Genomic DNA, 130,798 nt, shown 5'->3' with positions numbered 1-130,798 from the left:
AAGTTTCATCTTATTGCAACAAAACTAATGCCCATCCAAAGATGAAGGCATCATCATTGCATAATTGTGCATACTTGAATACCCACTTAGCTTTCATGGAAATACTGAAGTACTCAAAAACTCAAATTGTTATTGAATTAATCACTATGTATAAAAAAAAAAAAAAAAAATTAAGTAAAGAAAGATGAATTTACCAAAAAGTCTCAAAATAGTTTTTAAGTCGAGTTGATCCTCTAGGAGTATTTCGGGCCTGTTCTCATTAACTGAACTCAGCTGAACTGAGCTGAATTGAACTGAATTGAAATAAATATTTTATAAGAGAAGGAAATTAGGAGTTGAACTGAACTGAACTGAGCTGAACTGAATTTCAACGTATGAGAACAGACTCTTCATCTACTACAATTAGAGGTAATATTATATGCTAACATACCCTTTTTCTATACCCGGTAACAAATGGCCAAAATTATTAAAATTTCACCATACCTCCTTTATTTTTGGTGTAAATAAGATTATACTCCCTATAAAACCATTATGTAATCAAATTTTAAATATTACTTTTTTTTTTTATTTAAATTTTAAATATTACTTGTAGCACAACATTATGTTATAATTTATATAGTACAAATATACATACATATATACTCCACATCACCACATGGACCACAAGTATTAAGGTAGCCACCCGGCACAGCCATATGCACCACACTCTTTAAAAACAGGCCCCAAAGCCTACACTCACCGCAATCTGGCCACAAGTTACTCAAAGTACTTCCAAGCTTAAAATTTTGGACAACATAATGTAATAATCTCGAAAAAAGTAGTACTCACAAGATTAAGGACAAAAGTCAAAAAGTAAAAAGGCAGTGAAAGAGGAAGAGTTGGTTATTGTTACCGCCAATTACCAAAGATTTCAGCGTCATCATCGGAGAATAAATATGACAAACAACCCAGCGGCGTTCTTATGTCTTTTTCTCTCCTCTCACTCCTCCATGGCTCCACTCCTTTCCTTTATTAACTGTTTTTATTTCATTTGGCCCCGCCCTTAACATGTTTTTTACCGACATATAATCACGCGATACACCAATCTTAAGTCCAAATATACTCCCTTCGTTTTTTTTAAGTGCTTTAATTTAACTGTCACGTATAATTATATACTAATGCAAATTTAATCGGACATATTTATTGATGTAAAAAAATGATTTACACTCTGTAATAAGTCTAATAAATTAATTTTTTTACACGTTAAAAATCACTAATAAAGTGAAATATGAGAATAGTATACAATTTTAATACCAAATTACAAGTATATAATTTTGACATTTAGGGCTTGTTCACGTTTACTTCATTTCAGTTTAGTTCAGTTCAGTTTAGGTCCTAATTTCCCTCTCTCATAAAATATTCAGTTCAGTTTAGTTTAACTTCAATTAGTTCAGTTCAATTTAGTTCAGTTCAGATGTAAACAAACTCTTAATGTCGTTATTCGCTATGGGGTATTGTATAATAAGTATATTTAATATAAAAAAAATGATGAAGTAACACGTTAACAACCCAACAACATATCTTCCAATTCCATTTTTTGTCTCTCTCTCATTCCACATTCTTTCACTACTTCTACTCGCTCACTTTCTTCTCAAACTATCTATACTATCTTCAAGCCTTAATCCAAACACTAGAAAATTATTATATGATCACAAGAAATCCACAAAACGCCGTCGTATCGACTCCAATGGCGAAATTACTAGCAACTTCAGTGGCATTGTTACTTGCAATTGTCATCGGAGAATCACGGGAGCTTCGGCCATCGGAGCATGGATTACCGTACCAGAATCTTCCAGTAAAGTCACCGGACATGATGATGTTCTTCGGCGAACAAGCTTCTCCACCGGAGAAAAAGCCGCCTTCACCGGAGATTCTAGATAATTCTAACAAAACGACGTCGATGGATACGTGGTGGAGAGAGACGTCACCGGGTAAGAAAAAGGAGAATAAAGTAAGAAAAGCGTTATTAATAACAACTGTAGTTTGCGGAGGTACAGGTGTCGTGTTATTATTGGCTGCTGCGTTTCTGTTTGCGGTTCATTTTTGTAGGCAAAGATTGGAAACATCGTCGGATTTAGCTATTGTTGTTGCTAGTAATAATGTCAATCAATCTGCCTCTGTTTCTGGTAATGATACTGGTGCAACTGTTCCCAATAATAAGTGAGCTACTTAGCTCAAATTGTGGAAATTTTATTTATTTATTTATTTAATTTCGAAGTTATTAATTTTTATGAGAGATGAATTATCGTTGTATAACTTGTATTGTAAGAATTTTGGTTGATTTGTTATGGAATGAGATGCACAAAGTTGTTAATTTGACTGGAATTGACTCCTGTATTAGATTTGTTAGTGTGGTACATGTACATCTTTTAGTACTATATCGTCGGTTTGTAGATAGTGATTTGCATAATAGAAAGGAATAATTGTAATTTATCGCAATCAGCCTATTCAATTGACTTGAGTCCACTTGATTAGAATGTAAACATTTAGAGTAAGAGAAAGATTGGTGTTAAATCTTGAATAATGCATTAATGCATAATATTTGGTGTTACAATCATAAAAGTGAGAACTTAATTTTGAATTGAAAACAAACTCCAAATGTTTAGCTAATGGGATATTGGGTCAGTTCATCAGTTGGGATGTCATTGAATTTCTACGTTTAATTTCAGTTTACATTTTAATATAATTATATTCCATATAATATTTTCAATTTCCAAATCAAAAATACAAAATTGATGGGAAATTGCACTTGCTCATAGATGTTGTACCGCTAGCATCATATCATTACTTTTGGGATCATAATTTACAAATTTGAGAATAAAATAAAATTAGTGTACACCTTTATGCATGGGAGAAAGAAAATTAAAGGCCAAAGCAGAATCTCTCAAATGATTGCCAATCTCTTTATTCAAGGATGATTCTACAAAAAAAAAAAAAAAAAAAAAAAAAAAAAAAAAAAAAAGAAAAAAGAAAAAAGAAAAAGATGAATAGAATTGCCTTATAATGGAAGGAAGAATACTAGAATAGGTCTTCTACTTGAATTGTATGAAGGTTTTGATTGAAGGAGTTGCCAATTTTATGCTTTAGATTTTTTTTTTTTTTTTTTTTTGAGAGAGAAATATAATGCTTTAGGTAAGAATTTGCTTTCTCTACAGTATTATTTTTTACTCTTTGTGGATAAAACATAAAATTTAAATTAATATGGCCCATCCTCACATGCTAATTAACTTATATTATCCTCTTTCCATGCACTACACTAACAACCTCATATGATCTTATTTGCATATGCTTATCCAGTTATAGTTATTACATCATCTATATAGCTCTATGTAACTTTGGTAAACCTTTCTAACACTACTAGCCATATTACTATATATGTTTCTTTCTCAAAATGTTAAATCTGTTTAATATGATAAGAAGTGATGGATAAAACCTGACACGATTACACGAGTTAACTTGATCCAACTCAGCAAGTTAACTTCACTGAGAGTTTAATATAAAGAGAGTCTCCCTCCTCAAAAAGCCAAAAGTTGGGCTTGATTCACCAACCTTAAGTTTTGTAATATAAACCTTACCAAATAAGATGATCAATACTTAATATCAAAATATCTAATAAGAAATAGATCAATTACAATATTTAAAGGCTCACCTTAAATGGGAATCTAAATTTCGTACTTAATTATATTTAGTATTAAGGTTTGATTGCTACCAAAGCAATACCAACAAAATGCATTAAAAAAAAAAATCCAAGTAATAGTTATTTCTTAACTCGTTTAACAAGCTAATTAGGTTCGATTCTCATTAGATACTTGCAAGGATTTCTTACTGTCATTACTCGTCGAAATCGACTTTTCATTGATACGTATAGGTAATATCATAGGCCTCATAGGTGATTAAATTGAATTAGTAAATGATTCACTTTACCTTAGTAGGGGGTGGGTGGAAGCTTATACAAATCAACCCATTCTTACAACTTACAAGAATAGACATCTTACCATCCAAAACATAATCAATGAAACCTAATAAATGCACCATATATCATCAATTTTGGTAGGCCATCACACGAATGTCTAAGAAGAACAAAGGCCCAATGAACAAAGGCCCACATTATAGTCAACTGTGGTCCAACAAAATAGTGTTTTTATTAAAAATAAATTAACAAAAATTGCAAAAACATTTACGTAGTACTACAGTTTCATCCCATTTTTTGCAATTGCATCAAATTCTCAAAATGTTGATAGATTTTATACTTTAATCTAAATCCCAGAAACAATGTAATTCTAATATCTAACCCCAGTTAACTATGAATTTTGTATTTTCAAAGTTAAAATCAATCGAAAAATGCTCTCTGTTCTTCTTACGTTCATACTTGGTGCCAGCAAATTTAACACAAAATGCAGCAGTTTTTCCAAATTTAATCGAAGAATTTACCAAATTCTGCTATCAACGAGATTTACCCAGATCAATAAATGCTTTGAAAAGCTTGGAAAATCATGGTTTAATGGCGGATTGTGTTGCTTACTCTGAGCTTATCAAATGTTGCATTTCTAAAAGGGCAATTGAGGAAGGAAAACTTGTTCATAAGCATTTGGTTTCAAATGGGAACAAACCCAAATCTTTTTTACTTAGTATGTTGGTGAATATGTATGTTAAATTCAACCTTTTAGGTGAAGCAGAGAAGCTGTTTGATAAAATGCCTGAGAGAAATGTTGTGGCTTGGACTACTATGATATCAGCTTATTCTAATGCTAAGATTAGTCATAAGGCTTTGGAGTTCTTGATTTTGATGCTCCGAGAGGGGGTTAGCCCGAATATGTATACGTTTTCCTCGGTTTTGAGAGCTTGTGATGGGATGTTGAGCCTTAGGCAGGTGCATTGTGGTTTGTTTAAGTATGGTTTGGAGTCTGATGTTTTTGTTAGGAGTGCTTTGATTGATGTTTATGCTAAGTGGGGTGAATTGGATAATGCACTGGCTGTTTTCGAGGAGTTTGTGACCGGGGATTTGGTTGTTTGGAATTCGATAATTGGAGCATTTGCACAGAATAGTGACAGTGATGAGGCTTTGAATCTCTTCAAGAGAATGAAGAGGGCTGGTTTTGCAGCTGAGCAAGCAACATTGACAAGCACTCTGAGAGCAGTTACTGGGTTATCATTGTTAGAATTAGGGAGGCAGGTGCATGTTCATGTGCTGAAGTATGATCAAGATTTGATCCTTAACAATGCCCTTCTAGATATGTATTGCAAGTGTGGTGGGTTAGATGATGCGCGTTTGTTTTTTAGCCAGATGAAGGAGAGAGATGTAATCTCCTGGAGCACTATGATTATTGGATTAGCTCAAAACGGATTCAGCAGAGAAGCCCTTGATTTGTTTGAGATGATGAAACAAACTGGGACAAAACCAAATTATATTACAATGGTTGGTGTCTTATTTGCTTGTAGCCATGCTGGTCTATTAGAGGAAGGGCAATATTATTTTGAGTCCATGAAGAAGCTTTTCGGTGTTGATCCTGGTAGAGAGCATTATGGATGCATGATTGATCTTTTAGGAAGGGCAGGTAAGATTGATGATGCTGTTAGAATACTCCATGAAATGAACTGTGAACCCGATGCAGTGACTTGGAGAACTCTCCTTGGCGCTTGTAAGATTCACAAAAATGCAGATATAGCTATTTATGCTGCCAAGCAAATCTTGAAGCTAGAACCAGATGATGTGGGGACATATGTACTATTATCAAATATCTATGAGAATTCTCAGAGGTGGGAAGATGCCACGAGCTTGAGAAAGACAATGAGAGAAAGAGGACTTAAGAAGGAACCAGGATGCAGCTGGATTGAAGTGGATAAGAGAATTCATGCTTTCATCTTCCGAGATATGTCACATCCTCAAATAGATGTCATCATCAGAGAGCTAAATCAGTTGGCTCTAAAATTGAGAGGGGTAGGTTATGTTCCTGATACAAACTTCATCTTGCAAGATCTCGAGGGAGAGCAAAAGGAAGATTCGCTTCAGTACCACAGTGAGAAACTCGCGATTGTATATGGGTTAATGAGCTTGCCTAGAGCAAGTATTATTAGGATTAAGAAGAATCTTAGAATTTGTGGGGATTGCCATCTCTTTGCCAAACTTGTTGCTAAAACAGAGAAGAGAATTATTGTGATTAGAGATCAAGTAAGATACCATCATTTTCAAGATGGTACTTGTTCATGTGGAGATTATTGGTAGAAAAATAGGGTAGCAAGTGAAGTACTATAAAAAGATGAAAACAACAGTGTAGTTAATGGGAGTTTTCCCTCTGTCTCTCAATTTTGGGGAAGAATGTGAAAAATTCTTCAAAAATACAGCAAGAAGTCTAATTCTGTACTCTTACTGTCTCCTAGAGCTGGACAGATTCACCATGGTTGTGAATTATTTGTTGTGATACTATGTGCAATAAATTCGTTTGAAAATTTATTAACAGGCCAATCGGTAATAAATGGAGGAGTGGAAAGCTTCATTGATCGCCATTTCTTCCCTCCCTCATTTTTTTTTTCCTGTACGCGTGTGCGAGAGGCGGGGATGAGCAGCCAAATTATAATGATATTTGTGTCTGAAATAATAAGTCACAAAATATTTGTTTATTTATTTATATTTTTGATTGTGTATAACAAAGCTACTGTTGAAAGACGAAGTACAAAGATGAATTCAGAAGCTTCCTCTATAAATAGAAACTTAAGTTTATCAACTTAAAATCTGATGCATTTACAGACCCCTATAACTTTTGCTCAATTGACATTCTTGAAGGATTCGAGTTGCTGCAGGATGATTATGTTACAACCTGTGAGAGCAGTATCCCAAATCCACCTTTCTGAAAGTGCTGCTAATTTTCTTACTACTCGTATTTAGAAGCTTTTGATTCTGTCTGTTCATCATAAGACGCAAAAGCTTTGATAATAGCAGCATACATGTCTATACCTTTGAAATATTCCTGCTGATTTAGGAACTGCCAAAAGTAAATTCATGACTGTTAGAAACAGAAGATTAGATTAACTTGAATTTAGAATTAACACTGCAGAAGTGAAACAGACAATCTGAATCAAAAATACAATGCATTTGAAAACAGAAAGAACAGTAAATAAAAGTTTGCAGCAGGTAAATCAAACACATACTGTGAATACAAATTTTTTTGAGAAAACCATTTCATGACAGCATGGAAGAGAATGGTTTTCAAGATATGCAATGCAATTGCCTGGCTACTTTCAGCCTTAAATTTTCTGATTGACGTAATCATGAATAGATAAATTTATTATTTACCTCATTATGGTCATGTGCAAGTCTTGGAGTATTTGCAATAGGAGAGAAGCCTATTGCTGGCAATCCTCGTTGTCTATAGAAACAAGCATCTGTTGCACCAAGGAATATATCTGGCTTTTCAAGTTTCCCGCCAGCATTCTGAACAGCTTCTTGTAAGAGAGCCCACCATGGATTTGAACTATCAGCAATTGTGACAGCTGGTTTACCAAATATGTCAAGTGTAGAAAACTTCTCTGTAAACTGTCCATATGATACTTATCAGCCAAATGGAAGAAAGAACAGAAAAACTCAATTTGCAAGGATATAGGAGTGAACTTGAAGTGGAAAGTAAATGGAAAAAGAACCTAGTATATCAACCACCGGAAAACTTAAATGAAAGCAAATATGTTATTGTCAAATAATGACTTGGTTGTTTATCTGAAGATCAAATCAAAATACAACCGTAATGGAAGGATTGAGCATCACTTCAATTAGACAATAACAAGTAGGAATTTAATTTGATTATCACATAAACCTATAACAATTCCTATAGGCAGCACCTTCTACCTCAAATGTCATGTTACGCGAAGCAGGGGCCCATTCCTCAGCAATTCGTCTTTCCAGTGCTGCTTGATCAGCTGTTGGTGGAACCCGAATATCAATACCTGCTTCAGCTTCAGAAGGTTGCATATTCATGACAAAACCCTGATAAACAAGATTACCTCTTCATTAAAGAATAAGAACTAAGGTAGGTCTACCCTCACTATAAAATTAAGGCCTCTTACTAAGTTGTTACACCTAATGTGAGTAATCAGTAATGTATTACTTATGCATATATGTGAGTTATTGAAACAAAATCTGAACAAATGCAGACTTACAGTATGAGATTGAGTGCCAGCTTTCAGAAACACCAAATTTACTGAAATCAACTCTCCTGCTGTTTTCAAACCAGCCTTTACCATGTCAAATTCTGATTCTCGAAATCTCCTTATACTTTCAATACTCTTCAACAAGTTCTCCATTGCAGTGTTATCATACAACTTTGCCCCATGCTCAGGTGCTCCTGCAGCCTTAATCACCAGCCACATCAGTGACCTGTCTGCATAATATGCCCGATACTTCTCATCTGCTGAAGGTCCTCCTTCATCTAGTACAAAAGCCACATTCATTTTTTCAAACACATCAGACTCCGCCAACTTCTCAGTCCCATTACGTCCTCCAATCTCCTCATCAGGGACGTAAGACAAATAAATGGTACGAGTGGGCTCAAAACCAGAATCCTTTAGCTTCCGAATAGCTTCTAAGTACTGCATACCTACACATTTCATGTCCTGCACATACATAGACAAAACAATGCATTAATTCGTCGTATACCCTTACTAGTGCCATAATTAGTTTCATTCAAGGTTTAAAACAGCTTCATAGGAACTTATATAGAAATGACTGAAAATTTTGACAAAAAATACGTTCTGTTTTAGCTAGCATTAGCTGCAGTTGGTTCTTCAGGCCATAAGCCTGATACAAATCTTTCTATGCACCCTATTTATCAATTTTCAAAAGAAAATCATATTTTAGACCCATAATTTAATTTTAATCTAATACTTCATACAACACACTAGTTCAAGCTACTACTACCTCCGATTTTTATTATTTGCAACTTTGGGGTATTATTCGTGAGATATAAAATATTCCAAAGTTGTAAAATCGGAGGTAGTATGTATATATGTCACTCCCACATTATTTATGACATCTTGGTTTTTTTACTTGGGGTGTTAATATTCAAAAAGTCTGTCAATTAAAAAAACAAATTAACATCACTACAGCAAAATTAACCATTAAAAAAAACAAATTGTGAATTTGATAGAAGTGCTTGCCTGAGAACCTCTGGCATAAATGTTACCATCAGAATCAATGTGAGCTCCAAAAGGGTCATGAGTCCACTTCTGGGATTCCACCGGAACGACGTCGGTGTGAGAGTTGAGGAGAACTGAGGGCAATTTTGGGTTTTTGCCAGGCCATTTGAGCAAGATTAAGGGTTTGTTTTTGACAAATTCAATAGTCTGAGATTCAAGAGACAATGATTCAGCTTGAGATATGATGAAATCAGCAGCTTCATAGTATTTGGGGTTTGGATGAGCTGTGTTAATTTGCAGATATTCTTGGAATCTGGAGATAATTGAAGATGATGATGATGGGTTTGGGTCATTTGGGGTTGATTTGCAAGTGATAAATAGTAGAGAGAGAAAGTAGAGATGGAAAAAATTGTTGCAGTTGACTGTTTTCATTGGTGTCACCTGTGATTATGTGAATCAGAGATGGATTTTACTTGAAGTTCTCAGTATAAAGGCACAACTGAAAGGAGAACGAAAGCTATAAAAGTTCTATGCTCCGGGTTCGAATGCCGGGTGCTAAGTTCAATGTTCACAAGCAGCATGGTAATTCCCACCTTTTTCAGGTACACGCGTCCGGCACGTAGCTGTATAATTTCTTTGCATTATCGGCGCATGAGGTGCACGCAACTCCTGGTACATCTATCATAAAGTGGAGTAGTTGGTGAACTGATGCACTAGTTGTTTTATTTATTTACATACATGCATCACAAAATTATTGTTAAATGAGTATTGAAGAAATTGTAACACAGGCTTTTTACACACTTGGAGTTCATAACATGTGCCAAAGTTAGAAATCATTGACCGAATTGTTCCTCTGAAAACTAGTTTCTGAAGTCTGAACCACAATTTGATTAAATGGAGGTGCTATAGGATGACTACAATGCGACAGAAGAGTGGCGAAATCCAGATATCTCAGTTAGGCTTGCTTGCAGTTCTTTTACAGCTCGTATTTAAACGCTTTATTTTCAACAGGCCCAGCATATGATGCATAAGCTTTGATGATGGATGCGTAAATGTCAATTCCTTTCAGATATTCCTTTTGGTTTAAAAACTGCACAAAGAAACATGTGGTTGTTAGAAGAAATGCCAAATTTAAACTAAAAGTATGCTTGGACTTAAGACAGTAGCTTTAACAACTGCAGATTGATTATATATGAAAACCAACATCAGAAATTCTCCAAGCATACAGGAAATCTGTATGATTTCCCATGTAAACACCAGTTTGCATTGCCATTAGCAATCATTAGAAACTGTTGATTAAATTACATTGCTTAGGTTCAGCTTAGAAAACAGCCGTATTCTGACTCAATCCCATTAGCTAAATTCTTGTAAGTACTGCAATAGGGAAACAGACAACCTAAATCAAAGAACAATGCATTTGAAAACAGAAAGAACAGAAGTGGATAAACCTAGACTCGCACCAGATAGATCAAAAACCTACTATGAATACATGTTTTTTGAGAAACCTGTTTCATGACTGCATGAAAGAGTATGATTTTCAAGAAATGCAAGGCAATTGCCAGGCTACTTTCAGACTTCTGATTGACATCCACAAATACAAAAAAAAACAAAAAACATTACTATCTACCTCATTATGGTCATGTGCTAGGCTTGGAGTATTTGCAATGGGAGAGAAGCCTATTGCTGGTAATCCTTGTTGTCTAAAATACCTAGCATCTGTTGCACCGCGGAAAATATCCGGCTTTTTAAGTTTACCACCAGCATTCTGAACAGCTTCTTCTAAGAGGATCCACCATGGATTCGAACTATCAACAGATGTGACAGCTGGCTTACCAAATATGTCAAGTGTAGAAAACTTCTTCAACTGTCCACATGATACTTAGCCGTCAAATGAAAGAAAAAAGAGCAGAAAAAATCTATTTGCAGGTATATTGGATTTAAGTGGAAAGAAAATGGAGAAAGAAACAAACATGTCAATCAACTAAAGCTTAAATGAAAACATGAAAGCAATTATGTCATTTTCAAATAATGACTTAGTTTTTCATCTGAAGATCATATCAGAATACAACATGAAGGAAGGATTGAGTGTCATCACAGTAGGAATTTTATTTAATGATCACATTAGCCAATAAAAGTATTCCTATAGACAGCAACTCTTAAGGTTCTACCTCAAATGTCATGTTGCGCGAAGCAGGGGCCCATTCCTCAGCTATTCGTTTTTCAAGTGCAGCTTCATCAGCTATTGGAGGAACCCGAAAGTCAATACCTGCTTCAGCTTCAGAAGGTTGCATATTCATGACAAAACCCTGATTGACAAGAATAAATCTCCATCTAAGAAGAAGAACTAAGAAAAGTCTAGATTATTGACCTTCACTACAAAAATTAAGCCCCCTACTAATTTCATATAAGTAATAGTGTATTATTTATGTGCATATGTGAATTAATGATATGAATTCTGAACAAATGCAGACTTACAGTTGGAGATTGGGTGCCAGCTTTCAGAAACACCAAATTTGCTGAAATCACCTCTCCTGTGGTTTTCAAGCCAGCCTTTAACATGTCAAATTCTGATGCTCGAAACCTCCTAATGCTTTCAATACTCTTCATCAAGTTCTCCATTGCAGTATTGTCATACAACTTTGCCCCATGCCCAGGTGCTCCTGTAGCCTTAATCACCAGCCACATCGGTGATTTGTCTGCATAATATGCCTGATACTTCTCATCTGGTGAAGGCACTCCTTCATCGAGTACAAAAGCCACATTCATTTTTTTGAACACATCAGACTCTGCTAACTTCCCAGACCCATCCCGTCCCCCAATCTCCTCATCAGGGACATAAGACAAATAAATGGTACGAGTGGGCTCAAAACCAGAATCCTTTAGTTTCCGAATAGCTTCTAAGTACTGCATACCTAGACATTTCACGTCCTGCATATACATAGGTAAACAACACACAAAATATTATAGTCAAGACCCACAAGTTTCCCTTAATCAACTACACAACACACTACTCAAAGCTACTATATACTACAAGCCTCTGATGATTTACTGTATGAGATACGGGAACACAATTTGCTACCTAATTTTATCAAAGCTACTATATACTATAAGTTTCATGGAAAGCCATTATTATAAAGTATTGAGATTTTACATACAATTATAATATACATCGAATTTGTCAATTAAAACAAACACAATTAACATCATTACAGAAAAAATAACCATTTAAAAAAATGTTAACTTGATAAAAGTGCTTGCCTGAGAGCCTCTGGCATAAATATTACCATCAGAATCAATGTGAGCTCCAAAAGGGTGATGAGTCCACTTCTGGAGTTCCACCGGAATGACGTCAGTGTGAGAGTTGAGCATGATTGAGGGCAATTTGGGGTTGTTGCCTGGCCATTTGATCAAGATTACGGGTTTGTTTTTGACAAATTCAATAGTCTGGGATTCAAGAGACAAAGATTCAGCTTCAGATAGGATGAACTCAGCAGCTTCATAGTATTTTGGATTTGGATGAGCTGTGTTGATTTGAAGATATTCTTGGAATCTGGAGATAATTGGAGATGATGATGATGGGTTATGGGCTGCTTGGCAAGAGATGAATAGGAGAGCAAGAAAGTAGAAATGGAAAAAGTTGTTGCAGTTGACTATTTTCATGGGTGTGACCTGTGAATTCAGAGAGGGGTTTTACTTCACTTGAAATTCTCCTGATGGTGGTAAAGGATATGAAGGCTCAACTGAAAGAAGAGAACAAAGGCTATAAAGTTCTATGTTTTGGGTTTGAATACCGGGTCCCGTGTTTCAACATTCACAAGCAGCATCACATCCTGAACATAGATTAAACTTATGTACTTACATTTTTCATCAGAGAAGGTTATAATATTTTAGGCATCCGGGTGCACATAACTGTATGTTTATGTATGCATCTATTGGTGCATGAGGTACATTCTTCTTGGTACATTAGTATAGTTTTTTTTTTTGGGGGGGGGGGGTGGTTAGATTATGTATCACAAGTGGAGCAGCTGCTGAAATATTTTATTGTTAAAAAATGACTAATGAAGACTTGAAGTACTATACAGGATTTTTACACACCCATAGCATGTGCCAAAATTGACCAAACCGCTGAATTGTTCTTTTGAAAACTAGTTTCTGATCCATAATTTGATAGAACAGAGGTGCTGTAGGATGACTACAGCACGACAGAAGAGTGGCAAAATCCAGATATCTCAGTTAGGCTTGCTTGCTGTTCTTTTACAGCTCATATTTAGAAGCTTTAGCTTCAGCATGCCCAGCATATGATGCATAAGCTTTGATAATTGACACGTATATGTCTACTCCTTTCAGATATTCTTCTTGATTTAGGAACTGCAGCAAACAAACATGTGGCCGTCAGAAAATATTACAAATTTAGGTTAAAGTATGCTAGGACTTGAGCTTTTACTACAAATGCAGAGAGAAAGACCATCAAACACCAGCTGTCACTGCTTGCAGCCTTGCATATTATTAAGTTATTAACATATAAACTGCTGTTTCATGTTTTTGAACTTAAAGTTGCAAGTAATGCTATAATGCTATAGCAAAAAGGCGAGAGGGTTAAGTTTCAGCCACTTTCAGGCATTCTTATCTGTATTCCTAAATTATTTGTTATATAAAAACAGAGAACATTCGAGAGTATCTGTATTTCTAAGTTTGCACCTTGGTAAAACATCCACAATATATGTAAAAACAGAGGCAAACCTAAAGTTCAGAAGTATAAAGGCTTAGTAAGAAAATAAAAGAAGCAGTATGAGCACTTTGAAACCACAAATCTGTGATTGCAACAGACTAGGTTCTGGATACTTCAGAGGAAAAACACCAAGGAAATGCTAAGATTGAAAGAAGTACTAATACGTAGTATTAGATTTTATCCTATACATAAAGGATCTAGGTATGCATCATTTCCAATTATAATACGAAATCGTTGATTCAAGACATTGCAACTACCACTACAACTCATACCCACTTTTCTAAAAATATAACGCAGCAATGGAAGATAAATGTTTACTTATGGACATATATTAGCTCGGAGTGGTCAATTAATAATTAAAAAGAAAATTATCATGTACCTCATTGTGATCATGAACTCGGTCTGGAGTATTTGCTATGGCAGAGAATCCTATAGCTGGCAGACCTCTTTGCCTAAAAAAACTAGCATCTGTTGCGCCAAGGAGAATCTCCGGCTTCTCAAGTTTTCCACCTGCATTCTGAATGGCTTCTTTAAAGAGCAACCACCATGGATTTGAACTGTCCGCAACTGTGAGGATTGGCCTACCAAACTTATCAAGCAAAGGATCCTTCTGAATAAACTGGAAAGCAACAATCATCACAGTCAAAGCAAACACATATTAGGAATAGAATACCTCAATTACACACACAAGGGCAGAATAAAGTTACACTTAGAAATTACACTTAGAAATTGCTTAAGGGATACATACAGAGCTATAGAAAATAAGTTATCAAGCATCCATCTATGTGAAAAAGTATCAGATACATAGTTTTAGAAAGACAAACAGCAAGTTACATGGATGAAGTGCACAGCACTTAAGTAGGCTGCACTAGGAACCAGCCCTTATTCACTCCAGATCTTGCTGCCAGTTTTATTTCCTTTTACTGAACCCTTCCCCTCCCTCTATTCTTGCTGCATCACATTTTCTTTCAGGCCATACAAGAAAAGCCCAAACTGTTTACTTCATCAGCTGAGAATTTACAAATTGAGAAAATTTATTATATGAACCAAGTAGCTTTTTGGTTCTTTTGACAGCTTATATATGTATTTAAGATACACTGAAAAATATATATCCTAGGATTCTGGAGGGTAAATCATATACCTGAGTACCTGACTCAGTCATTGACTCTTTGTTATCAAGTTCAAAATCTAAAACACAACAGAGGAGGAAAAGATTGCTACTGAAGCATATGGCTGGTCATCAGAATAAAGGCGGGACATTTAGAAGGTCAATTGATTACCATGGAACTAACAAAAATGATCCTTGAGAGTTGAGACAAACAACTCCTACCTCAAATGTCATATTGCGTGAAGCGGGGGCCCACTCCTCAGCAATACGCTTATCAAGGGATTTTAGGTCAGCTGTTGGTGGAACCCGAATGTCAAAACCTGCTTCAGCTTCAGAAGGTTGCAGATTCATGACAAAACCCTGACAAACATTAAGAAGTCCCATATTAATGGAGCTGAGACAATAATTGCTTGATATATTATACAGCTAGATTAAGCAATCAAAAAGATTAGGCCACGTGTATTTTCAATCTGGGTACCAGGGGCCAGACATGTATCAGTTTCAGAATGAGAGATGAATTAAATTGGATAAAAAAAAGCTCATTTTTAAGCCTGCTAAAGCTTTGCCTGAGTTTTCAAGAGCTTAAAAAATCCTTGCAATTTATCAAAGAAAAGAGGTAAGCAACCAGTTCCAAGAACACGACATTAGCTTCTTAGAATCTAGAAACCTTTTCAAAGCTCTGCATAAAGTAAAGACCTTTGGTTCTTTATGCTCATGGACATTTGTTTGTAAACTAAATCCACCACATGATTAATGACTCACAGTTTTAACTTTACATAGTCAATTTTATGGATTAATGAAATTCAAGTCACAAACTTACTGTAGGAGTTTGTGTGCCAGCTTTCAAAAACACCATATTTACTGAAATCACCTCACCCTCATCTTTTAAGCCAGCCTTTACCATATCAAATTGTGATGCTCGAAATCTCCGTATACTCTCTATACTCTTCAACAAATTCTCCATTGCAGTATTGTCATACAACTTTGCCCCATGCCCTGGTGCCCCAGTAGCTCTAATAACCAGCCACATTAGTGACCTCTCCGCATAATAAGCCAGATACTTTTCATTTGGTGAAGGCATTCCCTCATCAAGCAAAAAGGCCACATTCATTTTCTCAAACAATTCTGACTCAGCCAACTTCTCAGCCCCATCAAGTCCTCCACTCTCTTCGTCTGGCACATATGACAAATAAATAGTACGAGTAGGCTCAAAACCAGAATTCTTTAGCTTCCGAATAGCTTCTAAGTACTGAGTACCCACACATTTCATATCCTGCATGGATAGTGTACATGGATATTACAATCAACTATCATATTCACATACAGTCATACACACAGACAAATCAATGTATCAATAACAGAACGCGAAAGATACCCATATAGTGATATAGATGATAGTGTGCTAGCATCAGTATAAGAATTTTTTCAGACCCGGGAATGATACAGGGTATACAATTATCTTATAAGAAAACATTACTATCCTCAAGTTTAGAAAACATCATAATAACTTACAGATAAATGGATAACAGCCATTAGTTCAATGAAATACAGAACTTTTTACATATTACAATTTCATTTTTCACCCTTATTATTAGAGTCCAAAACCCACTATCTCAATTCTCAAAATTCAACATACAACTCTAATGGGTCCGAATCCTCTATCCCACTCATATGTCCCATTCCATGTCTCATTCGTTTTGATTGGTCCACGTCACTTTAAATATCAATATTAATATTAAAAAAATTTAATAGCAAATTAAATTAAATAAATTTTACATAATTTATATTTTAGTCCTTTTTTTTTTTTGTTTCTCCTTTACACAATTACGTTTAATTCAATTGCATCAGTTTTTTCCTGTATACTACCTCTATAACTCTATAAATAAATTGAAAATTGAAAATCAAAAATAAATCAGTTTTATTTTCAATCGCTGAAAAATCATTGCCCTTTAGACAGAATTCAATAACCATTTAAATCGAATGTTAACAAGTATTTAATATCTCAACATACCCTTAATTACTTTAGGTGTCTTCTAATGAATGCATATAATAATTTTAATTTTAATTACAAATGTGACAATTAATGGACTTATCAATAGAACTTGATCAAAAAGATACAAAAAGAATATAAATTTAAGGAAAATGCTATACATAGCCCTAAGGGCTACATATAAGCATTTAATTTACTCTTGAAAATTGTTTAAATTTAGAAAATTATGACAAAAACACACTAATTACACCGATTTACGCGTGTTTTTGTCATGAATTCCTAACTGTATACATTTTCCAAGAGTAAATTCAATGCTTATATATAGCCTAAGGGCTATGTATAGCATTACCCTAAATTTAAATCAAAAAATTAAATTATTGAAGGGAGTGTTTACCTGAGAACCTCTAGCATAAATATTGCCATCAGAATCAATGTGAGCACTGAAAGGGTGGTGCGCCCATTTGTGGGGTTCAGCCGGAACGACGTCGGTGTGAGAGTTGAGAAGAACTGAGGGCAATTTGGGGTTTTTTCCAGGCCATTTGAGCAAGACTAAAGGCTTACCTTTGACAAATTCAATAGTCTGAGATTCAAGGGATAAAGATTTAGCTTGAGAAAGGATGAAATCTACAGCTTCATAGTAATTGGGATTTGGGTAAGCTGTGTTAATTTGAAGATATTCTTGAAATCTAGAGATAATTGATGAGTTTTGGGTTGCTTTGCAAGAGAAGAATAGAAGAGAGAGAAAGCAGAAATTGAAGAAGGTTTTGATCGTTTGCATAGTTTTACTTGTAGAAGATGGGTTTTGGCTTAAGCCTTTACTTAATATGCTCCAGTCTAGTTTAATTAGACACGATTATTGAACTCCGACTAATTTGAATTCGAATCGGTTGTATTCCAATTAGGAGAAAAACGCTTTGCAACAAATGTTGGATTACCGAGTCTCAAAATCAATGGTTAAATTGAAAATTTGTTATACCCGTTATTCTAAACACTTATTAGTTCAAGCATTGCAATACTGTGAATTAGAATCACATAAATTCGTATGAATGTCAATTAACTTTATTGGTAAGATATTTGGTACATACAGGCTTACAGCTTAGCGTCACTTTGGTTCAAAGTGTGTTTGGTCATGTTCAATCGCTCAGATAAGGAATCAAGTTCCCTCTTTCCTTTTGCTGTTGTTTGGTACAAAGTGCAGAAAAAACAATACTTCCTTTCTCAAATCTCAATAGAAGATCAAAGATTCAAAGATAAACATTGAACATGAGTAACACCCAGAATTATTCTAAGTACAAACATATTAAAAAAAAAAATTCCTAATTGATAAATTTTTTGAGCCTTTAACAATAGATACAGGAGAAGTTCCAAGAAGTTTAACTGTTCTTTATTTTTGTAGCTGCAATAGTGACCGAAATCACTTGAAATCTTCACCTAGAGACAACAAATGATTCCGTCCCAATTCAATCAGCTCCTGGCAGAATAGTCAAGTGCAAGATGGGGCCAATCACTTACAACAATTCATCCTAGAAAGTCTCGGCTTATTTCCATAAATCGGTCAGCAATCTCAGCATACAATACATAAGCCGTGATGATAGAACATAGAAGCTTTTTTATCTACTCCTTTGAGATCTTCTGTCACTACCCGTCAGGTTGCACCAAGTTATAAACAATGGTGTTAGAATAAAGTTCAATTTGGTTGCATGGGTGATGAGGATGAAAAATCCAGTTTTTCTAACAATGGGCAAAGATGCTAACCATTCTTTTACAACTCAGCTTTGGAAGCGTTTACAACTCAGCTTTGGAAGCGTTAGCTTCTGTCTCCTCAGCAAAAGAAGCATAAGCTTTGATTATAGAAGCATATATGTCAACTCCTTTAAGATATTCCCGTTGATTTAGGTGCTGCAGCAAGTAAAAATGCAATTGTTACAAAGTATAGAAACCTAATGTAAATAGTACAAGTAGTTTGTAAGAATGCAGAGTAGAAGAGAAACAATTGCTGGCTCCCACAGCATAACATTCTAACAACATTCAGAGGGTTGTATTTCAGTTGTGAGCCTAAATTTAAATCTGATACAACTGGATAAAAGTTCTAGTACATCCTATCTAGTGCACAAGAATCAAAGTTAATTTCAAAATTTAATCAACAAAGTATATAGAATACTCCAAAATGTACAAGTTCCTAAAACACTCCTAACATGTGAGCAAGAATTACTAGTTACAAGTAGCAAGAAAATTTAACCAAAACCAGCAGTTATGAAGTTAACAGCTCCACACGAGTAACAGGCTGGATACATAATCTATCTCATAAAAAGGCAACCTTGGTGACATGCAATGTAAATATGTGATTGATTCCACAAATAAATTTCTATATCACTACTTACAGTAAAAAAGAGAGCACATCAAAATTCGAAATTGTTTCCACCTGAAATATAAACAAATAAGGACAGAAGCAATTATGTACCTCATTGTGGTCATGTAGAAGGAGAGGAGTATTTGCAATAGGAGAGAATCCAATAGCTGGTACACCTTGCTGCCTAAAGTAACGAGCATCCGTTGTTCCAAAGCTTACCTCAGGCTTTCGAACTATTCCACCAGAATCGCGGACAGCTTTTTCTAAAAGAACCCACCAGGTATTTGAATCATCAGCAGCTGTGAGAGCAGGCTGGCCAAATTTGTCAACCACAGGAACCTTCTGCTTGAACTGCACATGCCAAAACCATATCAGTCAAACAACAAAGGGGATATCAACAAAGTACTTGATGTGTAGGGTTTTAATTATTACATGTCCACACATGCATCATCCCAAAAATTCATGATACAGTATGCACTATAAAAAATATACTTTTTACTTTGTTAGTATGTGAACCTAAACTTGGGGTCTGATGTCTAAAGGTTGGATTCATTTAGTTTCAGTTCAAGTTCAAATTCCCTGCAAATTAGAGGTCATGCTTAAACTGTCCATGAAAACCTCGGTGATTAATTGATTGCAATGAAAATTATATATGTAGAATTATAAAAAATATAATAAAATAAAATAAAATAAAAAAACTAACAATTAAGGGCTTGTTTGGCATCATTTTTGGTTTTCAGTTTCCTGTTTTTTAGAAAACTAAAAACCAAAAACTGGAAACAAGAAAAAGGTGTTTTCACTTTTTTGTTGTCAGTTTTCAAAATCATCATGATTTTAATAAGTCTAAAATATTTTTGATTCATTATGTGACATATATAATATACTTTTAAAAAACAAAAAACCAAAAAACAGAAAACCACAGTGATGCCAGACGAACCCTAAATTGAAGCCCATATAAAGTACATTCTTACAAGCTTTCAAGCTTTATAGTACGCGTAAGAGACTTACAAGGCTTCAACCAGAGAAGAAAACATTCAACGTGTGGTCATATGAGCAGGAATTTACATAACAGGTTCAGATGATAAGAGAGAAGATTAATGCTCTTCCTGGCATTTCTTGCTCATTGATTCTTATCGATTGCAATTTGTGATTAAGCTTTTAACATTCCTGATGCAGTCTACACGCCTTTTTTCCATCCCGAGGCAAGTTGTAAATGACTAAAGAGACATAGAGAACCATAACAATTAAAACAGCTACAGCAGTACAGCATATACCATCAGGTTTCACTGAAATTAAATATGTTGATGCAGGCTTTCACAATGCAAGGCAACAATGGTTATTATTTCATTGTGTGAAATTGTGAATCAGCAACAAAAAAAAAAAAAAAACTTGTTAATCAAGCAACTGCTACCTCAAATGTCATGTTGCGTGAAGCAGGAGCCCACTCCTCAGCAATACGCCTTTCAAGTGATTTCTGATCAGCTGTAGGTGGAACCCGAATGTCAATACCAGCTTCAGCTTCAGAAGGTTGTAAATTCATGACAAATCCCTGACAAACAATAACAAAATCACTCAAGAACAATTGTATCATAGGCAACTGTAATCTAATGATTCTCATCATTGAGCATCAGACCCTATGCCACAGTAAAGACACGGACTTACATTAGGTGTTTGTGTGCCAGCTCTCAAATATACCAAGTTTACCGAAATCACCTCTCCATCAGTTTTCAAGCCAGCTTTTAGCATATCAAACTGCGACGCACGAAAACCCCTGATACTCTCAACACTCTTCATCAAGTTCTCCATTGCAGTATTGTCATACAGCTTTGCCCCATGCCCAGGAGCCCCAGTAGCCTTGATAACCAGCCACATTGGTGACCTCTCCCCATTATATGCCAAATACTTCTCATCTGGTGAAGGTAATCCCTCATCTAGCACAAAGGCCACATTCATTTTCTCAAACACATCAGACTCGGCCAGCTTCTCAGCCCCATCGCGTCCCCCAATCTCTTCATCAGGCACATATGATAGATAAATAGTACGAATTGGCTCGAAACCAGAATCCTTCAGCTTCCTAATAGCTTCTAAGTACTGCATTCCCACACTTTTCATATCCTGCTTACACAGCATGAATGCTTATCAACATCTATCACAATTTCATAATCACATACATTTATACGTAGAAATGATGTACAAAACATAAACATCTGATAAATCACTCTCAAATTAGTATATTTCCACAATATCATAACTCCTTAAAATAGAATTTTTTCCCCCCTTTTTTTTTCAGAAAATAGATTTTTCAACCATATAATAAATCAGACTTTACAATTCAAACATATAATAAAGTAAATAAACCCTGATATGACCCAATTCTTCAAACTACCACAGTACCACATAACAGAAAGGTATAAACTTTCAATTTGCTACTTTGATAATTATAAAATGCAATCATACCCTTAAATCAATTTGCATGAATTATTCAACACAACTTACCAAAATAATTAAACAAATAAAAAATTGATGAAAATACTTGCCTGGGTACCTCTGGCATAAATATTTCCATGAGAATCAATGTGAGCACCAAAAGGGTCATGAACCCACTTCTGGAATTCCACCGGAACGACGTCGGTGTGAGAATTGAGGAGAACTGAGGGCAAATTGGGGTTTTTGCCAGGCCATTTGAGCAAAATTAAGGGTTTATTCTTGACAAATTCAATAGTCTGAGATTGAAGGGATAAAGAATTAGCTTGAGAAAGGATGAAATCAGCAGCTTCATAGTAATTGGGGTTTGGTTGAGCAGTGTTAATTCGAAGGTATTCTTGGAATCTGGAGATAATTGCAGATGATGGGTCTTGGGTAGTTTTGATAGTGATGTACTGAACAAAGAGAAAACAAAGGATGAAGATGAATTTGAAGTTTATTACTTTTGCCAATTTCATTTGCATGGAGTTTGTTTCCAGTGCCAACATTATTATTGTAAATTTCTTATTTGAGGAACAGAATTGTATTCGTAAATGTATATTGTTGATTTGAGTATTTGTCACTTTCGAGTTTCCATATTGATTTTTAGCAAATTGAAATTATTTTGACTTCTAAAAACAAAGAAAAATTTGTAAATAATAATTTCAACTTTGCTCCGTTTTATTTTAATAATAATCCCAGTAAAAATTTTAATTATCTTTGGTAATCATTAACTTGTAAAACTATTTCAATGGTAATATTAGTTAATTATTTTAAGAAAATCTTAACCATGGTTAAAATTTTAAAAGGGAGGGAAAAGAAAAATTCCTAATATACCCCTATTTATCAAAAACCCACCAGGCCTCCACCCCTTCTTCCCTCTGCCATCCCTACCTGCCAACCCCAACTCCCCTGCTCCCAGCCGGCACCGGCTGCGCCCACCCAGATCCCCTCCCCGATGCCGGTGCCAGGCTGAACTCCCTCCCCCTTGACCTCGCGACTCCTAAATCACCTAATCCCACTCCGTAGTCATTTCCTTTCTCTTCTGCAGCGCCGCTTACACCACTAACACCAACACCATCTCATAAACCACCATCCGTTCATTTGCCACACCTCGATCTAAACCCCTCTGAAACATCGCTCATTTAAGACTCGTGGAGGGGAATGCTAGGGCAGGAATTTTGGGCGACAATGGGGTTTATTTTGGCGAGAGTGGGAGTATTTGCGAGGGTTTACAGCAACGGTGAGGTTGTTGATTGCGAGGGGATGTTGAGGTTGTGGTTTCCAGTGAGGTTCTGGTGTTCGGTGAGGTTGTTGATTGCAGGGGTTTTCGACGACGGTGAGGTTGTTGATTTGTGGGGGTTGCTGTGGTTTAAGAGTTGGGCTGTTGGGGGTTTCATGGGGAGGGGGTGATCGAAAAGGGGAGGACTAGGAGAGGGTTGGTCGGAAAATGGAGTGGAAAGGGAGGGGAATGGGAAGGGGAAGGGTGGCTGGAAAAAGAGGGGAAGGAGGTGCGCGGCCGGATTTAATGGAGGAAGGGGAAAAAAGTTTTTTAAAAAAATAAATAAAACTAACCCTAGTTAAATATCTTAATCAAAATGTATCATTTATACTATCATTAATATATACTAAAAATACATGAGTACCAAAGATAATTAAAAATTTTTCTGTTTACCATTAAAAAAAATGATTTTTAAGGATATATTAGTCATTTCGCCTTTAGTTAACTATGGTTAGCTTTATAATTATAAATTAATCTCATAAATGTTACCACTAAATTAGTAACACAAATATCTGATTACCAAAGATAATTTATTTTTTTGATGTTTACCATTGAGAAAAACAAAAAGTTTAAGAGCACCATTGAGAATTTCCCAAAAAAAAAACACAACTTTGGATTATTATAGAATAATCTAATTTTGGGGTTGTTTTTTTCTTCAATTTCAATTACCAATTACCTATTAAACATGTTAATTTTTTGCACCAATGAAAAGCTGACATGTGTAATGTAACTTGTTATTAGAGGTCGATGACTTTTGTTGATCGGAGTGGGATTGAAGAAAGAAAACAACATTGTTGTAAAAACGAGACACTTACAATTTGTAAAATACAAAGTTTAAATGACTGCAATTGACAAATTTTCCTTGTATTTGATTAACAAATTTTGTTTATCAAATGAGATTTACTCTTTTAAGAGTAGGAAATAAAAACGAATACAGTAGAAATGTAGATAATTTAAATTAAAGAAAATAAAGTTAACACAAATTCTTGATAGTGTGTTGCGGGCTTGTGAGGGCCATGGAGCTGCGAATCCTGCAATGCCCACCGTCCGATCATCCCTCACTTCTTAGAGTCACTCGCCACTGTTCTCTTCTCTTCTTCAGGTTTTCCTTTTGCATCTTTTCATTTTCTAATTTCTATTATTTTATGATTCAAATTAGGTTTTTTATTTATTTTTTAAAATTTCCTGGAAACTATTATAATTATACTGTATGATGATAATCTTGAGTTAAAATTTCAGACATATCACAAGAAATCTCTTCAAATATGAGACTGGTTGTTTATATTTAGGAGTAATTGTTTTGATTCATAATTTATCCTCTCTGACATTTGGTGAAATTTTCTGTTGATTTCCCGATTTCATTGTTGCCATCATTTTGACATTTTAAAAATAAATTTTAATTTTTTTTTTTTTTAGGAAACAAATAAAATTTAGTTTAAGATTGAAATAAATAAATCAAAGTCTCAATCTTTGACTGAGTTGTCTATTAAATTACTTGTTCATAGGCATGGCTCTACCAAACATTATATTACCATAGTTAGTTAATTACTTTTGGATCTAGAATTATTCCAATTAATTAATGTACTTTAGAAAAAATAATTATAATTTATCATTGGAAAAATACTTGCTCAAAGCCTGTGTATTTCTTCACTGAATCGTGTATTTTATTACTTGGATAGTTCTATATGGGTTTATATGAACTAACATATTCCTTAACTTTAGGATCTAGATACAATGTTAGTACATTTGTAAGTATTATAACTGTTCCCATCTCTTAAAAAATTACTCCTACATGTTCATCATCGAGCCGTGTATTAATTTACAACTATTACTTGTGTTAATTAATAATGCTACTTGTTCACATTTCACCGGAATTGATGGATGTGCTCTTTCTCCAAGATTTACTTTTGGCAGCATTTGCTGTTTCAAGTATATTTTTTTTTGCCTTGAACATACACATTCATCCCATTTCTAAATCTTCCCTTAACTTGCTCATTATCATCTCACTAATTCTTTACTGAACACCTCCAATGGCTGAGCTCGGAATCTGCATTGCTGAAAAGCTAATTGAAGTTACTGGCTCTGCGATCATCAAAAAGGTTTGTGACATGTGGGGTTATGAATCTCAGCTTGCAGAACTTAACAAAACTGTCTGCACCATCAAGAATGTGCTCCTTGATGCTGACTCCAAGCGCGAGCTCTCCCATGAAGCACACGGCTACATTGATGAACTCAAGGCTGCTGTTTATGATGCTGATGATCTGTTCGATGAGTTCATCACCCTTGCTGAGTTGAAGCTGCTCGATGGCAACAAGGATGATAAATTTCTTAAAAAGGTACGCCGCTTTTTTTCATCAAAGAAAAAGGGGGTGAGTAAAGCTCGTAGAATGTCTCGTAAGGTTAAGGACATTAAGGACCTGTTGGATACTATTGCTAGTAACCATCACAAGTTTGGTCTTAGTGTAGACTATACCCCTATTTGTAGGAGGAGGGAGGAAACTTGTTCCTATGTGGATGCAGTGGATATTATTGGGAGGGAGGATGATAAAAAGGTGGTCATTGATATGCTGTTAAGTCCGAGTGATGTTCATGAAAGTTTTCGCTTTGTGACTATTGTGGGAGTTGGAGGGTTGGGTAAAACTGCTCTTGCCCAACTTGTGTATAACGATGAAAAGGTTCAAGCAGAGTTTCCGGATTTCAAGTTAAGGTTGTGGGTTTGTGTGTCTGATCAAGATGGAGAGCAATTTGATGTCAAAGTCATTCTTTGTAAAATTCTTGAGTTAGTTTAAGGTAAAAGGCCTAAAGATACCTCCTCAAAGGAATTGGTGCAAAAGCAATTTCAAGAGCAATTAAGAGGAAAGAAGTACTTTCTTGTTCTTGATGATGTATGGAATGAAGATTGTGAGAAATGGCGTAGCCTCCGAAGGTTCTTAACATTGGGTCAAGAGGGTAGTCGGATTGTGGTCACAACACGTTCGGAGACGACTGCAAAAATTATCGGGAAAAAGCATGTGCACAAACTGCTAGGTTTGTCTCCAAAGAATTCATGGCTCTTGTTCGAGTCAGTAGCATTTGACAAAGACGAACAAGTACCCATAAATCATTCTGATTTAGTTGATATTGGGAATAAGATTGTTGAAAAATGCTATGACATACCGCTTGTCATAAAGGTGGTAGGTAGCCTTCTATTTGGCCAGCCTGTAGAAAAGTGGCAGACATTTCAGCACAGTGGATTTGCTGGAATTGGAAATGGTGATAATGAAATTATGTCTATACTAAAGCTTACTTACCATAACCTTAGACCCTCTTTGAAGAATTGTTTTAGCTATTGTGCACTGTTTCCCAAGGATTATAGGCTCAAGAAGAAGGAGTTGATTAGCCTTTGGATAGCACAAGGATACATTGTGTCGTTGGACAAAGATCAAAGCATAGAAGATGCGGCAGAGGAGCATTTTCTGATATTGGTACGCAGATGTTTCTTTCAGGATGTAAAGAAGGATGAATATGGTGATATTGAGTCTGTGAAAATCCATGACTTGATGCATGATGTTGCTCTAGATGTGGGTAGGCAGGAAATAGGTGTAGTAAGTTCTAATTCATCCAAATTGGGAGATAAAGTTCGTCATGTGTATTTTGCTCATGGTACTTTTTCACAAAGTTACTCATTTAAGAGTAAGACGCGTTCATTTATTTCAAGGCATATAGTAGATGATGTGGTTTATGCACAGATCGACAGTTGGATGTGTTTAAGAGTGTTGGTTTTGTTTGAAGTAGGTATAGTACGTTTGCCTGATTCAATTGGTAAGCTAATGCATTTAAGGTATCTTGACCTGTCTTTTAATATTGATTTAGTGGCACTCTCTGATTCCATTACTGGACTACATAATTTGCAGACATTAATTTGTTTTTACTGCAAAAAATTGAGGGAATTGCCAAAAGATTTCAGTAAATTGACAAATCTTAGGCACTTAAATTTAAGTAATTGTCATGAGTTGAGTGGTATGTCTTCGAGCATGGATAAATGGACTAGTCTTAGTGTCACGGTCCGAGTGATTCAACACCAGATCGTGCAGCGTGCTCTCGTCTTTTGGCGACAAGGGCGCAAGCCTAAAGCAAGGAGGTTCGTGAGCACACAGCAACACGGACCTACGGTGTCTCAAGAGGGCACACGAGAACAACGAGTGCGGAGTCGGGGCTTGTGACGGCCGATACTTCGAAGCGGGCACAAGCGAAACCGACGAAAATGAGGACGTCTCTAGGGTCTCTTGGTTTGGTGGGGGATGCTTTAAAACAAGGCAAGCACAATATCTATAAAGGCTTAAACAACACACAAGTCTTAAAGCAATAACAACGGGGTAGAGAGCTTTGATTGAATAACCATTCGCTCCCTAAAGAGCTTTATATTGCATTAGTAGAGAATTACAAGTGAACGTTGAAATGACAGTAACACAATAATTCTCCCTAGGGTCTAGAAAAATAAAAAGAAAGACTAAGAGACATTACGTAAGGAAAATACAAGGAAAATAAAGAAGAATAAATAAAGAAGAATACATAACAAAGAGGTTGGATTCTAACATCCTCCCCCACTTAAGTCGTCGACGTCCTCGTCGACTTACAAAATCTACACTAAGATCTTAGCAGCTTCAGTCTTCTGTTGTAGGGGTGGCTCTTGTCCTGGTTCTGATGTTGGCGCGGTAGCTGACGTTGCGGTTGCTGTCATCGGGATCTGGATGGTAGGGTTTTAAACGACTAACATGGAAGACAGGGTGAATCCTCATCCATGCAGGCGGTTCTACCTTGTATGCGTTCTTCCCAATCCGTTTAGTGATGCAGATGGGGCCTTCATATTTCCGAATGAGGCGACGATCTCTCCCTCTGAGAAACTTCAGCTGTTCTGGTAAGACCTTCACCATCACCATGTCCCCAATAGCAAAATCAACTGGCCTTCTGTTTTGATCAGCCCATTTCTTCATCCGGCGCGATGCTCGCTCTAGGTAGGCTTTCGCAATGTCGGTGTTTTGCTTCCACTCTCTTGTAAAATCTCGAGCCTGAGCACTCCTACCGCCCTCCCAGTCAGCCACTGTGTGCGGGAGGAGAGGTTGTTGACCCATGACCAACTCAAAGGGGCTTTTGTTGGAAGAAGAACTCCTTTGAGCGTTGAAGCAAAGTTGTGCGACGTCCAAAAGTCTCACCCAATCTTTCTGGTTGGCGCTCACAAAGTGACGTAAGTATTCCTCGAGAAGCCCATTGAATCTCTCTGTCTGCCCATCAGATTGAGGGTGGTGGCTTGACGACATGTTGAGGTCAGACCCCATCATTTGGAATAGCTCGGACCAGAATATGCTCGTGAATCTGGTATCCCTGTCGCTTACTATGCTCTTTGGCAATCCCCAGTACTTCACAATATGCTTAAAGAAGAGCGATGCCGTTTCTTCTGCTCCACAAGCCTTCTGCAAGGGTACAAACGTTGCGTATTTTGAGAACCTGTCTATCACCACCATGATAGAAGAGAACTGGTCAACCTTCGGGAGGCCACTAATGAAGTCCATCGACACACTCTCCCACGGTCGAGTTGGTACCGGAAGAGGTTCAAGGAGGCCCCCGGGTTTCTGTCTGTCAACCTTGTCTTGCTGGCACACAAGGCAGGTTTTGGTGTAGCTCATCACATCTTCCTTCATTCCTGGCCAGTAGTACCCCATCGCTAGTAGACTGAGGGTTCTCTGCCAGCCTGGATGTCCCGCCCACAGCGTATCATGGCATTCCTTCAACAACATTTTCCTCAATCCCCCTGCTTTGGGGATGAACAACTTTGTACCTTTGGTGAAGATGAGGCCATCTTCCAACCAAAAGCGTCTAGTCTTCCCTTCTTCAATCATCCTTGTTATGGTTTTTGTCATCGGATCATCTGGGAGATAAGCACGAACTTGATCTCTAACGGATGTGGCAATGCTGCTTGCAGTCATTGGCGCTAACTTGTACATCGCAGAAAGATCGGCCCGCCTACTCAGGGCATCGGCAACTCTATTGCTGGATCCCGTTCTATAGGTGAACTCCACGTTGAACTCAGCTAAGTCCTCCTGCCACCGAGCTTGTTTTCCTGTCAGCTTGGGTTGGGTGAGAAAGTGACTCGCCGCGGTGTTGTCTGTGCGGACGGTAAACTTTGACCCCAACAAGTAGTGCCTCCATCCTCTTAGGCAGTGCACAATGGCTAGTAGCTCCTTTTCTTGTGCCGCATACCTTCTCTCTGCATTATTCAGCTTTCTACTTTCGAATGCAATAGGATGTCCTTCTTGGAGGAGCACTCCTCCTAAAGCAAAATCCGAAGCATCCGTCTCGACCACGAATGGTTTGGTGATGTCTGGGAGGGCAAGGACCGGCTCCTTCACCATTGCTTCTTTCAACTTCTGGAAAGCTTCCTTCTGGGGCCCTGACCATTCCCAACGACAATCTTTCCTCAATAGGTCGGTGAGGGGACTTGCGATCTCTGAGTATCCCTTAATGAATCTTCTATAATAGTTCGCCAGTCCTAGAAAGGATCGCAGCTCGGAGGGGTTCTTGGGATCCCGCCAATCGCGAACAGCACATATCTTCTTTGGGTCCATCCTCAATCGACCCTTCCCCACAAAGTGTCCAAGAAATCCGACTTCTTCCTGCGCAAAGGCACACTTTTCTCGTTTCACAAAAAGGTGATGTTCTCTCAGCTTCTCGAAGACCAATCTTAGGTGCTCGAGGTGCTCCTCCAAAGTCTTGCTGTAGACAACGATGTCATCGAGGTACACAACCACAAACTTGTCTAAGTACTCTCGAAATACTTGGTTCATCAGAGTACAGAACGTAGCAGGTGCATTCGTCAAGCCGAAGGGCATGACTAGCCATTCGTATGCCCCGTATCTCGTCACACAAGCAGTTTTTGGTTCATCTCCTTCGGCGATACGAACTTGGTGATAGCCAGACTTCAAGTCTAGCTTTGTAAAGTACACTGCATCCCCTAACTGATCGAACAAATCCGCCACCAAAGGGATAGGGTAGTGATTGCGCACCGTAACCTTATTTAATGCTCGGTAGTCGATACATAATCGAAGACTTCCATCTTGTTTCTTCTGAAAAAGCACAGGAGCCCCATAAGGAGCCTTTGATGGGCGGATGAAGCCTGCCTCAAGCAAGTCCTCCAATTGTTTCCGGAGTTCAGCCAATTCTGGGGGAGCCATGCGATAAGGGCTTCGTGCTGGGGGTTTCGCCCCTGGAATCAGCTCAATCTCATGGTCCACTGTCCTTCTAGGTGGGAGAACTTTTGGTAGGTCTTTCGGGAGGAGATCCTGGAACTCTAATAGTAGCTCGGCAACTGCAGGAGGAAAGTCTCCACTTGCTTCATCTTCCTTCGTGGAAAGTGTTGCTAGGAACGTGGGCTCGTTCCTCTTCAACCCCTTTTCCAATTGCATTGCTGAAAGGAGGGGCCCTTTCGGCCCTTTTCCCGGATCGCAGGTTCGGAGAAGACATGGTTGCTGCCCGGGCACCAGAATAGATCTAAGATGCGGCATCGGGACTGCCTTACTAAAGTGTAAGAAGTCCACGCCAAGCACCAAGCTGAAGTCGTCCATTGGCGCAACGGTAAAGTCCACCTGTCCGCTCCAATCTCCCAGCTTCATTGTTACTTTCTTGGCAACGCCGTGGATCGGTTTGGCAACTGAATTCACCGCTTTCATACTGCCTCCTTCTGGTAGGAGCTTCAACCCAAGTCTTTTTGCCTCCTTTTCTGAAATGAAGTTGTGGGTAGCACCGGTATCCACCATGGCACGAGTTTCCTTTCCGTTTACCAACGCATCCACATACATCAATCCAGAGTTTTTGGGTTGGCCCTCAGAGCCTTCTCTTCCCATAGCGCACATCATGCGGATGGCCCCCAGCCTGGAATGTTCTCCTTCACTAGGTTCTACCTCATCGGCTTCTTCACCCTCGGGATTTTCTAAGGACATGGAGGACAGTTTCTTTTGGAGATTGTCAATTTCTCCCTTATGTCGACATTCAAACCACTTGTGCGGTCCTCGGCAAAGGATACACGTCAATGGCCTGGCTGCCGAAGATGAACTAGGGGTGCTTCCTCTACTAGAGAAGGAAGAAGCTCCACTCTTCCGAGAGTCTTCTCCCCCACTCCTATTGTATCTATTGTTCGAGTTGTTGGAGCTCACTTGCGAGCCATGTCCGGAGTTCCTAGGAGGGTTCGATGTCGGCCCGCTATTCCCTTTCTTCAAACCTTGTCCTTTATCTGAGGAGTAGTCCATCAACCTTTCGGCTGCAGCGATGGCTCCCGATAAAGTATCAATCTTTTGGCGCCAAATTTCTCTTTGGGCCCATTCCTTAAGACCACGAACAAAGTTGAATAGGCGATCTTCCTCGGACATATTGTGGATCTCCAACATGCACGCTGAAAACTCTTTGACATACTCCCAGATGGAACCCTTATGCTGCAAAGCAGCGAGCTTGGTGCGAGCAACAAACTCGGTATTCAATCAATCAATCAATCAATCAATCAATCAATCAAAGCCTTAATCCCAAAAGTGGGGTCGGCTAACATGAACCAAATTTGATTATTCCGTGTAGTCATCAACATAAATCTTTCTCCTCCATCCCTTACGATCCAAAACTTCATCCTCACGTAAATCCATGCACTTCATATCCTTCCTCACTCCTTCCAACCAAGTCATCTTTGGTCTCCCTCTTCCTCGTTTAATCCCTCCATGGTCCCACTCTTCCACTCTTCGCACCGGTGCACCCTCGGGTCTCCGTCTTACATGTCCAAACCAACGCAGACGATTTTCCCTTAATTTATCTACAATGCCCGCCACACCTACTTTCTTGCGAATAACCTCATTTCTGATTCTATCTCTTAAAGTGTTTCCACACATCCACCTTAACATGCGCATTTCCGTAACCTCCATCTTTTTAATATGCTCTTTCTTAGAAGCCCAACATTCTGTACCATCAGCTCTTAGCTTGGATGTCGGCGTACTTGGTGCGCCACCAAAGCTTTGCATCATCCACCAAATACATAGTGGCGGTATCAACTTTTAACTCATTCTCCAACTGACAGACTCGAAAGTATTGCTCCATGTCGAAAATGAAATTATCGACTTCTTTTGAATCTCTCGTGCCGTTGAAGGTCCGAGGCTTGGGAGGTTTTATCTTGGCACCTCCACTTCCCCCGAGCCCTCTCTGGGCACGCATTAAGGTTGCACATTTATCTTGTGCTTCATCAGCGACGCCTTGCACGAAGTTAAGTTGCTCCGTTAACCCATCCACAGTAGCGGCAAGCCTCTCTATTTGGTCGGCTTGTTTTATTACAATATCCTCGAGCTTGGGCAGCCTTTCTTCAAGCATAGCCCACTGTTCGGACTTGCCTTCAAGCCAAGCAAGTCTTTCCTCGAATGTGTATTCATGCATCTCTCCTTCTTCTGCCATCTCTACGGCAAACTTGGCTCTGATACCAAACTGTCACGGTCCGAGTGATTCAACACCAGATCGTGCGGCGCGCTCTCGTCTTTTGGCGACAAGGGCGCAAGCCTAAAGCAAGGAGGTTCGTGAGCACACAGCAACACGGACCTACGGTGTCTCAAGAGGGCACACGAGAACAACGAGTGCGGAGTCGGGGCTTGTGACGGCCGATACTTCGAAGCGGGCACAAGCGAAACCGACGAAAATGAGGACGTCTCTAGGGTCTCTTGGTTTGGTGGGGGATGCTTTAAAACAAGGCAAGCACAATATCTATAAAGGCTTAAACAACACACAAGTCTTAAAGCAATAACAACGGGGTAGAGAGCTTTGATTGAATAACCATTCGCTCCCTAAAGAGCTTTATATTGCATTAGTAGAGAATTACAAGTGAACGTTGAAATGACAGTAACACAATAATTCTCCCTAGGGTCTAGAAAAATAAAAAGAAAGACTAAGAGACATTACGTAAGGAAAATACAAGGAAAATAAAGAAGAATAAATAAAGAAGAATACATAACAAAGAGGTTGGATTCTAACACTTAGGCACTTTGATTTAAGTGGTTGTTGTAGGTTAACTAGTATACCTACAAGCATGGGGCAGGTGACAAGTCTTAGGCACTTTGATTTAAGTTATTGCCAGGGGTTAACTAGTATGTCATCAGGCATTGGTAAGTTGACTAATCTTAGGGTGCTACCATTCTTTGTGGTGGGTATGGAAAAGAGGGTTTCTACAGAGGAACAAAGTATGGGAGAGCTCAAAGATCTTAAACTCCTGACCAACTTAGAAGGTGGCATATATATCAAAATAGGCAAATTTTACAAGAATGATGGAGGAGGAGAGTATTTGAAGGGTCTGAAATATCTCACTGAGGTTGACATCATTTTTTTTAAAGGTAAGGATGAGGATGAAAATGATGGATGTTTAGAGTGGGAAGTTGTGATAGAAAAGCTAGAACCACCTTCAAATATCAAGAAGTTCAGCTTGTTGAGTTACAAGGGTACGACAATTCCAAGGTGGAGTAGAGCAGAGGATAACTGGGCATTATCCTTCCCACACCTTGTTCAGATCTCTATTCATTTTTGTAGTAACTTGGAGCAGATACCATTGTTGAGTAAACTGCCAAATCTGAAATCACTGTCACTTTATTCTCTAGACAAACTAGAATATATAGAGAATACAAGCAGCAACAATGGCGATGAAGGAGAAGATTTGACGGCATTCTTCCCCTCCCTTGAATCACTAAAAATTGAGCGTCTTTATAGTTTGAAAGGATGGTGGAATGAAGAAGAGTTGATTGAGGATGATGATGATGACCGTATCTTGAGAAGAGTTGACAAGTCTTAAGCACTTTGATTTAAGGGGTTGTTGTCACTTAACTAGTATGCCATCAGGCATTGGTAAGTTGACTAATCTTAGGGTGCTACCATTCTTTGTGGTGGGTATGGAAAAGAGAGTTTCTACAGAGGAACAATGTAGTATGGGAGAGCTCAAAGACCTTAAACCCCTTACCAACCTAGAAGGTGGCATAAATATCCAAATCGGCAAGTTTTACAAGAATGATGGAGGAGGAGGAGGGTATTTGAAGGGTCTGAAATATCTCACTCAAATTGAAATTAGATTTGTTGACAGTGCTGATGAAGATGATGGATGTTTAGAGTGGGAAGGTGTGATGGAAAAGCTAGAGCCACCTTCAAATATCAAGATATTCATCTTGTCAGGTTACAAGGGTACAACAATTCCAAGGTGGGGTAGAGTAGAGGATAACTGGGCACTGTCCCTCCCTCATCTTGTTGTGAAAGCCTCGAAGATTTGGGCTTGGATGAGGTAGACTGTTTTGGAAATTCACAAGGTGACGTCATATTAAGGGAGCTGACGACAGAAGATGTGGGTCTTCTCAACGTAATAAACTCTCCATTCTATAAACTCTGCATAGACTCAGATGAGAAGGTAGAGAGCTTATCAGAATATGGGGATGTATTCCTGAAATACAAATACACTTCTTCCTTGCGAATCCTTCATATTTCTGATTGCTCAAATTTGAGGAGACTTGGAAGAGGGGGTTTGGAGCATCTTACTGCCTTGGAGGAATTAAGCTTGGGTCGCAATGGTCAACTTAGCTTCTCTGAAGACGAGGTTGATGACTACGGCATGCCTTGGAAATCCCTCCAACATTGTCTCCGTTCCCTGACTATTGCTTATTGCGAGGCCATTAAATCACTTCCTGAGTCAATGCGAAGCCTCACCTCACTTCAGAACCTTGAGATAATTGGATGTCCAGAACTAGAAGAAAGATGCAAAGAACCAAATGGGGAGGACTGGCCCAAGATTAAACACATCCCCAATATATCATTCCGGTAAGCAATTACACTGAGGTGTTCGCCATTTGCTCTGCATTCTATCTTTTAGCTTTTATGTTCTTCCCAATTCTGATACAGTTTCTCTAAATTGATTTTATATTTCTTCGTATTATGTAGGCTCTATCCCAATTTGATTTGAGCAAAAATAGCAGCTACTAATTATAATTTTGTCTGAAACTACACAGGGACTACCAAGATTGACAGTTTCAATTTTGTGTTTAGTTTTGAACCACTATGCGCTGTTTTCCGTTTAACCATCTACATAAGCTTTAAAAATTCTAATATAGTATACTGGTAATTAATTGCAGGTGAAAGCGTAAGTAAAATTTTTCTAGAAGCATGAAGTTGATATCAAACTTTCATTATCATAATTAAAAGGTATTTTGATCATTTATATTTTTGATTTGTAGAAAATTGAAGATTTTATTTTCTGGGTGGATGGAGTACAATCTTTTACATTTTCGCTTGTTTGTACTTTGCCTGATGATTGATGATTAATGCCTATGAACTCTCTTATAATTCTATAATGTCCAGGTACTTGTAAATGTGCTTCGGATGGTACTCATATGGAAGCTGCTAAGAGCATCACTTCAATGATGTGGAGGAGTTAACCAATTCTCAAGTCTCTCTGACTATTTGGAACCAACCGCAAGCGCCCATTTTATCTGTGGAATGTTGATTCAGATTTACAATGTAGCTATGGTCGGTCTGCAGGAAGCTGCATAGAAGGTTGCTGCTGTGAGATTCGACGTGGAAGACTGCAAGAATTAGTTTGAGAGAGTGAATTGCAAAAATATCTTTCAAGAACGTCTTCGACTTAGGATCATGTAAATACTTCATAGTCTGCGCCTCTGCAGTGCTTGTTGATTTCAAATAATGTATTGTGAAAGAAAAATATACAGATGACTCTTTTAGACATGTAAGAACGGCAATGCAACATTTAGTATCGTTTGTATCTCAATTTTCTCATTAACAGAGTAGAGTATCACTGAATGAAAAACTCTGAGTTTATATAACAGTGAGATTATTTCGTAAAATACTTTTGTTACAAACTTACAACATTACATACTTTTTGCCACGAAAGGTTTGGTCATTAGTTCATCACAGATCTTGTACGAGTATTGTTTTGAGTCAACAATGTTCTCACTTTCAAGAGTAGAGATCGAAGTCATCGAACAACCATTTTAACAAAAGTATTACAAGGGGGCTTGATGATGTTGCTTGCTCAGAACAAAGTATCATGAGAATTTAAACCTCTTACACAAAAAACTAAATCCACCCAATGTAGCCATTTTTCAAGCAGCAGCCTAGGTGGATAAGAAGTCAAGAAGGGAAGAGCAATAATTGGAAACTGAATATTATAACATCCAAAGTCCCAGTATTATAGTGGAATGCAGTAAGAAACGATAAAGAAAATGGGGGTAATATGGATCATGTATTACAGAACGGCTAAAGGGAGTGTAATTGTTATTTCGAAATGGAGTATATCAGTCATATGCCAAGGAGAAAACTTTATACACAGCTGTCAGTGAGTTCAGTTCTGCACTTTGGCCGTGCTAATAACATCATAAACCAGTAAGTTTGTGAAACCTAAAAAATGAAGAATGGAAGTTCCTAATTTACACAGATGAGCTGAATCAATTGTAATCGTCACCAGGCAAACAAACACCTCGCTGTTTCTGCAACAGATCAATTCTGACATGCTACTTATTTTTGGAAGAATGCAATCCTCACAGAACTGTGATGCAGAGTCTTGGGTCTTCTAAAAGAAAATACCTCTTATAATTCATCTTTGAAGCTGGATCGGAACCTTTAGCTTCAGCATGTTCGGCATAAGATGCATAAGCTTTGATAATAGGCACATATATGTCAATCCCTTTTAGATATTCTGCTTGGTTTAAAACTGCAGAATAAGTTAACTTTTAGAATTTTTTTTATATAAAGTATAAATTAGACTCTCACTGAGGTTTCAGCATTTACAAGTTCCTAATATTGCTTTCATCATTGAACAGAAGTTGTCATGCTATGTTCAAAGGATGGTATAATTTTGATTTCCGAAAGTGTCTCCAACCATGTTGCTAGCACTAGTTTTGCAAGATGGGTTTGAAGATCATTGTTGTTGAGTGTCTGAAACAAATGGTATGGTATGGTATGGTATGGAGTAGTCCGTAATGAATAGCCATGTTTGGCCTCTTACCATCAAGAATCTGTGAAATATAAAATTTTGAACACTACCTAATTTATTTCAGGGGACTAACCTGTGATTGCAGTAGAAGATGTTTTTTTTTTTTTGTCAAAAGATTAGTCTGCACAAATGAGCATATGCTACTTGTAATGTTAATAGATTATTCAATTATGTGCTTCTACTAGAAAGATAGTTTGAGCGTGGAATTCCTATATGTACAGATGGCTAAGCTTTATTGCGAAGTATATGATTATGTCAAATGCTAAGTGTTTCATTGAAAGACGAATCTAGTCTAAAAACATGAGGCTTTAAGCCCATTTTATAACCAATGAACAAATTTTTTCTATATTAACACTTCATTTCTTTCTTGTTCTACTAACGTGGGATAAAAACCACATACATAACAATAATACATTTTTTTTTTTTTTATTTTTTTTTACAACTAACATTATTATTGTTGGAAAGTAATTGCAACACCTACTTCACTACTTCTTCCACAAATTTTATAGGAAACATCATTTATGTTGGAAATTAATTCCAACACCTACTTCTTCACCAATTTTTTAGAAAACGAATTGAATGTTGTAGGTGTGTAGGCAAGGGAGGAATAGTCCAAGAGAAAACTAGCTACAACAAGTCTTGTACAATTGTACGAAGCAAATTTACGTTAATTTTAATGAAAGATGGTCAATTTAAGGGTATTTTTAATAATTTTATAGTGATTAACCCATTAAAGATAACTTTTACAAGTAATTTGTAATGAGTTTGATTGTATTTTTTATGTGTGCAAAGACTCATATAATTAATCTAATACGAGTATTTTTAAAGGGTTAAAGTTATATTATAAAAATAGTAATTTTAATACTGTAATATATAAGGATAATTTTAAGTACTTTTAGGATAAGTTTAACTTATTATATACTTCTTCCGTTTTTTTCTAAATTACATTACTTATATAATTGGGGACTCCTATGAAATTTTTAGAGTCGAAAGAGATATAGAGAAAGAATAAAGATGACTCATGTAATAAGAGAGAATTTATTAACTAAAAGGAAAAGTAAATATTTAAATTGTAACTTTCATTTTTTAGAAATTGCATCTAATAAAAAATCGAGGTAGGAATAAAGCCCTGTTCTCTTCACTTTAAAAAAACAATATTAAGTAAAAATAATTTCAGTTCAGTAAAAATAAGTTCAGTTCAGTAAAATTAATTTCAGTTCAGTAAAAATAATTTCAGTTCAGTAAAAATAAGTTCAGTTCAGCAAATTTCATTTTTATTAAAGAAGAATTATAATAGTAAATCGGTAAAAAAATAATTTCAATTCAACAAAATTAATTTAAGTTAAGTAAAAATAATTTCAATTCAGTAAAAATAATTTCAGTTCTGTAAAATTAAGGTGAAGAGAATGGGCCTAAGTTCATGAAAGTTGATTTTAATGAAAAGTTTTGAAAACTTGCAATAATTGAGATTACACAAGTGGTTGTGTACTTTGTATTGCGGGTGACTAAAGTGCCATTAAGGGTCTGTTCTGTTCCGTTGAAATTCAGTTTAGTTCAGTTCAGTTCAGTTCAGTTCAGTTCAGTTCAGTTGAGTTCAGTTCAGTTCAGTTGAGTTCAGTTCAGTTCAGCTCAGTTCAGCTCAGCTCCTAATTTCCTTCTCTTATAAAATATTCAGTTCAGTTCAGTTCAGTTCAGTTCAGTTCAGTTGAGTTCAGTTCAGTTCAGTTCAGTTCAGTTCAGCTGAGTTCAGTCAATCGGAACAGGCCCTAAGTTGCGATGCCTTGTCAATCGGAGCCCCACCCTACAATCAATCATGACTCCTTCCGCATTTCACTCGCCATTGTCTTCTTCTTCAACCTTATCTTTCCTTTAATCATATTTTGATTCTTTAATATTAAAAAAAAAAAGGAAAAAAAAAAAAAAATCAAACTAGCTTAAATCCAATACAATGTACGATTTTTTTTTTTTTTTTTTTTTTTTTTTTTTTTTTGACAATAGCAAACAATGTACGATTTTACCGTATATATAATTTAGCAAAGGTTTACAAATTATTCTCTTACTCCCTTTGTATTTTATTACTTGCTTCATTTTTACTTTTTACACTATTTATTTGACGGACTTTAAGTAATATTTGTGATTTATATATAAAAGAAATATACTCTTGTACAACTGATTGGAATCGTTTCAATGAGTAGATTATTTTTATTTAATTGTTAGAATTTAAACTTATTGATAATTAAAGATATAATTGACCAAAGATTTGCATCTGCATACGTGTCCAAGAAAAATGGAGTAATGGTCTGTTCACATTTACTTAATTTTAATTCAGCTCAGTTCAGCTCAGCTCCAATTAGATCAGTTCAGTGCAGTTCAACTCCTAATTTTCCTCTCTCATAAAATATTCATTTCAGCTCAATTCAGTTCAGTCCAGCTCCAATCAGTTCATTTCAGTTCAGTTCAGTTTAGTTGAGTTCAGCTCAATTCAGTGAATGTGAACAAGCCCTAAGTAATAAAATATGGAGGGGTATAAAGAGTGTGATAAAGGTCTATATTGTATAAACTTTTCTAAATAATAATCCCTTCATGTTTATTAAATGAAACGTTTCCCTTATGCACATATGTCAATGCAATACTTTGACTAATAATATTTTTAATTATCAACGAATAAAAATTATATTCGATCGTATAATATACTACCTCCGTTAAATGTTATGTGCAACTTTGGGGTATTATTTGTGAGATATAAAATATTCCAAAGTTGCACATAACATTTAACGGAGGTAGTATATAATATAAATATTTTCTACAAGTAGTTGCTAAAAGACTTAGGGCGTGTTCGGCACTATATAGATAAAATTATTAGTGTTTGGGAATGTAGTGGTGGGGGTAGAGTTTAGTGGTTGAAGTAGCTTTTGTAAAAAGTTAACATTATTATGTTAACTTTTGTGAAAAGATAGGTAGATGTTGAATTTTCTTTTATTTTTTTAGAATTTTACAGCTAACAGCTAGTTTACGAAACAGTCATACTGAATTATTTATTTTCACAGCTAACAGCTAGTTGACAGCTAACAACTCGCTACACATACAACTAACATCTACCAGCATAGCTAACCGTTATCTCTACAGCTACATTTTGTCGAACACGCCCTTATTATCATATTGGGAGGAAAAGATTACATTACATTCAAATTATTTTTTTGTAGGAAAAAATAAAATATAAAGGTGAATTAAATATTTTCAAAGATAATTTGAAAAAAAAAAAAGTTTTTTAACGGAAAATTTTTTAATCATAAATTAAGACGTGTTAATTTTTAATCATTGAGCATAATATAGTTTCCAAAAATTATTATAATTTTACATTCCACCTATCTTTAAATTATTATTTTTTTCTGTTGGAATTTCTCTTTTGTTGATGTAACAAAATTGTTGGATATTTAAAATCGAATAGAGATGATTGTTTTGTGTAGGAATAAAATTAGGCTGATTATCAATTTATTACTTCTTCCTTAGCTTCTTCACATCACTTGAGATATGCTGAAAAGGAAATGAAATAGTAGTAGAACCCTATTACATAGGTTGAATGAGTTTGAGACTAAAATTTAATTATACTATTTAATTAGCTACTCCAATACTTTTAAGAATTAATTTTATTACCTAAACTACTGCTGGATGGCCTGGATCTAAGTTATTTGGATTCATTATTCTATCATTTTATGTGAATTATGTCCCAACTTCCAAGAGGCCAAGACTCTCAACATGTACATTTTTAAAACGTATTTTCTTTTCACACTATCTCCATTTTTAAATTATTTTTGTTTAACTCAGTAATGTAGATACTATGTAATCTAAAGACATTATGAAAATAATGCTAGATAAGAAGAAAAAAGGACAAAGTAAAAGAAACAATGTTATTGTAAAAAAGGTAGATAAAGTAGGTTGAATATTCAAACATATTCAAAAAAATTAGATGTTACTTGGTACAATGTACACTCCTTTGTATGATTCAATAATTGAATAAGTTGATGCAGTTCATGGAAACCAACTGGAAGCTGCTGATGATTTCTACTCCATACGTACCTTTTACTCACAAGTCACTTTACATTTACACCGTCCAACAATAATGAAGTGAGCCCCAGTAAATAAGTGGAGCTCATTATATATGTTTGGTAGTGGTGAAGTAAATACTTATTCATTCAATACTACTCAATTATTCCTTATTCACATTACAGCTTCCTTCTAAATCTTCCCATCTCTTCTTTCTCATCTCTTTCAAATCTTCAATGGCCGAACTCGGAATCACCATTGCTGAAAAGCTCATTGAAGTTACTGCTTCTGCGGTCATCAAAGAGATTTGTGCCGTATGGGGTTACAAATCTCAACTTGAAGACCTCAACAAAACTGTCTCAACCATCAAGAATGTGCTGCTTGATGCTGAGTCCAAGCGTGAACTCTCCCACGCAACACGAGGCTATATCGAGGACCTCAAGGCTGTTGTTTATGATGCTGATGATCTGTTCGATGAGTTCTTCACCCGTGCTGATGAGCTCAAGCAGCTTGATGGCAACAAGGATGATAAATTCCTTAAAAAGGTACGCCGCTTTTTTTCTGGTAAGAAAAAGGAGGTCAGTCAAGCTCATAGAATGTCTCGTCAGGTTAAGGACATTAAGAAGCAGTTGGATAGTATTGTTAGTAACCATCACAAATTTGGGCTTAGTGTTGACTATAAGCCTATTTGTAGGAGGAGGGAGGAAACTTGTTCCTACGTGAATGCACATAAAATTATTGGGAGGGAGAATGATAAACAGACTGTCATTGATATGCTGTTAGGTCCCAATGATGTTCATGAAAGTTTTCGCTTTGTGACTATTGTGGGTGTGGGAGGGTTGGGTAAAACTGCTCTTGCCCAACTTGTCTTTAACGATGAAAGGGTTCAAGCAGAGTTTAAGGATTCCAAGTTAAGGTTGTGGGTTTGTGTATCTGATCAAGATGGAGAGACATTTGATGTCAAGGTCATTCTTTGTAAGATTCTAGAATTAGTTTCTAGTTTCAGACCTGATAGTACCTCCTCACTGGAATTGGTGCAAAAGCAATTTCAAGAGCAATTAAGAGGAAAGAAGTACTTGCTTGTTCTTGATGATGTATGGAATGAAAATCCTGAGAAATGGCATGGGCTGTGCGAGTTCTTAATGCTAGGTCAAGAGGGTAGTCGGATTGTGGTAACTACACGTTCAAAGATCACCGCAAAAGTTATTGGGGAAAAGCATGTGCACAAATTGGAAGGTTTGTCTCCGAAGAATTCATGGCTCTTGTTCGAGTCTGTAGCATTCGACAAAGGGGAACAAGAACACTTAAATCATCCTGATTTGGTTGATATTGGGAAGAAGATTGTTGAAAAATGCTATAACATCCCATTGGCTATAAAGGTGGTAGGAAGCCTTCTATTTGGTCATCCTATGAATAAATGGCACACATTTGAGCATAGTGGATTTGCTGGAATCGGAAATGGTGATAATGATATTATGACTATACTAAAGCTTAGTTACCATAACCTTACACCCTCTTTAAAGAATTGTTTTAGCTATTGTGCATTGTTTCCCAAAGATTATAGACTCAAGAGGAAGGAGTTGATTAGCCTTTGGATAGCACAAGGCTATATTGTATCGCTAGACAGAGATCAAAGCATAGAAGATGCAGCAGAGGAGCATTTCCTGATTTTGGTACGCAGATGTTTCTTTCAGGATGTAGAGAAGGATGAATATGGTGACATTGAGTACGTGAAAATGCATGACCTGATGCATGATGTTGCTCAAGAAGTGGGGAAGGAGGAAATTGGTGTAGTGAGTTCTAATACAACCGAATTGGGAGATAAGATTCGTCATGTGTATTTTGCTCGTGGTGCTTTTTCACAAAGTTACTCATTTAAGAGTAAAATACGTTCGTTAATTTCAGAGGGTAGTTTGTGGTACAGTATAATGGTGTCCGTTGATCAGGTGGATGCACAGATTGATAGTTGGATTGGTCTAAGGGTGTTGTGCTTGCAGTCAACACGTATAAAAAGGTTTGATTCAATTGGTAAGCTAATGCATTTAAGGCATCTTGACCTGTCTTTGAGTTATGAGTTAAAGGCACTCCCTGATTCTATTACTAGACTACATAATCTGCAGACTTTAGATTTACATGGTTGCACTGTATTGAGGGAGTTGCCAAAAGATTTTAGCAAATTGGTTAATCTTAGGTACTTGGATTTAAGTCAATGTTATGAGTTGAGTGGTTTGCCTTCGGGCATGGGTCAGTTAACTAGTCTAAGGCACTTTGATTTTAGTGAGTGTTATAAGTTAACTAGTATGCCATCAGGCATTGGTAAGTTGACTAATCTTAGGGTTCTACCATTGTTTGTGGTGGGTATGGAAAAGAGAGTTTCTACAGAGGAACAATGTATGGGAGAGCTCAAAGACCTTAAAGCCCTGACCAACTTAAAAGGTGGCATAGAGATCAAAATCGGCATATTTTACATGAATGATGGAGGAGAGTATTTGAAGGGTCTGAAATATCTCACTCAAGTTGGAATTTCATTTGTTTACAGTGCTGAAGATGAAATTGATGGATATTTAGAGTGGAAAGATGTGCTGGAAAAGCTAAAGCCGCCTTCAAATCTCAAGGGATTCATCTTGGAGTGTTACACGGGTATGACAATTCCAAGGTGGGGTAGAGTAGAGGATAACTGGGCACTCACCCTCCCACATCTTGTCAAAGTCAAGCTTTTTGGTTGTGACAACTTGGAGCAGATACCATCGTTGAGTAAACTGCGTAATCTGAAATCACTGACACTTGAATTTCTATACAAGGTGGAATATATGGAGAATACAAGCAGCAACAATGCCAATGACGGAGAAGATTTGACGGTATTCTTCCCCTCCCTTGAAACACTCACACTTTGGAATCTTTCAAGTTTGAAAGGATGGTGGAGGGAGGAGGAGTTGGTTGAGGATGATGATGATGATGGTCGTATCTTGAGGAGTAGCTTCAGATTTCCTCGTCTCTCCGCATTGAAGATCGTTGACTGCCCTAAGTTAACTTCGTTTCCTTGTTGTGGAAGCCTCGAAGATTTGGGCTTGGATGAGGTTGGCTGTTTTGGAAATTCACAAGGTGACCTCAAATTAAGGGAGGTGATCACAGATGATATGGGTGTTCTCAGCAGAATAAACTCTCCACTATATAACCTCCGCATATTGTCGAATAAGAAGGTAGAGAGTTTATCAGAATATGTAGATGTATTCCAGAATTACAAATACACTTCTTCCATACGGCACCTTGATATTTCTTATTGCTCAAATTTGAGGAGACTTGGAAGAGGGTGTTTGGAGCATCTCGCTGCCTTGGAGGAATTAAGTTTGACTGGCAATGATCAACTCAACTTATCTGAAGACAAGGACGATGATGACGGCATGCCTTGGAAATCCCTCCAACACTGTCTCCGTTCCCTGTATATTGAAGATTGCACGGCCATTAAATCACTTCCTGAGTCAATGCGAAGCCTCACCTCACTTCAGAACCTTGAGATTTGGGGATGTCCAGAACTAGAAGAAAGATGCAAAGAGCCAAATGGGGAGGACTGGCCCAAGATTAAACACATCCCCAATATATCAATCCGGTAAGCAATTATGTTCTTCCCAATTCTGATACAGTTTCCATAAGTTTATTTGATATTGCTTCATATTATGAAGGCTCTCTATCGTTTTCTATAAAAATATTAACTCTATCCCAATTTGATTTAAGCAAAAATAGTAGCTGCTAATTATAATTTTGTCTGAAACTACACAGGTAGCACTAGCTCTGCTTGGAACTTGCTGTGATGGTCATTTGCCAATTTTCTAACAAGGTTGACGGTTTCAATTTTGAATATAGCTTCATCATCGGGGTCCTCAACCTTGAGGTTAGAATTTTGAGTCACTTTTCTGTTTAGTTTTGAACCACTGTGCGTTGTTCTCCATTGAACCATCTACGCTTGTATGCTTGTGCAGAATATACTGCTTAATTGCTGATTAAAGCTCAATAAAATTGTTCTTTTAGGATGAAGTTGAGATCAAACTTTCATTATCATAATTAAAAGGTAGGTTGATTATTATATTCTTGATTTGTAGAAAATCGAAGATTTTATTTTCTGAGTGGATGCTGTACAATTTTTTATTTTCGCTAGTTTGTACTTTGCCTGATGATTGACTGCCTATGAACCCTCTTACAATTCTATAATGTCCAGGTACTTGTTAATGTGCTTCGGATTGTACTCATATGGAAGCTGCTAAGAGCGTCGCTTGAACATTGGATAAACATGATGTGGAGGAGTTAACCAATTCTCAAGTCCCTCTGACTAATTGCAACTAACAGCAAGCGCCCATTTTACCTGTGGAATGTTGATTTAAGTTTACAATGTAGCTATGGACGGTCTGCAGGAAGCTGCATAGAAGGTTGCTGCTGTGAGATTCGACGTGGAAGACTGCAAGACTTGGTTTGACAGAGTGAATTGCAAAAATATCTTTCAAGAACGTCTTTGACTTAGAATCATGTAAATACTTCGTTGTCTGCGCCTCTGCAGTGCTTGTTGATGTCAAATAATGTATTGTGAAAGAAAAATATACAGGTGACTCTTTTAGACATGGTAAGCACGGCAATGCAACATTTAGTATCGTTTGTATCTCAATTTTCACCTTAGAGTATCACTGAATGAATAATTCCGAGTTTATATAAAAGTGAAATTATTTCCTAAAATACTTGTGTTACAATGTTACATACATTTTGTCACGAAAGGTTTGGTCATTAGTTCAACACAAAACTTGTGAGAGTACTGTTTTGAGTTAACAATGTTCTCACTTTCAAGAGTAGAGATCGAAGTCATCGAATAGCCATATTAACAAAAAGTATTACAGGGGGGCTGATGATGTTGCTTGTTCAGAACAAAGTATCATCAGAATTTAAACCTCTTACACATAAAACTAAATCCACCAGCCATTTTTCAAGCAGCAGCCTAGGAGGATAAGAAGTCAAGAAGGAAAGAGCTATTATTGGAAACTGAAAATTATACCATCCAAAGTCCCAGTTTAATAGTGGAATGCAGTAAGAAACGATACAGAACGGCTAAAGGGAGCAATCATCATTTCGAAATGGCTAAAGGGAGAGTATTTGTTATTTCAAAATGGATATCAGTCATATGGAAAGGAGAAAACTTTATACACAGCTGTCAGTGAGTTCATTTCTGCACATTGGCCGTGCTAATAACATCAATAAACCGGTAAGTTTGTGAAACCTAAAAAATGAAGTATGGAAGTTCCAAATTTACACAGATGAAGCAGAATCAATTGAAGTTGTCACCAGGCAAACAAAACACCTGACTGTTTCTGCAACAGATCAATTCTGACATGCTATGTAATAGGAAGTACTTGAAATTGGAAGAGTGCAATCCTCCAAAGAATTGTGATGCAGAGTCTTGGGTCTACTTAAAGAAAATACCTCTCATAATTCATCTTTGGAGTTGGAACCTTTAGCTTCAGCATGCTCAGCATAAGATGCATAAGCTTTGATGATAGACACATATATGTCAACTCCTTTTAGATACTCTGCTTGATTTAAAAACTGCAACAAGGAAAATGTGTCAGAAATATCGAGTAATCCTTTTGCTTGTTAAGGAGACCATAAGACATACTCTGTAGAAGTTAGTAGGATTAATGACTGCTAAAAGCAACTGATAAGCCAGATTTGGTTTCCAAAACAGAACCCAACAGATTGAAAGAAAGGCAAGAATTGGTGAGTTTTTATGCTAGCAGCCTAGCACATTGAGAACGTTCGAAATGTTAAAACTTAACTGTTTTTCTAGTGTCTGATATCTACTGGGTGCACCAGAAATATGTCATCTTACATTTTACTATAAGGTGTAATTCATTATTCCTAAACTAGTGGATACGCTAGAACCCATGTCTGTATACTCCTCTTGTAGGATATGATTTCCCATATTTGTGTGTGTGTGTGAGGGAGTAAAAATCAATTTTGGAGTGTAAAAATCAACTCCCTCTTGTATTTGTATTGTATCAGCACAAGTGAATCCTATAAACCCACCCACTGGTTTACTGCTCACATGACCTTCAACAAAAAGAGATAATGAAGTATATTCCATCAATGAGAATACTATAAGTTGGTAAGATTAATACCATCCCGGCCACAGCCGGGTTCAAAACTTCAAATACAGTGACCATTTTCCTTCCTGATTGAGTTATGTAGAGAGTGTGTGGTGGCAGTTGGATCTAATTCTTTTGAGTATAGAAGCCCCTCCAGCACTAACCCCCTACATACCAGAGTACCAGATTATGAGATGGAGACAGTTTGTCACCCTTCCCGCTCAAATACATACAGATGTCAAACAGACCGCGCCCATAATAAGATTATAAGAGAATTTAAAGAGGGGAAGCCAGATCTTTAATGTTTCAGGATTTAAGACCAAGGATGATTAGTTCATAACAACAATAAAATTGGGTTCTCAATATGATTATATGATCAGGGAATTGAGCCCAGGCATGGATTTCTTATCAACAGTCTCAGAAACTGAATTTACGTACAACTAGACAAAAGTAGATTAGGTCCATGCAGTATAAAAAAGAGAATAAGAATCAAGGCAAGAATATTCTGTACCTCGTTGTGGTCATGCAGTAGAATTGGAGTATTTGCCATAGGAGAGAAACCTATAGCAGGTAGACCTTGTCGCCTAAAGTAACGACAATCTGTAGAAGCAGGGAAAATTTCTGGCTTTTCAAGTTCTCCACCAGCACTGCGAACAGCCTCTTCTAAAAGGGCCCACCAGGGGTTCGAATTGTCAGAAGCAGTGACAGCTGGGTTACCGAAGTTGTCAAGCACAGATTGCTTCTGCTTAAACTGCCCATACTACACTTATATTAGTCAACTGGCATGATGAAGATAAAAACAGAGAATTACACTATTTCACCTTCCATATCCTTGGCCTTGTTTGGTAAAGAGAAAATGATAATAGACATCATCAGTAATATAAACACAGATTGCAGCACATGGCATTACTTTATTCAGCTAGCAGATAACAGCAGTAGATTCTGTAGAAAATGTTCTGCAAGTAGCCATATACTTCGTAATTAACAAGTACTACTACATAAAATTTTAAGCATGTAAAATACCATAAAGCGAAATAAAAGTACATAATTGTAGGCTGAGCATGATATAATTGTTTGAGGAAGAAGCAAGTCAAACTTTTGAGTACCTTTTCCATCAGAAAATATATTGTAACTTAACAAACATTAAGCAAATTTGTCTCTGCACCTTGAAATCACAGTCTAAGCCATAGAAATGCTGATAGGAACAGCATTTTGGAAATTATTATTAAGTTTGGTACAGTCAATTAATAACAGCATATTCATTAGTCAGATTCACAGTAGTGATTCAAATCTACTTCAATTGTCGAATCTACGCTTAGCCAGACAACCCTAATACAACTGTAGCATCTACACTTTCTACTGTATAAGTTTGGCAACTTAGGAAATCTAATTCAGTCATTTGATTTACTCTCATGGTCTGTTTGGATTTAAGGATTTCATTTGAAATCTTAGAATTGGGCTAAATAGGTTGTTTGGATAACTCAAGAATTTGAAATTGTATTTAGCCCAAATCCAAGCCCTTACAAACATAAGGGTAGCTTTAAGAATTTGAAATTCTAATACAATTGACGTAATTTCAAATTCTTGTTTTTCTCACCACCACTACCCTCAAGGGTTCAACTATCACAGTACTCTTCTACCACGATTCTCTCTTCTCCACCATGGCACCGTTGTTTAAATACTTCAACCATCGTCGTTTAAACGCCATTGCAACACCGTCTAAGCCACCTCCGCCGTCACAACCATTGTAGCAGAGCCGCCATCGCCGCTGTTGTCCGCCCAAAATACATCATTATTTGAACAATCTTGACACAAATTTTGTTGTTTACAAGATTGTTTTGTTTGATTAAAGCAAGATTCAAGTTTATAAAGGTTTAATTTCATCTAAATTAAGTTGCTACTTCATTGATTTGGAAGGTAAATTCATGATTTTCATTCTAAGAATAAAATTGGGGGAAAAAATTAGGGTTTATAATCTATAGTAGAAGCTTTGATTTTGGATTCACATAAATCAATCAAACTGCAATTTAAATAATAAAACAGAGAACACCAAATAAAATAGCATAGAATTTTTCGTTAAAAAAAAAAAAAAAAAAATAGCATAAAATTGATTTTTGTTTTGGAAGAAATTGACGCTAAAAAAAATGTTCCTAAACTTTAAATTGATAGTTAGTACAATTATAAATTAGTCAATTTTGTTTGTTATTTTTTTTTAAAAAAAAAAAAAATTTGTTTGTCCTTTCAATAAAAAATTAAATTATGCACTAATCATAAATTTACTTTTTTCAACGTCTAATTACTCTGCATATCTGTAGAAAATCTGTTCTTCTTCATACATCAGATGGAATTTGAAATCCAGGAATTAAAATTCTACTATTTCCCAAACAAATATTTTGGAATTGAATTCTAAGAATTCAAATTCTGAAATTGAAATCTTTCATTTGAAATGAATTGAGTATATCCAAACACAACCTCAATGGAGTCTAAATCTGGAATTGTTGAGAAGTGGGACTTTTTCCATTTGTATGTCCTTAATACACTACATTCAGGGGAGTTTGAAATCTAGGAAGAATAATCTAGAGGACAAATATTGAATTTTGATCTCTTCCCATGCTATGATTGTTGAGTGTAAGCAGTCTAAGAACCAAAAGGATGGATAAACTAGAACAAGCATTGGCAATCATAAAAAAAAAAAACCATTTTCCCTCCAACTTCCTTAGATAAAGACTGCGTAGAGAAAGAATCTAGAGTCGCCATCCCCGCAGGCATTTATTAATCATAGCTCATGACTCATGGCTATCTATGTGACTAGCTATCAAAATGTTAGGAAGATTAATGAGATTTTGTCAAACTATTAAACATGAAATACAAACATCACATATAATTCTTCAATAAATTGGGAGGGGAAGGGGCACTAGGTTGGAAATTAAATGATTATCACGTAAACTGATAGAAAAGTCCTTCAGACAAGAAACTTTAACCTCAAATGTCATGTTCCGTGAAGCAGGAGCCCACTCCTCAGCGATACGCCTTAAAAGGGCTTCTTGATCAGCTGTTGGAGGAACCCGAATATCAAAACCAGCTTCAGCTTCAGAAGGTTGCAAGTTCATGACAAAACCCTGAAAGAAAGAAAATCTCCATGTTAGAACTTAAACTAAGGCATAAGACATCTCATCACTCATCCTACTATCAAGTACTATATTGATAATTAACCATTATCAGTCCCATCTCCCTGACCTTCACCAGAAACCAGGCCCTGGAACAGGGATGCTTCATCGAGCAAATTGATAATTGGGATGAAAAGGCAACCTTTGCTGTGTACAATTGGTACATAACTGAAAGTCTCCCTACGAGCTAACAGGCCTGATTCCAGCACGGTGGAGAAAGTCACCTATTTGTTTTCAAACAGATTATGTAACTTTATGTCTAATTTTAAGATTTTCCTAGATTGGCACTAATAGTTTCTACTACACGTTCCTTTGCTCAATCCAAAGCTTTAAGAAATGAAGAAAAAAGAAAGAAGATAAGAGGACAACAGGACTCGAGAGCAGAACGAAATGTTCAACATGGAAGCTGCTTCTACTACTGACTACAGTACATAAAGCCTAGAGAAAATCAGGGCAGAGACTTACAGTTGGAGTTCGAGTGCCAGCTTTCAGAAACGCCATATTCACCGAAACCACTTCTCCTTCAGCTTTCAAGCCAGCCTTTACCATATCAAATTGTGACGCTCGATATCTTCTTATGATCTCAATACTCTTTAGCAAATTCTCCATTGCTGTATTATCATACAACTTAGCGCCATGTCCAGGAGCTCCTGTAGCCTTGATCACTGTCCACATCGGTGATCTCTCTGCATAAAATGCCCGGTACTTCTCTCCTGGTGATGCAAGTCCCTCATCCAGAACAAAGGCCACATTCATTTTTTTATATAAATCAGACTCAGCCAACTTTTCCACCCCATCATGCCCTCCAATCTCTTCATCCGGCACAAAGGTCAAATAAATGGTACGAGTGGGCTCAAACCCAGAATCCTTCAGCTTCCGAATAGCTTCCAAGTACTGTAAACCCACACATTTCATATCCTACACAACCAATAAAAGTCCCACACAAGATAATCAGCCATCTACAGAGTATACAACAACCATACCTATGCACCCAAGTTTAAGGAGTGACATGTACACTGCTTTACCCTATGATTATAAAGACTTAAAGAGGCGGTATTCAACTGACCAATACAGTTATACAGATATGCAGCAGCTTATTGTTACCTTACAACAAATTCTACATACAGTTATCAATAGACAAAAAATTTTGACTTCACAAAAATTAACTATTAGGCTTCCAAGTATTTCATCACAGTCAAATTCCCATTAAAGAATGACTAAAAAAACAAGATACATCATCTTGGACTTGGCAAAGTTCAATTCTATTACAATAAAACAGGTTTTCATTGCAAAATACAGTATTTTCTCTACTACCCACCTCTTCCTTTTTCAAATACACAATCCCTTCTTAATGATCAACTCCACCGCCCTCAATTTCAAGCCATTATACTTCTTCCAACAAGAATCAATAATCATGTCGATAGTATAATTTGAACTAGTAATGTGACAACTAAACCCGGACAAAGGTAGTATTAAAATCATGCCAGCAAGGAAAGCATAGAGTCCAAAATTGAAAACAACATAATCACTGCGGAGTATAAAGTATGAATATTCAAAGTTCACCTCCACAAAATACCCAATAATATTACTACTTTGTATTTAGTTTTTCTTCATTTGAAAAAAAATAATAATTTTCTAAAAATTAGATTGAAATAGTTACCTGAGAACCTCTGGCATAAATATTGCCCTGAGAATCGATATGAGCACCAAAAGGGTCATAAGTCCATTTCTGGGATTCAACCGGAACAACATCAGTGTGAGAATTAAGGATAACTGAGGGCAAATTGGGGTTTTTTCCAGGCCATTTGAGCAAAATTAATGGTTTATTTTTGACAAATTCAATAGTCTGAGATTCAAGGGATAATGATTTAGCTTGAGAAAGAATAAAATCAGCAGCTTCATAGTAATTGGGGTTTGGTTGGGCAGTGTTAATTCGAAGGTATTCTTGGAATCTGGAAATGATTGATGAAGATGGGTTTTGGGTTGCTGTGATTGAGATGAAAAGAAGAGAGAGAAAATAGAGAATTGATAAGAGGATGAAGATGGGTTTTGTTCTTGATTCCATTTTTATGGAGTTTTGAGTGAACTTGCTTAACTCTTCAGATAGTAGGGCAGGGGATACCACTCATATCAGTGAACAATAACTATGGATCTATGGCCACGGTAGTATTACCAACGCGGTGTTTGGTAACTAGCTTGTTTGAACAAAATTAGATTGGTTGTGTTTGGTAAACAGTAAACAGCTTATTTGAGTAAAATTAGTTTATTTGACCAATATTAGCTTATTGACTATTAAATAAGCTAATTTAATGTTTCTGTTGGGAAGCTTATTTGAAGAGCTTATTCCACTAAATAAGCTCTTTTTGAAAAAGCTCATACAATTAGCTTATTCATTAATTTATGATGAAATGACATTTATACCCTCATTTAATTCTAAATCATAACTAAACTACCTACACCACAATTAGCTTATTGGTCATTTCACATACTCAATCAACTTTAAGTTATTAGCTATTTACCAAACAACTTTATACAACCAGCTAATAAAATAAGTTAGTCAAATCAGTTAATACAATCAACTAGTCAAAATCAGCTAACATAATCAGCTCCGGCTTTCAATTTTAAGCTATTCACCAAACACCGCCCTTATGTGATTAATATTAGCTTATTTAATACGGACGCATTAAATAAGCTCTTTTTCAATTAGCTTATTCAATTTTTACGGTGAAATGACAGTTATACCCCCATTTAATTAAAAATCTTATTTGAACTACCTACCCCACAATTAGCTTATTGGTCATTTCACATAATCAATCAATTTTAAACAATTAGTTATTTACCAAACACTTTTCTACAATGAGCTAATAAAATAAGTTAGTCAAATCAGTTAATACAATCAATTAACACAATCAGCTTCAGAGTTCAGCTTTTCCGCAAGTATGGCCCAAAACTATAGTTGCACTTGCAGTCTTGCGCTGCACAGCCTCTATGTTTTGATATCCCTTTTCGAATATTAAAAAGAAAAAACAAAAAAAAAAAAAAAAACTACGAGTAGCTCGGGTACTTTATTAGGCTAAATCAATTTTCACCAAAGTTCCCGTCAAAAAAAAAAATCACCAAAGTTAAATTACGTTGAGGGACAATACCAAATACAAACATATAGCGAGTTACTACTTACTAGTTACTACCTCACACTTTGTCACCGAGTGAGCTATGGTGATACAAGCCCATTTAACATGATTAATAAAGAGAATAATAAAAAAGATAAGTTATTTAACTTCACATCATCATAGACAAAAAAAATGGGTGATACAAGCCCATTTAACATGATTAATAGAGAGAATAACAAAAGATAAGCTATTTAACTTCACATCATCATAGACAAAAAAAAATGGGAGAAAAACTATTGTTGTATCATTGTATGTTGCTTTGGTTGCAGTCACCACAGTCGATGCATCACTATTTACTGCCACATTCTAGTACCCAACCTCTTTGCAACCTGTAATACATGCCTCACTGCAAGAGCCTTAGCATGCTCATGGGAAACTGCCTGTGTCCTCTTTGCTGCACACACAAAAATATGCCCATCCGAGTCTCTTAGCACAACAACCCCAAGACCCGAGGAGTGAGGGGATGGAGGGATGGTTGGTCCCTCCATCTCCCCCCCATGTGATGGGGGTTCGACTCCTCACAACCTCACTCCTGAGATAGGATGGGGCCCCTCCCCGTAGTTTACCGATAAAAAAAAAAAAAAAAAAAAAAAAAAAAAAAAAAAGAAGAAAACAACCCCAAGACCCGTTGTCCTTTCTTTTCCTTTGATTTGAGTTGGTTATGCTTTTACGTATTGACTACCCGTGCGAGGTTACAATTACTCATTTTATACTCTTCTATTGGTATGTCCTCTTATATTCATCTGTTAAAACACTTCATATTTTCAAGTGTTAGTACGGTGTATATATGTAGGGCTTGTTCTCATTTAGGCCCTGTTCTATTCACCTTTAAAAAACAATATATTAAGTAAAAATAATTTTAGTTCAGTATAAATAAGTTCAGTTCAGTAAAAATAAGTTTAATTCAGTAAAATTCAGTTTCCTTAAAGAAGAATTATAATAGAAAATCAGTAAAAATAATTTAAGTTCAGCAAAAATAATTTAAGTTCAGTAAAATTAATTTAAGTTCAGTAAAAAATAATTTAAGTTCAGCAAAAATAATTTCAGTTCAGTAAAAATAATTTCAATTCAACAAAATTAAGGTGAAGATGGAGAACAGGGCTTGACTGAACTGAACTGAACTGATTATTTTATAAGAGAAGGAAATTAGGGGCTGAACTGAACTGAACTGAAATGAATATTATATAAGAGAAGGAAATTAGGAACTGAACTTAGTATTAGATACTCCTGGATCACGGTACTCCACTACTCCATACCCAATATACTTGAGTTATTTTGCCTAAGTCTTATGTTATTTTGCATAAAACCTTGTGTGATTTTGCTAAAATAATATGTTATTCACTTATTTACTTTAACATCATGTATATATAAAAACAACATGCATTTATTAAAATAACATGTACTTATTTAAAAAAAATAATGTATATATAAATTGAAATAATAAGAGCTTCACATCAAAATAACATGAATTTTATAAATCTAGAGTACGCAAAAAGATCAATGTTTAAAAAAAAAATGCAAAAATAAAATAACATATACTTATATTAGAATAACATATATATATATATATATATATATATATATATATATATATATATATATATATATATATATATATATATATATATATATATATATATATATATATATATATATATATTGAAATAACAATAAATTCATATTAAAATAACATAAATTTAATAAACTTGGAGTACCATGCACCATAGTACTCCAAGAGTAGCATAGAATTTGCGCTGAACTGAGCTGAACTGAACTGAACTGAGCTGAACTGAACAGAACTAAGCTGAATTGAACTGAACTGAATTTCAACGTAAGAGAACGGACCCGTAAGTTGGAAAATATTAGTATGTTTTTTTGACATGAAATAATAGGGAGATTAGTGGGGACAAAATATCAAAAGTAACTAATATGAATAGAACAAATAAAAGGAATTGCGGTAGGAGTATTTCATGTGTACCCTTTATAAATTATAATCCTTCTTTGACATGTATGCAAACAACAAATGTAACTAGCTTTAAGAAACATGATGAGGTTTTGACCATTGGATATTTAGTAGTGTATTTTTTTTTTGCTCATAAATAACCACTTGTAAAATAAATTCAACTAAACTTGACTTGTGCTGTATATTTAGAAGTACTTATAAGTTATAACGCATGCAAATACAAACTTGTGTGCGTATGTGATTCAAATACTTATGGTGTGTTCTATAACGTGTTCATCGGCTTATATCATACAGAGTATTATTTGGTAATAATTGGGATGAAATATGCCTTTCATAGGAGATGATTGCTAGTAAACTTTAACACAAATATTTAATAACATCCGGTTTACACTAAATTAGTGTAAATCGGGCTGGGCATGTAACTTCATCAACTCTAAGTCATGGAGTCAACGCCGAAGTCAGCCGGACCACCGCCGAAAAAAACACCCACCGCCAAACCACCAACCCTGTCGCCACTCCCAGCTGCCGCGCCACTATCGAACTCCCTTAGCATCTCCCAATAATCCGGCCGAACTCCGATCTATTGTTCCTTGTAGATCGTCATCTCAAATTTTTGTAAAAATATAAGTCACTTTTGTATAAAAAAAAGGGTCACTTTTATAAGAAAAAAGGGTCACTTTTATGGAAAAAAAGGTCACTTTTGTGAAAATATGGGTCACTTTTATAATAAAAAAGGGTCACTTTTGTAAGTAAAAAGGGTCACTTTTCGAAAAATGTTTGATGTACAATAAAATTATTGTAAAACGGGGGCATGTAAAAGTTTTTGAAACTTTAATTGATGATGAAGCGAAAAACCATCTCTATAATGTGAACTTGCAGATTCAGATTTTATTGACATCTCATGTGATATCAGGAAGTTTTAAATGATTTGATCTCCCTAATTGCTTTCCATAATTAGTGAATACAATAATATCCTAAAATAATTCTTAAAACACTTGCTCATACAACAAATCATCACCAATACGAGAAGTATAAATTCCACAAAGTTCTTCATAGACTTGTAAAAATCACCCACATTTTCATTTTTTTTTTTTTTTGATAGGCAAACAATTTTTATCCCCTGATATATTTCGCAAAAATAAAAAAATAAAACACTTGGTGAGCAAGTAATTATTTTTTTTTTTTTAATGAAAAATTCATGATCATAATCCTTCCTTAAACCTCTCTCACCTCCAAAAACCCCCCAAACTTTTAAAATTCTCAATTTCTCAACAAACTAACACCCCCTAAAAAAACCCAATTTAAAAATTCCAACTTTCAATCATAAATTGATAAATACACCAAAAACAACACAAACCCATAAAATTAACCAATCTTTTAAAAAATTAAAATTGTCAATTTCCTCAAAATTTTTGCAAACTGCCATATACACCACCGCCATAAAAACAAAAACTTAGAGAGAGAAAAAAAACACAAAAAAGTAGAGAGAAACAAAATGGAGGCATGTATGATTGAGTGTACAAGGAAGTTAGCAATTTGGTACACCAGAACATTCAAGCCAATTATGACCCACGAAGAATTAGAACCCATAATGGCGACATTGGGCTTTACGGCCCAACCAGAAACACCAGCCGTGAACGGCGTCGCTTGGAAGGAGTATCTGTACGTCGCTAGTGGTTATCGGAGTTTATCGCCGGATTCTCCGTTACCGAAGCCGAAACTTCCGTGTCAATTAATTAACGGTCGTCGTAGAATTGACGGTTTACATATTTACACGTATCGTGCTTTCATTGACGCCGTCAATTTTTACCTTGAAATGGAATTTATCTCCGATGTTTTTCATGTCAGGTTGTTTTTCTCTCTCTTTTCCTCTGTTTTTGGTACACGTTTCTTAATTTTTGTTGTTAATTAAAGTTGATTAATTTGCTTAATTGTGGGAGAAAATTAAGGGGGTTTAAAATTGGATTCGAAAATTTGATTATTCGAAGGAATAACAATTTGGAAAACATGACTGTGGATTGTTCTGGGGCTAAGAATTTTGACTTGGTTGCGAAGAAACATGGAATTTCGACATTGTTATTTTATGGGTCCATACATAGTTAATATACTTTCTCTTTCCTTATTTAATTGTCTTATTTGACTTTTTACGGAGTATAGTCTTTAAAAAATTGTTACTCATATAGTAAACTCAAATTATATGAGTAAAGTATACTCCGTAATATTAAATGAGGACGAGGTAGCCATGAGTTGGATTTTACTATCTGTAGTTATTTATGGAGTATTAGAAAAGATAATTTACTTGTTTGTTTTTTTCCTAAGAAAAATATATGAGTAATTTAGCTTCAATCAATTCAATTCTGCTCCAATCAGTTCAGTAAATGTGAATAGTCCTTAAGTTTTCACCCAAATTATAATTGGTAAATAAATAAATAAATAACACTTATATTCACCCAAATTATACTTGGTCAACACAAATTATACTTGGTCAACACAAATTATACTATAGAGCTTTTTTTTAACAAACAACCAAACACTTATATTCGAGTGATCATATCATAAATGTTGGTGATATCTCAAATGATAAGGTCAAATAACAGCCAATTAGTCATGAAATCCATGAATTTATCATGTTAGCAAGGTTTTAGTCATATCCTTTGTGTTGCTTAGGTGTTATTTACTGGATTACTAATAAGGTACTTTTTTGTATTTTAAAGATTGTCTCATTGCAATTTTATGATCACTTGAAAATCTTTTAATTTATCTTGAGTTTTCATTAAATTCATAAGAAATTATGAAGTCATCACTTGGAATTTAAATGAATTTGTGTCAATGAATTTTTGTTATAATATTCCATAAGCCTTATATAAATTTATCACGTATGAAAAATGAAAATATTTATGTTTTTAAATGCAATTTATAGGTTGTAAAAAAGTCAAATTGAGCAATTTTTATTGAATAAATAAAATATTAGTCTAGTACGGAGTAGAATAAAATGAAGCTACGCTTATGTTAGGTCATGTGTTTAAATAGTGCCTCTTCCATTTGTAATTACTCTGTAATATGATGCTCTTTTCGGGTAGTTTGAAAAACTTGGATCTTGTATGAATGTACAATATGATGCACTTTGATAGAGCCATGGTCCATATCTAAATAAAGAAGTGGGTCTCACTAGATTTGATAAATGTGAAGGTCAATTTTCCTGACTTGTCCATATAAAAAGCAACATCGTGCTCTCAATGTCTTTGTTGCTCATTTTGTACAAGTATCTTAGAAAACATGTGTATCTTGCTATGATACATGTTGAGGGCTTGAAACTACGTAAATTTTTGTAACTTTGTTAGTCTAGGATGTTAACTCGAATTTGTTTTGCGTAGGGGAATGCCGCTTCAAGCAATGTTTGATCGGAACAAGAAATTTCGTAGAATGGATGAAAACGGAAGTGTGTTTGTTTACAAAGAAGGAACCCTGGATCAAGCTTCCTTCAACCAATACCACAAGAACAATAATGTTGATAGTAGCAACGACGAGCATAGCTCGATCATCATTCGAAACAAGGGCAACGACGTCTCTATTGGCAAACTCGTTCCCCTGAAGGATATTATCGTTTTCATGGGTTTTGTTCCATAAAGAAATTGTAACTGAAATACATTTGGCAAAGGAAATTGTCATCCTTTCTGGTACATTTTGTGATGTATAGATTAGTAGATGTAGGAGTTCGTTAGTTCAGGAAATTCTTTGGATAGTTATTTGTAGCTTACTATACATGAATTGATGTATGTTTTTCTATTGAAGGTCAATAGAATATGGAAAATGAAATTTTGTTGATGCCTTGGGCGGGCCAATACAAATTACTTCCATGTTTTTTTATTCTTCTTGAAAATTTGAGTGTCTTGAATAACTCTAAAACCTTGACAAAGGTATGTAATTTGATCCTAAGTCAACATATATTAATAAAATCAACAAATAAGAACACATATATTACGTGGTTCACTATTGATGAGTAAGATAGTCTATTTACACAATAGTGGTTAGGTTAAATTTTAGTCAAATCTACCGTGACGGTTGGCTTAACTGATTCAAGGCATATTCTGACAACAATTGGCAAAGATAGGAACCATAAAAAAAATGTCTATGAGCTTACAAAAAAAAATGTCTATGAGCTTACAATCGGTTATTTCTTTTTTTTTTTTCTTTTCTTTTTTTTTTTTTTTTTTTTTTTAATTTATAATTTTTATGGAAGATTAGTCAGAGCATCATTATACACCATATGGGTGAAAAACCCTCCTCCCCTTGACCATTGCACTATATATGATTAAAATGCAAAAAAGATACACACATTCTTACGCAACAATGAGACAGAACAATAGTTTATATACTTGTCTCTGCCCAAAATTTACCAAGTACCAAGGAAGAATGCAACAAAACTTACCACAACTCCACAAGGCCACTAGTAACATCATTGTGAAAAAACCAACCACCTTATAGGAAGGGTTTGGGAAACAAAGCCCCACGCAAACTCCAAACAATAATACAATTTGGGCTACTCGATACTAACATGAATACTACAGAGTAAATCGAAAGGATTATGACCTTACAAATACAAAATCGAAAGGGTTACAACCTTATAAATTACACCAAGTATGTACCTATACGGAGTATAATTTTTCTCAAATTCGCATACTCGTAGTAGAAGCTAGTGTATAAGTGTAATGACTAATCATATCATCTCAAAATACACAGGGTGTAACAAAGTGGAGTAGTTTCCGCAAAAATAATCAAACACTCAAAAGTCCACATTTTTCTCCAACATATTGGTCCTACAAATTCCCTCTCCTAAAAAGAAGATTTCAAGTTTCTTCTTTTTTTTTGTTTGTGTATAAAACCCCTCAAAAAACCCCAAATTGTTTCTCCGGATTCCTACTTAATTTAAAGACTTTTAGCTTACCTTGTGTCTGCCACCCCCAGAAAAGCTGCTACTTCTGAAATGTACTCTACATGAAGTAGTAATTAATCAACCTTTAAACCCAGAAAAATCCCCACTTTTTTGACTCATTTTCCTCAAATTTGAGAAACCCTCTTTCTCTCTCAAAGATCTCTCATTAATCCCTAAGAAAGAAAGGAAAAGAAACTAACTTTTTTGTTTTTTCTCTTCAAAAATGAGCACAACCCTTCAATCTGCATTTTTCTGCTTAATTTTACTGCAATCCACCATTTTTACTGCTTTAAGTTATGATGATTTTGAGCCCCCAGATGATGAATGGGAGTCTGCTACTGCTACTTACATCAAAGAAGCAAATGGGTCTATTATTGTTGGTAACTTTTTTTTACTCCTATTTCCACAATTTATTTCTTTGTTATTGTTATTTTGTAGATTATACTTTGCACTGTGGAAATTTGAAAATTTATTAAAAATGAGAACTTTGATTTTGTATCTGCACTACATTTTCTTTGGGTGGGTAGTGTAATTTGAACTAGTAATGTGACAACTAAATCCAGGTGAAGTAAGGACCTAACAATAGTTAACATTAAACAACCATGTTCACATTTTTACATTTCTGACATTTTACATATTGTTACATTTACATGAATTTCTCATTAAATGGTACTCAAATTTAGTGGAAATGTAGTAATTTTGAGACAAATTTGTCCCTAAACAGAAGGGGCATGTGGGTATGGTGACCTTCACAAGGCAACATATGGAAGATATGGGACAGGACTAAGCACAATATTGTTCAACAGAGGGAGTAGTTGTGGAGCTTGTTTTGAGGTCAGATGTATTGATCATATTAAATGGTGTCTGCCTGGGAGTCCTGCAGTTGTCGTAACCGTCACCGATTTCTGTGCTCCAAACTATGGTCTAGCTTCTGATTATGGTGGCTGGTGTAATTTTCCTCGCCAGCATTTTGAAATGTCTGAAGATGCATTTACTGAAATTGCTGTCAAATCTGCTGATTTAATTCCAATTCAGTACAGGAGGTAACAGATTTCCCTAAAACTTATCCTTTGATTTTGCAATATGAATGTGGATTGTTAGCTAGATGTTCTTTTTAGTCATTGTGTTTCATAGCACTAGTCTTGAGTTTTTGGGATTGTGTTGTAGAGCTGGCAAAAATTGAACGGAGCCAATAATTGGCTAACATAGAGTTGTAATGACTCAAATTTGTTAAAAGCTGAACTCAATAAACCAGAATAGGCTAAATAGCTGGCAAAATTAGCCAGACTGAAAATATTGGCTTTTTACGCGATTTTATGAACCAAGCTCGAACAAAATTTGCTAGAGACTAGCTTAACGATCTAGTGTGATGGGTTTCAAGCTGTCTAAACAGCCACAGGCTACAGTTAAACACTCCAAAATTAGGCAGCAATGTAGACTAGGAGGTGCCATGTTGATTAGTCTTGGTTTATACTTTATAACATAAAGTAGCTTACAATGCCACTTCATTCTTAGTTTACAAATGAAACATCTTCTCTTTATTGTTGCAAGAACTATGATTTTGCTGAAAGAGTCAAGGAAACGGTGAAATTTGATGCAGGGTGGAGTGTGAAAGAGACGGTGGGATGAAATTTACAGTGACTGGAAATGCCAACCTTTACCAAGTTCTTATCACGAATGTGGGACTGGATGGTGAAGTAACAGGAGTGAAAATCAAAGGCTCGAGAACAGGATGGATACCGATGGCAAGAAACTGGGGGCAACTTTGGCAATGTAATATCAATCTTAAAGGGCAATCGCTCTCATTTGAGGTAACTACCAGCAGTGGGAAATCAGTGACTTCCTATAATGTGGCTCCTAGAAACTGGCAGTTTGATCAGACATTTGAAGGCAAACAAATTTACAATTATTAGCAAAAAAAATGAAGGAATTTGAAACTGTTGGTGGCATTTTTAGTTTATTGGCTTCAAAGAGGCCTAGAATTTGTAAACTACTAGTATTAAGGAACATATAGTAATTAAATGAAAAGCTATGAACTTCTGCTACACAACTTTTTTTTTTTTTGTGATTGCTGCTTTATATTGCTTTATTTATGATATTCAAAGCTCTTTATGAATTAAACCTCATGATGAGATCTCCACTGAGAGCCTGAGAAGTTGGCTGCTTTTGGCTACTTTGGTCCATCACAAATGAAGTGATGTGTTGATCTGAAAAGAAAAGGTTTAATTTGTTAGGCAACTAATAAAAGCCGAAATGCCTTAAATATGTTATTAGATGAGCAAACTGCCTTTCGACTCAAGGTAGGGTACTATTGACATGTTGCTTTCTGCTTCCAATTGTTGGATGATCATCTATACGACTATACATTTAGGCTAATCTGGAGAATATATTGTGATTATTGTCTAGCTCTCTCTCTTGTTAAAGACTGAATAATTTCCAACCATCTTTTATGGTTGTCTTGTTGATGTGTTGTAATGAAGTTTGGGTTTAATTTTAATGGTATACCTAAATGTTACGAAGTAAATAGTTATTCATATACATGCTTTGGATGCATAAAATAGTTTGTACTTTTCGATTTTGTGTTAATAGAGGTCCTTGGTGGCTTCAAACAAACTACAACGTATAGTAGTAAACTAGTACTTCTATACAATTGTGCAATGACTTTCCGTAAGAACAAATCTGACAAACCGACTTGATCCTATTTAAAATTAATTTGACTTGAATTAAAATAGCTCGAGATATACCTGATCAACTAACCAATCAAACAAAGTCGAAAGAAAATACTTTCTCACAAACTTGAAATTGACCCAACCTAACCGGAAGTTTTTATTTACCCATATCTTGTACGCTCTTTATGAATATCTTACCTCCGATCACCTATTCACCTCACCCATACACGAGTAGTACCACGGTGACATAGGTTTGACTTGCTTTGACCATAATCACTTTTGTTATCCTCACCAAATTGCCCAACAAGGAAAGAGAAAAACTCAGATAAAAACAACCGAGTAAAACCCAAGATATCCTCCAATATAAAAAATGGCGACCATGTTAGGAACGCCATGGATAAGAATCAAGGTCGTACCAGATTTCCACTCCCCTATTTTCCGGCAATCTTCCCTCTCTCTCCACCGCAGCTTCCGCCGTCACTTCCGCCGTAATTTCTCGATTTCCGCTTCTTCCGATTCTCCTTTTCCGAGGAAGAATGACGGCGAAATCAGAGTTCGATTCGCTCCTTCTCCCACCGGAAATCTTCACGTCGGAGGCGCAAGAACTGCTCTCTTCAATTACCTCTTTGCTAGGTTAGTGCAGATTTTTGTTCATTTCAAGATTTATCTCTCTCTCTTTTTTTTTTTTTTTTTTTTTTTTTTTTTTGCGAATTTTGAATTTTCTGGAATTTTTGGTAAATTAGGTCAAAAGGTGGGAAATTTGTTCTGAGAATTGAGGATACTGATTTAGAAAGATCGACGAAGGAGTCTGAAGAGGCTTTGTTGCGTGATCTTACCTGGCTTGGTCTTAATTGGGATGAAGGTATCTTAATTTTTGCTGCATTTCGGTTCTAGGTTTAAATTTTGCTTTTGCTTTTGATTTTTAATTTTAATTTCTATAATTGATGTTGGTGTAGTTAACTTAGCATTCATGGTAGAGTTTAATTCACTCAGCTGATATGCATCTTGAGCTAACAAGTTAGTGAAAAATGTTAAATGTGTTGCTAGATTTAGCCACAAGGGTCCAGTGTTAGCGTCAAATACATTGTCTAAGATAGTATGAATTTCGGATTTTATGACAAAAATACGCGTTGGTTAGTGTTATTAGTGGTATTTAGTCATTGGACCATTAGGGCTGCATATGTTGTTTTTCAACATTGTAATGAATCAGTATATTTATTTTTGATGTACAAGGTAGAGTATAAAGACTATAAACCCCTGGAATGATGTTGGAAATTTTGTACCTCTCACATTAAGTTTCAAATGTACTTCCGGATTTTGGACATGAATAGTGATATAAGTCATCTTGTTTCTTCAATGAGACCCTTTAAGTATGCTTACCGAGTCCACCACAAGCTTTAGTTACTTTGATACTAGTATATAAGGATATATGCATTTGTACTAACTGATTTTGGAATATGCACCTCTAATATGTGAACTTTGGAATTTGGTTGGGTATGAGGAATGGTTTTAATGATTGAGTTTCTTACTTTGTCCTATGAAGGATTTTTTTGTTCATTTTTAACTTATTTTTCTCGGTATTTGAATATCATTTTCATTTGTTATACATTGTATTGTTAAGTTGCAAGATACAGTGTAAACTTGCCAGAAATGATTGTGATGCTGTTTGCTATATGCAGGTCCTGGAGTTGGTGGAGACTATGGTCCATATAGACAATCTGAAAGAAACAGTCTGTACAAGCAATATGCTAATAAGCTTTTAGACTCTGGTTATGTTTATCGGTGCTTCTGCTCTAACGAGGTAACTTAATCTGGGTTGTATGGGCTATTGAGTTAATGTGGTACATTCTTGGCCTTGATTATGAGTGGTGACATGAAAGATAAAATTGATTATTAAAGGATAGTTGTAACAAAAAAATTCTGTTGGCAGAACAAACCAGATTATATCAAAAGAAGAATTAATTGAATAGACTTGCACATGGATATTACTCTTCATTACTCAAGAATAATTTACTTATAAATGGCATCTATGACGAGTAAGTACTGATTCATGGGGCGCAGAACTTAAAACAGAGTGTAGGAGATTTATCATCTAGTATTTACTGATGTAATACGGAGTAATATTTCAGTGTTGGGATTGGCCATTGTATTTTAGCTGTTAACTCTATTTTGTCTGAAACTGAGGTGTATTGTTTTGCTCGACTGTTACATTGCAGTTACACACTTACACTATCATTATGAATTTGACTTGTTGCTGCTTCAAAGAAATGTTGATAATATGTTGAGTTCAGGTTCTAAGGCTATGTATGTGTCGATTAGGAACTTGAAAAAATGAAGGAGACTGCAAAACTGAAAGGATTGCCACCAGTATACAATGGAAAATGGGCCACTGCCAGTGATGTTGATGTAAAGGAAGAGCTGGAAAAGGGATCCCCATTTACGTACCGATTTCGTGTACCCAAGGATGGGAGTCTCAAAATTGATGACCTTATTCGAGGAGAAGTATGTATTTTTTTTTATTGCCCTAAAATTAGTCAATCACAGCATATAGCTATTATTATATACCCCCTTTGTCTGGAAGTATGAAAACATAAATGATTTATCATTTCTGCGAACAATTTCTGAACCATCATTTAACTTCCAAATATGTTTCCACTTATATGGAGTGACCAAGAGGGGATGGGAAAGAGACAACTATCATAAAGGGTATTTCAGTGACTGTATAGTTAATTATTTAGGATGGTTTTGTTCCTTGTGACATTAACTACTGGACAGAGGGAATGTATTTCAATGAATTAGTGATTCAACTTGTCCCAGAAAATATAGTCCATGTTTGAACCAGGTTTAGCTGACATTTTTCTTCCTTCAGTTTTCCTGTCTTTTCTTTGGCTTTACCTTGCATTTAGCTAGATGCTTGTTTGTCCAATATTTATTTAGCATTAGGTTACCTTGCCTACTAAAGCGAGGCAAGAAAATATTAAAGCTTTGACTAGTATTTGAATAACATAATAGAGTTTGGCAATTCGTGGTTTCAACAAGGTGTTAAAAGTGTTTGATAGCATAATGAAGGTTAGGTGGAACTTGGATACCCTTGGAGATTTTGTGATCATGCGGAGTAATGGGCAACCTGTGTACAACTTCTGTGTCACAGTTGATGATGCGACAATGGCCATTTCACATGTTATCAGGTGAAGTTCATCTAGACGTGATGCTATCCCGGTGTATCTTTTCTCTTGCCCTTGTATTCTTCTTGCATCTTGATAAATCGTGTTTCTCCTGCCCGTTAGCAAATGGAGGGTGTCAATTGCTGAACCTTAATCTTTTTTTAACCTGCTTATCAGAGCGGAGGAGCATCTACCTAATACACTGAGGCAGGCATTAATATACAAGGTGATGTCTGGTGTCTCTAGGATCTTTTCTTTGTTTCTTTTGATCTCTGGCTGCCTATCTCTTCCAACTGTCAAGAAAACTGAATATTGGAATCTTTGTAATGCTCTACTTACAGGCTCTAGGGTTTCCTATGCCCAACTTTGCCCATGTTTCTTTAATTCTTGCACCTGATCGAAGCAAACTATCTAAGCGTCATGGTGCGACTTCAGTGGGTCAGGTTTGTGGCGAAGAACAAATTTTTAAAATTTTATGCTAGCATAATGGTCTGGAATCTGGATTGATACAGTCATTGAATATTTTTGAATTCGACAAACAGTTCAGGGAGATGGGATACCTGCCTCAGGCTCTGGTGAACTTCTTGTCGTTATTGGGCTGGGGGGATGGTACTGAAAATGAATTTTACACTATTGAGCAACTTGGTTAGTTACTCTCACCCTATATAAGCTTGTTGAACTGCTCCAGGAAATGTCATTTTTGTTAATTTTCATTTGTGTGAGTATTGTTTCATGTGATTGCAGTGGAAAAGTTCACTATAGAACGTGTAAATAAGAGTGGAGCTATATTTGACACTACTAAATTGAGGTAAATTTGAAGCTAACTGTCATTTTGTTGACTTTATGCACTGGATCTTGCATTTCGATCTAGTTTCTTCAGTTTCTTGTTTACTTGTAGGCCACATGGATTCTGTAGCAGAATATAGTCGTCGGGATAAATTGCAGTTCCTGTTTACTGACATTTTTTATTTGGATCTTGTTCATGGAAACATCAGGTGGATGAATGGGCAGTACTTGCGAGCTTTGCCATCAGATGAGTTGAATAAAGTTGTTGGAGAGCATTGGAAGAGTAGTGGCATCCTCAATGAATCCGAGGGACTGTTTATAGAAGTAAGTAAAGTGTATTTTTGAAATAGAGAGGGAGAAACTAATTTGATTTGCCTACATTTAGTTTACAATATATGATGTGCACTTCTATAGCCTAAATGAGTTGCTCACATGAAAAAAAAAAAAAATTGAACTTATGATCTGTCTTGTGAATGATGTATTATCTATTTCTCCCTCCATCTAAAATTAATAAGCACAACCAAAGTACTTCCTTCGTTTCCTTTTACTTGCAACACAACCTCATGGCACACACTTTGAGGAAAAGATTTAATACCCCATTGAGGCTGTGTTGCTATTATAGAAAACAGAGGAAGTATATCAATTTCAAAGTTTATAAACTGCAATTACAATTCATCACCACTTGCTAGGGAATATAATAGAGTTGATTTAATTGTGTAACTATGCAACTTATTAATTAATTATTTAATCAGATGTTAAGAATCTGAGATGGTTAAACTGTGTGAGCAGGAGGCTGTTGCATTGCTGAAGGATGGACTTGAGTTAGTACCAGAATCAGACAAATTGCTTTCAAACTTGCTATCGTATCCGTTAAGTGAAACTCTTGCAAGGTACTTTGTGAATTTTTAATCCTTGATTGAAGTTTGATTTAGTGGTATAAATGTTTGATTGTGCCTTCTCAGCTCATGTCCTGTGGGAATTTCTAAATGCAAATTTAGCCTTTGTATCTCTGTATGGAAGTTGTACTTGCTAATACTAGTGCTTGTTTTAAATTTATAATGGGTGCGCAGCAGTTATTAAACAGTTTAACAATCAAGAGTGTTAAGTCATACTATATACTGAATTGAAGCTATTACATAGTTTCTTAATCCTATTCTCATAATTAATCATTGATGTTATTTTTGAGAAAATTTGCCACTAAGGGAATTGCAAAACTGTGTCTAAAACACTATGCTGGAACTTGAAGAAGACAAGTAATGCTTGGTTCAGCTCTTTGAATGAATTTGTGTATTCATAAGATTTTTGATGTTGCTTAAATTATCCTTTGTAGTTCTGAAGCTAAGCCAGTTCTTGAAGATGGGCTTTCTGATGTGGCAGCCAGTCTCTTAGCAGCACATGACAGTGGTGAGCTCAGTGCAGCTCTCCAAGAAGGCCATTCTGGCTGGAAAAAGTGGGTCAAGGGTTTTGGGAATTCATTAAAGCGCAAGGTATTTTTAACCCCGTTGAGGTGATATGATTCTGTGTCTTCCCTTTCCTCTCTTTCTGATCTTATCTCACTGGAATATGTCATGGCAGGGTAAAGCCCTCTTTATGCCCCTCCGAGTGTTGCTGACAGGAAAGCTCCATGGTCCAGATATGGGAGCTAGTATTGTTCTGTTGCATCAAGCGGGGACTACTGGTATTGTAAATCCTCAATTTGGGTTCATAACATTAGATGAAAGGTTCAAAATGCTTCGGGAATTGGACTGGGAGTCATTTAAAGCAGACTCTTCTGCACCCGAACCAGCTACCACTGCAGCACTTTGAGATAAAACAGAATTTGGCACTTTTCCCTATTTCCACAGCCAAGTTTTGCAATTTTGACCTCGAAGAGTAGCGATGCCTATTTTGCAGCTTCATTTTACTAGGCTTTTGTATTTGAAACTGGTTGATAGAAATAAAAACATATTGAATCTTAAGTATTACACATTTACACAGCAATTGGCTGCCTGGTTTACGACTTACGAGTACTGACCTGTCAGTTGTTCAGACTTATATGTTTCAGACAATTCTTGACGATGTAAGGTGAAATTGTGTATACATGGAACTTTCCATACCTCTCCATAAGTGTTTGGTAGAACATCAGAGCAAGTGATGGCAAATTGGTAACAACCGATCTCCACTGACCCAGTCTTTTTATTTGAGTAATTCAAATTGGTCTATTTTTTGTTTTAGTTGCAGAGTCATGACCAACTTGGTATCATTAAGAATCTCTCATAAGAAGACCAAGTAAAGTCTGCTCTATTGGATTCAGAGTACTTAACAGCGCAAATAAGTACACTTGAACAGTTTTAAAATTAGCCTGACCATTCAAATATGTGACCCAATAAATCTATAATAGTTAATACTTCATAGGACTCAATATATTTATGAGGTACGTTGCTTCAAATTATTCATTAATACAGGATTTCTGTTAACAAAAGATTTTATTTATTATTTTTTTTTAATTTTTTTTTTAATAGAAGTATTATAAAATTTTAAATAATTTCTTAAAAATTAAGGGTTTGTTCTGATTGACTGAACTGTGCTGAAAATAATTTGAAAAGAACAGGTCCTAACATTTCGTTAAATATCAGAGTATTGTGGTTTTTTTTTAAAAAAAAAAAAAAACAAAAAACAGACTATTGTTCAAACAAAATTTTATGAGATTTTTTACTTTATCCAATTGGATGTACTTTGTAAATTCTATTAAATTTACTTTGTATTTCAATCACTCGTTGAAAATTTCCCTTTACAAAACCTTCTTACAACTTGCTTAGTTGGATACGGATAAAAAGAAAAACTAATTGTTAAAAGTTTAAAACTCTTGAAGTTACAAAAACACTTAGCTTTTGCTTTTGGCGGGGTGACATTTCCTAAATACTATTTGAATGTACTGATCTTGTAGCCGACTCTAATTCATTATGAGATTAAGGTTTTGTTGTTGACCTTGTTTTTGTTGTAATATGTATTGATTTAAGGTGGTAAGTCTGGTAACTCTAGTAATAAGTGTCAAACAACTACTCATTATTTTACCTTATACTCCGCATTTACTTAAGACATTACAGAGTATCCTTACATGTTAACTAAACGATCACTATTTTTTAAAAAATTGATCAATACTTACAAATTAACAATGAGCAAAACCATTTATACAAGCAATTAACAAATCATTGAAATTTGAAACCGACATAGACCATAGTATAATACTAATAACAATGTACAATAGAATCTGAATTCTCAAATTCATTTACACAGTCAACATAATACAATCTCCTAAATAAAAGTCCATTCAAACTCCAATGTCTTAATCCACCATTATAAAAGTATTTAAATTTAGTATTATAAATTAATAATGCTTGCTTAGCTTAATAACATAACATAACTCCAATATTAAGAAATTAAATTAAATTTTCCTCAAAAAAAAAAAAAAATTAAATACCACGTGTCTACAAAATCTTCCCAATTTTCTCTTCAGAGTTCAGACCAACACCAACAAACTTCCTTTCTTCTTCTTCTTCTTCCTTTCGATCATCTTTTCAGTATTACTTCACCTTCAACAAAACGATCATATTTTCTCTCTCCTCATCCATTAATGGCGATCTTCATCTCAGATCTCTAATTTCTCACTTTCTCTCTCCTCTTCATCAATGGCGTCGTCTCAATCTCTTGGCGGTTCAACTCGCTGCGGCAAAATCCTCGGTCCATCCTTCGACAAAATCATCAAGAATGTCGCATGGCGGAAGCATACAAACCTTGTCGCCGCTTGTAAATCCGCCATTGATAAGCTTGAAACCCTAACTGAACAACCTTCTCTTTCTCTCTCTTCTCCGATCCCTACATTATCGCCTTCCGACGCCGACGCTTTTCTCTCTCCTCTTCTGCTTGCGCTCGACACCGCTTCTCCGAAGATCATCGATCCTGCTCTCGACGCGCTTTTTCGCCTCTTCTCGAACAATCTTCTTAGGTTTGAGCTCGATCGTTCTTCCGATGATAACAGCAATTCGTTGGTTTTTCAGCTGATTGAATCTGTTTGTAAGTGTTGTGGTTTGGGAGATGAGCTGGTTCAGTTTTGTGTGATGAAGGTGCTGTTATCGGCGATTCGATCTCCGTTTGTTGAGTTTAGAGGTGATTATCTTAACCACATTGTTAAAACTTGTTATAATGTTTATTTAGGGGGTTTGAATGGGACTAATCAGATCTGTGCTAAGGCTGTTTTAGCTCAAATTGTGTTAATTGTATTCGCTCGTGTTGAAGAGGATTCTATGTTTGTTAGTAGTTTTAAGACGATTACAGTTTCGGAGTTGCTTGAATTTACTGATAGGAATTTGAGTGAAGGGAATTCTGCTCAATTGGTTCAGAATGTAATTAATGAGGTTATGGATTGTAATGGAGGGGTTGAAGATTTTAATCAACATACCGAAAACTCCCAGAATGGAGATGTCAATGTGGATGGGAATGAGGATAAGAATGATGGTGATGATTCAGGGGAGAAACCGGAGGAAAATAACGAAGCAGGGGCGAAAGTGGAGGAGAATACTGAACCAGGGGCGAAAATGGAGGAAAATAGTGATGAGGGGAAACCAGTAGTGAAAAGTGAAGGACTGGGAGGATCAGGGGAAAGGGAGAGTTTGCTTAGAGAGGATGGTTTTATGCTGTTTAAGAACTTGTGTAAATTGTCAATGAAGTTCTCTTCACAGGAGCATTCTGATGATGAGATTCTACTAAGGGGGAAAATCCTATCTTTGGAATTGCTGAAGGTGATTATGGATAATAGCGGTCTTGTTTGGTGCTCGAATGAGAGGTAACTTTCTAAATTTGTTTTATCAATCATGTTTGATGTTGCTGTTGTTGAATTTATGATTTTGGTAGTTTATGAAGTTTTCATGCCTAGTTCAATAGTTGCTGTACCAATATATTGACATTGGTATGGTACATTCAGAATATATGAAAGACTATTTAGGTGTACTGCTGTGATAGATGAAGAGAAGCTCTTTTGAAAGTACCTAATACTGGTTTTGTAGTTGCTCTCTTAAAAAACCCAATACTGGTCTTGTATAGTATATACCTTATGTAAGATGAAACACATACAAAAGCCTTATCTCACCAACAAATACTCCGGATTTCTTACAGATACGAAAGATTTGCACCAGATTTCTTACACCAGAAATTTGTATAAGGTATATACAATGTACACATACTAAAGAACCTAATGCTGGTCTTGTATATATACCTTCTGTAAGATGAAACACTTACTAATCTAATGTAAGATGAAACACATACAAAAGCAAATCTTGGCATATTTGGATTCAGTTTTTCCTAATTTAGGCAACAAGACTGGTTAATATTTGCGTAGTGCAACTATTGTAATTGAATATTTAGCAATATCAATGGGGAAGGATTTCCTACACTTGAGGTACCCCCCCCCCCCCCCCCAACACACACACACTGGTGCTTGAGGGTTGGAGAGGGAAAGTTAGTAAGGAAACTAAGTAAACTAAGGTCTGGGAAAGAATGGATCTCACAAGTAAGCTCCGGTATACTGGCTCTCAATGCCCTGGGCCTTACTGACAGACCACTTACTCACACTCTCAGGACCACAGACCACTTACAGACAGCTTCTGTGAAGCTGCTTCCTAGTGTATTTGTTTTTCACTTGCCTTTATCAATTGTTGTGTCAGTGATACGGATTTTAAATGTTCCCATCTGAATATTATTGCAATTGTCTGTGCTCTTTCTTGCAGCTTCCTGAACATCATCAAACAGTTTCTCTGTTTGTCATTGCTGAAGAACAGTGCATTGTCAGTGATGACCATCTTCCAGCTTCTGTGCTCAATTTTTATGAGCTTGCTTTCAAAATTCAGATCAGGGTTGAAATCTGAGATTGGAATCTTCTTTCCAATGCTTATCCTTCGTGTCCTGGAAAATATAACTCAGCCTCGTTTTATTCAGAAAATGACTGTCCTTAACCTACTAGAGAAGATTTCTCAAGATCCACAGCTAATCATTGATATTTTTGTCAACTACGATTGTGACCTGGATGCTCCAAACATTTACGAGAGGTACTTCTGATGTCTAATTCTTTGTTTAGGTCTCAAATAGAAAAAAAGGCGTGTAAAGTTTGCTTGTCTGGGAGTTATCTGTTTCCTTTCCATTGCAGATCTATTCTCTATTGTCTTTTGCGTTGTTGAAAATGAATTATTTTGCTAGATTGTTATTATTCTATGTCGTATAAACTTTTGCTATTAATTTGCAGTTTTTGCATCTCTCTGATCCATATCTGCTGTTGTGCTGACTCATCAGTAAATGAATTTTTCTAATGGCATGCATGAGGGTGTTGAAAATTATTCAGAAAAAAGAATACTCATGAATGTAAACTGTGATAAATTGTGTCATTGTAGCAAATTTGACAGATTAAGTAGTTTTATAGAATGATGAGAGGATTTAGTCCAAGATTTCTTCACATGAGCATATGTATTATAGTGTTTGATGATGTAATGGTTTGTTATATGGAAGTGTTTACAGTGTTTTGATGTCAATTGGGATGACATATTGATGAAGCATGATGATTTCTTCTGTTTATCTGTTAATTCACTTTAGAAGTATATGTAATTGTGAAGCTGTGGACCTGTGGTATATCTTTGACAAACTTGCATACTTTCATGGTTAATGGTTTGGAATATATTTTGGTTCACATCTCTTATGATTTGTGAAAGTGTGTGCTAACTATGATTTTCTTTTGACCATAGATGTCATTGGTTTTCTGCCTTGATTATAAAAAAAAATCTTGACCTCATATAACATGTGCTCTGCATAATTTTCTGTGAAATAGTAGATATTTCTGCTACACCTGATCCTTCTACAATAGGTGAGACCACAAGAGCTTTACTAGAGACATTTGATCCACGGTCTGTTTTTAGCAGGAATTGCCATGGTAGTGGCAAGATCAAAAAGTAGTAATTGAACCAAAGGTAGTTTGGATGAAGATTGAAAAATGCAGTGCATTAGATTAGTCTATTTGTTGGTGAGATAAGACCAAATAAATTAATATATTAGTTTTTCAGAATTGAAGCATTCTGTTTATCTGTTTATTCACTTTAGTAGTATATATAAATGTGAAGTGGTATTTCTTTGACAAACTTGTATACTTGCATGGTTAATGGTTGGGAATATATCTTGGTTCACATTTCTTATGATTTGTGAAAGTGTGTCCTAAATATGATTTTAACTGACCAGAGTTGTCACTGGTTTTCTGCCTTGATTATGATGTACTTGTCAAAAAACCTTATCCTCATATAATATGTGCTCCACATAATTTTCTGTGAAATAGTAGATAATTTTGCTACACCTGATCCTTCTGCGATAGGCGGGAGTGTTACTACACCTGAATCATGGTCTGTTTTGAGCAGGAATTGCCATGGTAGTGGCAAGATCAAAAGTAGTAATTGAACCAGAGATTGTTTGGATGAATATTGAAAAGAGGCAATGCATTAGATTAGTGTTTTTTGTTGGTGAGATAAGGCCTACTATTTTTTTTTTTAGTATTGATGAGTGACAGTATAGGAGGCTTATATATATATTAGAACATATCTGCCTGTTGACTCCATACTCATCCTTCTCACCCCTTTTGCATTTCATGCCCATTTGATGATCTTTCATAGTATGACAGATCTGAAAATCTATTTAAGCTCTTATAATTCCATCAGATGTTTGCAGGACGGTTAATGGCCTTTTGAAGACTGCTCTTGGTCCCGCGCCTGGTTCTACTACACCTTTGTCTCCTGTTAAGGATCTAACTTTTCGAGTTGAATCCGTTAAATGCCTAGTTAGAATTGTCAAGTCGATGGGAGTATGGATGGACCAGCAACTGAAAATTGGGGAGACTTCTTTGTCGAATAGATCCTCTGTGATGACTGGCTCAGTAGACATGCATTCTGCCCTGAATGGAGAAGAGGGAATGATTGCTGATTATGAACTTCATCCAGAATCAAATACTGAGTCATCCGATGCTGCAACATTTGAGCAACGCCGAGCTTATAAACTTGAAATTCAGGTTTTTTTATTCCCTTATACTTTGGTTTTTCTATCAATCAATCAATCAATCAATCAAAGCCTTAATCCCAAATTTGGTTTTTCTAATAGTGCTATAATATTTACTCTGTATTGAACTTAGGATGCTTATCTAGAAAGATGAAAGAAGGCATTAATAATTGTTTATCTAGCCAACAATTGCTTGAGTATGGAATGTTGTAACATCACATAATTTCTTGAACAAAGAAAACTGTTTGTTATCTTATTATATGGCAGACAATCCTTTCATATCAACGTCTAATCTAAATTTCAGCCGTTGAAAGCGATTGTCATTAGTAATGCCTTTTTCTGACTTCTATTTGAGCAGTTTCCATCTTTACTGCTCAATCAGGGTCATGTCTTTTTGGACTACTGCTTGCTGCTTCACATCTGTGGAGTCCAGATACATAGAAAAGTTACATAAATGAGCAAAGAGAACCTAGGATGAAGTGTAGTCGGAGAGAATAGGTCAGGTTGGTTTCAAGGGATTCACCTTTTCTTAGTGTGAAAGAGGGAATCTAATAGTGTCCAATCAAAGAGCTCAGGCCATCTTAATTAGGTTCAAGTTGAAGTAACCTGGTGAGGCAAGTGATACTTCCACAATTTTTTTTATTATGAATTATCAATGTTATGAGAGTATTATTTTAAAAAAAGCTATGTCCTGAACCTTATGAACTAAACCTGTTCTATGGGAGTTTTGGGCTTAATATCGATATTTTAGCAACAAATCTAGAGTGTGTTTGGGGGATTGAAGGAAATGGAGGGAAAGAAAAGGAAGGGAAATGGAGGGATTGAATTTCTTTCTTTTGGATAACAAATGAGGAAAGAAGGGAATTGGAGGGGAGAGAAAGAGGATAGAAGGGAATTAAAGGGGAGAGAATGGAGGATTAACTTGTAAGAAATTGATCTCGCTTACAATGGAGAAATTTGGAAGGAAAACTTATTATTCTTCCCTCCCTTCCCTTTCCCTTTCCCTTCTCGCTCCTTCCCCTTCCTCCCCTTCTTTTCCTTCCCTTTTCTTTATCCAAACAAACTGCTAATGAATCTCATTGTAGTGCTTCGTGTGTTGATCTTAGTGCTAATTCCTAGCATCTTTTTTGGAAAGGGAATGTTTGTGGGCTATTTATTTCAAGAATAGGCTGGATTCAACCAACTCTATCCTAGTCTTTTGCTTGCTGCAGTGGTTAGTTCTGTAATCGTAAGTCATCTAAGATCAACCTGGACAGGAGATCAGCAAATCCAGTTTGTATGATAATATTTTTTTCATTCTCTTCTACTTTTCCTCTTCACACCCTTTCCATGTTTCATTAGTCTACATCTTCCCCAATTTTTTTTTTTTTTTTTTTTTTTTTTTTTTTTTTTTTTTTTTTTTTGTGTTGTTGTAAATACTGGTATATCCCTTTTAGCCATCTTGATTCCTGGCCCATTCATCAAATTAGTTTCCACTACTCTTTTATTTAAAAAATATTATAATAAAATAAAAATGTGATTTCTACAAAATTTAATTTTAGCAGCTCCTTTATTTTTTCAAAGAAAAGAGGAAATTGATCTCCATCAATTAGAACGTTGTGATGTCTACATAATTGAATTGGCACAAGCATGAAACCACCCATTTTCTATACCCAATAACAGAAAAAAAAAAAAAAAAAACAAAAACAAAAAAAAACCAAAAAAAAAAAGAAAAAAGTTTAATTCTACTCCAACAACTACTCAAAGTCTTTCATACTTCTGATTTTAGTGATGTTAATGTAGAAAATGGGCAGCGTTTGTGATGTATTCCTTAAAATCCCTTGTTCAAGTTTACAGTTTTAAACGACCCAAACCACATGTCAATAGGAGATCTTTTTTCTTAATAATTCTCGAACTTGTGAGGATCGTAAGTAACATTTAAAGTAACTTATGTTGTAGTGCCTTTTTTTTTTTTTTTTTTTTTTTTAATATTGGTTGGAGTGTCCTGCTACCTTAATTGAAATCCTGGATCTGCTTCTGAACAATGACCCTTTATCTGGACCAAATCCTAGACATCTTCATGAGATAGTTGAGTGTGTTACTAGGATACATAACTGTCTTTCAGTAGTACCTGTATCTGAGTTACATAGCTTGTGCACTAACAAGCTCTATTTTTTATGGATTACTCTCCTTTCCATGTGCAGAAAGGCATCACATTGTTTAACAGGAAGCCTTCCAAAGGTGTTGATTTTCTAATCAACACCAAAAAAGTTGGTGGTTCCCCTGAAGACGTAGCCTCTTTTCTGAAGAATACTTCTGGACTGAATCCAACTGTTATTGGGGACTACTTGGGAGAACGAGAGGATTTTCCTTTAAAAGTTATGCATGCTTATGTTGATGGATTCAATTTTGAAAAAATGGATTTTGGTGAAGCTATTCGATATTTTCTGCGGGGTTTCAGATTGCCTGGAGAGGCTCAAAAGATAGATCGGATCATGGAGAAGTTTGCTGAGCGCTACTGTAAATGCAATCCAAACTCATTTAAAAGCGCAGATACAGCTTATGTCCTTGCTTATTCTGTTATTTTGCTTAACACCGATGCTCACAATAACATGGTCAAAGATAAGGTGAGCTTTGTGTTTGAAATGTGTGTTTTTTATTTGATATAAAGAGACTAATCTGCCATTAATCTTTCTGTGGGATGTTTGGTAATTCTTGAATTGTCCTCAATCCTCATCCCTTTATATAATTTAAGCTGGCACCACCAAATCTATTTTTCGTAACTGTTTTTTTTTTTTTTTTTGACAAAATATTCTTCAGATGACAAAAGCTGATTTTCTTCGGAACAATCGTGGAATTGATGATGGCAAGGACTTGCCTGAAGAGTATCTAGGTGCTATATATGATCAAATTGTGAAAAATGAAATCAAAATGAATGCTGAAACTTCTCAACCACAGAGCAAGCAGGTTAATGGGTTGAACAGGTTGTTGGGCTTGGATGGTATACTGAACTTGGTCATGGGGAAGCAGCCTGAAGAAAAGCCGTTGGGTACTAATGGCCTTCTTATCAAGAATATCCAGGAGCAGTTTAAGGCAAAGTCTGGAAAATCAGAGTAAGTCCCATGTTATATAGCTTTTTCCTAAAAATATTAATGTTCCACATACTTACTACTACCTCTATTTGTAAGGAATTACGCCTCTTTTTATTGCTAGATGCCTAAAAAGCAGCAGATTTTAATGGATTGAGGTCATGATCAATGTTTGTGTCTCGTAGCATCATGAAAGCTGCAAATTTTAAAGCAACTCTTGAAATAGCCTAACAATTTTGCTCACATATTGCTCAAGTGAATGTAATCTTTTTATCATAGTTGGAGGAAGGAGATACATAGTGCCTTTCAATTGGCAGTCACATGAAAGGCTAATCATTCCCACATATGAAGTGCCATGAAGTGGCATTTACTTTGATGGTCTCCATTCACATTACTCGTTTTAAGGAATGGTTGAGTTTTGAACAAAACATCTCATCCATGCAGTTTGATGATAATGAGAATTTGTTAGTTTTCGTAACAGTCACACTATGTGCAAGGGGCTAAATTTATTTATTATTCTGAATTAAGCATTGAGGATAATGCATCCGTGATACGACAGTGATCACAGTGTTGACCACCCCTTGGTCCCCTCTCCTCCCTACCATCACTACCATTGCTTAGTTACCCCAAGACCACAAGCCAACTCTGTCCTGATAGACATAGCGCACAACATTTGATAGCAATTGGGGCAAATCATCACCACCATCTGTTGCTTAGCCTCCACCTTCATACACACACATCATCATCTCTCCAGCATGAATTTGTACACTGAACCCATGTATTACAGAAATATTAACTTCCTTCAAAAGATTTCTATAGAAATTTGCATTATATGGGTTAATCACTAGTGATTTTTTATAGCCTTTCAAATGTTTACTGGTGTTGCATTTTGACAGCAGGCAAGGCACGTAGCAAATAATTAGTATCAATCAATTATTTTTTATTAATAAAACTAGTTTGAGTTTTCAATGATCAAGTAAAGTGTGGTTTGTTTGTGTGTGTCCAGTAAATTATCACAAATTAAAAGCAATTTTGCATATTGTATCTTATCCTGTATCAAAAAGGTGTTATTGTTAAAGGAAACATTTCTTTGTTGCAGGTCTGTTTTTTATGCAGTTTCGGATGTTTCAATATTGAGGTTTATGGTAGAAGTTTGTTGGGGTCCTATGCTGGCTGCATTTAGTATGACACTTGATCAGAGTGATGACAAGTTAGCTACTTCAGAATGTTTGCAAGGCTTCCGATATGCTGTACATGTAACTGCAGTCCTAAGTATGCAGACCCAAAGAGATGCTTTTGTGACTTCTCTGGCCAAATTCACATATCTTCACTGTGCAGCAGATATGAAGCAAAAAAATATTGATGCTATGAAGGTAAACCTTTTAAAGTTATTCAGGAGAAGGGCCCACCATTTTTAATGTGAAGCTGCTTAGCTAGTTAATGGTGCTGTTCATGTAAACTGATAAAACTTATGCAAAATAAAATAACCGAACATATCTTAATGGAGTTATGCTGTCTGTTCAGCTGTGGTACATACTTTCATTAATCAGTGATAATATTTATACTACGCGTTAATATAATAATGTGAAGCATTCAAGAACATATCCAAAACTGTGTGCAAAACATTAGTTTCTGCTTTCTTTTTATTTAGACAATGTAGTAACACCAGGAATCGGTTAAGCACAACAATATTGAAAAGATGCCTCTCTGAGCACTCTCATAGTGGACGTCAACTTTCTTTCTAGTGCAAACAACGTATTACATATATACATGTTTTACCTGCCATTTTCCTTCTGATGAAGTTGTGATGCTTATCCTTGCAGACCATAATGTCTATAGCTATTGAAGACGGGAATTACCTTCAAGAAGCATGGGAGCACATTCTAACATGCTTGTCTAGATTTGAACATTTGCAACTTTTGGGAGAAGGTGTTCCACCTGATGCGTCATTCTTGAGCATGTCTAATGCTGAACCTGAACAGAAATCTCTTAAATCTAGTGAATTGGCTTCTCTAAAGAAAAAAGGAGCTCTTCAAAATCCAGCTGTGGCAGCTGTCGTTCGAGGTGGATCCTATGACAGCAGTGCACTTGGTGCTAACCACCCCAAACTGGTCACCTCTGAACAGGTCACGAACTTCATTTCAAATTTGCACTTGCTTGATCAAATAGGGAGCTATGAGTTGAACCACATATTTGCGCATAGCCAAAGGATGAACAGTGAGGCAATAGTGTCCTTTGTGAGAGCTCTTTGCAAAGTTTCAATGGCTGAGTTGCAGTCTCCAACTGATCCTCGTGTGTTCAGCCTCACTAAGATAGTTGAAATTGCGTAAGTCTACATTGCTCCTTAAATTTTCCGTCAGAGTTTTCTTTTTGGGTTGAAATGTGTTGGTGTCTAGAAATCTTTTTTTGTGCAGACCACATCTCGGGAGGTCCTTGAAGGTGTGTTGATGTCTAGAAATTTTGGCTATGACATTAGAGGCACCTTCTTTTTCCTTATCCACTTGTTTTATGAAGTAGAGTATGGACCAATCCTAGTCCCACCAAGTGGTTGGTTCCACCTGTCGTCATAGTTGCACAAACATGAGTTATTTGAATCAAGCCTTAACAATGGGTTCTTTTTGCAGGCACTATAATATGAATCGCATCAGACTAGTGTGGTCTCGCATCTGGAATGTTCTTTCTGATTTCTTTGTGTCCGTTGGTCTGTCAGAAAATCTCTCAGTGGCAATTTTTGTCATGGATTCATTGAGGCAGCTTGCTATGAAATTCCTTGAGCGTGAGGAGTTGGCAAATTACAATTTCCAAAATGAATTTTTGAGGCCTTTTGTCATTGTAATGCAAAAGAGTAGCTCTGCTGAAATTAGGGAGCTAATAGTCCGTTGCATTTCTCAGATGGTCCTTAGCCGTGTCAGTAATGTGAAATCTGGATGGAAAAGTGTATTTCTGGTAATTTCCTGGATTATTACATTTTCTATCTCATATTATCTTATGATTACTAGTCTGGAAAAATTGTTCATGTATGTTATTAAGTAAACTTTATCTGTATATGATTCAACCTTACACCAACCCACCCAAGCCCTCACCCCTGAAAAAAGGAAGAAAAGAAACGATTTTATGACCATTTTGATTTGGGTAGACTATCTATATGCAGTTGTTTGTTGCTAAATGTTTTTCTTTTCTTAGGTTTTCACAACTGCTGCTGCTGATGAACGGAAGAGTATAGTGTTGCTGGCCTTTGAGACTATGGAAAAAATTGTTCGGGAATATTTCCCTCACATAACTGAGACTGAGTCTACAACTTTCACAGATTGTGTTAAATGCCTCATAACCTTCACGAAAAGCAAGTTTGATAGTGATGTTAGCTTCAATGCCATTGCATTTCTTCGGTTTTGTGCTCTTAAGCTTGCAGAAGGGGGATTGTTTTGCAATGAGGATAGCCAAGATGCCAATTCATATGATTTAAGTGACAGCGGGGAGACCTTTGATAGGCAACCTTTTACTAGTAAAGATGAAAATATTTCGTTTTGGATGCCTTTGCTTACAGGTAAAAACATTGTTTTATCTTTTAAACACTGTTTGTTATTTCTTGATGGGATTTAAACATGTTCTTAAATCTGGCCTGCTTGTATTTTGAACAAGTTTAGTTCATACTGTCAAATTTGATACATTATTTTTTCCTAGTTGCTTCTGCCATAAATTTCTCAGTTTGTTATTTAACCCTTTAAGCTTTGTTCTTTTCATCTTAAGAAAATAATCAGTTTAAAATAAGTTTAATCCAAGGTCATTTCACAACTGAAATAACTTCTGATAAATTATAATATGTTCAAAAAGGTTTATGAGAAAAAAATGAAGCCTAAAGTAGGATGACAAGCTAGTACTAGACAAGACTTTAAGCTTTATGTAATTATACATACTGATTATTCTCTGTTTTTTGTTATAAATAAACTCAAGGTTTATCAAGATTGACATCTGATCCAAGACCAGTCATCAGAAAGAGCTCTGTTGAAGTCCTATTTAACATCCTCATGGATCATGGCAGCCTTTTTTCACGTCCATTTTGGAGTGCTATCTTCAAATTTGTTGTTTTCCCTATCCTCAGCTGTAAAGATGATACAGATGAAACAGAGGTGAATGACGAAAAGTCACTTCAAACTACTAAAGACTCTTCTCATGGTACTCAATGGGACTCTGAAACTTCTTCAGTGGCAGCACAGCGTCTTGTTGATCTTTTTGTTACATTCTTCGCTGTCCTGAGATCTCAACTACCTAACGCTGTTACTGTACTGGCTGATTTCATTAAGAACCCAGGTCCTGGTCCTGCTAAAATTGGGATAGCTGCATTGGTACGTTTAACCAGTGAATTAGGAACCAGGCTTTCGGAAGATGATTGGAGAGGCATGTTAATGGCTATAAAAGATGCAGCTGCTTCAACTCTTCCTGGATTTTTAAGGGTCTTAAGGACTATGGATAACATAAATATTCCTGATGCCATGCAATCCTATCACGGTCTCGATTCTGACAATGAAATATCCAACAATGATCTGGAGGATGACGACCTGCAAACTGCTGCATATGTGGTTTCAAGAATGAAAGGTCATATTGCAGTTCAGTTGGTCATCATACAGGTTTGCTTTTCCCTCTCTCTTTAACCACTTATATATGTGTCCACTTTTCTTCTTTTTGGAAGCATAAATGCATTGCTTGTTGTCTCTCTGGGTGTCAAATTGTCAATGGGTTAATAAATGGCTTTGGTCCTCCAGTTGGGGGGAAGAAGCCTTGCTTATTTCTACCTCTCCTCACTGGGCATTTCATGTTCACTAGGTGAGCTGCCTGCAAGGCATTGACATACAGTGGTCATGTTCGAGTTCTAGAGGATTGATGGTTTTTAGCTTTTGAACCTTCTTCCTTGTTAGTAAACCTGATGTTTCCTGTTTAATTAATTCTATGAATAGAGTAAAAAAGATTGAACCCATTCTGTCAAATGTGGACTTTCTTCAAATCTGTAGTGTCGTGTATTGGATTTGTGACTTCGTGAGAGGGAGAAGTGGCTGGTTGCCAACAAGTCATTGAAATTGCCTTTTGTTATTTTATTTAAGAAAAAAAATATATATATACTTGAAAGCCTGCTACTGCAACCCACTAATTTGCTTTTCTATTGCAGCTTGTGACTGATCTATACAAGACTCATCATGATGGTCTCTCAGAAGCTAACCTCAAGATACTTCTAGAACTTTTTTCCATGATTTCATCTCATGCGAACCAACTAAGCTCTGAAGGTATCATACTGAGGAAGCTTCAGACAGTGTGCAATATGCTAGAGCTCACTGACCCACCTGTTGTTCATTTTGAAAATGAGTCTTACCAGAGTTATCTAGAATTTCTTAATGACTTAGTTTTGGAAAGACCAACGACTCCAAAAGATATTGATTTGGAAGCACAGCTTGTAGCCGTTTGTGAAAAAATATTAGTGATGTATGTGGAGTGTGCTGGGACTCACTTCAGCAAGCAAAAGCCTGCAGATGAGCCCGAGGCACATTGGATCCTTCCATTGCTTTCAGCAAAAAAGGAAGAACTTGCAGCACGGAGTACTTTGCTTTTATCAGCATTACGCACATTGACTCGGTTGGAGAAAGATTCGTTTAGAAGGTACATTTCACGTATATTTCCCTTGTTGGTTGGTCTTGTGAAAAGTGAACACAGCTCAAGAGAAGTATTACCTATTTTGAGTGACATGTTTCAAACTTGTATAGGACCAATAATTGTTGAGTCTTAATTTAGAATTTTTTTGGTATAAACGAGTCTGCCCAACCCCCACCCCTTCATTACACCCCCAAGGTCCCTGTCCGGGGCTTCTTTCACCACCACCGTCTTATGATAGCTTAAAGGTCACCAATACCAAAATTTTGTACCTAAATAGATTTTTGTAGAATGTGTTACAGATGTAAAAGCGAACATTTTAGAGTCCACATATTAGCCAGAATTTGTCCATGATCTTGTGATGCTTGTTAATTTTAATAATTGCCTCGTTTCTTCCATTGCTAAATGTATTCTTGAACTCTCTGTCGTTTGTTTTGAACTTTTAATTGATTGGACTGTAGAGCTGGCTACATATGCATAGAAATTTTCTTTTGATTCTTTTTCGTTCTTGATTATACCCTACTATGTGCCATCAAAGACTAGTTGTTATGTAATGGCTTTATGATTATATCCCAAACATGATCCCCACTTCCCCTGTGCTGGCAACTATGGCTATTATGCCATTTTCGTCGTACTTATCTCCAGGTTGCTGAGTTGCATTGTAACAATACTGACAGCTCAAACACACATGAAAATTCGACCTTTGATATAATTGAAATGAGAAATTGAGCAAGTACCTTTCCCAAGTTCATATGGCCCTTTGATTACGGTTGAAACCGCTGTTATGAGTTATCAGCTGCGTTAATCATTTTGTCTTTGTATTATAACTACAATCCAAATGTCATATACTAGCTATAACTAGAACCTTAATAACTTTAAAATAGGCCAATTGACCAAATTGGTAAATAAAAAAGATCCTTAGCGACAATTTGGTAAAAAAACTTACTCCGGCGACAAATTGGTAAAAAAAACTAACCTTAAGCGACAATTTGGTAAATAAAATAATCTCAGGCGACACTTAACCCAAAAAATACAAAAAATTTCGATAAATTACTCGCGAATGCTTAATATAGTTCGTTTTTCTTGTTATTTTACCAACCCTTTTTTACGGAAATAACAATTTGAAGAAAAAAAACATTTAGTATCAATTTTCACTTAAGTTTCATACCCCTTGTTAACGAAATTTTTTTAAAAAGGGGTTGGAAATAAAAAGGAATGACATGTAAATTTAATATTGTAAATGAAAACAATAAATTTAAGAACACAAAAACAAATTAAAATAGGATTTTTAAAGAGTTTGTCGGGAAAAAAATAGATTTTTTGGTCAAAATGTCGCCGGAGTTTATTATTTTTACCAAATTGTCGCATATTGTTAGCTTTTTTTACCAAACTGTCGCCGGAATAAGTTTTTTTACCAAATTGTCGCTAGAGGTCTTTTTTATTTACCAATCTGGTCAATTGGCCCTTTAAAATATGACGCTGTTCGTCCCACTGTTTGCTGTCTATGCTCTACATTAGACCTTTGTCATACCATACCGCCATTGCGCGATTTGAATTTTTATACTGCTTAACATACTTTACTTTGATTATCTTTGGCAATTTATATTAACTTCGTATAACTTTTATTTATAAATGATGAAAGATTGTATAACTTTTATTTGTAAATATGAAAGATATAATCGTCGAAGTAATATGTTATTAACGTAAAATTTTAAAACGTTACAACTAAAATAGAATAGAAGAAGTATTACAGAACTATATCAAAATCCCAATCATTTTTCTAGCGTTTTTTTGTCTCACTCTTTCACCATATTAATGCTTGAGAATCATTGAAGGAGCATGTTTACCCCACTAATTACTTTTAGATGGGCAATTTGTGGTAGAGCTAGTATTAAATACTGTTTCGGATCAACATATACCACTAATTTTTCAACGCTGTACTATCTAGGTTATGGTTGCACATCTTTATTCTTTTTTTTTTTTTTTTTTTTTTTTTTTTTTTTTTTTTTTTTTTGTTCTATCAACCGTATCCTATTCAAATCATATTCAAAAACATTTTTGTTCCAAAATAATATTTTCATTAAATAGATCACTTTAATACAGGATTACGATATTGTTATATACACTCGGTTACACCCATTGGTATTTTATACTTATTTTGATGATTATTTTTCATTTAATCATCAAATGAAGAGCAAAAACTAACCTTGGGTGTACGATATACCTGGGTGTATATAACAAATTCTACGAAGGTACTTTTTATTAAAGTTTTCAAAAGGATGGCAACATTAGGTTGGTAACTTGATGTAGTGATTAGTGAAGAATGGGGATGTAAACTAAAACATTAGGTTGTAAACTAAAAACTCTCAAAAAGGATTTAAACCTTCTTATACTTGAATCCGAATGAGTTACAAGACTTACAACGGTATCCCTTATCACATATGAGACTATATCATGCACAACCCTTAAATCTTTATCGCTATGTCAAGATCTCACTAGTTCTCATACTTAAAATTTGAAATTACGAGAGTATAATATAAGAAAAAATGATCAATTAAAACTCCCAAATTATTTTTAAAAAAAAAAAGTTACTCCGTACCAAAGGAATCATTCAGTTTATCTTTCCTCTATTTCAATTCAATTTGGAATTTACTATATGATGCTACCGTCCAAGCACAGCACATGTATGTAGTCGATGCAGACCAAAAATCAAAGACTGTAACATAACACAGGTTACGACTTACGACACATTACTACTTATTTGAAGATCTACTTGTTGCACCGGACACTTGGCTGTTAGTCATCAACATTTCTCTGCCTACAGATCCAAGATTCCCTCAATTATAATATCTAGATTCTCTAGATCATGTTGAGTTTAAGTATCATTTTTAAGTAGCTTAATTATAAGTTTAAGTTAGTATAATCATTTTCTAATAGCCATCATTAAGCATATTTCATATTTGACCTAAAATTCGCTCATTGAGGGCTCTTAAGTAAACGCTATATTTCTTATATAAAGTACTCCATCCGTTTCATAATTAGAAGCCTTATATTTATTACTCACAACCTTAGGCTTCTAATTATGAAACAGGGGGAATATATAATTCCAAGGTTTTTGTTTCGCAACCTTAGGACTTAATTAACTACTCCACATAAGCAACTCTAATTTCTTAAAATGAAAAATATCAATAACTTTAATAATAATAATAAAATAGTGAGAAATTACCATTAAAAGTAATGTGGAACTATGAATGTTAACTATTATAGTTAGTTAAAGTCTTATACATCGGTGTATGGATGATATTGAATACCTGAGATCAAATCCTATTTATTGAGAATACAAAAAAAGTAGTGTGACGTCGAGCATCCTAGGGCAATAACAAGGGGCTACTTCCTTGTAGCATAGGTGTCGTGATGTGCCACGCCGCTAATTTTTATATCAAAGTATAAATTTTAATTAATGTCAAGTATAATGTATTCTACTACGTGATTGTTATTAGTCATTGGCATTAAACCTACATTTGGATCATCTATAATTAATTCTATTAAAAAATGGGTTAGAATTGGGACCTTGATGATCTAATCATAACCTAATAGATACGTAGCATATTCTAATTCAAATGTATGATAATAAAAGCATATCGCATCGAATCACTCCATGTACTCTATCGCTTGCTTAATCTATCATCCATAAATTTGATCAGTCATAATCAAACACTTACCATAATTTAAATTGTTACATGTTAATTAGTATTGATGTAAAATTTATCATATATTAATATCTATATTCTTCATATGGCAAGGAGGTTGAGATGTACCGCGATATTATAACATTATGTTTAATTAATAGCTTTTAATTAAATTTAGTGAAGTCTTAATTCACTAAGACATTGCAAATTACAAATGAAGGAGAGGATTCGATCTACTCGTGTAACTTATATCATAACATACTACCTCCGGTCCAAATTACTCGCAACTTTGGGGTATTATTTGTGAGATATAAAATATTTCAAAGTTGCGAGTAATTTGGACCGGAGGTAGTACATAGTATTGTCATTAATTGATAGCGTGTTGAATAATTGGTACTGTATTCCGTATATGTTTTCAAGAATATCTCAATCACGTATTATTTCCAAACATTTCTGGACCACGTAAAACATGAAACTTGAGATATCTTTCATGTCATTTTTACAAAGTGGTATGTACATGTCCAAATCAGTTCGAGGGTATTGAGGAAAACGTGAATTTTGTCACTAAACTACTAAGAAAAACAGGAAATTGCATAAAAATCGTGAAAGATGTAATCGTACTGGTCAAAACTATAATTAGCAATAAATTTTATTTTTCTAAGGAAAAAAAAGGACAATTGTGATTAGAAGCTCCAAATGAATTTTGATTTTTCAAATAGAAATCGAGTATACAGTATGTCATAATCAACACGCTAATTCGCTCATTGTTATTTAGTACGAATTTACGGGATTATTACATCATAATAATATTCCGAATTTGATCATCATTGAATATTAGACCTACTAGTGATAATAATGGAATATCAATTTAATTTGGCTAATGTCAAAAATAAAATTAAAATACAAAGGAAATCAAATACACATCAAAAATCAATTGAAATATATGTGAAAACAACAAGAATCAATATCAAGATTATTATTTATTATTATTATTATTAATTGACGAAAATCAACATTAAGATTTGAAACCAATGTTGTAAAAGATATGGTATAGAGAAAAAGGCCATAAGCTCAAATGTTAAGTCAATAATCCGCATAGATTTAGATAAAATGTTATAGAGGTAAAATAACAATGACAAGCATTTCGTTAATTAAAAATATAGCTTAATTACCCTTAAAAAGAAAAACACATATTAGGTCAAATAAAGTGAGTAGGAGAACAACACATTTGACGCAAAATTGGTGGCAAGGTGGTATAGAAAGAGGTGCGGCGGTGGTGGTGGTGATGCAATTGGTGTCTATAGGATAATAGAGAAGGCAAGGAGGGAAAGGTAATGGTTGGGACAAGGAGCAAAGATAAATCGAGGTTTTACAAGAATCGAGTTTGGCCGAGTTTTAGTTAATTTGAAATTGCTCGAGCAAAAATTCTTATTTGAACTTGACTCGTTAAATTAAAATTTGGTTTATTTGAGCTTTGTTCACATACATGCTCATCGGTTGCATTTTAAATTTGAGTTTGAGTTTGATTGAGTTTAAATCGAGCTAAATAAAATTAATGAGTCCCAAGTTCCCTGATAGATCATCTATTTAATTTACTTAGACAAATTTTCATGCGTAAGTAACGAGAACATAGATACTAAAATAGATGCTGATATATAAATTAAAACATCAGTTACTATATTTCTAGTTTGAACGATATTTAAATCAAGTTATAATCGAACATAAACAACCTTAATTACAAATTACAACAAACTTAAACTAGATGTTGTTCATGAACATTAATCGAATCAAACATGAAGTTATATGTTGTTTGAGTTATTAACTCAAACTCAGCCATATAATTTTTTGCTCCAAGACTGATCTCGTTCATTCACTACTCATTAGTAGTTCATGTAACATCAATTCATTTACACGCCGCCTAGCTAGCTAGATGATTAATCTACAACTAATATTCAAATCGTCGTTTATAATAATAGAGACTTTTTCTTTAGGGACTTTCTTCGAACCACACTCTCTAATAACTCTCTTATCCTCATAAGATCGAAGAGCCAAGTTTATCTAAACTATAGGCAATCAAAATTGAACGTTACTCATAACTTTACAAGACTCTAAGCACACTCTCTGACTCTCATGCAACAATGCAAGTAGATTAGCAAGTGATGACTAGTAAGACAAAAATATTTGTACCGTATTGAATAATTGCAACAAAATTTTAGTCATCAATTGATATTTAACACAAATCTAATCTAATCTCTAATCCATTGTATTGGTTCCATTTTCCTTTAGTTTCTACTTTTAAGGGTTTATAGAATATTTTCTACTATATAAGTACACTATTGATTCATACTTATTTTCGTCACTACTATTTGACTCTTCTTTAGTATAGTGATACCATTGCACTTTGTCAATCAAATTTCTAGCCTTCGCCACATGATTTTGAATTTGACCAACTTTCTCTTATGAAAAATCATTAACTTACATTAGATATCTAATAAAAAGCCATCAATTTGTTTAATGTTTGATTATTATGCAATATATTTTGGTGAACAAATTGGTGCGATTACGAATTTACGATGATGTTAATGGTGTGATTACTATACGATGATGTATGCTATATATAGAGTTTGATTTTTATGAATTTTCTAGTTCTACAAATAGAATTTTCTTATTCTACTAATAGAAAATTTACTAAGTTTAGACACGACAATACCTACAAATTAGATATGAACAAATTTCCATCTAAATTTGCCTACATTTCCTTGTGTATGTCAATGTAGTGTATGTGACTAAGCAAGTAAGAGCAAGTTTCTATGAGACATTTTTTCAAACCATATAGTACATTAAGAATAAACCAAAACTATACTTCGTGTTACTTTAGCCGCCTATTTTTAATTATAATATATCTATATTAATATATTAAAAGGCATTTCTAAAACGTCTCTATGCCACGTAGACCCCCTCACTACGCCATGTCACTAACTCAACTCCTTATTATCAGCTATATTTATATTAAAATAATATATGGATGAGAAGGTTCAAACATTTGAGCTCTTGGAAGAGGCGTTATTGTTTAACCAACTAGGCTAATAGCCAATTATGCTTTAATGTTGCACACTAAATAGCATTATACAATAAAAAAGAATTGAAAATATGTACTACATGCATACTATTAAATGCTTTTAAAATTAACAGTTGCACAACAATAAAAAGTAGTATTTTGGGGCAACGCTCGGGCTACTTACTAGTTTGAAATTAAATCCTGCGTGATATATTAATTGCTATGTCGTTAATGATAGAATAAATTAATTAAATTGTGAAACTGTCTTATTCAAGATTTTGCTTTAGGGTTTGTTCTCTTACGTTGAAATTCAGTTCAGTTCAGTTCAGTTCAGCTCAGCTCAGCTCAGTTCAGCTCAGTTCAGCTCAGTTCAGTTCAGTTCAGTTCCTCATTTCCTTCTCTTATAAAATATTCATTTTAGTTCAGTTCAGTTCAGTTCAGCTCAGTTCAGTTTAGTTTAGTTCAGTTCAGCTGAGTTCAGTAAATGAGAACAGGCCCTTAATACTTCTGTGTATATATGTGTAGCTAAAATTATTTAAATAGGTAATTAAACATATCCGTAGCCGAACTTTTTTTTTTTTTTTTAATTTTTTTGAAATCCGGCAGAACTTTATAAAATGACAAATGGGACAAACAATCGCACACAAACGAAGAACATCTCATGAAAATATAACGCTTGCATCATAAGGATTAATACTCGTATGTACTCTGTAGTATATATTTGTGTTTATGTAATTATATGATTTGATGTGCATCATTTAATTACTTAATTAATTGCTCCCTAAATCCTTAAGACATGGTAAATCCGATATGAATATTAAGCCAAAATATGGTGGTTAACCATTAATCAGCTTTGGCAGATATGTAATGAGTTGCTGAAAATGACACACTACTCTATAGACGTGTTTTTGATATTTGATCAACTACAAAATCTACAAGAATATTTCCCGCCATATAATGTAAGCGTGTGGAACCATGTACTCCGTATACTTGTATTACTTATATATAATTTATAATTTTATTTATTGTTGGGATATATAATTTTATATGAATAATGCATAATAGTGATAATACTAATGTATTATATTTCGTAGTAAATAGGCTTCCTTTTGTCCACTAATTAAACGTAAATTGCATAAACATTATATATTAAGGATTTTAGGACACATTTAATTAAATATACATACAATAATAATATAGCACAAACTTTTAAATAAAACGGATGTTCAGTAAATTACTGAACATCCGTTATAAAGTGACAATAAAATACGCAAAAGTTACACTAAAACGCATAAAAGTTACCCTGATATATATGAGTTATTTATGTTTCATTGATAAATTTGACAAAAGTGACACTAAATTTGACAAAAGTGACACGAAATCTGACAAAAGTGTACCCGATGTACAGTAAATTACTGAAAACCGGGTGTATACAAAAGTTGTTACTAATATAGAGTCCAAAATGCCTGCTTAAATCATCATATATTTTATTGATATAATTTTCAAGATATTCTTGAGTGTAATGCCGGTATTTGTTTATCGATTGCAATAGATTGTTTTTATATGAAGTATAGTTCAAATGATAATTAATTAGCGAGTTTGCTTCTTTGACCATGTGTCTTTATACCCTTGGTTGTTGGAGGGAGAGATTAGGGCATGTAACCCCCAACCATTGAGTAGCAAAGAGATTACCCATATAGCATACGAAACTCTAATCTTTAATATGGAGTTATTATACTTGCTTGTTAGGATCTAAATAAACATTTTAATTCCTCTTGTTAGTCTTGTATCTTGTGACAACCAAACACGTATTAACAACAATACAAGATACATGTACATAATATGTAACGTAAAATTTCATATAAACAAACATTATATTCTTATTATATATAATCCGTGCATCATAATCTAATCATCAAGAAATATTATTATAGTCGTCATTCTCGTCAACATATTTTACTTTATAAATCTTCACTTCAATTCACATGAATTAAATTATATTGTTTGGGTGAAGAACATGGAAATTCAACTTCATAAGGGATAGATGATAAATGCTTCAACTTAAAATTAAAATACTCACATCAATCAAATTAAACAATAATCTCTAATCGATTCCCTACGTACTTGCTAAAAAATTATTCTCTCATAAACTAATATTACTGATCCTTAGAGTATATACACAAGAATTCTTACTAATAATCCGTATTTTACTAAGGGGAGTACTAAATGCAGGACAATTTTACCTAAATGCAGAATAAGTTATTTTTTAAAAAAAAATTATATTCCAATTTCGTCCTTGTTTTAACTTAATCCTTTACACTTTTTTTAAATGATTAAAATTGAATTCATGACAAAAACACGCGCAAATCGGTGTAATTAGTGTGTTTTTGTCATGATTTTCTAAATTTAAACAATTTTCAAGAGTAAATTAAATGCTTATATGTAGCCCTTAGGGCTATGTATAGCATTTTCCTTAAAATTAAATCATGTATACTCCTAACTATATAATCATCTCAACTGTTTAATTTACAACCATATTCTAACGTATTCAATCTTGTATCCTATTTAATACGGAGTATTCAATACTATACAAATTCCTAGACAATAATGAAGTTTACTACGACATTTTTCTGAGGTATGAAAATTATGTGCTGTAATAGATGAACAATCGAACAACATAAAATTTCCATCTTATACGGCTAAGATTTTTGAAGGTCTCTAGCATCCCCTTATACAATTTTCGGGGGTCTTCAGTACCCCCCGGCTAAGATTTTCGGGGGTCTCTAGTACCCCCGAAAAACAAAGTCGGGGTAATTATAATGAAAAATTATAACAATTCAACAAAAAAATTAAATGAAAAAAAAACCTAAGACCGGATGATTTATGAGCGGTGAACGACTTCTTCGTCTCTAGGGCTCAAATTGAAGAATTTAAGGGAAATGGTGGAATGAAATAAATTGCAAAAGAAAAAAAAAAGGTGAATGAAATGAAAAAAATTGGCAAATATAATGAATTGCAAAATAAAAAATGTAAAAACAAAAAACCGGGTGAAATGGCAAATCAGTTTTTTCATTTTGAAAAAGGGTATTTCAGTCAATTTATTATTTTTATATCATTAATGAATTTTTGCATTTAGGTTATTTTGTACTGCAACAAAAACCTGGTGAAATGCTTCAACTTAAAATTAAAATACTCACATCAATCAAATTAAACAATAATCTCTAATCTATTCCGTATGTACTTGCTAAAAAATTATTCTCTCATTAACAAATATAACTGATCCTTAGAGTATATACACAAGAATTCTTACTAATAATCCGTATTTTACTAAATATTAGGGAGTACTTCATATGAATTATTATGAAGTCTCTTAAAATGTACTCATACATTTAAATTACCAGCATTATACTTTATTCATGATTATTACACAAATTCTACTTATACGTACAGGTTCTTTATTTTATGAGTCTATAAACTACTTTGTATTTTATGAGCATATGTTTACCATAATATGACAATTTTTATACCATAAGATGTGTCATTTTATGGAGTTTACCATTATATTGTGACAAGACCATTGGAGTCCAATTATACAGTAGTTCATTGTAGTGTGACTGTATGAGTTTATGAATCAACTACTCGTATAATGTCTATATGCAACGGTTCTAGTCGTTAAAAAGGAAAGAGGACGAGACTATGATGTTTTTGTCTTTTTATATTTATATATATATTTTTACAACTTTCTATGTTTATTTAACTTGTCTGTTTTTTTTTTTTTTTTTTTTTTTTTTTTTTTTTTTTTTTTTCGAAAGAAGTCTGTCTTGAATCTTCTCATGTCTAAACGTCTAATTTCCAACAAAGTGCGCTTCACTAGTTCACTATTTCTTCCGCCCTTAACTTTAGAACATCACCAACCATGATCCAAATAATCTCGTAATCGATCCCACCACAAAATTTATATTTCTACAGTGTATACTAGTACTAGTGTAGATATATTGGAGTATAATATATAATTCTTTTGACAATTAAAAGAAGTAACCTATCTACTTCGTATGAAGTATCATTTTAAACTTCTTTCGTTTGATAAATATTGCAATCAAAAGAGGTTACATTTTTCAAAGCATAACATAAATATTAAGTACTCTATTTTATATAATGGTAAAACTTAAATAATTATAAGATAGTAGATAAGATATATTGAGACAAATTTAACAAAACTCCACATAATTTTAATTTTCCTTGCTTACGTATGTTTCATAATATACTCGTACGTAGTTTAAAGAGATCAAAGTAGTATAACTTAAATAATGCATTAGTGCAAATGTTGCAATATTAAAAAAATAGAAGAAATACGATTATGTCTTACATGGTGGCTTAGCTAGATTATTAGGGTATATAGTAAGAGATAGCAAAAAAATTGAATCAATGATGTCACGAAAAGGATAAAGTAAAGAGCAAAACTTGAATTCAAATAAAATAAAATAGGGAAGAATTTAGAACAATTGAGATGGTACGACATAGTAATTTAATATATTATATACTCCATAGAAAACTACTCTTTACGGAGTAATTTAAAACAAAAATATAGTAAAAGTATACTACTCTTAGTTGTTACAAATTGAAAGTTAAAATTTCAACTTTTGATTATATTGCGCATTGTAGATTTGTAGGCGCGGGCTGCGGGCATGAGTCGCATGACCAAAGGCCTGTATAATTCGTTATTATTCTATGACAATATATTTTGGAGGGGTATATGCGTGATGCGTCTTTTCATATACTAGTTGATGGGTATATGTGTAATTTCCTCATCAAACAGTAAAAACAAGTTGTAAACAGTAATTGGACAGCTCATCAAAAATACTGAACAAATGACCCTGATTTTTCAATATATTTACAAAAATGTCATCGGATTAACAAAAATTCGTTTATCTGACAGATTAACTTGTATTTTTCCATTTATAACTACTCGTATCATCTTCTTGCCATAACAAATTGACAAAAACTGAAGTTTTGTCATATTTGGTGTGCATGGAAATTTTGTCATAGTTGGTGTACGTGCATGGTAATTTTTTTCTTGGAGCTTAGATTTCAGTTGCACCAGTAGCACATAAACGTTGTAGAGTTTGGACTAAGGGCCTGTTCATATTTATTGAACTGAGTTGAACTGAACTGATTGGAGCTGAACTGAACTGAACTGATTGGAACTGAACTGAACTGAACTAAGCTGAAATGAATATTTTATGAGAGAGGGAAATTAAGAGCTGAACTGAACTGAACTGAGGGAAATTAAGAGCTGAACTGAACTGAACTGATTGGAACTGAACTGATTGGAGCTGAACTGAACTGAACTGAACTAAAAATAAGTAAATATGAACAGGCCCTAATTAATTATAAGATATATAGTATCAACTATCAAGTAATTTAAGTTAAGACTTGACTTTCTTAGAAATAAGATTCAATTTATAATTATATCTTTAATTTTAAAGATGTGGGGATTAGAATTTATCAAAGAATGGTTTTTAAAGGCGGGGGTTCCTATAATTTTTTTACTTTCGTTGTATATTACTCTTTAAACATTGAAAAATACAAAACTTGGGGTTTGAAGTAATAAGGTGGGGGTCGGTTCCTAGCTAAAATGTAGATTAGTATAATTTGTTGTTAATCAATGAAAAATTAGAAACAATATCAATAATACATTAATAATAAGAATAGTTTAATAAGATCCAAGAGGACAAAGTATCATATATAAAAAATTATGTTTTATATATATATGGTTTGACTAGAATTTTTTTTTTTTTTTTAAATACTCGTATATTATGAGAAGTATGTAGTATGTTTTCAAGGGAAAACACATGTGTATTTGTCAAAAAAAAAAAAAAGAAAGGGAAAACACATGTGTAAATCAAGTTTAATACATTTTTTTATTAAAAGAGATGAAAATAAAAGGAAAATGATAATGGAAATGGAAATGGAAGGAAGAAGCTAATTAAGACAGATGGAACATGTATATGTGTAAGAAGTAGAGAGGAAATGTGCTTTTTCTTCTTTTAAAAGATAATAATACTGAATATATTGTTCATCCCTTGCAAAATGTAATACTTCAATTCATATTATTGTTCATCTTTAAATTAGATGGAGTGGAAGGGAATAGGGACGCGTAATCAATTAATTTACAACATATCACATCAAATCAAATAAAATAAAAATCTCCATCAATAAAAAATTAAAATTGCAACCATTGTACAATTCCTTATCTCATCTTTTATATCGTTGTTTCATACGGTCATACCCATCACTTTTTATCGAATTACACATATGATTAAACGTAGTCATGCATGGTCGCTCATGCATGTAATTAATTGTTAGAATTATTTCAATGTTTAGTTTATTTGCAAATATCAATTTCTTTTAGGTTAAAGTCATCAACAATTAAAGTTATCATTGGTTATACCAGAAAGTATGTAGGTTTAATCGATTAATTAATGCATTTCAACCCTGTCTTCAACACATATACTCCCTCCGTTCCCGAAAGTTCGACTCACTTTGCATTTGCGCGGTCTCCAATGAATATCTTCGGCTAGGTATAAGTAAAAATTATCAAAATTTGACATTTGAAAATTTTATAATAAGTAGAATCTAGTAAGATTTCATATACTAATTCATTTACTACGGTATGTTGTATAGGTCATAGAATGTGGTCAAAAAAATTTTATTTTGACCTTATGAATAGTGAGTCGAACTTTCAGAAACCGGAGTTATATATAAAATTAAAAAAAAATCTCAAAAATGATTTAGTTAAACAAATTTGAATTCACACTACCATAGTACCATGACTATCATCACCATTAATGGACCAATAATTTTTTTTTTTTTTTTTGAAGAATTGATGGACCAATTTAGTTATTATACACACTACTAAGCACGTGCAAAAAATACAACATTAACAATTGGCACAATATTACCACCCTCGAGTCTCACGTGCCACTTCCCCCTTCTCCCTCGTTCTTCCTCCACCCATAAACCCCTATAAATTCTCCCCCTTTTTCTCTGTCTTCCCCCAAACTAAATGACTAAACTCATTTCTCCTTTTTTTTAATTTTCCTTCTTATTTCTAAATCAAAATAAATAAATAAACACCTATATTCTATAACTTCCTCAACCCCCACTTTTCCAATTTTACCCTTTTCTCGCTCCTTTTAATTTCCCGGTGATGGATGTTCGGCGACGACAACCACCACTGCCACCGGCGTCGGCGAATTTGAAACAACTTCGCCGGAAAACTTTCGCCGGAGACGAGTCGCCAAAAGCTTCCGACGCTTTACCTCTTCCTCTTTACATCACTAATGGCGTTTTTCTGACCCTATTTTTTGGGGTTGTTTACTTTCTTCTTCAACGATGGAGGGAGAAGATCAGAAATTCTACACCTCTTCATGTTGTTTCTCTTTCCGAGATTTCTGCTATTGTTGCTTTCTTAGCTTCATTCATTTACCTTCTAGGGTTCTTCGGAATCGATTTTGTTCAATCGTTTATTTCACCCAGATCATCTTATGATGATGATGAGGAAGTAATTGAAGGAGTGAGTAATGAACAGCAGATTCTCAAAGAGGATAAGCGAATTCCTTGCGGAATTCCAATCTCTTTACCTGAGAAAAAATTGGAGGTTCATCAATTACCCAAAACCCTAGATCTTACCCCAGAAGACGAAGAAATTGTTCAATCTGTTGTTAAAGGTTCAACCCCTTCGTATTCATTGGAATCGAAGCTTGGTGATTGTTTCCGAGCTGCGAAGATTAGGAGAGAAGCGCTTCAGAGGACAACAGGACGATCCATTGTAGGGTTGCCATTAGACGGGTTCGATTATGAATCGATTTTAGGACAATGCTGCGAAATGCCGGTTGGATTTATCCAGATTCCGGTGGGAATTGCCGGGCCATTGTTGCTAGATGGGATTGAGTTTTCGGTACCGATGGCGACGACAGAGGGATGCTTGGTTGCGAGTACAAATCGAGGGTGTAAGGCAATTATGATGTCTGGTGGTGCAGCTAGTGTTATATTGAAGGATGGGATGACTAGAGCTCCTGTTGTTAGGTTTGGATCAGCTAGAAGAGCTGCTGACCTTAAGTTCTTTCTTGAAGATCCTGCTAATTTTGAGACCATTTCTCTTGTTTTCAACAAGTAAGTCTTTTCAATTTCAATTTCAATTTGATTTTTGGATTTGATTTTGATTTTGTTTTTGCTTTGTTCATTTTTTTTTTTCTTTGGGTAAATTTTGTTGCTTTTCATCTGATAATGATTGATAGGTTAGCTATCTAGTACTCCGTATTTATTTAGGAAATTCAAACTGTTTTGATGGTAAATTTTGAATAATGTTGACTATGCTGATGTTGATGTTTTTGTGGATTTTCAATTAAATTATGGGAAAATATCTTATTTTTATTTTACTATATCCTTATTTTAAATCCAACCTTAGATTATGGAAGAAAGATTTAAACTTTGTGATTTCCATTTTATGGGATTATTAGCCAATTTTTGGGAATTGGGATCATTAATTTTTTGAATTTTGTATATGATGATCTTTTATTGTAACTTTGGGCTGATATTTGTGTTGTTTGTTGGGTAAAAATAGGTCAAGTAGATTTGCAAGGCTTCAGGAGGTTAAGTGTGCTATTGCTGGAAAGAACTTGTATGTTAGGTTTACTTGTAGAACTGGTGATGCCATGGGAATGAACATGGTGTCCAAAGGTGTTCAGAATGTGTTGGAGTATCTCCAGAGTGATTTCCCTGACATGGATGTTATTGGCATCTCTGGTGAGCTTATAATTTTTTCGCAACGAGTCATTATCGTTTTCGCAACTAGTTAGACTTACAATTGTTTAGGGAACTTTAGTAATAAAACTTAAGTTGAGAACCTTTTGCAAATGTATAGGAAACTATTGCTCAGACAAGAAGCCAGCTGCCGTAAACTGGATTGAAGGAAGAGGAAAATCTGTTGTTTGTGAGGCTGTCATCAAGGAAGACATTGTAAGGAAGGTCCTTAAGACCGATGTAGCTTCCCTTGTAGAGCTTAACATGCTCAAGAATCTTACTGGGTCTGCTGTGGCGGGATCGCTTGGTGGATTCAATGCTCATGCCGCCAACATCGTGTCTGCCATTTACATTGCCACTGGTCAAGATCCGGCACAAAATGTTGAGAGTTCTCAATGTATTACCATGATGGAAGCCGTTAATGGCGGCAAGGATCTACATATCTCTGTTAGCATGCCCTCTATTGAGGTAATTGAACTGCTTCATGAATCCATTTATGTCTGTTTTATGCATATTGTTAAGCTATGTAACGTTATGATATTTCTGGTTGGTTTTCTGCTATTGGTTCTATCTATTACATTTAAAGGATATTCATTAAATGACTTTACACCAAACTCAACTACGGTGGTCCATTGATTTTACACCAATCCAAATTTGAAACTTCAGTCATTTCTAAAGATGTAAAACTCAACGTGTATGAGGTGAAACTATTCATGTGCTTGATTTGTCTAGATGCAAGCCACGCCATTAGTTGAGTTGTATGTTTTGGAGTATCGGTGGAATTCAAGTTTTAGTGCTCATAAAGGACCACCTTTCTTGAAAAGATTTTTTTGTTTGGGGTGGAATTTGAGTGATGGTAGGGCAAACATTCTTTGTAAAAAGTATGAACGTTTGGTTTAGTTGTGGTTAATTTTCGAGTTTGCCAGACTGCATCACATGTGACAATGCCGACTTGCTAGTGCTATCAAAGTTTTGTGTGGCATCTTTGCGGGTCTACACCAAGATTTTCATTGCATGTGTCTATGGGTCCATTAATGTACTGTCGGTTTGGTCCTTCCATTTCAATTTAGTGAACCACGTTTCGATTTTTGTGGTAAAAATTTCTTGGTAATTTGCATCGTTGTTATGTATTTACCTTGGAACTTTCCTGATACTTACCATTTGTTACTGGTATCAGGTTGGAACAGTGGGAGGCGGTACCCAACTAGCTTCTCAATCAGCTTGCCTTAACTTGCTGGGAGTCAAGGGTGCAAACAGGGAGACTGCTGGAGGAAACGCTAGACTGTTGGCCACTGTTGTTGCCGGTTCTGTTCTTGCCGGGGAGCTCTCTTTGATGTCTGCAATTGCTGCCGGGCAACTTGTTAGAAGTCACATGAAATACAATCGATCAAGTAGAGATATGTCTAAAGTTGCCTCTTCCTAAGAAGGTTGCTTTGACATTATCAGAACCTTCAACCTCCTGATCTAGCCGAAAGATCAGTGAGAAAGACCGCATTGAGAGGTCAAAAATGGGAAAGAGAGAAAGAACGGAGGAGAGACCGCGAGTGATCAGCTTTAGCAATAGCTTTAGCAATCCTTGTAATAGATTAGAGATGTTTCCTCTTCTCTCTTTTCTTGCTTCTTGCAGATTTGTGTAAAATGGGGAGAAGGGATGTAAGCTTGTGTTGGGTTTCTTTTTTCTTTCTTTCTTTCTTTTTTTTTTTTTTTCTCGACAGATTACTGCATAGTTCATCATCTTTTATTTGAACTTTTAGTTTGCATGTGTTTCAGAAATAAGAAGAAATGTCTATAATTAATTTAATTACTACTCTATTTTTGTTATCTGTATATTCTTCCTTTCCTGCTATTCATTAAAGGCAGGGAAAATTCTGATTCAAATAGTAATAAACATTCATTCTCAACTCTGTTCTGGTCTATTCTACATTATTACTATTGGACTCTTAATTTTAAAAGTATTTATTAATTTCATTCAAATTATTTCTTTTAGAATATAACAAGAAATTATTATGAATATATATTTGAACGAAATAATATCAGTAATACTTGTATTACGTATCTTATTGTATGGTTCAAATTCAAAGCGATTTTCATTAATTGGTGAGCAATTATTAAAAAGGTTAATAATTCACTTTCACTACTAGACGTGCTGATATAAAAGTGTCAAACATATGTATTGACTATTGATATAATCTAACAAGACTATTTTAAAAGTGAGCACCAATAAATTACGACTTTACGAGAATATATAGAAAGGCATATGCCAGTGTTTTTAAACTTTTTTTTCCCGACTTTAAGTTTATCATGAGTTGTATAATTAGACAGAGAGACTTTAAATACGATTTTACGAGACTACGAATTCCAAAATAGTGATAGCATGGTGCACAAGCACAACTACTACTATTCATATTCTACAATCATTACAAATTGTATATCAATGCTAATAGTGATGTTTTTGTTACTTAATTGGAAAACAATCTTAAGGCTTCAACTCTTGGCTGTTACTTAGCTGGGGGAGTGGGTGTGATAGCATGAATCAAAAGTTTCAATAAAAAAACAAGGAAGAAATCAATAAAGTTTTGCTAATCACGTTACATTTATAGCAGGGATTCTCTGGCTAGAAGTTGTCATATTAGTGAGCTTAATCACAATAATTAGTTTTTTGTCCAGGGTGTCCCTAATGTGGGCCTAAATGTGATTATTTATACTAATTTTACGCTAATCTTGATCTATAATTATCATTGGATGGCGAAAGAAAGGCATACACTTAGTGGGGTGGAATCATTCATATGGAAGAGGCTAGATCCATCTATGAGTTTTTATTTATTTTTTACAAAAATTATTACAGAGTATTATTCTATTGGAGCTCCAAACTTAGTAGGTTACTACTTATATCATTTATCTAATGTGATACTAATTATACCATTACAAAGGTTATTAGGAACTAACTACTCGGTAAGTACTTTTTTATGGTAATAATAGTTTTAAAACTTAATAAGGTGGAATCATTCATAACCAAAGCTACAATTATTTTATATAGAAAACTATTTACGCAATTGGCCCTCATTTTGTGTCACTTTGATTACAATTTTGTTCAACTATGTAGTTTAATTGTATATTGCAGACGTGAATTGAATAATATGTCAATATGTTTAACTAGACTATAGTCCCATGAGGACGAGGCCATGATTGGGCAAACAAAAACCTAAATATATTAAAGAGAGAGGGTAATACATGCTTCATTTTGACTTAGTTTATTACACTAATTAATATATACATAAATAAAATAAATAAAATAATAATAAAAAAGATGTCAAAATTTCAAACTATCAACTTCAGTTATAAATATGATCGATTATGATGTATAAATAAACTCGTGTCTATATTGAGAAACATGCATGTGCAATTATAATGAGCTAACAACTCTTTAACATGAACTCTTTCATTGATTAGGGATTATTAATTAGGGACGAAAGAAGACTTTATTTCTTCTTCTTTGAAGTGAAGGAACAAAAGAAGTAAACCATGTGTTTTATGAATGAATGGATACTATCATTGACTTGAGAACTAAAGAAGGTACCCAATTTAACTACTCCATTATTAAGTCAATTATTGCCCAAACTCTTGTGAAGGATCTTGCTTATTCGCAATACGCAAGATAGTACCAATTCTGAAAAAGGCCCATTAGTGTTCATCAATGCCAATGAAAACGGCAATTAATTTTTTGACAACTGATATTAAACTAACTTAATTACGTATGCTCTTTTAGTCTCTACTATCTTTAAATTAGCGTGGTAAATAGGTAATCACACACAATTTGTGAGTAAAACGATTAGTACGAGTATTTTATAACTATATAAAGAAGTTACAATTTTGGGAAAATTCTTTAGTTTGTGTATACATTATATACGACAGCTAAAAAAAAAATGTAAATTTATCGTATGATGTTTTTAAGTTTTAGCAAAACACGTAAAAGTCATAGTCAATTATCTCGAAGATGACAAATATAGGCATTTTATTAGAGGAAATTACCCCTAAAATTATGGAGTATAGTAAGGAAAATTGTGCGAGTGTGACACTATTGTTATCCTTTTTCAGCGACCACCATGCAAATTCTTCTCGCATAAAATAAGCCAAGACGAAAACACAATTTACACTAACCAATTCTACAACAAAAAACAATACGAAGGGCCTGTTCATATTTACTGAACTGAGCTGAACTGAACTGGTTGGAACTGAACTGAACTGAACTGAACTGATTGGAGCTGAACTGAACTGAACTGATTGGAGCTGAACTGAACTGAACTAAACTGAAATGAATATTTTATGAGAGAGGGAAATTCAGAGTTGAACTGAACTGAACTGAACTGATTGGAGCTGAACTGAACTGATTGGAGCTGAACTGAACTGAACTGATTGGAGCTGAACTGAACTGAACTAAACTGAAAATAAGTAAATATAAACATACCCGAATTATCAATTTTTATACGACCATGTATGTTGTGTGTCCGAATAGTCATGTGTTACATCATGGGTCATTTGCTCCCAAAATGCATAAATATCATGTGTTTAGTTTATTCATGTGTTACATCATGGGCTTTTTTTGGTCCCAAAATATCATGTGTTACATCATGGGCTTTTCCACTTAATTCACAAGGAATTCTAAAGTTGTACGAGCTAGGAAGACTACAATAGTACGGAGTAAGGTGTATCGTAGTATATCCTAGGTGCATGTCCAAAAATTTTAAAGGAACAAACTTTGAGCACCTTATGGCTAGCGTTTATGACGGAATTAGTCAATCCTCGTATTTATATTGTTTGGCAAGTTATGACAGTTGTACCACCTCTCCCCGGTATAGTTATTGTGTAGTTTAATAAAGAGAGCTAAGCTCTCTTGTTGTTTATCTCTGTAATCTCGAGTCTGTTAAGAGCTAGTCTTCTTCTTTGGCCGTTGTAAAATAAAAAAATTAATAATAATAACAATAAAAAATAAAAAAAAATAAAAAAAGGGTAGTGTATCTTAAAAACCAATTGAATATAGCCATATAGGTATGATATAAAATTATTAGGAAAGATCTAAGACTATAAACTAAATGTTAGGTATTGCACATGAAAGGTCGTTAAAATAGAAAAAGGATTTTAAGAGGGGCAAGGATGCATAAGAAAATTTTAAGAAAATAGACCAATAATGAATTATATTTGTTTGTTTCAAACATATAACACACATCACTCATCTACTAAAAAATTTCTGAGTTGTGTACAACGTCCTTTCAAAGGTTTATTTTGATGCTTCAATTAGAATGATAAATATTTTTTTTAAAAATTCAAATAAAATTATAGTCCCGGCGGGGCTCGAACCCGCGACCTTCGGCTCATAAGACCAACGCTCTAACCAACTGAGCTACGGGACTTCTTGTTGTGTAATTAAGTAAAGTAATTATATTTAAATAATATTGTTATCAGCTTTGTTATAATGGGCTATAAAAGGAAGACTTTATGCGCAAGCCCAAGCAGATTCCCAAGGTACAAAACCAAGTCTGGCAAAACCCCTGCAAAAGTGCAAAGCCCATCATATGTTTTCTCGCCTTTTTCTCTCTCCTACACCAACCATACCGTACTGTTTCACCAGAATTATAGCCATTTTTACGGAGTTTATGTTTTGTTCCGATTATACTGCATTGTGTTAATTGCAACTTTTCCATAAAATACAATTATTAAGGTATACAATTATACCAGTATAACTCAATTCAATAAATATTGCAAGTTTTGCAATTATAATTAGATGGAGCAACCTAGTAAAATATTAAAAAGTTTCTCCGAACAAAATATATGACACTTCTATTACGGTGTATGTACATTATTTTATAAATGTACAATAAGAAATTTCTTGCTTTTAATGTAGGACGTTGAACTTTTAATCTTTACTCCCCCCGTCCCTAGAAAGAGGTGTGTAATTTAGGGACGGAGGGAGTAACAATTAGGTTTTATTTAGTTATCAGGACTACAAGATAATTTCAATTTCAAAATTATTTCACAATTGGAGCCATACCTCTAAGTTGTAAAGTATTTTAATTTTTTCCTTCCAAATGTACAATAACTATTAACTAATGCTTGTCACAATATATTTGAAGGTCAGATTTTAACTTTTTGGCTAATAGAGTTTTAAACACGAGTTGGCGAGTTGCATAAAATGCTAACTATTATAATATGAAAGTTGTTTATTGAGTTGCAATACCAACGGATTTTAATATATTTATCATTAAAAAAACAATTATTACGACGCACCAAATCAAAAATCCCTATTCACCTCACAAAAGAAACCCAAGATCATACAATAACACCCTCACTTGTGAGTATTGCAAAAAGCTAAGTATACAACTCGATCAAAAAGCTTCAACAATACGGAGTCTAATCCAGGTAACACATTTTTGGTAGTTTTCTTCTTTAGCTTAGAAATAACTAAAGAAAATTGCCAATTTAGGACAAACGACCCTTTAAAAAGTGTAGTGGGAATATTAGATGTTCGTTTAAAGAGACAAAGGTCGTTTTATACTTTTATGAACATGCAGTTAAGTTTTCCTTGATGACCGTGTTATTTTTACAGCCTTTGATAAAATAAAATTAGATATTCGATGCTCCATTTTTACCCATTTTATGTTGTTGGATACTCCACAATGGAGCCTCCACTAACCACATATTCTTGCTTCCATTTTTTGGGACAATCTTGTTCTTGCTGTTTTATTTTTCCTATAGTTCCAATGTTTTCTTTTAACTCATTTTGACTGATGTATTTTACCACTGTTTTTTCTCTCTTTTTGTGTTATTAATGTTTTTAGAAATTCGGATTAAGCTATTTAGAGAATCGTCCTTACATTTTGGTAATCACCTAATTCATTGAGCAAACTGCTAGCTAAGTATACGAAACAAGAATTTTCATGCGATCCTACCATACTACGAGTAACGAAGTATATTTTTGAAGACGTCAGATTATTTGCTTAATTATATATTTATATACATCACCAAAAAAAAAAAGCGTTAAATGTAGAATGCATTCAGATGTATGTGATATTCATTAAACCAAACAACGAAATCCATCAACATATGATACAAATGCATCATGCATGAGCAGTCGTCGGGTGAACAATAGTAAATCGTACTTGTACTAAATTTGAAGCCTAAATTTACTTGTACTTTCAAACCCTAAATAATTAACTTGTACTTTCGAAGCCTTAATACTTGTGCTTTGTTGAAGCCTTAATTGAGGACAACACAATCATTTTTGGACTACTTGTGCACCAATTAAATCTATGATAAATGATATGCCTTAATGGATTAGATTAATTAATCTACAAATGCTATAACTAATGATATATTATATGGTCAATTTTCTCTTAGCGTAAGGCCACTAGCATGATGCGTCTAATTAATTGCATATTCACTTGATTAAGTTACCTAATCAAACTAATGCTCATAATAGGTTAAGAACTAAGAACCTTTTGTCATCTTATCTTATTTTACTTGTTACCTTTCTCTAAGGTGTTCAATTCCACCTGCCTACCTTACACACAATATATATGAATTAGTTTATTGAGTTCGTGTAATCTTGAATTGTGGTTGGAAATAATTAAATTTATGTCGTAGATAAGGAGAATTAATTAGAGGCTATCACTTTCTATATATATAATATAACTAATATGATTGGCCTCTTTAGGCCATGTTTGGTGGTAGCGTTTGAAGTAGTGGGTAGTTTTTTGACTAGTCAAAACACTCATAGAAAAAATTTAAGAGTGTTTGACAAGGTAACGATTTTAGTAGTTATTAACAATAGAGGTAGCGTTTAGGTAACTATTCTCAAACGTTAAATATAGTAGCGTTTAGAAATAGCAGGTAGCGTTTGTCAAATTTTTATTACTTTTAAATCAATATTTACATGAATTTTGATAAATTTTTGTATTGCAACCGCTACTATTGCCAAACACTCATACTATCAACCGTTACTTTGACAGCTAACCCTGACTACTAATTGTCCGCTACTCGCTACCTTAACAGTTACCCGCTACTTGACTGCTAAAAGTTACCCGCTACCGCTACTTTTGCCAAACAGGACCTTACTTTATATATGTATGTGTTGGTTCATTTCACTATTAAATTTGGAATCCTACTTAATTTTTGTACTCCCGGTAAGTTTTTTTCATTACAATTAGCAAGTAGTATGAATATTTTTGGAGTAGAATAATAATTTCACGTTATGTTGTCAATCTATTGATTTTACTTTCTCACACTTCCTATAAATTTTATTTCTCACGAGTTTTAGTGTCAACTGAACAAATACACTTAACACTGTAATAATGTAAAAATAATACAGTACGATCATTAGTATAATTATTGTCAAGTGATAACACACAAAAAGGGTTTAACCAATCACTACAAGTAGTGAATGTAAGCCATCCTTAACTTGACATTAACGTAATTAAATAATTGAACAATTGGCTCACAATATTATTATGAAATTATATATTATTCTAGCGAATATTTTAAGTATATATGTGACAAAAGAGCTAAATCATGGTCACCTTTTTGGTGGCTCAAGAAAGGACACTTGTAATTTTGATTGGACATCATGTGACTTCCTTCTCGGCTTTCTGAGTTATGCATCTCCACTGTTATGATACAATTTCACCCATTTTGGCTTTCTTCGTACGTCCAAGAGAGGGATAGTTTAAGTGATTAGAAACGTAGAGCTTTTTCTCCCGGTTTTTGAAGATATTAGAATTGATTCTCACTCCTTTCTTATTTATCCTATAAGAGTAAGGAGTATATGTTCAAATGTTCAATGTTTTGGTAAAATTCAAGCTTCTTTTGTTTGAAATTAGTTATCACATTACAACATTGCTGTTGTAATTTCGCTATTATTAAATTGTCCCGTACAATGTTGTAGATATTATATAGAAGTATATTCCTACAAACATATACTTTGTCATACTAATATGAGCGAGCTATTAAGATAATTTTTGTTAATTATGGTAAATATTGAGCGAGCCAGTGGGTTTCCCGCTGCCAGTCCCAAGCCTGGATAAAGGAGGAGGGTTACGGTAGGCCAGTGACAGCCAGTATAAAACTTCGTCACATCCCATGACATGAGCCAAACAGATATTTTCGTGGGGGCGTTCCCTACTCAGCGACGCGCTGCACTTCCTAGACCCGGGTGTAGTGATAAGTATGCAAGGGTTGCTAGGTCGTCGCCCAGAAGCGACGCGCCACATTGCCCGAGTGTGGTGTCAAATGAGCAAGGGCGTGCCATTGGGGCGTTCCCTACTGAGCGACGCGCTGCACTTCCCAGACCCGGGTGCAGTGATAAGTATGTAAGGGTTGCTAGGTCGTCGCCCAGAAGCGACGCGCCATATTGCCCAATTGTGGTGTCAAATAATCAAGGGCTTGGAGTTGGGATCAGGAGGGAGCGTGGGAGAAAAGAATTTAGTTTGCGGATTGGTTCTTGGAATGTGGGGTCTCTTACGGGAAAATCAGCAGAATTGGTAGAAGTAATGAAAAGACGACGCGTGAACATCATGTGCCTCCAAGAGACAAGATGGACAGGAGAAGGAGCTCGAGGCTTGGTTTTGGGGTATAAGGTATGGTATGTTGGGCAAGAAACGAGCCACAGAACAAGGAATGGTGGAGCTAGGAACGGGGTTGGTGTGGTTCTCGATGAGAGGTTGGCAAAAGAGGTGATCGAGGTCTATCGGAAGAACGATAGGTTGATAAGGCTGAAGTTGCTATGTGGCAAGGAGATTGTGAATGTTATCAGTGCTTATGCTCCCCAAGTGGGTTTAGATGCAGAAGAGAAACGACAATTTTGGGAGGACCTAGACGAGGTGGTGCAGGGTGTCCACCACTCAGAGAAGTTATATATTGGAGGGGATCTAAATGGGCACGTTGGGGCGAGCCGAGATGGCTATGAGAGTGTCCATGGAGGCTTTGGGTATGGGCAGAGGGACGCCGGTGGTGAAGCTATTATGGATTTTGCCCAATCATATGATTTAATTTTGGCTAATACTTGGTTTAAGAAGAGGGATTCACACTTGATAACTTTTCGGAATGGAGCAAATGCAACTCAAATAGACTTCCTGCTCACAAGGAGCATAGATAGACAAAGTTGCATAAACTGTAAGGTTATCCCAGGGGAGAGTGTGGTCACCCAACACCGGCTATTGGTAATGACTATTCGTCTGAAAGAGAAGGCGAAGAAAAAAGTTAGACAAGAAGAACCAAGGATAAGATGGTGGACCCTAAGGGATGCAAAAGCTAAGGTTTTTACAGAAAAGGTAATTGAAGAAGCGGATTGGGATGGAGAGGTGGATCCGGACATGACTTGGTTACGAATGAAGAACTGTTTCCTAAGAGTGGCCAAAGAGGTCTTAGGGGAAGTAAGGGGAAGAACTTCGGTACAGAGAGATACTTCGTGGTGGAATGAAGAGGTGAAAGCAGTAATTAAGCAAAAAAGGGAATGCTATCAAGCCTTAGGAAAATGTAGGAGTGATGAAACCTTTGCAGCGTATAAGGAGGCTAAGAGCAAGGCAAAGGCAGCTGTTCGCCAAGCAAAAGAAAAGGCATATCAGGAGGTTTATGAAAAGCTTGATTCCAAGGAGGGAGAAAGGATCATTTATAAGATGGCAAAGAGAAGACAAGAGGCAAGGAAGGATATTGGCATGGTGAAGTGTGTCAAAGATAAGAACCAAATGGTCCTAGTGCAAGAGGAGGGCATCAAGGACAGGTGGAAGGGGTACTTCGATGAATTATTTAATGGAAGTAATGGAGTTGTGATAGGAGATACCTCTATGAGTGATGAAGAAATCAACATGGAGTATGTGCGAAGGATTAGGAGAGTAGAGGTGGAGATTGCACTGAGGAAGATGAAACCTAAGAAGGCGGTTGGCCCTGATGGGGTACCGATAGAGGTGTGGAGGTGTTTGGGTAAGATTGGTATTGATTGGTTAACAAACCTTTTCAACAAGATATGGACGGCTACAAGGATCCCACAAGATTGGAGGAAGAGCACCTTGGTCCCGGTTTATAAAAACAAAGGAGACGCTCAAGATTGTTCTAACTATCGAGGAATTAAGCTTATGAGCCATACTATGAAGTTGTGGGAAAGGGTGATTGAACAAAGGTTGAGGGCATGCACAAGCATTTCAGATAACCAATTTGGTTTTATGCCTGGGAGATCTACTATGGAGGCAATCCATTTGATAAGACAAATGATGGAGTTTTATAGGGTAAAGAAGAAAGATCTTCATATGGTCTTTATTGATTTAGAGAAGGCATATGACAAGGTGCCAAGAGAGATACTTTGGTGGGCAATGTTGAAGAAAGGTATCCCACGAAGGTATGTAGACCTAGTTAAGGATATGTATCGGGATGTGTCAACAAATGTGAGGACATGCGGAGGGTTGACAAAAGATTTCCCTATTACAATCGGATTGCATCAAGGGTCTGCATTAAGCCCTTTTCTTTTTGCAACGGTTCTAGATGAATTAACTAGACCAATTCAAGATGAGGTTCCATGGTGTATGCTGTTCGCAGATGATATCGTTTTGGTGGATGAGACTAAGGATGGGGTTAATGTCAAGTTGGAGCAATGGAGGCAAAGGTTGGAATCTAGAGGGTTTAAGCTAAGTCGGAGTAAGACTGAATATTTGGTATGTCGTTTTGGCACTCAGAGGGGGACACGCAATGAAGTGGTGAGTTTGGATGGAAAGGATTTGACCATGAGTGAATGTTTTAAGTACCTAGGGTCGATCATCCAGAAGAATGGTGACATTGATCAAGACGTGACCCACAGGATTAAGTCAGGGTGGCTTAAATGGAGAGCGGCCACGGGAGTGTTATGCGACCGCAGCATTCCCTTAAAGTTGAAGGGAAAATTCTACAGGACTGCCATACGACCAGTGTTGCTCTATGGTACAGAATGTTGGGCTTCTAAGAAAGAGCATATTAAAAAGATGGAGGTTACGGAAATGCGCATGTTAAGGTGGATGTGTGGAAACACTTTAAGAGATAGAATCAGAAATGAGGTTATTCGCAAGAAAGTAGGTGTGGCGGGCATTGTAGATAAACTAAGGGAAAATCGTCTGCGTTGGTTTGGACATGTAAGACGGAGACCCGAGGGTGCACCGGTGCGAAGAGTGGAAGAGTGGGACCATGGAGGGATTAAACGAGGAAGAGGGAGACCAAAGATGACTTGGTTGGAAGGAGTGAGGAAGGATATGAAGTGCATGGATTTACGTGAGGATGAAGTTTTGGATCGTAAGGGATGGAGGAGAAAGATTTATGTTGATGACTACACGGAATAATCAAATTTGGTTCATGTTAGCCGACCCCACTTTTGGGATTAAGGCTTTGATTGATTGATTGATTGATTGATTGATTGGTAAATATTGATATAAGTTTGATACAAAAACTTCTTTTAAAGTAAAATAAAATCTAGTTCCATTATTGTTCATCTAGCCCCATCCAGTTAAGCTAAGAAATTTTTGTGAAGGAATGAATCTGTTGATAGAGTGGTGCGTGTCAATGTGTCATGATGAACATCAAATATTATACGGAGTACGATTCAATTCCAAGCAGCTTAAAATACTAGTCCCCAAACGCAAGAAGAAAAGCATAAGTTAAAGGTATGATTAAATTAATAGAGTAAAATATATATATAGAGTACATATTTAAATTGTGTAATTTTAACCTTACTATTAAGTGGGGAATAAATACAAAAGAATGTGATATTGTGGTCAATAGAGGAGACACTTGTAACTTAAGGGAGAAAAGCAAAGTACCATTGTATAAAATATAAATACATTTTAAGAAGCAAGTTGAGTCATTGTCCTCAATATTAAAGGGGCCAAATTTTGTATTTTTAACCTCATCCAAGTTAATCACTTTGTTCACTCTAATATTTCTTTGAAGTAAAATAGAGCAAGGTTGTTTGAGTTCAATAATTAATTAAAATAATTAACTAGATATCCGTTTGTCAAAAAAAAAAAAAAAAAAAAAAAAAAAAATGGAGATCCGGCCCTGAATGGCCTCGGTGAAAGGTCCTCCTTTGGTTGTGGAATTACCGGTACTTACGAAGTAATTAAAAACTTCATACTTAACTAAAGTTGACGCCGAATTATAATTAATTTGTTCATTTAATCATATATATAATACTTTGTACTTCACAATTCATAAACATATGTATACAAGCTCACAATATATTGCACAGTAACATGAAAATCTAAAAAATTTAATGTTTGACTTCATAAACTCCAATATTGACTTGCACAACTTAGAATACCCCAAAAACTCTGCCATTTTCCTTGTATCTATTCCCTTCTTTTCTCATTTCTCCGAAAATAATTAACGCAAATTGAATTTAATACGGAGTACATATTTACGCCCTTATTTTTACCAGTCTTTTATATCTTAAAAAAATTCTATGAGTTTAATTTATTCGAAAAAATTAACGGTGCATGATTCTAGGAACTATGATGAGTATGATCACAATATAGATTATCAAAAAAAAAAAAAAAAAAAAAAATGATCACAATATGGAGGCCATGTGCTTAGATAAAAATAAATTCTTTAAGAGCTTAATGGGCCATTTAATTTATTTAATAATCTTAATTGTTTGTCCCAATTATATTTAGATGTCGTAATTATATGGCCTTTATGCTCTTATTAGAGCTCCACTAACATTTTGTTTCCTCGTGACTGAACAATGTTACGACATTGACATTTAACAATTATTAATCCGATACAAAAGTTAATAATGAAACAAAACCATGACCTTAAATACTAGAGAGTGAGAGATAGATCAAGTGGTTAGAGCTTCTCTCTCGATTTCAGGAGATCCTGTGATCGATTTTCATTCCTGCCCTTATGACCCACTAAATACCAAATAAAAAATTATTTATTTGCACTTCATTTATAAAAAAATAAAAAAATAATAATAACTTTTGATAGCTATTTTATTTTTTGGTAAAACAATATATTGAAATCCAATTAGGAAAAACAAATTGAGATGGAGGTGTTTATAACAAGTTAAGAGGGGTATTCTACCAAATGGAGCACTTACTCAACCTTACTGATAAAGTATCAGAGCCAACGTGACATAGAGGTTATAGCAGGTTCAAATCTCATCCACCCCTCCTTTAAATTGGAATTATTTAATTCGCGGCGGGCATAGGAGGGTCTGTGCTAGAGCATTCGTATAAACGGGTCGAGTTTGGGTCGGGTAAGAGTAGGTCGGGTCAACTCGGGTTAGGTCAATTCGAATCAATTCCACAACCTATGCAAATCGGGTTTGAGTTGGGTCATGCTTGAGTCAGGTCATGTCAATGCATACTTCTCGGATCGTGTCAATTGGACTCCCGAATGGTATTAGGGACCATGGTAAACATTTTGGCAATTATTATTTCAGGGCGAAAAAAGTCTAAAAATTTCAAAACTAAATGCTAATATCCAAGCTTTTTGAGAAATTTTGGAGGTTTCGGGGTCCGGTATCGAAAAGTCTTGAGATTTTAGGGAATACATCTCAGGGTCATATCATGTCGTTTGGAACCATATATGATCATTATTTGTTGTCATAAATGTTCGTGGTAGGCTTGAGTTAATGAAATCAGTGTAAGGTTTAAACCGGTAAATTGGCCGTTTAAAGACAAATTGGATGGTTCCACCCACTCATCAATTGGACTACCGGAGGGTATTAAGGACCATGGTAAATATTTCGGCAATTTTTTTTCGGGCGAAAAAAAAGTCAAAAAATTCCAAAATTGAAGGCTAATTGTCCACGCTTTTTGAGAAATTTTGGAGGCTTCGGGGCCTAGTGTCGAAAAGTCTTGAGATTCTGGGGAATACATATGGGGTCATATAATGCTTTTTGGAACCATATATGATAATTATATGTTGTCATAGATGTTCGTGGTAAGTTTGAGTTAATGAAATCGGTGCAAGTTGTAAACCGATAAATTGGCCGTTTAAAGGCAAATTGGATGATTACACTCACCCAATTGGACTCCCGGAGGGTATTAGGAACCATGGTAAACATTTCAGCAATTTTTATTTTCGGACGAAAATAGTCAAAAAAATTCCAAAATTGAAGGCTAAGATCCACGTTTTTGAGAAATTTTGCAGGTTTTGAGGCCCGGTGTCGAAAAGCCTTTAAATTTTGGGGGATACATCTCACGATCATATAATGCTGTTTGGAATCATTTATGATCATTATACGATGTCATAAATGTTCGTGGTATGCTTGATTTAATGAAATCGGTGAGAGTTGTAAACCGGTAAATTGGCCGTTTAAAGGCATATTGGATAGTTCAACCCACCCAATTGGACTCCCAGAGGGTATTAGGAACCATGGTAAAAATTTCGGCAATTTTTATTTGCGGGCGAAAAAAAAGTCAAAAAATTTTAAAACTGAAGGCTTATATCCATGTTTTTTGAGAAAATTTGGATGTTTCGGGTCACGGTGTCGAAAAGCCTTGAGATTTTAGAGAATACATTTTAGGGTCATATAATGATGTTTGGAACCATATATGATCAATATATGTTGTCATAAATGTTCGTGGTAGGCTTGAATACGTTAATGGAATCGGTGCTAGTTGTAAATCGGTAAATTGACCGTTTAAAGGCAAATTGTATGGTTTCACCCACCCAATTGGACTCCCGGAGGATATTAAGAACCATGGTAAACATTTCGGCAATTTTTATTTCAGGGCGAAAAAAAGTCGAAAAAATCCAAAATTAAAGACTAATATGCACGCTTTTTGAGAAATTTTGGAGATTTCAAGGCCCGGTGTCGAAAAGCCTTGAAAATTTAAGGGATACATCTCGGGGTCATATAATGCCGTTTGGAATCAAATATAGTCATTATATATTGTCATAAATGTTCGTGGTAAGCTTCATTTAATGAAATCAGTGCAAGTTGTATACCGGTAAATTGGTCGTTCAAAAGCAAATTAAATGGTTCCATCCACCCAATTGGACTCCCGGAGGGTATTAGGTACCATGTTAAACAATTTGGCAATTTTTATTTCCTGGCGAAAAAAAAGTCAAAAAATTCCAAAATTGAAGGCTAATGTCCACATTTTTTGAGAAATTTTGGAGGTTTTGGGGCCCGATGTTGAAAAGTCTTGAAACTCTAGGGGATATATCTAAGGGTCATATAATGCCGTTTGGAATCATATATGATCATTATTTGGTGTCATAAATGTTCGTGGTAGGCTTGAGTTAATGAAATCGGTGCAAGTTGTAAACCGGTGAATTGGTCGTTTAAAGGCAAATTGGATGGTTCCACCCAACCAATTGGACTTTCGGAGGGTATTAGGGACCATGGTAAACATTTCGTCAATTTTTATTTCCGGGCGAAAAAAAGTAAAAAAATTCCAAAATTAAAGTTTAATATCCACCGTTTTTGAGAAATTTTGGAGGTTTCGGGGCCCGTTGACGAAAAGACTCGAGATTTTAGGGGATACATCTCGGGGTCATATAATGTCGTATGGAACCATATATAATCATTATTTGCTGTCATAAATGTTCGTGGAAGGCTTGAATTAATGAAATCGGTGTAAGTTGTAAATCGTAAATTGGCCGTTTAAAGGCAAATTGGTTGGTTCCACCTACCCAATTGGACTGCCAGAGGGAATTAGGGACCATGGTAAACAATTTTCAGCAATTTTTATTTCCGGGCAAAAAGAGTCAAAAAAAATTGAAGGCTAATAATATCCACACTTTTTGAAAATTTTTGGAGTTTTCAGGGCCCGGTGTCTAAAAGTCTTGAAATTCTAGGGAATACATCTCGTGGGCATATAATGTCATTCGTACCCATATATGATCATTATTTGTTGTCATAAATGTTCGTGGTAGGCTTGAGTTGATGAAATCGGTGCAAGTTGAAAACTGGTAAATTGATCTTTAAAGAAAAATTGGATGGTTCCACTCACCCAATTGGACTCCCGGGGGTATTAGGGACCATGATATACATTTCGCCAATTTTCATTTCCGTGCGAAAAAAAGTCATAAAATTCCAAAATTGAAGGTTAATATTCTATGTTGCATCCACATTTCAAACCAAAGAGTCTTTCATGTGAGGGGAAACATATTCTTGGGCCTCAATTGTGTGCTTAAACTTTTGGTTGAATTGATCCTCTAACAATTACGATTAAAAGAAGATAAAAAATTGTCAAGTATCAATTGATATATTCATCTATAAGAATGTTTTAGGTTGATGTTTCTTAAATAACAGTAATGTCCACTTGACCACTTTTCTTTCCTTTTTCTTTTTAAAAAACAAAAATCCATTCCAAACTTGTAAAACTAGCAAAAAAAGAAATCTGGTAAATTAAAAAGGTATATATATATAGACAAGACATTATTCTTTTTAAGCAAAGTACTACTGTGGAATGATTTACATTTTTTTTAACTGTAATAAGAAAATTATAACGGTATAACCCCAATAGCAGAAAACCTGCAATAAACTAATTAAGTCTGCAACAGTAACAGTGAGAAGCATAGCTAGACATAAATGGTTGTGGAAGCAGTAATAATAAGGAAGAAGAATAATGGTGGTTGGTCAAGTTCCAATGTTTCTTATCATCCCCAAGCTTCACGTGTAATCTTTGTACTACAATCTATACCATCAAATTGCTTCATTATTTATTCATATTTAATTTCATATTTCTTTCCTTCTCTCTTATACTAGAGCGTATATATGTGTATTCTATAGTATGGAGTAATATTATACTTCATATTAGATTAAGGATTTGTTGTGATTTACTAAATTGAGCTGAATTAAACTGATTAGAGCAGAACTGAATTGAACTGATTAGAGCTAAACTGAACTGAATAGAGCTAAACTGAACTGAATAGAGCTAAAATGAATTGTCTATGAGAGGAGGAAATTAGAAGCTGAAATGAACTGAATTGAAATTAAGCTGAAGAGAATAAATCCTAATTTTACTGTTTATACACATTTCTTTTAATTTGACTATCTCTTATAATTTATATACGATTATAAAATCACATGTAAATTGCAAAATGCTTGATATTATAGTAAAAGAAACGGCGAAAGTATATAATTTAAGTAACTACGTACCTTTTTAAACTTTAATTTCTACTTCTTAATATTCTAAGGAGTATTGTTTACAATAAATATTATACTATTAAATTCGTATATATCAAACTATTTTGATTAACTATCGATTTCTTCGTTTTCCTAGGATACTTCAACTTTTTTGGATTTGATTAGACATCTTGTTCCCTATATAGACAAAGCTAATTTTTTTTTTCCTTTTAATTTAACAAAACCCTAGTTGCACCCCCAATGGTGGACCTTATGACACAAATTAAACCACAACTATTGTCTTTGCTAAGAGTTGTTATCAATAGTGAGGTTTGATTGATTAATTAATAAAGACAGATAAATAAAGTCGATTAAAGAGAATAGAAAAATTATACTCCTAATATAAGGTTAACAAAATATTAAAGTGTATGTGAATTTTAAACGAAAGTGAAAGATGAGAATTTTGTTCATGTACAATATCATTAAGGAACAAAAAGATTAATATAGAATTCATCATCTAAATAATTAATGCTAATAAGGTTTATTTTATTTTATTTTATTTTTAATTTAAGAAAAGCTTATAAGTATTAGATAATTTTTATTCCTTGGATTATTATTATTATTAGAGGTTTGTAGCTAGTTTAATTTGGCTACAAAGCCATCCATGCATGATCAATTATATATGTAGCCACTCGCCAGGCCACTAACAAATATTGAATTCAAGGCCTTAATTTATTTATAATTTACCTGGCTTTATTTTGACTTATTATATTTATATACTTCGTATAAAAATTCTTATGATAAGTTCATGAAAATAAAGCTCATATAAATCAGATAATTAATATGTCGTAATTTTCGTACTCCAAATTATGTAAGAAGATTTTGTCTCAATTACAAGAAATTAGGATACTCTTCTCTTAAAACCACACCCTAATTTATTAAATTTAAAATATTAATTTTTAAATACTATTTATAAATGGATTGATAACTTGTATTGTTGTTGTATACTTGTATTTAGCAAGAGGTGCCTAAATTTTCTTGCAATAAAATTACATGCATATCAAGTTGACCTTTTTGCTTGTCAAAAAAAAAAAAAAAAAAAAAAAAAGTTGACCATTTTTTGATGCTACCTGGCAATTACATATGGATAAAATCTGGTTGCAGGAAAAACCAAAAATTATGGATAAATATCAAAATGCAAAGAAACAATCATCAAGTTTTGAACGCCAACCTTTATTTTGTCTCTTGTGAATTTCGCTTGTTTTGTTGCGCAGGTAGATAGATTAATAATTAATGTAGTATATGTGAAAGAATTCAGCAAATTTTATATTTCATAAGATTATTTCATAAGATTTCTTAAATGTTCAATCAATAATTATTATTATTATTTTTTATTTTTGAATAGCGTTCAACCAATAAGTTGATTAGATGAATACTTACTCCATAACATTATTGTTCATATTGTTTTATGACTTATGAGATCTGACTACACAAAGGGTGTTCGAGCAGCTATTTTTATTTGTAGTTTGAAAGCAGTCCAATCAAGTTGTTATTGTTGACTATATATCAATGAACATTCATTTTTCTTACATGCAATGTGTAATGTATTATATATCCCAATTTGGAAGCCACCTGACAATTCCCTACTAATCTCCAATTAAGTTACCCTAGCTAGGCCGTTATGATAAGTAAAACTATTTTATTTAGACTCTACATTTAATACGGAATATACAATATGATCATCGTTAAGTAATAACATTGCTTAGTTTAATTAAGAGTGGAAAAAAATAAAATAAAATAAAAAACACTACAAAGTGTGTTTGAAAAAAACTCCATCAAGGTTCTTGGTAGTAATATAATATTAATGTTAAATTCTAATTATTTTTTTATCCATTATTTTCTCTGTTTTGTTACCATTCTTTAAATTTATGTCATATGCAGATTTATTCATGCAATCAGATTTAGAGAGTCAAATCAAAGCAAAGAATTTCAGAGTCACTAAAGAATTTCAAGCTTTGATCTTATCTTACTTTTTCTTTCCGGTGAATTTGTTTTCCTCTTCCTTATCATCTATTAGGATACTCTAGGTTACTCATATACCTAAGGGGGTATGCTAGCCTAGTTTATTTACCTAGTACCAATTTAAAAAAAAGAAATACAATTGAGGAAATGGAACTGTATGTGGAAGTAGTGATCTTTATTTTTTTTAAATTTTTTTTTTTAGTTTTGTAAAATAATTTAATAGGGCCAACAATTATTTATAATAAGTGAATTATTAATTCTTACAATACAAATAAGGATTACATTTACTGAACTGAGCTGAAATGAATATTTTATGAAAAAAGAAAATTAGGGCATGTTCTGAGTTGAGCTGAACTGAACTGAATTAAACTGAATCTGTTAGAACTGAACTGAGTTGAATTGAACTGAACTGAATATTTTATAAGAGAAGGAAATTAAGATAATTAAGAAATGAACTGAACTTATTGGAGCTGAATTGAAAATAAGTTGAAGAGAACAGGCCTTAAGGACTTAATTGAATTGAACTGAACTTATTGAAAGCTGAACTGAACTCAACTGAATTAAGCTAAAGTGAAATTAATTTGAAGTGAACAAACCCTAAATAATAGCTCATACCGAGTACATAGTCTCCATCACTCAAGTACACAACTTATTAAAACAAATAATAAAACATTAGAACCACTTGTCAAAAAATTAAAATTATATATATAAAAAAAAACATTTAATTTACTAATACAAAGTCACCAACACGAGTAGCAAATTAGAAACAACACTAACAAGTGTAACATTTGTTTATGCCTATATTCTAGTTTAAAAAAAGTACTAATTATAGTGTCACATAATATAATACTCCTTAATAATAATATATTAAAGTGAGGTTCCATTATGAAAACTTGAAGCAAACCAATTAAACTCCTTTAGTAATAAAATATTATATCTCTATTTTCACCTCGTCAAAAAGCTCAAAAAGTTTCATACCGCCATAACCTTCTCAGTCAAGAAAGCATTTTTCTTTTCTGTATAGTAGTATTTAACGCCCCATTCAACCTCCTTCAACACTCTCTCCTCTTTCTTGAAATTCATTATCTTTGAATTCCCAATTTTTTTCAATTCAAACACCCTTTTCCTCAATTCATAAGCCCCCATAATTTCCTGTTTCTTACACCAACTTTTCTCATTCAGACATTTCATCAAACACTTGGTAGACAACACACTTTTCTCAAATCTGGGCTTAAAAATGCTGGAGCTCCAAGTAGACACCACAAAATCTGAACCCGAACCCGCATCCACCAGCTCCGGCGGAGGAAACAGTAACAGTGGCGGCGGACGGAGGCCCAGAGGCCGGCCTGCGGGCTCAAAAAACAAGCCCAAACCACCCATTATCATAACCCGAGATAGCCCAAATGCTCTGAGATCCCACGTTCTAGAAGTTTCTCCGGGTTCAGATGTGGTAGAATCCGTGACCCATTTCGCAACCCGAAGAGGAAGAGGAGTTTGCGTGTTTTCCGGCACCGGAGCTGTCACCAATGTCAATCTCCGGCAACCAGCGGCGCCGGCGGGAAGTGTGATGACGTTACATGGAAGGTTCGAGATTCTTTCGATTACCGGGACCGCTTTACCACCGCCTGCCCCACCCGGGGCAGGTGGGCTGACCATATTCCTGGCGGGCGGGCAGGGGCAGGTGGTCGGCGGAAGTGTGGTGGGCCCGTTAATGGCTTCCGGGCCGGTGGTTTTAATGGCGGCTTCTTTTGCTAATGCTGTTTTTGATAGGTTACCATTGGAAGAAGGCGAGGAAAGAGAAATCGGAAATAATACTAATACTAATACTACTACTAATAATAGTAATAGTAATCCGGTGGCGCAATTGCAGCCACCGTTGCAACAAGTGCACAATCAGCAGCAGCCGACGGCTTCGCAGTCGTCGGGTGTTACGGGGAGTGTGGGACCCCTAGAAGGAGGAGGGAACTTCTCGAGTTTCGGTGGCGGGGGTGGTGGTGGAGATGGACAAGGTGGGAATGATGTATTTGGATGGAGGTCACAATATTAGGTTTTTAAGTTAATGGTTAACCGTGTTATCGAGTTTCTGAGGCATTTCGTCGGATTATTGATGGTCAAAGGTGTGTCTGCCTGGCCGATGGTGGAAGTGATGGTGAGCTCCCAAGCTGAGGTACAAATTTTGTGTACAAAAATGAATGATCAAAAACTTGTGCAATTTGTAGAACTAAGAAATAGTCACTCCATTTTTTATTTTTTTCTTTCAAAACCTTTTAATTTTCATGGAATTGTATTGTGCACAATTGCATGTAGTGAGGAGTGACTTTAATTTGGGGTGTTATTTATATAATTATTATTTATTTTCGACTAATTTGTAGATTTTTTTAAAAAATGAATTGAATTATGGAAATTTGTTGATCATGCAAAGGTTTGGCCACTACGTATATTTTTATGTATTCCTTAAATTCTCCTTAAATATAATACAATCTCCTTAAATTCTAACTATATATAAATACTTTCTAGGTTCTACTGTAGTTGTGTTAATGGATCAATGAATAGGTGACATTAATTCCAACGGTTGGGCCAATATATATTATAGAACTCAGAATCAAACAAAAGATGTTTTTGTCATTAATTCATTAACTAGTAATTTAAGATGTTTCCTCTATGTAGACATTTTATGTCAATTTGAGTTAATTTATTGATTTACTTGCCCTATAATAATATTGAATACACTTGTATAAATAGATGTCTCCTAGACATTATTAGTGTTCGAGTTTTGTAGTATAGTTTTTTTTTAGCTAAATTGAAGGTTTTGTCTTGTGTGTTTTGTTGTATTGCTGTTTTCAATATACATATGAAGTTATGAACTTATTGTTAAAAAAAAATGGTTGTTTTTGCTTGCATTTTGCATGCTTTATCTGCATTTATTTTATTTGTTACTAATCTTTAATCCTTGTGTCATTGTGTTTGATAATATGATTCATATAACATGATTTCTCGAATCAAGCAAGTTCTTGGTTAGATTGATAGATGACAATTTGTTTTGAATCAATTAAGTTCTTGGTTAGATTGAAAGATGACAATTTATTTAATTAAGGAATTTAAAGTATAAAACCCTTGATGACCTCAAATTCTTGTTTCCTCATCTTGTGTTGTTGGCTATGTTACTTATTATGTAGACGTTTTGAATTGCCTATTTTGTTCAGAGGAATGAAGGATGAATCATTTCTACCCTCATCAAAACATGATTTATCTAATTCCTTTAAATCTACGGTAAGATTTTGTTTCGGATTTAGGTGCTTTGCAATTTTACGTCACTCTAGTAAAAGTGTTTTCTTGTTTTTTAACTTGTAATTTTGTGAATTTCCTCTTTACAAAGAAATACGAGCACCTTACAGTGCCGATACATCATTCTACAATGATGTGACAACAATCTAAAAAAGAAAAGCATCGAGATCACTCAAACAATAGCCTCTCTCAAATTTATGCATAGATCAATTGGACAGAATTTCCTCCACCTAAAGAAACTCTCATTTTCCTGTCTAAACATTCCGAAAGAGATAGGTTCTATTATTTTCAATTCCTGTCATAGTCAATTTCTTTTCTTTTTCTTTCATGTCAAGGGAAGTAAAATTCATTTTCCATGATCTAATGATGAATTACCTCTTCTTTGCCTTTCTTTACTTATAGAGTAATACATATAGCTAGTTCAGTAGCTTAGGTCCCCTTTACATACATTTTTTTTATTTAATTAACACACTATGAAGGAGATTGATCAATACTTAAAATATACAAATTGTTATAATTTAAAATTCAATATAAAGTAATTCACTAATACTCTTTTTTCGGGGAAATAATTAGTAATCAAAGTTGGTATTACAGTGAATTGTGATGTGATGGTGAGTTCTTGTCACTGTAAGGTTGATTATAGGTAGTACGAAGTATGAAACAATGGAAGTGTTAAAATTAATTCTTTAATTTGTATGAAGTTGTTTTGATTTGTTTATTGTACTACTTAAAATTATTATTATTATTGAAACTTATCCGAACTTTTGTTTGAACTTGGACAATTATTATTGAATCTAATATAAAATTTGACAAAACTTACTAAAACTCATTTCAATTCCTCTATTTTTAGTAGAATTTGTGTGCTTTAAGTCGAGTACATGAAAGATGAAACCACTTCAAACTCTATTTGTTTAGGTTTATAATGTTCATAACAATGCTTTAAATTCAGCAAGGTTAATAACATTCATACCTAAGCTAAGCTAACTTGAAAGTGGTCAGTAGAAGTTTTTGAATTTTTAATTGGCCTAATAACTTTATATGATTGCTGGATTACTAGAAGCAAACTCTCAATGATCATTTTAATTATATGTTAATTAATTATATATCTAGCAACTTATATATTATGTATAGTTTTGAACTTTTAATAGACAACAATCTATTGTTCAGAATACTCTGTACATACTTGTATATATAAATGAATATGATTGATCTCATTAAGTAAATAAGATTTCAAATTTCATTTCAACTTTGTTTATAAAATGAATTATTGAACTTGATATGACCTTATTGGCTTCAAACATAGATGATGCACTCTTATATTGTTATGTACTAGTGTACTACTGCGTACTAATGTAAAGAACTAAAGACTAAAGAGAGCAAAAATCTACGTAAACTAAAGATTTTTGCTGATACACTTCAAACATAGATGAATAACAATTTATTATTTTACATGAGATGTGAGATTAAATTTCAGTTGCGACATTGTATTTCGTGACTCTCTTTAGAACAAAGCACAACCATGTTGTATACAAGTATACAAATAGAGCAAGTGAGAGATGTAACACATGCAAGTTATAGTTGTTTACATTAGGGCCTGTTAACATTTGTTGAATTGAGCTGAGCTGATTAGGATTAAAGTGAATAGTGTTGAAATGAATATTTTATGAGAAAAGGAAATTAGGAGCTGAACTGAAGTGATTGAAACTGAACTGAACTGAAATTAAGCTGAAGTGAACAGACTCTAACTCTTTTTTTTTTCTTTTTTTTTTTGAAAAGTTCCAAATTATCTAATAACAAAATTGTAAATAAATCAACATTTTAATAATTATAGCAACACACATGAGGCCCATTTGTAATAAAATATTGTTGATCTATTTACAATTTTACCACTTGATAAAAGCATAAAAGCATATTTTGTTTATGAAGAGGAATTATTATTATTATTATTATTATTATTATTATTATTATTATTATTATTATTATTATTATTATTATTATTATTATTATTATTATTATTTTTTTTTTTTTCTTTTGAGGGGATTAGAAGCAAAAAGCAAAGTAGAAACCCTCATGATAGAAAAGTTTGTAATGAGAGAATATGTTGTAATTTTAAGAAGTACAATAGCGGAAAAGAAAAAAAATTTAAAAAAGAGAAAAGCTTGAGACTTTAGAAGTAACTTAATTTGATCTTTCAAAAAAAAAAAAAGTAACTAATTTGAGGATAGGGTGCAAGCTTAGCCCAATAGATTCTTTGATTGGGTCCTACATAATTACTACCTTTTCTTTGTTCCAGTTTTAGGCCCACAACTATGCTTGTTCTGATCCATTTTCAAATCTTACTGCAACTTAAAGCAGAATAATAACGATATGACCATGAAATATCAAATGTGAGTTGCAGTTGCAGATTTTATTGGTACAAGCTCAAGCAAAAGTGTAATTTAAAGTATAGTTCATCCGTTATAAGGAAATTGCAATTTTTGAATTTTGAATGACACATAGCACTAATTTAATTATTAATATAATTTGTAGGTAATTATGTATTTATAAAATTTGGCGTCATAAAATCAAATTTGTCATACCAAAGCAAAGTTATACACGCATCAGTCGTAATTGCAAGCTTTTATAATAGTGTTTTCAATAGGTGCCAAGTTTAGCACGGATTGAAAACCTCATAGCCATGAGGTAACAATTGTGAGATTTCTTACCGCTACACCATATACTACTTGGTTGTAACTCTTGAGAGTGATAAGGCGCAAGTAGATAAGATATGCTCCAATTTTCCGTCTATGATAATGTTGACAAGGATAACCTTCTTTGAGCCTATGTCAAAAAAAAAAAAAAAAAAAAAAAAAGAAAAAAAGAAAGAAAGAGAAAGAAAGAGAGAGAGACTAGATCACAAGAATAAAGCTTGTGTGTGACTTTGCTTTTATTCTTCATGTTGTAAGGGGGTAATACTATATCACACAACTACTAGTACTATAGAGAACTACTGATATTATAGGGTGGGGTTTGAAATATCCTTTGTTTATGATTAATTGTAATATTTTTTTCTTTTTCATTTTCATTTGGTTATAATATTTTAAATATATACAAATTTTTTCTCTCTAAAGTCTCTATCATCATCAACTACTCTGTATAATATAGATTTTAAAATGCTCATTTTGATTTCCACTTCTCACAATCTCACCTTATAACTTTCACAAGACTATGTGTCAAATCTAGTGTTGTGATTAATCAAAAATAGAATGAATATCGGTAAAATAAAATGCCTGACCTAATTTATTTTAACTTACTTCATAAATGGTCAATTCTAATCTTAGAGTAAGGTCTTTTCAAATATAAAGGGCCTGTTATCTTCAGATTATTTTCAGTTCACTTCATTTCTTAATTTTCTTCTCACATACAATATTCAGCTCAGTTCAACTCACTTCAATCAATCAGAACAGACCCTAAGTAATGCTATAATTCTTGAATTTGGAATTTGGATCACTTAGTTTGTGGCAAGTCATTTTCAACAGCTCTAAAATTCTAAATTCATCAGTGGATCAGCCTGCACTACAAAAAGCCCAATCCAAAACATTAGACCACATTTTTTGTGTTCACTAAATATTTGCATATTCCACTTAAAATAAAAAAACCTTCCAGAAAATTAAAAACAATCAATGGTTGAGAATCAATCAATTTCATCAAAATTGAATCTGACGGTCATGATCAACTCTATGTTCACAATCAGATAAAGACTACCACATGAACTGATAAACTCTACCCACCATAACTTTCTCTCTCCTCCATTATCAAACCTTCAATCTTTTTTCTAATTTTTCCTCTAATCCCCTTCTTTAAACCCTTCATTTCAATTGAATTTTTTTAAAAAACAATTTCCCTCCTTTTCAATCAATTTTTTTTTTTACAATGAAAGAAAATCCCAGAAACCCTAAAACCCATTTCCATATTTAATTCAATCCCTAATTTTTCCCCCAATTTTTTGAAATGGAAAACCAGGTCTTAAATTTCGACATAGAATTAGGACCTGGGGCCACAATTTCCGACGACGCCATTGAAATCGACGAAAATGATATCCCGGAAACTCCATTTTTACACCCAACTACACATTTCTCATCCGCCATTGAAGGAGAATTGCTCGACCTTGAACCCTACGATGGCATGGAGTTCGAGTCCGAAGAAGCTGCAAAAGCCTTCTACAATTCGTACGCGCGTCGAATCGGGTTCAGCACCCGGGTCAGCTCGTCGCGCCGTTCGCGTAAAGATGGCGCAATTATACAGCGCTCCTTCGTTTGTGCGAAAGAGGGGTTTCGTAATTTGAATGAAAAAAGGACGAAAGATAGAGAAATTAAGCGTCCTAGGATGATTACAAGAGTTGGGTGTAAAGCAATGTTGTCTGTAAAAATTCAGGATTCTGGAAAATGGGTTGTTAGTGGGTTTTGTAAAGAGCATAATCATGAACTTGTTCCTCCTGATCAAGTGCATTGCTTGCGATCACATCGACAGATTTCGGGGCCGGCGAAAACGTTGATTGATACATTGCAGGCTGCTGGATTAGGGCCTAGAAGGATAATGTCAGCATTGATTAAGGAATATGGTGGGATTAGTAAAGTGGGGTTTACTGAAGTTGATTGTAGAAATTATATGAGGAACAATAAACAGAGGAGTATTGAGGGTGATTTTCAGCTTCTAATTGAGTATTTAAATCAAATGAAGTTGGAAAATTCGGGTTTTTATTTCGCGGTTCAAGGAGATGGTGATCATAATTCTTCAGGTAATGTTTTCTGGGCTGATAGTAGAGGTAGAATGAATTATAGTTATTTTGGTGATACTGTAACTTTTGATACTACATTTAGGTCTAATAGATATAGATTGCCTTTCGCGCCTTTTACTGGAATTAATCATCATGGTCATCCTGTGTTGTTTGGGTGTGCTTTTTTGATCAATGAATCTGAATCGTCGTTGGTTTGGTTGTTTAATACATGGTTGGATGCTATGTCGGGGAAGCATCCATTGTCGATAACTACTGATTATGATGCCACTATTAAGTCTGCTATAATGCAGGTTTTCCCTGGTACCCGGCACCGGTTTTGTAAATGGCATATCTTTAAGAAGTGCCAGGAGAAGCTGTCTCATGTTCTGCTTGAGCTTCCGGGGTTTGAGTCAGATTTTCATAAGTGTGTTAACTTGCCTGAGTCGGTTGATGAGTTTGAGTCTTGTTGGTTGTCGGTTTTGGATAGGTATGATCTTAGGGATAACGAGTGGCTTCAATTGATTTATTCTGCTAGGAGGCAGTGGGTTCCAGTGTATTTACGAGATGCATTTTTTGCTGAGATGTCAGTTACACAACGTAGTGATAGTATGAATTCGTACTTTGATGGGTATGTGAACGCGTCCACCAATCTTAGTCAGTTCTTTAAGCTTTATGAAAAGGCTCTTGAGAGTCGAAATGAAAAGGAAGTTAGAGCTGATTTTGAGACTATTAGTACTCCTCCTGCTCTTAAAACCCCTTCTCCGATGGAGAAACAAGTCTCTGGACTTTACACTAGAAAAGTATTCATGAGGTTTCAGGAAGAGTTGGTAGGGACTTTGACTTACATGGCGACAAAGACGGATGATGATGGGCAGGTTATAACATATCAAGTAGCAAAATATGGGGAGGATCATAAGGTATTCTGTGTGCGATTTAATGTCTTAGAGATGCGAGCAACTTGCAGTTGCCAGATGTTTGAGTTCTCAGGGCTTCTTTGCCGACATGCACTGGCAGTGTTTAGAGTGACTAATATTCTAACTCTGCCCTCACATTACATTTTGAAGAGATGGACAAGGAATGCCAAGAGTAGTGTTATGTTGGATATTCCGCATGAAAGTACTGTAACTAGTTATCTAGAGTCCCATACAGTCCGGTATAATTCCCTACGTCACGAAGCTTTTAAATTTGTTGATGAAGCGGCTAGTACTTCAGAGACATATGATGTGGCAATGGCTGCTCTAGAAGAGGCAGCAGAAAAGGTATCCCAGGCTTTAAAGAGCGTGCGAAAGAGTTCTATGGCAAATGGTCCTGTTAAGGACTTAATGAGAGGAGGATCAGGGAATAAATCCAGCCATGACAATGGGATGAGCCTGAGTCAGCAAGTGTCTGAGGTACATGAGAAACTCTCTGATCATTTAGATTACGATTTGCTCTTGCTTCTTGGTATATGACAAATCTGTGCTATGCTCTAACCCCCCCTCCTCTTTTTTAAAGCAATTTTGCTGCTATCTTTTTGTTATAAATATAGCTTGGATATATTCTGTGTGGATGTCATTCAAAAGGGAAAAGAATACTTGAGATTTTGAGATCGGTTAAGCTTTTCCAAAGATGACTGTCTCTAGGAATATAGATACTAACCTACAGGATATCCTGTCTGTTCTGTTTGACTAGAGGACATAATACTGGATAATATCACTGAAGCTATGTATGTTTGCATAAGAAACTTTCAGTCAGGAGCAGAAAGTTGAAAACTGCTTTAAGCTGGCACTTCCATCACTTGGGGCCTGCTTTCAGTTTGATCTGTGGGAAACTGGGGTTCTTGGGTAACATTGCCTACTTGTGCAGCAACAGATTCTGTCATGTTTGGAATGAGATTCTTCTTTATGTGAAGAAGAGAGAGAGAGAGGGAGGGGGGGGGGGGGTGGTACCTCAGTAAATTATTGCTCATTTGGTCTATAATAAAGTGCTCAGACTTCAGACTCTTCAGAGTACTGGTGCTCCTAAGTGGACTCAGGGTCTGATTGGCTAGAAAGTCTTCTTTGTAAGAAAAGAATCAAAATAATGGGGCACTTCCAATCAACAATTTAGAGTCATTTTGACATGTTAATACCTCGTTTAGGCTTTAGTTGATAAATTTTTGAGTCTGTAGTTCCGTCTCTTTTAGTTTTTAACCTATGTCAGGTTTCTGTGAGCTCCCCTGCCGTCTCTACAGTCAGTCAGAACATTGCTTATTTTAAAATTAAAAACTCTCATAAAGAATTAAGGAATTGTTTAGGTTACAGAATGGCTGTAACTTAAAAAAACAGCTTCTTGTGATCATAATTGGGCAGCGTTGTGGAAGTAAAATATATGCACCATCTTGGTCCTTTGCTTCATAGAGTTTGCAGCCTCTTAGACTTGGTATCTGAAACCTAATTATCGAGTCATTATAATGTAGTCTATTATGATCCAAAACCCCATTGTAAGTTGTTTGACTCCCTTTGTTTGACAATTAGTATTACATACATTCGAACTCTCCTTGACATGGACTATTGTTGAATTGAGTTGCTTACTTTGGGCTTATAAATGATATTTCAATCGGACAGAAGTATAGAAAAATTTACATGTAGCACTGTAACCTACCTTACACAAGTATGATTTTTAGGATATGAGTGTTGATGAGCTGTATTTAAACTTGTTACTTTTTTTTCCCCTAAATTGTAGTAAAAGAGAAGATGACAAGATTGTATAAACTGTATGATTGTGAGCTGTTTTATGGTAGTCTGATTTGGTGTAAATGGTGATAATTTAACCTTAAACTGTGAATCTTGGTTTTGTCACTTTTGCGGCTCTGTCTGATTGAACCATCCTCCCTCTTTTGAGATTTCCTCATCCAAGCTGAATTGCTGTTCTTGAATCATCTTAGAATTATTATAGCAATCTTGCTATAACAAAAATTGTAGAGGAGAAGCAGGAGTTGAGTATATGTTATAGATTTCCTTCAGTTGATTTTATTTAGGATACCAAATCAGCTCTGAGATTATAACTTTGGAGTTTGGACTGAATCTGCGATTACTGTTTGGGATTGGTTTGTCTTCATTGCTGTATTGGTTTAATGTCATTTAACTTACGGATGTTTGGTGTTTCCATTTGATTTCTTTATTCTCTTTTAGCGTTTTATTTTAATGCTGATAAAATTGACAAATTTGACTGTAT

General features: G+C 35.0%; 12 protein-coding genes, 1 non-coding gene and 2 pseudogenes across 16 annotated transcripts in view; 9 read left to right on the top strand and 6 right to left on the bottom strand.

Annotated features, from left to right (window-relative positions):
* Positions 1–4,141: 4,141 nt before the first annotated feature.
* LOC145560349 (pentatricopeptide repeat-containing protein At2g03880, mitochondrial pseudogene) lies at positions 4,142–6,316 on the top strand (annotated as a pseudogene).
* Positions 6,317–6,779: 463 nt separating this feature from the next.
* On the bottom strand, positions 6,780–9,801 carry LOC145558991 (uncharacterized). Its single transcript, XM_081620375.1, has 5 exons — positions 9,184–9,801; positions 8,188–8,640; positions 7,877–8,014; positions 7,331–7,570; positions 6,780–7,019 (listed from the first exon to the last, which is right to left on the bottom strand). Exons 1-5 carry the CDS (start codon positions 9,592–9,594, stop codon positions 6,909–6,911), a joined length of 1,353 nt encoding a protein of 450 aa, XP_081476501.1. The 5' UTR covers positions 9,595–9,801; the 3' UTR covers positions 6,780–6,908.
* Positions 9,802–9,901: 100 nt separating this feature from the next.
* LOC145558992 (uncharacterized) lies at positions 9,902–13,114 on the bottom strand. Its single transcript, XM_081620376.1, has 5 exons — positions 12,421–13,114; positions 11,638–12,090; positions 11,331–11,468; positions 10,790–11,026; positions 9,902–10,252 (listed from the first exon to the last, which is right to left on the bottom strand). Exons 1-5 carry the CDS (start codon positions 12,820–12,822, stop codon positions 10,139–10,141), a joined length of 1,344 nt encoding a protein of 447 aa, XP_081476502.1. The 5' UTR covers positions 12,823–13,114; the 3' UTR covers positions 9,902–10,138.
* A 25-nt stretch (positions 13,115–13,139) lies between these two features.
* LOC145558993 (uncharacterized) lies at positions 13,140–17,839 on the bottom strand. The gene is made up of 5 exons (XM_081620377.1): positions 17,384–17,839; positions 15,820–16,272; positions 15,222–15,359; positions 14,271–14,510; positions 13,140–13,530 (listed from the first exon to the last, which is right to left on the bottom strand). The coding sequence occupies exons 1-5, from the start codon at positions 17,765–17,767 to the stop codon at positions 13,417–13,419; spliced, it is 1,329 nt and encodes a 442-aa protein (XP_081476503.1). The 5' UTR covers positions 17,768–17,839; the 3' UTR covers positions 13,140–13,416.
* A 347-nt stretch (positions 17,840–18,186) lies between these two features.
* Positions 18,187–22,304, bottom strand: LOC145558989 (uncharacterized). 2 transcript variants are annotated; one of them, XM_081620374.1, is made up of 6 exons: positions 21,877–22,304; positions 21,002–21,454; positions 20,751–20,888; positions 19,451–19,690; positions 18,745–18,888; positions 18,187–18,627 (listed from the first exon to the last, which is right to left on the bottom strand). In XM_081620374.1, exons 1-5 carry the CDS (start codon positions 22,285–22,287, stop codon positions 18,775–18,777), a joined length of 1,356 nt encoding a protein of 451 aa, XP_081476500.1. In that variant the 5' UTR covers positions 22,288–22,304; the 3' UTR covers positions 18,187–18,627; positions 18,745–18,774. The 2 variants fall into 2 exon arrangements, with proteins under 2 accessions (XP_081476500.1, XP_081476499.1); XM_081620373.1 differs by lacking the exon at positions 21,877–22,304 and having other exon boundaries at positions 18,187–18,621; positions 21,002–21,456.
* Positions 22,305–25,092: 2,788 nt separating this feature from the next.
* LOC145558990 (putative disease resistance protein RGA1) lies at positions 25,093–35,892 on the top strand (annotated as a pseudogene). Its single transcript, XR_014092635.1, has 3 exons — positions 25,093–27,048; positions 33,189–34,928; positions 35,466–35,892. The product of XR_014092635.1 is annotated as a putative disease resistance protein RGA1 (transcript).
* A 5,426-nt stretch (positions 35,893–41,318) lies between these two features.
* LOC145558988 (putative disease resistance protein RGA4) lies at positions 41,319–45,882 on the top strand. Its single transcript, XM_081620372.1, has 3 exons — positions 41,319–44,767; positions 44,938–45,049; positions 45,374–45,882. Exons 1-2 carry the CDS (start codon positions 41,397–41,399, stop codon positions 44,939–44,941), a joined length of 3,375 nt encoding a protein of 1,124 aa, XP_081476498.1. The 5' UTR covers positions 41,319–41,396; the 3' UTR covers positions 44,942–45,049; positions 45,374–45,882.
* A 393-nt stretch (positions 45,883–46,275) lies between these two features.
* On the bottom strand, positions 46,276–52,596 carry LOC145558987 (uncharacterized). 2 transcript variants are annotated; one of them, XM_081620369.1, is made up of 5 exons: positions 52,110–52,596; positions 50,915–51,367; positions 50,264–50,401; positions 47,794–48,042; positions 46,276–46,743 (listed from the first exon to the last, which is right to left on the bottom strand). In XM_081620369.1, exons 1-5 carry the CDS (start codon positions 52,512–52,514, stop codon positions 46,624–46,626), a joined length of 1,365 nt encoding a protein of 454 aa, XP_081476495.1. In that variant the 5' UTR covers positions 52,515–52,596; the 3' UTR covers positions 46,276–46,623. The 2 variants fall into 2 exon arrangements, with proteins under 2 accessions (XP_081476495.1, XP_081476496.1); XM_081620370.1 differs by having other exon boundaries at positions 47,794–48,033.
* A 7,888-nt stretch (positions 52,597–60,484) lies between these two features.
* LOC145560347 (expansin-A20-like) lies at positions 60,485–62,715 on the top strand. The gene is made up of 3 exons (XM_081621601.1): positions 60,485–60,895; positions 61,240–61,558; positions 62,116–62,715. The coding sequence occupies exons 1-3, from the start codon at positions 60,739–60,741 to the stop codon at positions 62,426–62,428; spliced, it is 789 nt and encodes a 262-aa protein (XP_081477727.1). The 5' UTR covers positions 60,485–60,738; the 3' UTR covers positions 62,429–62,715.
* Positions 62,716–63,494: 779 nt separating this feature from the next.
* Positions 63,495–69,130, top strand: LOC145558986 (glutamate--tRNA ligase, chloroplastic/mitochondrial-like). Its single transcript, XM_081620368.1, has 13 exons — positions 63,495–63,817; positions 63,928–64,046; positions 64,864–64,985; positions 65,504–65,686; positions 66,254–66,372; positions 66,526–66,574; positions 66,690–66,791; positions 66,891–66,993; positions 67,093–67,156; positions 67,344–67,458; positions 67,924–68,024; positions 68,465–68,621; positions 68,710–69,130. The coding sequence occupies exons 1-13, from the start codon at positions 63,555–63,557 to the stop codon at positions 68,938–68,940; spliced, it is 1,728 nt and encodes a 575-aa protein (XP_081476494.1). The 5' UTR covers positions 63,495–63,554; the 3' UTR covers positions 68,941–69,130.
* Positions 69,131–70,637: 1,507 nt separating this feature from the next.
* Positions 70,638–84,369, top strand: LOC145558984 (brefeldin A-inhibited guanine nucleotide-exchange protein 1-like). The gene is made up of 11 exons (XM_081620367.1): positions 70,638–71,956; positions 72,897–73,214; positions 74,869–75,205; positions 77,376–77,798; positions 77,992–78,284; positions 79,360–79,633; positions 80,084–80,586; positions 80,885–81,206; positions 81,444–81,804; positions 82,212–82,885; positions 83,422–84,369. Exons 1-11 carry the CDS (start codon positions 70,803–70,805, stop codon positions 84,031–84,033), a joined length of 5,271 nt encoding a protein of 1,756 aa, XP_081476493.1. The 5' UTR covers positions 70,638–70,802; the 3' UTR covers positions 84,034–84,369.
* Positions 84,370–97,701: 13,332 nt separating this feature from the next.
* LOC145558983 (3-hydroxy-3-methylglutaryl coenzyme A reductase 1-like) lies at positions 97,702–101,256 on the top strand. Its single transcript, XM_081620366.1, has 4 exons — positions 97,702–98,819; positions 99,271–99,452; positions 99,571–99,917; positions 100,627–101,256. The coding sequence occupies exons 1-4, from the start codon at positions 97,855–97,857 to the stop codon at positions 100,870–100,872; spliced, it is 1,740 nt and encodes a 579-aa protein (XP_081476492.1). The 5' UTR covers positions 97,702–97,854; the 3' UTR covers positions 100,873–101,256.
* A 3,527-nt stretch (positions 101,257–104,783) lies between these two features.
* On the bottom strand, positions 104,784–104,857 carry TRNAI-UAU (transfer RNA isoleucine (anticodon UAU)). Its single transcript has one exon. It is a non-coding gene; the product is annotated as a tRNA-Ile (tRNA).
* A 15,653-nt stretch (positions 104,858–120,510) lies between these two features.
* LOC145560346 (AT-hook motif nuclear-localized protein 25-like) lies at positions 120,511–121,897 on the top strand. Its single transcript, XM_081621600.1, has one exon. The coding sequence runs from the start codon at positions 120,800–120,802 to the stop codon at positions 121,607–121,609; it is 810 nt and encodes a 269-aa protein (XP_081477726.1). The 5' UTR covers positions 120,511–120,799; the 3' UTR covers positions 121,610–121,897.
* A 4,825-nt stretch (positions 121,898–126,722) lies between these two features.
* Positions 126,723–130,798, top strand: part of LOC145558982 (protein FAR1-RELATED SEQUENCE 5-like) — a 4,616-nt gene continuing 540 nt past the window's right edge. Inside the window, exon 1 of the mRNA XM_081620365.1 lies at positions 126,723–128,994. Coding sequence (XP_081476491.1) covers positions 126,838–128,994 — 2,157 coding nt within the window. The 5' untranslated portion in view covers positions 126,723–126,837. The remainder of the gene's footprint in view (positions 128,995–130,798) is intronic.

Source organism: Chenopodium album, chromosome 9 (assembly GCF_948465745.1).
Source record: "Chenopodium album chromosome 9, dcCheAlbu1.1, whole genome shotgun sequence".
NCBI classification, from domain to species: Eukaryota; Viridiplantae; Streptophyta; class Magnoliopsida; order Caryophyllales; family Amaranthaceae; genus Chenopodium; species Chenopodium album.
Note: the sequence above shows the minus strand (reverse complement) of the source record. Positions and strands in the feature narration are given on the sequence as shown.

What these genes read in the sequence shown, in the direction of transcription:
- LOC145558991 (XM_081620375.1), bottom strand. Translation starts at nt 9,594, where the DNA reads ATGAAAACAGTCAACTGCAACAATTTTTTCCATCTCTACTTTCTCTCT. An exon ending in CTGGCACTCAATCTCATACT is followed by an intron (nt 8,015 to 8,187) that starts GTAAGTCTGCAT and finishes CTTGTTTATCAG; the next exon opens with GGTTTTGTCATGAATATGCA. An exon ending in TTGCACATGACCATAATGAG is followed by an intron (nt 7,020 to 7,330) that starts GTAAATAATAAA and finishes TACTTTTGGCAG; the next exon opens with TTCCTAAATCAGCAGGAATA.
- LOC145558992 (XM_081620376.1), bottom strand. Translation starts at nt 12,822, where the DNA reads ATGAAAATAGTCAACTGCAACAACTTTTTCCATTTCTACTTTCTTGCT. An exon ending in TTTATGCCAGAGGCTCTCAG is followed by an intron (nt 12,091 to 12,420) that starts GCAAGCACTTTT and finishes ATGTATATGCAG; the next exon opens with GACGTGAAATGTCTAGGTAT. An exon ending in CGCGCAACATGACATTTGAG is followed by an intron (nt 11,027 to 11,330) that starts GTAGAACCTTAA and finishes TCATGTGGACAG; the next exon opens with TTGAAGAAGTTTTCTACACT.
- LOC145558993 (XM_081620377.1), bottom strand. Translation starts at nt 17,767, where the DNA reads ATGCAAACGATCAAAACCTTCTTCAATTTCTGCTTTCTCTCTCTTCTA. An exon ending in CTGGCACACAAACTCCTACA is followed by an intron (nt 15,360 to 15,819) that starts GTAAGTTTGTGA and finishes AATGTTTGTCAG; the next exon opens with GGTTTTGTCATGAATCTGCA. An exon ending in CACGCAATATGACATTTGAG is followed by an intron (nt 14,511 to 15,221) that starts GTAGGAGTTGTT and finishes GTTGCTTTCCAG; the next exon opens with TTTATTCAGAAGGATCCTTT.
- LOC145558989 (XM_081620374.1), bottom strand. Translation starts at nt 22,287, where the DNA reads ATGCAAATGAAATTGGCAAAAGTAATAAACTTCAAATTCATCTTCATC. An exon ending in TTTATGCCAGAGGTACCCAG is followed by an intron (nt 21,455 to 21,876) that starts GCAAGTATTTTC and finishes CTGTGTAAGCAG; the next exon opens with GATATGAAAAGTGTGGGAAT. An exon ending in CACGCAACATGACATTTGAG is followed by an intron (nt 19,691 to 20,750) that starts GTAGCAGTTGCT and finishes TGGCATGTGCAG; the next exon opens with TTCAAGCAGAAGGTTCCTGT.
- LOC145558988 (XM_081620372.1), top strand. Translation starts at nt 41,397, where the DNA reads ATGGCCGAACTCGGAATCACCATTGCTGAAAAGCTCATTGAAGTTACT.
- LOC145558987 (XM_081620369.1), bottom strand. Translation starts at nt 52,514, where the DNA reads ATGGAATCAAGAACAAAACCCATCTTCATCCTCTTATCAATTCTCTAT. An exon ending in TTTATGCCAGAGGTTCTCAG is followed by an intron (nt 51,368 to 52,109) that starts GTAACTATTTCA and finishes TTGGTTGTGTAG; the next exon opens with GATATGAAATGTGTGGGTTT. An exon ending in TACTGCATGACCACAACGAG is followed by an intron (nt 46,744 to 47,793) that starts GTACAGAATATT and finishes TCCTTGTTGCAG; the next exon opens with TTTTTAAATCAAGCAGAGTA.
- LOC145560347 (XM_081621601.1), top strand. Translation starts at nt 60,739, where the DNA reads ATGAGCACAACCCTTCAATCTGCATTTTTCTGCTTAATTTTACTGCAA. An exon ending in AAATGGGTCTATTATTGTTG is followed by an intron (nt 60,896 to 61,239) that starts GTAACTTTTTTT and finishes GTCCCTAAACAG; the next exon opens with AAGGGGCATGTGGGTATGGT. An exon ending in ATTCCAATTCAGTACAGGAG is followed by an intron (nt 61,559 to 62,115) that starts GTAACAGATTTC and finishes AATTTGATGCAG; the next exon opens with GGTGGAGTGTGAAAGAGACG.
- LOC145558986 (XM_081620368.1), top strand. Translation starts at nt 63,555, where the DNA reads ATGGCGACCATGTTAGGAACGCCATGGATAAGAATCAAGGTCGTACCA. An exon ending in CCGAGGGACTGTTTATAGAA is followed by an intron (nt 67,459 to 67,923) that starts GTAAGTAAAGTG and finishes CTGTGTGAGCAG; the next exon opens with GAGGCTGTTGCATTGCTGAA. An exon ending in GGAATTCATTAAAGCGCAAG is followed by an intron (nt 68,622 to 68,709) that starts GTATTTTTAACC and finishes ATGTCATGGCAG; the next exon opens with GGTAAAGCCCTCTTTATGCC.
- LOC145558984 (XM_081620367.1), top strand. Translation starts at nt 70,803, where the DNA reads ATGGCGTCGTCTCAATCTCTTGGCGGTTCAACTCGCTGCGGCAAAATC. An exon ending in ACTAAGATAGTTGAAATTGC is followed by an intron (nt 80,587 to 80,884) that starts GTAAGTCTACAT and finishes TTCTTTTTGCAG; the next exon opens with GCACTATAATATGAATCGCA. An exon ending in TTCAGTTGGTCATCATACAG is followed by an intron (nt 82,886 to 83,421) that starts GTTTGCTTTTCC and finishes TTTCTATTGCAG; the next exon opens with CTTGTGACTGATCTATACAA.
- LOC145558983 (XM_081620366.1), top strand. Translation starts at nt 97,855, where the DNA reads ATGGATGTTCGGCGACGACAACCACCACTGCCACCGGCGTCGGCGAAT. An exon ending in ATTTCTCTTGTTTTCAACAA is followed by an intron (nt 98,820 to 99,270) that starts GTAAGTCTTTTC and finishes GGGTAAAAATAG; the next exon opens with GTCAAGTAGATTTGCAAGGC. An exon ending in GGATGTTATTGGCATCTCTG is followed by an intron (nt 99,453 to 99,570) that starts GTGAGCTTATAA and finishes GCAAATGTATAG; the next exon opens with GAAACTATTGCTCAGACAAG.
- LOC145560346 (XM_081621600.1), top strand. Translation starts at nt 120,800, where the DNA reads ATGCTGGAGCTCCAAGTAGACACCACAAAATCTGAACCCGAACCCGCA.